The sequence below is a fragment of the Talpa occidentalis genome, unplaced genomic scaffold (genome assembly GCF_014898055.3).
Source record: "Talpa occidentalis isolate TD23 unplaced genomic scaffold, MPIMG_talOcc4v2.1 talOcc4.3, whole genome shotgun sequence".
NCBI classification, from domain to species: Eukaryota; Metazoa; Chordata; class Mammalia; order Eulipotyphla; family Talpidae; genus Talpa; species Talpa occidentalis.
Window position 1 is genome coordinate 137470081 of NW_023603184.1, and position 115502 is coordinate 137585582.

General features: G+C 47.1%; 4 protein-coding genes across 14 annotated transcripts; 1 reads left to right on the forward strand and 3 right to left on the reverse strand.

Moving 5' to 3' along the window:
* Positions 1 to 4121: 4121 nt before the first annotated feature.
* On the reverse strand, positions 4122 to 83509 carry NHEJ1 (non-homologous end joining factor 1). 6 transcript variants are annotated; one of them, XM_054700098.1, is made up of 8 exons: positions 83412 to 83509; positions 80393 to 80569; positions 79455 to 79667; positions 72411 to 72549; positions 71778 to 71836; positions 5815 to 5932; positions 5136 to 5242; positions 4122 to 4659 (listed from the first exon to the last, which is right to left on the reverse strand). In XM_054700098.1, exons 2-8 carry the CDS (start codon positions 80567 to 80569, stop codon positions 4585 to 4587), a joined length of 888 nt encoding a protein of 295 aa, XP_054556073.1. In that variant the 5' UTR covers positions 83412 to 83509; the 3' UTR covers positions 4122 to 4584. The 6 variants fall into 6 exon arrangements, with proteins under 6 accessions (XP_054556073.1, XP_037379970.1, XP_054556072.1 ...); XM_037524073.2 differs by having other exon boundaries at positions 80393 to 80581; XM_054700097.1 differs by lacking the exon at positions 83412 to 83509 and adding an exon at positions 82725 to 82856 and having other exon boundaries at positions 5815 to 5875; positions 80393 to 80581.
* Positions 83510 to 84129: 620 nt separating this feature from the next.
* SLC23A3 (solute carrier family 23 member 3) lies at positions 84130 to 90858 on the reverse strand. Its single transcript, XM_037521902.2, has 12 exons — positions 90671 to 90858; positions 90375 to 90532; positions 90169 to 90266; positions 89882 to 89952; positions 89524 to 89705; positions 89203 to 89326; positions 88957 to 89071; positions 87735 to 87988; positions 87139 to 87244; positions 86695 to 86862; positions 84952 to 85047; positions 84130 to 84857 (listed from the first exon to the last, which is right to left on the reverse strand). Exons 1-12 carry the CDS (start codon positions 90830 to 90832, stop codon positions 84568 to 84570), a joined length of 1824 nt encoding a protein of 607 aa, XP_037377799.1. The 5' UTR covers positions 90833 to 90858; the 3' UTR covers positions 84130 to 84567.
* A 1074-nt stretch (positions 90859 to 91932) lies between these two features.
* On the reverse strand, positions 91933 to 98722 carry CNPPD1 (cyclin Pas1/PHO80 domain containing 1). 4 transcript variants are annotated; one of them, XM_037524080.2, is made up of 9 exons: positions 98695 to 98722; positions 97405 to 97491; positions 96856 to 96964; positions 96211 to 96292; positions 95931 to 96051; positions 95716 to 95844; positions 94808 to 94869; positions 94370 to 94487; positions 91933 to 94138 (listed from the first exon to the last, which is right to left on the reverse strand). In XM_037524080.2, exons 2-9 carry the CDS (start codon positions 97471 to 97473, stop codon positions 93590 to 93592), a joined length of 1239 nt encoding a protein of 412 aa, XP_037379977.1. In that variant the 5' UTR covers positions 97474 to 97491; positions 98695 to 98722; the 3' UTR covers positions 91933 to 93589. The 4 variants fall into 4 exon arrangements, with proteins under 4 accessions (XP_037379977.1, XP_037379979.1, XP_037379978.1 ...); XM_037524082.2 differs by lacking the exon at positions 98695 to 98722 and adding an exon at positions 98449 to 98501; XM_037524081.2 differs by lacking the exon at positions 98695 to 98722 and adding an exon at positions 98378 to 98442.
* RETREG2 (reticulophagy regulator family member 2) lies at positions 97954 to 106268 on the forward strand. Of its 3 annotated transcripts, XM_054700100.1 has the most exons (10): positions 99073 to 99198; positions 99488 to 99594; positions 100286 to 100316; positions 100668 to 100803; positions 101223 to 101307; positions 101622 to 101765; positions 101920 to 102014; positions 102182 to 102317; positions 102837 to 103132; positions 103238 to 103497. In XM_054700100.1, exons 5-10 carry the CDS (start codon positions 101289 to 101291, stop codon positions 103460 to 103462), a joined length of 915 nt encoding a protein of 304 aa, XP_054556075.1. In that variant the 5' UTR covers positions 99073 to 99198; positions 99488 to 99594; positions 100286 to 100316; positions 100668 to 100803; positions 101223 to 101288; the 3' UTR covers positions 103463 to 103497. The 3 variants fall into 3 exon arrangements, with proteins under 3 accessions (XP_037379975.1, XP_037379973.1, XP_054556075.1); XM_037524078.2 differs by lacking the exon at positions 99073 to 99198 and adding an exon at positions 97954 to 98071 and having other exon boundaries at positions 102837 to 103497; XM_037524076.2 differs by having other exon boundaries at positions 98924 to 99198; positions 102837 to 106268.
* Positions 106269 to 115502: the final 9234 nt, after the last annotated feature.

Consider the following 115502-nt stretch of genomic DNA (forward strand, 5'->3'; position numbering starts at 1 on the left):
ACCACCGAAGAAAAGATAAACACATGCAATTTGCAGCAACATGGATGGAGCTGGAAGGGATCATGCTCAGCAAAATAAGCCAGAAAGAAAAAGAAAAATACTGGATGGTCTTACTCATAGCAGGAATCTAGAAAACTTAAATAAAGGACCAGGAAAATGAAGAACTATAAGAAAGTGAAAATCAAAATCAACAAAAAACTATGAACCAGAGACACTCTATGGGGGGTAGGAGGCGGGGAGGGGAGGGATTGGGGTCAAAATAAGGGGGTTGCAATTGTATGGGGAATATAAAAATAAAATTTATTTAAAAAAAAAATACCACCGAAGTCCTCAGGGGACAGGAAAGTATTCCTTGAAAGATTTTGGGTTGAAAGACAGAGGATAGATGGGCTTGGGGCCCCTCGAGTAGAGAGGGACTCCCAAGGGCCCGGCCACCTCATGCACACACAAGCTACCTCGTCCCCTCCCAACTCCAATGTTTCCCCTCAAGGTGGGATCTTCTGAGGCCTTATCTAAGGAATATGCAAGACAAAACAGCAATCAGAAGCCTCCAACTTCCAGGTCACAGCAGCTACATCACAAAGTGGGGGCTCCCTTCTTCTCTGGCATTTCTCCCTGTACCTAAGTGCCTACTACTGATGACAGGCCACTATTTGGGGAGCCCATGCATTTATTGATGCTGATAACAGAGCAGTAATCAGCCTTCTTTGAACTCTGAGTCTGAGAGCTTCTTTGTATTCTGTTACTCCTTTTGAACGGTTTCTTCTTCAGGAAAATTGGAAGTTAGAAAACACTTCATTCAGGGCAAAGTTTGGAAGAAGTACATCCTGATTGTATCAGAGGCCCAGTTAACACAAAGCTGCCCCCTTTAGTAGTATAACCCAGCACAGTGGAAATTCTCAAGCTAAAACTGAATCTGTTCTCAAAGAATATAATCTCACGAAGAGCACACAGTCCATAAACACAGACTGCATGGGGAGCAGAGAGTGAAGGACAAGCACAACAGAGCAAAGTGAGTTCACCACATCACAACAAAGGGTTATTCAGATTTTCAGATATCCCCTATACTCTTTGGAGCAAATCTTCCTGGTCGCGTAAATAGGAGGAAATGAGGGACAGAATAATTGGAGAGAAAATGCCCCCAGTGACAATGTCAAGAATAACACTAAATCTGGGACCAGCCTATCCCATTCCCCACTCCTTCAGCCATCTTTGTGCAGAGAATAACCCAGGGGCCCCTGCTCTCTCCTAGCAGGACCGGAGCAAAAGAGGAGGCAGGGGTGTTGGAAAATGGGAGGTTTACAGAAAAGGGAGAAAAGAGAAGGCATTTCAAATGTATCATGGGATAAAATAAAGGAGAGAGAGGGGGATTCGGGAGAGCTGAGCATCTCTCTGACCTCCAGTGCTCACTGTGGGGGACCACACCAGGCCGGCCAGGGCCTCGATCGGACAGGGTGGATCCTTCCAGAATCCTGATACAGGCGCACAGTTCTCACTATTTGCCACCTTCAGCCCTAGGAGTTTCAGGACTAGCTACTCAGGATTCAGTGGGAAGATGAAGTCAAGGAAGGCTTTCACTTCTCAACAACTCTGCTTATCCCGTGGAAACACTCCTTGATCTGGGAGACTGATGGTGAGGGGAGAAGAGAATGGCCGTAAGTGGGATTTTCCAGGACCAGCCTGGGGCTGTGCCTCCAAGGGCTGCTGGGAAAGCCCTCAGTGAGGCCTGAGTAAAGGAGGCACTGCCCAGCAGGAGGGCTAAGGGACGAAGAGTTCTCTTCCAGCAAAGAGCTTGCCTGTCAGGCGAACGGTGGGGGAGGAGTGAACCAGGGCAAGGCCAGGTCGGCCTTGCAACCTAGGTGGCGCTATTTCTCTACTTTTTAGGTCAAGTTCTTGCAGGAACTTCCTCGAGGTCCCTAGTCCTGCTCCTGGTTTGCTGACTTGCTCGTGTAAACCACCTTATATTATTTTTTTTTCTAAAAATACTCCAAAGCAATTGAAAGAGTCCCTTCTCCCACCAGCCAGCCCTGGCCCCAGCCCCGGCCCCGGGGAGCGGGCGGGTAGGCGGGGAGGTGGGCCACTGCTTTATTAAACACAGGGAAAACTAATATTTACGGAATAAAATTTATGGAGCAGCCACGAGAATTCGACCCTTTTATGTGCATGTGGAGTGGGGGTTGGGCCAGGCTGGGGGCCTCGGGGAGGGGCCCAAGCCAGGGGGCAGGGCTGGAATACAGCCTGGCTAGGCCAATTTGTCAAGGCAGGGGTTTCCCTGGAGTTGCCCAGGATGAATGATTCTCAGCCACCACCCCCAGCTCTGGGGGGTAAGGGTTTCAGGGCAAGAACGCTGGAGGCAGAGCTCTAGGAGCTGTTTCTCCAAGGATGTGTCGAGGCAATATCCCCACGGAGGCGGCCACCTCTGGGTATAAAGGGGCCAGTGGGTGAGAAGGGCATTGGGTAAACACTTACCTAACCTTTAAAAAAAGTCACCCATTTTTTTTTTTGAGAACATAAAAAGTTATGCTCTTAGCATTTTACTTACAATTTTGGGGGATTCACAAATCCCTGGTCCCTCTATAATGAAAGATGCCTGCTCTTGAGATTGTGCTTTAAGGCAGAGGGATTAACCAGAGTGCAGGCCCAGCATTTCCTCACTGCTTGCTGTCCATTCCCCATGTGGTCTCAGACCTTGTAGGCACTGAAATCTGGCTATCTACATTATGCCAAAAAGAAAGTAAGAAACACAGTGACATCTGATACAGTTTCTACAAGGTCTGCAACTCATCTCCACGGATTCCATCATGGCCCACCCTGGCACACAGCGGGCTGGAGGTAGAGAAAACCACCAGGAGAGTGTCGGGGTGAGCCCTGATGGAGCGCTGACTCTGCCACCCAGTAAAGACATGGGGGTCAGTCCTGGAGCCCTCAAAGTCTCCTGCCTCGAAGAAGCAATGGGGAGCAGAGCATCCTATTGAAAGTAGACAGGTCATGGAGGAAGGTTACAGGGGGAGGCAGGAAAGGACCTAGCAGTCCTCCTGGAAAATATTTCCAGAACATACATGATAATGCTGGGAAGCACTCAGCTATCTGGGTTCAAATTCTAGCTGTGACTATTAGTTGTGTGGCTTTTGCTAAGTCATCTAATTACTTCAGGACTCCACTTCCCAGTGAGTTACCCGTTACTCAGATGATGCTGTGTGAACCTACCGTTGGGTGCTGATTAGAGCCCCTGGTACACATTACTGTCCGTAAATGTTAGCTTTTTATTACTGTTGTTGTCCTTACTATAATCATCATTTTATATTGCTTAGACTGTCCTCTCCCCCAAGACTTAGCATGAGGATGGAAACACCAGCTTGAGCTAAAGAGGGGATGTGGATGAGAAGGCATTTGGCCATCAAAAAGAAATAAAAAAGGAAAGACCCCTGTGGGTTCTGCTCCTCTACTTAACAGCTCCCAATCAACATCTAAGTTCTACTTGGCTTCCTGCCCTTCCAAGGCAAAGTTTCAGAAGGTCTTACCCACAGAGGAAAATCTAGCAGAGAAAGCCAGGGGCTTTGTTAATCCTGGTCTCTATATCTAGCTAGATATGTCCAAAGAATTGACTCTCTGTTTAAGACTCTGCTTACATCTCACAGCCTTTACATTTTTCCTGCTAAGCACTATTTGTTCTGTAGGTCAAGTCTGTTGTCGCAGGGAATGACTGCGGCCATTTCCTGTTTCCTGCCATCCTATCTTTTCCTTGTTCTTCTAGTTATATGTTATTTGAAGTGGAGTGAATAATGGGAAAGGAAAATCCCTTTTTTTTCTTACTCCAGTGGGAGTAAGGAATTACCTTGACCCTAATGCTTGGAGCGCATTGTAATTTCAATCCTGTGTTTGGATTCACCTGTTGTCTCTGCCATGGAAACACATTTAAAAGACACAATAACCACACATCAAATTGGACAGAAGAACACAGCAGACTTGGGCCCACCATGGAGAGTTCTCAAGCTCAGAGCTCCCTCATGGAGACAGTACAGCCACGGAAGAGAAGCATAAGAAGAATCTCAAGGATTGGACTGAGGCCTAGACTTCACCCAGACACAACCAAGGGGTGGGAGTGGTGAATGTGTTCTACCAAGAAAGTAAACTCAAAAGCAGGGGAGTGTGACTGCTTTTATTTCATGCTAGAGAGAGAAGCGGGTGGCGAATACCAGAATTGGCTCAGGACTCTTTCGAAAGGCAGACAAGGCTTCCTTCAGCATGTTGTGCCTTTTTGTAGACTTGCCCTATATACCTAAAGTCCAGGGTAGGGTCCTAGGCCGAGAAAACCTTCACCAACAGAAAGGAGAATATGGAATTCCCAGAGACTGGCTTCCACTTGGGCAGGGAATGCCCGATGGGTGGGGGCCGAGATTCCCAATGCCCCCCCTTAACAGAACCCACTCAGGAGGCCTATCAATGTGAACTTCAGTTATCTCGCCTTACAGTGGGGCCTCGGACAGCAGAACCTGTATAAAAGATACTGTCCGGCGAGTGCCTTTCAGGGTGACACTAGGACGCTGTTCTCCAAGGCCATCCTCAGCAGCTGAGAGTGACAGGTTAACTGAAGAGCCCCTTTAGCTTCTTCCTCTTGACCTTTGAGAGCTGAGGTCTCTGCAGAGGGCCCGAAGTTTCCTTCAGGGGGGAAAAAAGGGAACACAAGTTAGTAAGGGTTTGAAACAGTTCCACTTCAGTGAGGGAAGGAACTCGTTCCCTCCCATGGCTCTGGTTAGGGGAGGTCTTGATGTGACTGGCATGGCTGCTTTGAAATCTACGTCAGGCAGTGACTGTGACAGAAGACTCCGCAAGAGACGTGTACTCCCTTCCTCCACAGCAAACAACCTCACGGCCCATCACTGGAAATGGGATATGGTAGGCAAGGAGTCAGGATTCATCAGGCAGTACGAGAACTGTGGAGAGGAGACAGCACAGGAAGGTGGGCAAAGGTCTCCATCTAGAGGTGTACATATTAGAAGTGGGTTCACAAATATCCCCCAATGTTGTTAGGCAGCATTAACTAGGTGGCAATTCCAGGGTCCGCTGGCTTGGGGGCTACAGGTACTGACGCAGCCAACTCTCAGTACACCATCCAGGAAGTGCTCACGACTCACGGTGGGCTCCGGGAGGGATGGTTCTGAAGGCACGGGCTGTTCCTGCTGGTTCAGAAGCTGGCCGTCAGTTTCTTGGGGGCAGGTGCTGTGAGCCGTCTGAGGATCTCCTGAAATCAGAAAGATCCAGGAAGCTAGTGATAAATGCTTGCTTACCAGGAAGATACTGGCATTTGCCAAGCATTCCCATAAAGCCAGGGTGCGGTACTAATACATAAACAGACAGAGGAGTCACTAATCCAAGTCCCAGCTGACTTTTGGCTTCCCCAGGCCTATGATGATTCCCCAGGCCTACTCTGACCAGGTAGGAAGAGTTTCCTTGACTCAAAATAGCTAGCTGCTCTCCTATACACTTCCTGACATGTCTCAGGTAGGGAATTAATCTTTCTCTGATTCTCTAGCTAGTTCTCCTTAATACCTACAACAATTCAAATAGAACTTTCTATAATGATGGAAATGTTCTGATCTGCGCTGTCCAGCTTCATAGCCACTAGCTACATGTTATCCCTGAACATTTGAAATGTGACTAGAACAAATGAGGAAATGAATTTTTCACTTTATTTAATTTTTATTAATTTAGACAAAAATAATCACAAGTGGCTACAGCCACCACATGGGACAGCACAAACCTAGGCCCAAACTCCATAAGCCAGGGAGACCAAGTACTGGAGGAGCTACTCACCAGTGTCTTGATGCCTCTGTGCCTCCTGGACTGCTTGTCTGGTCACTGCCACATACAGACTCTGTAGATTCATGACAAAGGGTCTGCCGTCACCAACACCGCATGTCTCAGGTAGTTTCTAGAGGAGAGAGGATGCTGCCGTTGGCTACACTGTATTGCCAGAGAAAAGGGACTCGCTATCCCATGGACAGAACTGGCAACAGCCCCAAAAGAATTTTTATAGAAAAGTCAGAGCCAATATTTTATTCTAGAATGTCCATATTCAAGCTTGTTGGGACCAACAGAAAGACCTGTTAGGATGTCTTCTTCTCTGAAAAGCAACACCATACCTACACCTTCCTCTCCTCCAATAGTTGGGTCTGCTCTGCTTCTCCACGAACTTGGCTGTTCTTGAGGCTCTTTCTTCCAAAGGGATGACCTCTTAGGACTCTGTTTTAGGAAATCACCTTCCCTAAACTGTCCCTGAGCTATACAGACTATTATTTTGATTAAATGCACACCTATATGTGCACAAGAGAAATGCTGAAATCCAGAATTGGGAGAAGACTGCAGAAGAGGAATGACAGACTAAGAAACGAGAAAATCATGGAGCTGAGACATTCAGTCAGAGGAAATGGGAGAAATAATGTTTATAAAATTTGGAGGTTCACTTGCCATTTCATATTCCCTACTACAATTCCATTGTACGTTCCTGTCACCCATGAACTCACAATGGGGGCAATATTTCCCTCAATGGGAGCAAAAATTGGTTCTGGAGAGGTAAAAAAAAAAAATCTTACCCTTTTAAAAATATAAAGCACAAAGGAACATAAACAGAGCTTGAGTATAGCGGTGGTATTAAAATTTCCTGAAAGGGGTGTTAGGAAAAAATGTCTTAAAAGGTTTCTTAGGAAGGTGATAATAATTATTTTAAAGGTGCGAAATCTGCTATAATTGCACTGTATTTATCTGTTTCTTTCACTATGGAATGAACTGTGGACTTATATGCACAGCAAAATGCTTTGCCGAATCTGAGTTCCATGCACTTGGCTGAATTGAGTTGAGTAACAACGGAAGACTAAAGAAAGTGAGTAAAACTGCGATGCAGGAGTATTGTATAAGGCGGCACCTAACCTGGTTGTACCTCAGAATCTCACAGGGGCCCACTACTTCGTCTGTCCTTAGGCACACAAACTGCCAAGCTAGCAGGTCTCCAAGGGAAGCCATGCCAGCAGTCACGGGGGAACCAACCCAAGGCCACTTTATCTGTGCTATGAGGACGTTCATTTCTGCAAACCCATCGTGGAAGAGGGTGGAACACAGAAAGTGAAGAAGCAATAAAGTAGACTCTGAACCATAGTCAGGATCATACAGTTTTCCTTCCCTGAATGTGGTGGTAGCTTAAACGTGTTCTCTCCAGGAAATGGAACCTACATTTCTAGTCCAAGCCTACCCCCATAAAGACTGTATCAGGCTGGGATGTTCACTGGAAACCACAGACACTGAATCAGGCGCCTTGAGTGCAGACTTTGCTTCTAGCCAGAGATCACCCCAGAGTATAACAGCCCTCTTTTCAGCAGCATTCCTGAAGGAACGGACTGAGACTGGGAGGCAAACTATCATGTCACATACCTCGACTCCACCTCGCTCCTTCCTAGCTCAGCTCTCCAAGCCCCAAGCCACCTCCTCTGGCAGAAGGTCCCCTACACTATTGTCAGGGAGCCCTGACAGTCAAGAGGCCAACTGCTCTTGTTCTTCCTTCTAGATCATGTCTCCAGGACCTCCTTTCATATTATCAAGAAATGGGCCCTCCCTAACACGGCTCAAGAGGAAATGAGCTGTCCGTACAGATGGGGAGACAGGTCTAGGCACTCCGGGGTCATGTCTACCTGCCCTTCCCATGCAAATGGACTCCTATGTCCAGGGTGATCTCTAGTCAGTTCATGCATTTAGGTTCAAAATGAAGTGCGAGGAATGACAGGTCACTAAAGTCAGTGCTTGTCCTCCTCCTGAATCCAAATCAAAAATCTGTATCTTAGGGCTCCTGTGTCCTTCCCTGTTTTAGGGAGATCTGGTCCTGCAGCTGCTGCCAAAGGTTATTCCTGCTGCGTGTTTGTCTCAGAAAAGTACTAGGAAGAGAAAATTTGTCCACTTGCCACAAATTTACAATGTGCAAGACATTGTTCTAAGGATTTTAATGTATTCAGGCATTTCGTCCTGGTCACTGCTGTTTCCTGGGCTCCCAGAACAACCTGGCCCGCAGGCGGGGCTCAATAACCACTTGTAAGTGAAGGGGCAAGGCAGGCCCAGTGTGACCCCATTTTCACTGGGGAGTTGAAGCACGAAAGTGGTGAGGCAGGAAGAGAATCCTGACAGCCTGGCTTCAGGGCCCACGCACACAACTGCCCTCCAGTCTACTTCTCCAATAGCAGGACTTTGGTCAACGGGGGAATACAGTTTTCCAAGGACTACAGGCCTCCACCCTCCCCTCACAGGCCATCAGCCTGTATTCCCAGCCAGTCAGCTCAGGAACAAGCTCCCTCAGGAGACAAGGAAAAGTGAGCAGACAGAAAGGAGGCAGCTGTCCTTTACTGGAGCCGCAGGAACTGAGAGGCGACTCCCTTGGTCCTATCCTAGCTGTGCCTGGCCCTCAGCCTCAGAAAATGTGCGGGAAGAGAGGTGGGGAGAGGGAGCTGGGGCAGGAGAAACATCCGCTCCTGGCTCAGGACAATGGCGGGGCCAGGTGGGACTGGCGGCAGAGAACAAAGGAAGAACACCTCAGTCAGGACTGGGCAAAGCAAACAGCAGTGCCCCTGGCAATAAGTACCCCGAGCCGGGATCAAGGTGTACCCGCCAGAGAGCGGGTCACTGCCCAGAGTGGGGAGGGGAGCAGGAGACAGGCCGGTCTACTGTATAATGTGTTCATCTGATTAACCCAGGATCAATTCTACTCAGCAAAAAAGTGACTGAGATTCTGCTGTGTGCTGGCACCAGAGGGCTGGGGGCAGGGAAAGCACCACCATCCTCCCTTCCTCACAACAGGCCTGAGGGAGCACAGAGAAATCAGTCACATCCCTGCCTTGAGGAGTTGCACCCTCATGTGAGAGACAGGTAGACGGTGGTGCCCCCTCCATGCTCTGTGCCATAACAGAGCTGTGGGCAGAGAGAGAGGAGCCCCGAGAGGAGAGGACCGGTCTGAGGCCCAGAAAAAACTTCAGAGGTGGCGCCATCAAGCTAAGGCCCGCAAGAGCAGGTTTTAAATGTGTGTGGGGGGGAGCGTTTGAGACACAAAGGTGGGAAAAGACAGGATAGTATGGACGTATCTCACAGGAAATGAGACTAGAAGGCTAAACTCTCCCGTGTGTTGCCAAGAGCTTGGTTTTCTGAATTGAGGATGTGGTCGTGGGAATTTCCTTGGTTTCACAAAGTGGCTTTCTACAGGACCCCGCCTCTTTGGCTCCCGGCTATTGGGTTGTCAGAAAAGTCATGACGTATTTTGCATCATGACTTTTCCGACAGCCCAATATATTAATACAGTGAGGAGGAATCAGAGCCTCCTCTGGCTTTCCCTTTTAGTTCTGCTACACTTACATAAACTCTCTTCCTGTCTCTCCACTACACATTGACACGACTGTTCAACAGACCCAACAGCTACTCTATTCTCCCATCTCCAATCTTCTGGAACTTTGGCCCCTGCTATGTGGCCATGTCAGAGCTTTAGGGAAACCTAAATAAAACCTCGAGGGGGTCTCCCCGGTGGTGCAGTGCTGTGAAGCTGTCCGCAGCCTCTGCAGTGTGGGTTCGATTCCCGGTTGGCCAGGGAGATTCCCACTTGGCATGGCAGACCTCTCCTGCTCACCTGCTGCTCCCCTCAGTAGTATATTTAGGTCCTTCTGCCTTTTCTGCTCCTTGCTCTGTCTCTGGTGAATCCTTTCACCCTCCCATGCTTCTAGCCTGTACCCCAGTTCTTGTATAAAAAAAATCTTTTTAAAAAACCAACTCATTTCTAAATAAATAAATAAAACCCCTAGGGCAAATTTTATTTCTCCTGTCCTTACAGTAGCCAATCTCAGCTCCCAGGGCACAAGCTTCCCTCTGTGGGGGTGATATCCATCTTCATCAAGTGTGAAATTCACTCCCAGAGGTCCAGAAATTTTTCTCTGATTCCATCAGGATCTGTTAGAGCAATCCCAACTACCATTTTCTTTCTTTATATAGACATATACATCAAATATACATATATACATTTATCAAAAGGGAAAGTTTATTACATATTTAAAAAAGGAAAGACAGGACAGCAGCAGCTGTCTGTGCAGCAGCTTGCACAGACATAGCAGACAGGAAGAGCTGCTGCTGCTGTTTTGCAAAGGGAAAAGGCCATGAAAAAAAAAACACCTGCATAGTCACAGGCAGGTAGGAGAGCTGTCCCAATTGCCATTTTCAGCAAGAAATAATAGGTCTGATCCTACCCCCACCCCCTCCCATCTCATCCTTCTTTTCCTTTAAGGCTGTTTCAGGAAAGAAACCTTGAGGATACTGGGTCAAGAAAGGCTGGGCCTTGATACTCCACTCACCACACTCACCACGGGCTCACAGGCTGAGGATATGTTAGACAGACAGAAGAGAAAGGGGAAATGCACAAACTGAAGCTCCTAGTGCCAGCCTCAAGCAGGTGCTTGGTTCTGGTGCCAGCCTCCCCAGCCTGAAGCTGGCATGGCCCCGAGGCCCTGACTGTCATAATATCACAACTGGGGGTGCAGGTAATGAGGGACTTCCCTTAGGGTAAGAATGCCTCTCCTCTCTCCTGCACTGGTGGGCTCTGCCAGTGTGGGTACAAGCTTCTTCCTTCCCAGTCTTGAGGAAGTCATGGTGGCTTTCATTTAGCTTCTCTTAGGGGAAAATGCACACTGAAAACTCTTCCATGGTCTCAAATTACCAAAGGGTTAGCAAAATAAATAGCTAGAAACAAGAAAAATAATTTAGGGAGGGGATACAAATGAGCGACTTCAAGAAACAGGACCCTCCCTCCCCAACCCCATTCCATTCATTCAGCAAATATTTACTGACCACCTATGCACTGATAATGATTTAGATGCTGGGGATCTAGCATACTGAACAAATGAGATAAATGTCCTTAGTTCCGCTGAAGTTTAGTTCTAGTGAGAGGAGATGAACAACCAATAGCTAATTAACATGTGTTCATTCTGTCAGGAGGTGTTAGCACCATGGAGAAAAATAACTCGGCAGACATTATGGGGTGGGGCAGGAATGTGTTGCAAGTTTAAACAGAGGTCAAGGAATGCCTCATTGAGAAGGTGACATTTTTAAAAGACCTAAGCCAAAGTGCGAGAATGATCTACGTGACTGTGTCTAGTGTCCAAGTTCCCCGTTTGCCTTGGCCCATTCCGGTTTAGACTTGTTCTTGTTTGTTAACAGAGAGCCCATCTCTCTTACAAGTGTCCCAATCTGGAGGATATACTAGGTAGACACCCTGCATCAGAGGTATGTGGATATGTGTCTGTGTGTTGACTGGACATCGTGAGATAATGTAATACATTAGAGCCTTTATTCTGTAAGAAGGGAAGCCACTAGTACTGATTAACAGAAGAGTGAAATGATCCAATTTATATTTTTAAAGGATCACTTCGAGTGTAGAAAGACAAGAGAAGAAGTGGGCAGCTCTGTTTAAAGGCTGTCACAGTAAACAGGCAGGAGGTGATGGCAGCGTGGCCAGGGCGGGAGCAGCTGAGGTGGTGAGAAGTGACCAGGTTCGAGATGCACCTGAAGGTATGGCTAGCAGGATTTGCTGATGGACTGGGTGTAGGATGAGACAGGAGTCAGGGTAACTCCACTCAGGGGCATAAGGTAGACGTTATAGAGGGACGAGCCAAAACCCTAAAATAAAATCCCAGATGAAACGATCCCTGGATTGATAACACAAAATCAGCTTTGGTAGCAAAAGGGTGAGAGTCAGTAGGAAGGATGAACCCAGTGCCCAGGGAAGTATCAATGTTTACAATGAGAAAGCTGCCAGGGCTTCTCGCTCAAAGAGCAAGCAGCAAGACTATCCAGGAATTAGAGGGGAAACATCTTTAGGGAAAGAAAAAAAAAAAGAGAGAGAGTGTAGCAGAAACAAGCTTTAAGTTCTGACTTAGACTATGCAAGACTTGGCTTGGTACCTAAAGTCTTCTATCTGCTAGCTGTGACACTTTAGGCAAGTTATAATCAATGTCTTATTTTGAGATAGAAAGAAAAAAGATATGAACGGGTGGACAGATCTGGGGAGTCACTGAGATGAACAACATCTACATCATGGAATTAACGAAAGGATTAAATGAGAGAGTAGCGTGCCCAAGACATGTGTCCTTCCCTCTGTGAGGCACACTGAGACTTTTCTGGCCTGGCCCCTGTCCAGTGCCAAGCAGGCTCAAGAAATGCCCTCACCAATCGCACAAAGAGACTCCAGGGTCTGACCCAGGACTAACCTTTCCCCACCGCATCCCAAAGCTTATGTCCATCCAGACATTCAGTGATTCGTCAAGGCCTTGATTGGGGAGGCAGGACACGTGACCTGAGGGTGCTTCACTGTCCACATCCCCCACTAGCCCACTCCTCAGTCTCCCGTAAGGACCAAGGCCACAGGGCTTTTGGAGCAAAGTCCTAGCTAAGTTATCAACCTTGGTTAGCTTCTGTCCCCTCACCAGAAAACTGAGGAGACCAACAAATACTTTCATGGGAGGGTCACCAAGGTGGTATTCACGGACCCGTACCTCTCCACAGCTGCTCTAGTTGCAGCTCAAAGACTTCATCTACTCTCCTGATGTTGGGCACTGCCCCCAGAGGCCGCAGCTTCACCTCCACGCTCTTTACCCTGTTCTCTGGGAGGTGGGTATGACCGTGGCGAACAGAGCCATCCTCTCCAGCAAAAGCACAAGCAGCTCGCTCCCCAAAATATTTTAGCCAAAGTACTCCCCGCAGGCCGACTTGTCCATCAGTGCTTCAACCAGGAGCTCGTCCTCACCTCCTGCACCCCAGGGTGGTGCGTGCCAGAGACTTGGCAGGGCCAGCTCCACACTCAGGGGCTCAGGAAAGGCCACTGGGAAAGAAAAGCACATGACGGGCGGGCATGACACCCAGACAGTTAGCAGCCAAACGGTGTCTGGTGGGATTAATCTCAGTTTCCTCAGCATCTGAGAGGGGAAAACAGGGCAGAGGGAGGCCAGATGTGGGGATGTCAGGTTTTTAGAAGACTATCAGCTCCCTCTCCCTTCTCCTCACTTCAGGCTTTCCATAGCTCACTTGTTCCCTGGGCATGCAGCTCCTGAGAGCCGGCTTGATCCAAGCAGAGGGCTCCTCCTGTGTCGTCCTGGCAGATGACCCTGAGCTCTCTCAGGTCACTGATCACAAACCTTGGTGGTCGGGGTGGGAACACGGTGCCCTAAGTGTATGAAGCACGCTGCCCTTGGAGAGGGCATGTGAAGTGGGCGAGACACCATCCTGTTTGGTCTGGTGTAGCTTTGTTTGGGTCTGTGTCGTGCAAGACCTGCCCTGGCCATTCTGCCCTGTGCTGCTGACCTCCATCGGCCCTGGGCTCCCGAGCGCCCATCTGCTTGGCACTGGGCGGGCTGAGGACAAAACACGGAGAGGCCTGGACTTAACCCTGCGTTTGGGACCTTACACAGCAATGACCGGCCCCTCGCCGCTTTCAAAACAAGGCAGGAACATGGAAGCACGCATGGATGCACCCTACTCACATCCCTGAGTCACTTCCTTGGTGTCTGTCCTTCAAAATGGGATAATTTTGAAGCCCCACAGCTCTCCCCTTTGCCCCCTCCCTTTCTGGAAATACAGTGGAGATAAGATAGGTGTGGAGTTCAAAGCAATTTGAGATCAAGTCCAGTCCTACTTATATTATTCAGCTTTTTCTGGCTCTGCTGGCGGCCTAGCTAGCTCCCTGAACTGCACAGTCAGGAGAAAAGAGAGATGGGAAGGAAGGTTATAAAGAGGGGCCCAAACACGAGGCTTGACTAACATGAGGACGATGAACATTTTGGAATGCTTTCAATGTGCTAGGTCTAGGCAAAGCATTTTAATGCTCCACCGTTTATAACTCTCCACAGTGGCCCTATCCGCTGGGCACCACGTCATTCTCATTTTGTATATGTGCAAACAAAGGCTCAGAGAGGCTAAGTAACTCCACTGAGGCCATCGCTAGGAAAGGCAGAGTGAAGGTGACCCATACTCTTGAACCCCTACACTGTAATGTCGAATAACCCAGTGGGACCTCCATTTCCCCCTCCCACTCCCTAGAAGGAAGCTGGTGCTTGTTGCGGAGCCTAGTGGCCCTGGAAACTAGCTCCCAGTTCCTTTCTTTCTTAAATCTCCAAAAAGCCCAAAGGCTGAGAGAAGGAAGAGACAAAATGCCCTCCAGAGAAGGAAGGGCTGACTTGACCCTGGAGCACCCGTGAAGGAACTAGAAAATCAGGAAAATGAATCTCTGCTATGAGAAGGCTCTAGACTCTAAATCTCCTTTTCAAACAAGTCCAGCCCCTCAAAGCCATAGCAGGAAGGCCCCTCCGCTCTGCCCCAAAAGAAAAATAATGGGCAAGGGAGTGGAAGTGAAGGTGGGGGCAGGGGCAGCCGCGCTCATAAGGGCCCTTTGTGGTGGCTCCTCTGAAGGAGGTTTTGCTGGACAAGGTGGAACTCCTCAAGGTGACAAGCAAATGGTGCGGCCTAAGCTGCGACCCTTGCTCACTCCCTAACCACCCCCTCCCCTTCGGGGGGCCAGAGCCTAAACTGTCCCGAAGACCCGCCCAGCCCCAGCACAAACCCTGGCTTTCTAGTCTGGAGAGCAGCTAATGAGCAGCCAAGGGGCTGGGGATGAAAGTGGTATGGTGGGGGGACAAATCCTCAGAACCCCTCAGAAAGTGCAGTAGCAACTCTCATTCCTTCTTTTGTCCAAGAGGAACAAGCTGTTCCTGTGGGCTCTGACTCAGGAAGGGGGGGGGGCCCTTTCACTGGACTGTCAGGGGGACACCCAGTCTGGACAACAGTTTAGCACCCCTCCTGAATGCAGCACCCCCCCACCCCCAGCCCTCCTTTTCCCAGATGGACAGGAAGCAAAGTGGTAGAAATCAGAAAGAAAACAGCCTTGGGTTTAATAACAGAAAGGACATCACAGCTAGGAGGCAGGTATCTGGCCTTGAAAGCTCTTGAGCCTTGAGCACCACGTGGACGTGCATGCTGCATTTTTTTTTTTTTTCCTGTTTGAGTAGAGAAGAGAGGACAGTGAGCTGGGTCTGTACACACAGAGGTGATTTAGAGGACCCAGCAGTAGTCTCTGTAGGACCCCGGCCACCAAAGGGATTCTCTTTCACTCCAGATTACACGCTTGACAGCTGGGAACACAGACCATGGCCACTGCCACCTCACTGGCTCCCTGCCCCCACCCCGCCTGCTGCCTGGGCTTGTAGGGTGACATAGTTCCCTCTCCACCCTGCAAAATCTTATTCTGTAGGGTGATGGACCGCCCCCCCGCCCCCCCAACACGTGCGCGCGAAGAGGACCTGATCTTCATGACCTTAGGTAGATAAAGATTTCTTAACAGGACACAAATCATAAAGCAAAAGGATAAACTGGATCATATTAAGATTAAGAACATCTATTCATCAACAGGCACAATGAAGAGAGTAAAAATGCCTGCTATGGAGCTGGAGAAAATATTTGTAATACATATAATCAACAAAGGACATGTGTCCAGAGTAAAATATATGAACTCTTAAAAATTAGTAAGACAAACAACCCAAGAGAAAACTGGCAACAAGCTTGGGCATATCTACATGAACCATAATTATATCAAAATGCACAGAACTGCAATAGTCATTAGTGAGGTGGACACAGTCACCCTGGAAGTCAGTTTGGCAGGACCTGGTAAAACCAAACTAGGCACAGCTATAAACCATCTATTCCACTTCTACATGTTTATGCCCCACAAATGCATAAAAAAAACATGGCAGAGTACGACCACAAGATATTACACAGAGGGTCTCCCCGGTGGCGCAGCAGTTGGGCGCTGGGTTGTGAAGCTGCCCGTAGCCTCTGCAGCGCCGGTTCGATCCCCAGCCACCGGGCGAGGGTCCCACATGGTGCGCAGACCTCTCCTGCCGCCCGCTGCTCCCCTCAGCAGTGTACTTCGTCATTCTGCTTGCTCTGCTCTCCCCTCTGACTCTGGTGAATTCTGTCACCCTCCCGCACTTCTGACTGTACCCCAGTGCTTGTATAAATAAATAAAATCTTTTAAAAAAAAAGATATTACACAGAAGTGAACGAAGCACCACCCCGCAGCAGCATGGACGGGTTTCATAATCACTTTGTTGAGTGACAGAAGTCAGGCAAAAGAATGAATACCGTATGATTCCATATGGTATGGCAAACAGAAAAGCATATATTTTAGGAAAAGTGTAGGATTTGGAGATGAATTGCTTACACTTAAATCCCAAGTCTATTACTTTATCTTTTTTTTTTTTTTTGATTTGGTGATCTTAATGTACTCTAAATCTTTTTTTTTTTTTTTAAAGATTTATTTATTTATTTATACAAGCACTGGGTACAGTCAGAAGTGCGGGAGGGTGAGTGAATTCACCAGAGCCAGAGAGGGGAGCAGAGCAGACAGAAGGACCGAAGTACACTGCTGAGGGGAGCAGCGGGCGGCAGGAGAGGTCTGTGTGCCATGTGGGACCCTCCTCCAGTGGCCGGGGAGCAGCCGGGGATCGAACCGGCGCTGCAGAGGCTGCGGGCAGCTTCGCAGCCCAGCGCTCAACCACTGCGCCACTGGGGAGGTCCTACTTCATCTTTCTAAGCCTCAGTTTCTTCACTTGCCTAATGGGAATAATAGGCTGCCTGCATTAGAGAGGAGGAGGAGGATTAAATGAGATCATTACATGAAGCTCAAAATGGGCAAAATTAATGAATCATACAGAAGTCAGGAGAGTGGATACCCTCTGAGGGGGTTGGTACTAAGCACTGGGAAAAATTTTTGCATTCTTGACCTGGGTGCTGATTACATGACTGCATTCATTTTATAATGAATAATTCTTCAAGCTTTTGATATGGACACTTTTCTATATGTATCTTATACTTCAATTTAAAAATTCATAAATAAGAGATAAACCATTATGATAAGCAACTTGTCAGCTCCTCACAAAATTAAATGTAGTTACTATGTGATCCAGCAATTGCACTGAGGTGTATCCTCAAAAGAACAGAAAATATAAGTTCATATAAAAACTTATAGATGAAAGTTCATAGTAGCTTTATTCATAATAACCCCACAAAAACAACCCAACTGCCCATCAACTGATGAATGGATCAACAAAGGTCTAGCGATGCAGTGACGTATTATTCTGCCATAAAAAGGAAGCACTGACACTTGCTTCAATGGATGAACCTTAAGAAGATAAGGCTTAAAAAGATAAGACTAAGTAAAAGAAGCCAACAGACCACATATTGTAGAATCCCATTTACATGGAACATTCAGAAAAGGCAAAACCACTCTGAAAGAGAAAGTAGATTTGCAATTTCCAAGAGTTAGGGAGAGGGAGCATGGGGAGATGGAGAATGGCTCCAAATGGGTACAGGCTTCTTTTTGGGGGTGATGAAATGTTCAAGAATTTGTAGTTATGGTTGCACAACTTTGTAAGTATATTAAGACTACCGAATTATACATTTTTTGATGTGTGATAATACTGTACATTGTATCTCAATTTTTATAAAAGATAAAGTCTCATTTCCCCACTCCCCTCTCCTATTCTCCACTCTAGTATGTCTTTCAGGAAAAGACTTTCAGACTCTCCACAGGCCCGGACAACTCTGAAGGGGCTTGACCTCAGCCAGTGAGGGCGCTGAGCAGCTGGAGAGAGCAGTGAATGGTCAAGCACGTGAGAGGTAGTCACACGGCCTGGGTTTTCATAAAACAGACTCGTTTTATGATCTTGGTTAAGAACTTAATCTCTTTGTGCTTCAATTTCCTATAAAATGAGTGAAATAATTCCTATCCGTGAGGGTTGCTGCGAGGATTGTTGAACGAGATAATGTATGTAACGTATTCATTCAGTTCCCTCGAGAATTCCAAGCAAGCTTAGCTATTTGAAAGGCAAACAGAAAAGCACATATTTTAGGAAAAGTGTAGGCTCCCGAGATGAACTGCTTACACTTAAATCCCAAGTCTATTACTTTATCTTTCTAAGACTCAGTTTCTCCACTTGCCTGGGAATAATAGGCTGCAGGCATTAGAGAGGATGATGAGGGTTAAATGAGATCATTCAGGTGCAGAGCTCACTACATTGCCTGGCACACTGGCAGTGTTCAGTAAATATTAACTATCAATACTATTATTTAATTCAGTCACTTCACAAAATTGTTGAGTGTGCCAGAGAGCGTGCTGCTATGTCCTAAGGATAAGATGGAGTCCACTGCCTTCAAGGAGCTCGTAGTCTGGTCGCAGAGTCAGACACATAAACAAGTAATTGCTCTTCAAGGCCAGTCACACACTGGAGCCTTTGATTCCCAGTCAACACCAGCAGGTCTAGGGCATTATAAAACAAAGCTGGATATGTAAGGAATGGTGTGGGGTGGGGGCAGCGGTGAATACACTCACCCTGAATCAACAGTAGACCCTTCTTTTTTCTACAAATAACCTACAAGAACCCAGATAAACAGGCCTACAGACTTCCTCCCCAGCATTACTACCAACGGGCCAGTGGCTTAAGGGCATCTCCTCTTTATCCCTCTCCCTCTGCTCTTCAAGCTGCTGGTTCCTTCTCCTCTTTCAGATCTCACTTTAAATGCTTCTGGTTCCCTGACCATATCATTGAAAGTATTTGCTACGGTAGCACTCTATTCTTTTTCTTCAAAATAGTTATTTTTAATTATTGGTTTACTCGTTTCCTCTCTCCCTGAGTAGGCTCTGAGTTCCTAGAGATCAAGTTCATTCTGCAATTATTTGCCAGGTTCTGAAGTCCATGCTGGGAATTCAGTCTAGGGGTGCAGCTATGGCCTCTGCCCTCATAGAGCTTAGAGTCTATATTTGCTGTAGGCTTTAGATGGAAGTTTATTCCAGTTCTGGCTGAGGACCTTCCTCTGCCTTGCTCAGTTAGATACAAACCCTTGACTGCCAATCTCTCGCTAAGTCCAAGAGACAAAAGGCTGGAACTCTGGGGACTTCTCACTTCTTCCTCTCACAGTTCCAGGCTCCCATGCTCTTAACCCAGGAGAGATTAAGCTGCGGCAAACAGCACAACTCAGAGCCATTTCTGCACGTTCTTTGCATGTGAAGCTGTTCACATGAGCATTCTAAGAGCAAGACTAGTCAGCATCAGGTAAGGGATGTACTGGCTGGGGTGAGGGATAGGAGTATAAAGGCCAGAGTCCCCCTAAGTCCTGCAAAGAAGGAATAACTGGACCTGAAAGTGTTGAGTTCTCAGCACTTTTCAAACTCAATGCTTTGAGATTCTCAGATGGCTGCGTCCCATTGCGGAAGCCTCCCTCTGCTGAGTCAGGCTTCATCCCAAGGGCTGCTTCCTGCTAAAGCCAGTCTGAGGCGTAGAGATGCTGAATTAGACCCTACTGTTTTCTGCTGCAAAATCTCTGGGGATAGGTCAGTCCTGTTCTTCAGAACCGAGAGAGTAAAAGTCAAGGGGCTAATGAAAAAGCTGCCTCAAATTCTTTATGAAATGAACAAGGGTGAGTGTACACATAAACACACATATATCCCTTCATGTAAATAGGGAATAAATCCTAGCAGGAGGTAATGTGCTAAAAGCAGAATTAGGGGAAAGTCTCAAGCCACAGAAACAAATACATTTAGTCATTTAAGAATCATTTACTTGGCATCTTCTCTGTGTTAGATTGTTCTAGGGCCAAAGAAACAAGTGAATGATTGTGGGTTCAGCAAAATACGTTCAGTTCTATGACACAGGTCTATGCGGGGTGTTCTCTGAGAGAACAGCAGAAAGCAGGCAGGATTTTTCATCCTTGTCAGGGATTTCTGAGCCCCGCCCCCAAACTCCCTCCTCTTAACCTGCACTAGAGGCAAACAGAGCCATGGAATGATCTGGAGTGTAAAGCCGGGGTAAAGGTATATCCATTAAGTTGGAACAGAATGCTGAGTCAAAAGTAGGAGGGAAATCCACAGGAACAATTAACATCTAGCCTCAGCCCAAATCCACACTGCCAGATCGATCAGAATTAATGATGCACCTATAGGTGTCCTGTGATGAACAATGTTTTGCAGCAAAATCTGTGTGAGGCTCTCCCAGAAAAATGAGGTTCTTTGGAAATCTCTGCAATCAAATTTCTAAGGCAGCCCCAGGCCAGAAGGATGTGTGTTCTCAACCTTAATTTCCCCTGGTTCTCTCAGAGTAGGTAATATCAGTTTGTTCTCCTGGTGTAAGGATTTGCATACCTTAGATGAATACACTGAGCCCACCCATGACTGGATCAACACAGAACATTTGGAGAAAAGGAATGTGGAAAGAGTCGTTCTCCCAGGATCCATGATAGGGGGCGGCATGGGGCATGGGAGGTTTCTTTCACAACATCAAAATTTTGCTGTTATTCCAATCACTAACTGTGATTTCTTACCATAATAATATGAAGCTACTGAGGACCATCAGCAGGGCATTTTGTGGATTTATATCAATCGATCCCCACTCTACTGCCTGATTCCTTGGAGGACCAACATTACATTTTCTGGATGGATAGTATAATATGATTATGGAAGAAAAGTGTTCTCTATATCAAATACAAATCACTATAAAGTAAACTAAAATGGCCAGCTCAGCTAAGCTCCCTTCTTTGAATGTATTCACTCACAGACCCCCTTGAAAGGGTAAGACTAGGGCGTCATAATCATACTACGGGACCCCAATCTCCAGTCTCCAGCTAATTAGATCAAGAGAACTCAATCCCTAGGCCAATCTATATTCTCTCCATCAGATATATGACCCAAAAGTCATAAAGCATGAGTTCTTTTTTTATAAATTTTTTTGTGTGCCATGGACTCCTCTGGCAGTCTGGTAAGTTTGGAGACCCTTTTAAATACATAAAATGAAATATATAGGATTACAAAGGAAACCAATTAATTCAAATATTGAAAAAAATCAGTAATATAATATTCTCGGTGCTCCTTTATTAACACATTAAACTATAAGATCTGCTAGTGGGTCTAATAACTGCCACAATTTCAAGCAGCGATGAACACAAACTATCTGCATAGCTCTGGCAGCAGTTATACAATGACATGAAAATATGTAAGATTTCCATTGGTGACGAGGTCACAGATACTGCTAATGCCATGGTTGGTTGTTGTTTGCATTTATAAATGAAGGAAATGCTAAATTTCAGCTATAGGTCAATGAAAATAAAGATGCATTTTTCCCTATCCAGTTTCTGAAACATTGGCTTCTGAGCATGGATTCTCGGGGGATCCATGAGCCCCAGGAATGACACTGCTACAAAGACTCTTATTGGATAACAATGGATGCTGAACTAGAAAGGCCAGTACAGCTAGTTAGATTAGCAACCAAGTGTCAGTCAGGTTTGTGGGAGCAGAAACCAACAGCCAGTGGGGCAGAATGAGGGGCAGAGATGAGGTATCTTGAGATCCCAGACAGAGGGGGTGGCTTTCAGCTCCCACAGGTCATGGCTGATCGCCCTGAGATCAGGTTCTGAGAGGTGCCTCGCTGTGCTTTTTCATCGACTTCCTGTGTTCCTTTATTCTCAATCTAATTGAGGAGATGGCTCCTTAGAATTGATGAGATAATACTTTAACTAAATGAGCTTCTTGAAATTTATCATATACAATGTATATCTGTGGATATTAACATCTTACTGGGTTATAAATTCTTTAATATTTCAGAGTATATACAATCTCAATTCTGTAAAGCCTAGAGCTGTTGATTTCCATGAATTCTCTGTAGAAGATATTAATAACACCAAATGCCTCCTGGGAGGAGGGAGAGCTGCCTTCCTGCACCCATGTGGCTAACCCTGGCAGGCAAACCTCTATCAATATAGATACTGAGCTCGGAGGAGCCAGAACAAATGGAGCAGGATGGGAAATCAATACAGAAGTCCGGGGCCGATCAAAATTGCTGCAGATCCTCAGGTTACGGAGGGTCAGGGCAAGAGGGAGGGAGAAACGACTGGAGGAAGAAACCAAAGCTGACAGAGGTCCTCTAGGAAAAGGCATCTTAAACATTCTATCTTACCGGGAGTGGAAGTAACAGGATGGCCAGGGACTCCACTCCCACTAGACTGATAAAGGCCTGTGGCCACTCTGTGCAGAAGGGGCTAGAATGACCCTCAAGGCTTCTCTGTGGGAAGCTGCTCTTCCCACTGTTTTTGATCCCACTGAAGTGGAACAGCAGAGAACTGAGGGGACAGGGGGGCTGGATACGGACGGCCCCGAAATACAGTGAGCAGCAGGTACATGGTGTTTACTTTATCCTCCTTCATTCCTTACATAGGTCATACAGTTTTTTTTTGTGTGTAGTAAATATTTCATAGTAAAAATATTTTAAAAGACACAGGAAAACCAAACATGAAACATCCGAATCAAAACGTGAAAATTATTCAACACGACATCCGCAGGGCCTACCAAAGCCCAAGCTTGGCGGGTGCCTGGTCGAGTCTCTCGAGACGCATGCCAGTGCCCGGCCCCCGACTCTGCGTTTAAAGAAGGGCAGAGATTCCAAGATTCTGTGGTTCTAGAAATAAAAAACTCTGGATGTAAAGTCGCTTTCCAGGAAGTCAAGAAGATGGGCCTTTTGCAGGGTTGGGAAGATGAAATGCCACGAGGGCAACACTAGCCCCAAGTCATGTGCCACCAGGTTAATCAAAACACTCATTCACAACAGGCACCTGCCTGTCCCCACTGCAGTGGTGACGGAGGGGATGACCTAAACATGTCCATGAGGAATCTAAAATCGAATGTCCTGGGAAATTAAGCAAGCCTGCGGAGGCATTCAAGAGGAAAAAAGCACAGGGGGGAATAAAAGTGGAGGTAAAGAGATATATTCAAGTCACCCTTGACTCAAAACTAGAACATGGCGCCACCATGGGGGGGTCGAGGTGGGCAGTGGGGAATGGGATGGAGAGAGAAATGTGCCTCTGCAGAGGAGACAAGACAGGCCTTTTAGGAGGAAATTTCTTTAAACTGATGTGATCAGGGTCCTCCCTGGTGGTGCAGTGGGTTGAGTGCAGTGCTGTGAAGCTGTCTACAGCCTCTGCAGTGAGGGTTCAACTCCTGACCAGCCAACGAGATTCCCACATAACGCGGCAGACCTCTCCTGTCTCGCCTGCTGCTCCCCTCAGCAGTGCTTTCAGTCCGTCTGCCTGTTCTGCTCCCCACTCTGTCTCTGGTGAATCCTCTCACCCTCCCACGCCTCTGGCCTGTACCCCAGCTATTGTATAAATAAAAAAAATAATAAAAAATCTGAAACTGATGTGATCAGGCTTGATGCTAGAAGCTCCTTCCTGAGACTTCAGGTCCCTCAGCCCAGGACCCTCGCACCCTTTGTCCTCTCTCCTGACTATAGTCCAGAAACTCTAAAATGTCCAGATCATTTCTAGGTACAGTGCATCTCACACTCTTTTTGGATTTGGTTTTCACTGAGGAGAGACTGTCCTAATTACTTAATTTAGCATTTCCTAACTGATATACTCTACTTCCTTGCAGGAAGCCAGAATCTCATGAGTTTAAAATTCCCACTGAGCTTGCTTACCCCCTATCCTCAGGCTCACTCAGGAGGCAAGAACAGACAGCCCTGACACCAGGCTGACCCTAGGGAACAGAGCAGCTACTCCAGGGTTCATCTCCAGGTGAGGGATGAAGAAAGGACCACATCTAGGCTCTGGTTACAGGGCTTCTTGAGCACCTGCTGATAATAAAACATTATCTGTCAAGACTTTGGCCCTCCAACCCACCAAAACAAAGAATGAGGGTAGGAGAGGAATTTTATTCCCTCTGATTTCTATCCCAGGGAATAACAATCCTCCCACTGCTCCACCCCAATGGCCACTGGCCGGAGTGGAAGGGCACCTATGGGAAGGGCGAAGGAGAGGCTGGTCAGGGACGTGCCGACTGCGTGGTCCCTTCCTAAAAAGGACATGGGCAAAAGGCTAAGAAAACACTTGGCAAAGTCAGCTCTCCACCTTTCCCACTCCCATGGACCCTAACTGCCAACGTGATCTTTGTAGGGTCTGTGGAAGAATAAAGCAGAGAAGGGGAAGGAAATAAGAGCCTAAATAAGAGCGTAAGAAATTACCAAAAAAAAAAAAAAAAAAAAAAAAGGACCAGGACCTGTGTGGGCTTCTGGACCAACAGGCCAGGTCTCCAGGTTCTGGGGAGTCTGTCTTTTCCTGAGAGTCCTACTACTACAGCCCTGACTACTACTACTACAGATTTCAGCCCCAGTTCTTAGTCTCTATGATGCAGGACTATGTCACACCTGATGCTCACTTAGTTATTATCTTCTGCCCACCTCATCCCCATATAATAGAAACCTTAGTTTATGGAGACGCGTCAGCCTCCACAAACTCCTTGTGCCCAGGCCTGACGTGGCTCAAGAAGACCCTCACCCCAGGGCCAAGAGCCTATAGGGACAGCAGTGTCCACAGAAAGGTTAGGTTCTCAGCCCCGTCTTGATGGCCTGGGATCTAGTTTGTAGAGAAGGGGTAGGGACACTGTTATAAACGCAGCGGAGAGGTATCCTCATCAGAAGAACACAGAAAGGGCTTTCAGGGTAGACAGGAAGAAAGAAATGTTTTCACTGAGGTAATACAGAGTTCTGAAGGCAGAAAACCAGCTGAAAGCTGGGAGAAGCAATGAATGTATCAATTAAATTATATCTGGGTTGGGTTCCAGGAAGAGATGTTTTAAAAAGCTGGCAGAGAATAAGAAGCCCAATAAAATTTAGATGGGGGGGCAAGAAAGAGAGAGAGACAGTGACTCACTTATCAAAGGGCTCCTGACTATTCTGCCATATACAGAAATATTTCCTAAAACTGGATCCCAAAGCCCAGAAATGAAGGAATGAAACTGAGTTAGGGCCACTCAGGAAAGCAGCAAGCCTGGTCTTCTAAGATTTCCTTCTTTCTAAACAATTCCAGGCAGGGAAAGTGAGAGGGTTACTTCGTGTTACTTACGTAATTTTTAAAAAACTCTTTGAATTCTTTATTGCATACGGTTGGTAGAAATTTGCAAGACTGGGTCCCCACGAGGAGAATACCTGAGGAAGTGGAAGAGCTGGTGATGATTCTGTAAGCGTAGGTGCTGTTGAGATATATGGACCCAGCTCGCCAGTCACCTGTGCTCTGTGATCACACCTAAAACCAGGTGAGAATCAAGTAACAGATTTTTCTTAGGGACCTTCTATATTCCAGGTCTGGTTCTTGGTTATTAAAACACAAAAATGAACAAAACATACAAAAATTCCTGCCCTTGAGAGCTTACATTTTAGGAATGGAAGACCATCAATATTAACTATAGATTAGAGAATTTAAGTGTTGTGGGAAAAAGAAAACAAGAAAAGTAAGATAAGTAGTAGGGTGAGTAAGGGGAGGGGTGAACTTCAATTTGAAACAGGGTTGTCAGGGCAGGTTTGGATGACATGACATTTGAGCAAAAATTTGAAGGACCTGAGAGATTTAGCTTATGGGTATCTGAGGGAAAAGTGTTGGAAACAAGGGAATAACTAATGTGAAGGTCTCAGGCACAATGTTCCTAGTGTGTTGACAGAACAGTCAGAGGGGCACTGTGGAGAGTGAAGTGAGGGAGCGGGAGGTTGTGGAGATGAGCACAGCAGGTTACAGGGGCGCGGTCATCTAGGGCTTTGTAAGCCGCGATGAGGATGGTTTTTTCTTGAAGTGAAATGGGATCTATTGCAGGGTTTTGAGCAAAGAAGTGGTATCAAGTGACTCAGGACTTTAAAAGATCATTCCAGGGCCTCCCCTGGTGGCGCAGGCAGTTGAGTGGTTGAGCACAACACTGTGAAGCTGTCCGCAGCCTCTGCAGCGCCGGTTCGATGGACCGATTCGATCCCAGCCGGCCGTCGAGGGTCCCACATGGCGCAGCAGACCTCTCCTGTCTCGCCCGCCGCTCCCCTCAGCAATGCATTTTGTCAGTCTGCCTGTTCTGCTCCCCACTCTGTGTCTGGTGAATCCTCTCATCCTCCAGCGCATCTGGCCTGTACCCCAGTTCGTGTATAAATAAATAAATCTTTAAAAAATAATACAAAAAAATAAAAGATCATTCCAGCTTCTGAGCTGAGAACAGACTGGAGGACAGTAGGGAAAGGGACCAGTTAGGGGGCTGCTGTAGTTATCTAACCAAGAAGTGACAGCAGCTCAGAGCAAGATGTTAGAAGCAGTGGCAGATTCTGTGCTGATTTTGAAAGACGAGCCAACAGAATTTCAGAGTGGACTGGATGTAGGGTAGAAGAGAAAGACCCGAGTTAAACATGATTCTAAGATTTTTAACATGAGCAGAAGAAAGGACAGAGTTGGCATCAAGGAGGGTTCCAGGAGGAGCAAGCTTGTGCAGCAGGTGGAGAAGAGGGAGAAATCAGGAGTTCAATTTTAAATGTTGAGTTTGAGATGTCTATTTGACTTCCAATTAAATGAAAAGCAGTTAGAAACCCAAGTCTGAGGTTGGCAGAAAGATCTGGGCTGGAGATAAAGACATAGAGATAATATTTAAAGCTATGAGAATGAATGTGCTCACCAACAGAGTGAATGCAGGTAAGAAGAATGCAAAGCAGGGATGCCTGGAGGAAGCACAGAGGAAGAGGACCAGCAAACGGAGTGTGAAGAAGTGACAAGTTTAAAACAAAGCCAGGAGAGTGCGCTGCTCTGGAGGTAAAGAGGTGTCAAGGACTGGACGACCAACTGACCAAAGGCTGCTTATAGACCAAACTGGATGATAACTCAGAACTAAGGATTGGATTTTGCAATGGGAAAATCAGCAGTAACCCTTTCAAGAACAGCGTCAGTGGTGTGAGAGGAGTTGAAGCCCCACTGAAATGGTTTCAAGATAGAACTGGAAGAGAGGAATTGAACAAAATTGAACAAGGATTCTTGTAAGGAGTTTTGCAGCAAATGCAGCAGAGTAGTGACTGGTAGGTGTCAAGAGGAGGACTTTTAAGATAGGAAAAAATAATAGCATATTTGTATACATGATAAACTTATGGAACACAAAAGCTAGACGGAGAGAATTACTGCAGTAATTTCCTCGGCAGGTTTTCTTGTGGGCTAAGCCCACAAGTGGAGGTTCTTCCCTTAGGCAGCGAGGGGCTAATGTATTCTATGTAAAGTGGTGGGAAGGCAGTGAGTGAGGGTGTATACGTTAGCAGTAAGTAGAAGTACTGGTGTAAGTCTGCCAAAGTTCACGTCATATTGATTCTTCACCCCCCCCCTCCCCGCACCACCCCTCTTTCCCTCACCAGCAAACTAGGAAGCAGGTGAAGCTGATGGGGCTGGACAAAAGCGGGAAAGAAACATCTAGAATGATGTGGAGAGTGAGTGGATTGGGGACATGTAACATGATTTCTAGGCAGCACTAGGGCTCACTTGAGGTTCGTGGTCAAGAATTTAATTTGAAATTATTGAGAGTATTTTTTTCTGACTCTGTTTAGTTGTGTATGGAGCTGGGTTTAACTGCACGCAAGAGATGTGCAACAGAAACAGGAGTGCAAGACAGTGATTATTGTAAGTGACCACAGGAGCTGGGTAAGGAAGAGAACCAGGACCTCAAGAGTCGGGACAATGAAAAGAAGGGTAACATCAGTGGCCTGGAAGTCTCTGCGGGTTTAAAGGAATGTTGACTTGAGGTAGAGAAAGAGAGTTGGAACCATAAGAAGAGGAAGTGGTTGGAAGACAGGATGTATAAAGTTGAGGTTACCGAGGGATTGCAATTATGGGTGGTGATAAAGTCTAGAGCAGGGTCTCTCAACAGTGACACTACTGACACTTTGGGTGAGAAAATCTGTCATTGTGGGGGCACTCCTGTGCACTACAGGACACTGAGCGGCATCCCTGGATGCTCTCTGCCAACACTAGATGCTAACAATACCCCTTGAGTTATGACAACCAAAAATGTCTCCACACATTGCCCAATGTTGCCTTGGGGTAAAATCTCCCCTTGTTGAGAACCACTGCTCAAGGGTACGTCCACAGTGAATGACACAGAGCAGAAGTCAAGATAATCAGAGCAGACTGGAGAAAGTGCCAGTGAGTCAGGAGCTAAAGTCCTCAAAAAGTGAGTGGGAGTGACACAGGGCATTACAACAACATGAGGCCTGTAGGATGATGTCATCTGATGACATGAGAGCCAAAAGTCAGGACTTTTTAGGGAAGAGGGCGGGAGAATGGTCAGAAGGCAGCAATTTGTAGTCAAGAGGACACCATAGTCAGTGGTAAGAGGACAATGGTAGAAGGAAATAGCTACCATGTGAGAGGCTACAGAGAAAGCAGCATCCCTGGGGGGAAGCCAGGTTCTGAGCAAGAAAGAGAAGTGACTGCTCAAAGAAGACACTGAAGACAGAGAAGACTTGCTGATGATGTGCTATTAATTCCACAGTGGAGGGGTTCAGACACTGCTGAAGGGTAGGGAAAGAGGACAGAATGGGGGAGCACCAAGAAGCGCTCCTCACACTGAGAGGTGGACTCCGGTGGGAAGTCCTTTAAGGTGCTGGCCTATTATTTTATTTTTTTTAGAAGTATTTTTTATAAAGATTTATTTATTTATACAAGAACCAGGATATAGGCCAGATGTGTGGGAGGGTGAGACGATTCACCAGAGACAGAGCGGGGAACAGAACAGGCAGACTGACTGAAATACACTGCTGCTTTGCCATTTGGGATTCTCGCTGGCCGGCCAGGATCGAACCCGCACCGAGAGTGTGGACAGCTTCATAGCGCGGCGCTCAACTACCTGTGCCACCAGGGAGGCCCGCTGGCCTATTATTGAGGCAAGAAAGTAGACACAGGTAAGTATTTGCAAGGACTATGGCACATACCATTAGAAGTCACTGCAATGACCAACCCCAGAACTAGTCTAGAACAAAAGGACCAAAGAATAGCACTGACTTTAATATTAGGAAATCACCCAACCAGGCACAAATCTATCAGGAGGTAAGAGAACAGGGCTTGCAAAAGTCCTGGAGGTAATAAAACCTTCTGGAAAGGTGAAGCTTGTGTAAGGGCATGGAAGAGAGGCCTGAAGTCCGAAGTAGAACCCATGGGGCCAGTTAAGAAAGTACTTTCCTCATTAGAGGATTAGAAATTAGGTTGATCTAACAGGGACTCTAAAGAAGAACAAAACATGCCCAAAATCCAGAGGACATGATGTAGTGTATCCAATTACAATACCAATTAGAAGGTTAGAACACCAGTTCCCAGAAGGAATGAGAATTCCCCCATCCCCACCCCACGACATGTACAGGGTTGAGGAAAGGAAGTTGCACTAGAGACCCCAGGCCCTAAACCAAGTATCACCAAGAAATGGCAAAGAACTCCATCAGGATAAGGAGTTGGTGCTGGGTAAACATTTTCATTTATGTTTCTTTCTTTTTGCCTCTTTTGAAAAATTACAAAAATTTAAATTAAATTAAATTAATTTAAACACTACAGAAGTATCCTCTCTTCACCTCCAACCTATTGCTCAGATGTAACTACTATATATAATTCCATGTGTATCCTTCCAGAATTTTTCTACTGTTGCATAAACAGACACACACAGAGGTGGGCTTCCCCCTACCCCCAAACGGGACATTATAGACATTCTTATGCGTTTTGCTTTTTTTTTCACTTAATAGTATAACCTGGCCATTTTTTCAAGGCATATACAAGTCTACCTCATACGTTCTGGTGGCTTCATTGTGTGGATAAACCATAATCACTTCATATTTACAATGAAATAATTAAATTGATTCCACATGTCCCCAATATAAATAATGCTTCCTTGAAACACTTGTGCACATCTTCATTTTTTGGGTGTTGACTTAATTTTTTTTAAATCTTCGTATCTAGCATCTATAGTTAATGTTCCTACCTGCTGGATTACAGGTTGTATCTGATACTGCCAAAAAGTTACCATCCAAAAATAATGTATCCATTTAGCTACCCACCATATTGTATAGAGTACCCAACTCCCCTAAGTCTGGTCAAAACTGTAATAAACAACCTTAATTTTTGCCAACTGATAGAAGTGGATCTCATATTTTATTTTTTTAAGATTTATTTTATTTATGCATACAAGAACTGGGGTGCAGGCCAGAGTTGTGCGGGGGGGGGGGGGGGTGAGAGGATTCACCAGAGATAGAGTGGGGAGCAGAACAGGCAGATCTACTGAAATATACTGCTGAGGGGAGCAGCAGGTGAGACAGGAGAGTTCTGCTGCCCATTTGGGTAGCTCCCTGGCGGGCAATGGAACTCGTGCTGCAGTGGCTGAGGATAGCTTGATAGAGCTGAGACTTAACCCCTTGCAACACCAGGGAGGCCCTCATACTTATTTTAATGTATACTCCTCTAGTTTCTTTGTATTGGTGAAGGAGGATGTGCTAGTTTAAAAAGAATGAAAAAATTTTCAAATTCATTTCTATGCATAAACATTGAACCAAGAGGAAACTATCTTTATTAAACATACTGAAATGTTAAATAGATATGGGTCAAACACTATTAAAAGTATCTAAATACATTATCTTATCAAATCCTCATTAACTCTACAGACTCTAAGTAGACCCATTTTATACAAAATAAAACTGCAGCCAGACAGGTTAAGTAATTTTCTCAAAGTTACATAGTTACTAAATAGAACCAGGCTTTGAACCCAACCACCTTGACTCCAGAGCCCCAATTTAGACAAGTCACCTGCTCCACCAAGGTCGTATGGCCAGTAAATGGCAGTCAGGATTCAAACCCAGATCTGCGTAACTCTGGAACACGCAGATGTAAGGTATTTGTTAAATAGAAATTGCTTTATCTGTATGCATGATGAAAGACAGCCGAGGAAGAATTTAATCCTAAACCTTTTTTTTTGTTTTTTTTTTTTTTTTTTGGTTCTGGTTTTTGTATTTTTGGTTCTGTTTTATGTAAGCTTTTTTAAAAAACACTGAAATTGCCTTGGTTGAACTTAAGGCAGGGCCACTGTGCTGCACCACTCCAAGAGCATCATAAACTCACTGGAGCCCTCACATCTGCAGAGCTGAATGTGCCAGCCCCAGGGCCAGATACAGACTGACCAAGGAAAAAGGGAACCTCCTCCCTACATTTAGGCCAAAAGAGCTCAGGGAAACAGAAGGTCCCCTAGTGGCTGAAATAGTGTTGACAATCACAAAAGTCCAGCTAGCGGTCTCCAGAACTGACAACACTAGAGTAGCAGCTAAAGTGAAATCAGGAGACAGGGAAGCAACTGCCTCTCTCTACCTAGAATGTTGCCTTACAAGATTATGAAAGATGCATCAAGATTACTCTCTGCAGAATCAACAGGTTCCCTAGGAAACAAAGGGGAACAGAGGATAATAATGACCCACAACACAGGTCTCAAGAATAGGACATCTACATAGTGAGGGGAGAGAGGAAAGAAAAGTGATTTTACCAAACAGAGAAGGTGGTAGAGAAGAGGGATATACATAAATAGACTCAAGACCAGATAATCAATCCTGGAAACTTCTTAGTAATCTTCCAAAAGACAACCCATACCCGCTCCCCCCCCTCAAAAAAAAACTAGAAAATTAGGAGAACCTTGAAAATGTTCTCAAGGGGAAAAATGATGCTAAAAGAAACCCAGATGTGGTGAATATAAAATGAATGGAATTTTGGATTCATTCCTACTGTCAGCCTCTCTTAGAATTGAGGCAAAGTCAATTGCAGACTTGGGAAGAAAGGCTTAACTTGACCAAATTAAAATGGCCCAAAGCCATGAAGAGACCATGGGTAAAACAGAAACACACATCAGCTGGGCAGAGGATGGGCCTCGAGTTCAGTGCAGTAACAGAAGGAAACGGACACAATTCAGCCCAAGTAAACATGATTACATGAGTGTCGATCAAATGCTTGATTCAGAAGGGGACACGCCGGTTAATGGCATTTTCTAGTTTAATACTCACCACTTGTTATATATACAGATTACCAATGTTCACAGCCTTTGGAAATATGTCATAAAATTAACATTAAGACAGACACTTAAAATCTTGTAAAGACGGGGTGTTTGTGTAGAGTATCACAACTATCACTGTTGACTAAGATTTGTGGAGAATCTGGTCTCAGTTCTGACCTGTCCAAAATCTGGCTAAGAAGAAACAATCTTGAAAGATGTAAATGATACCAGAGAAGATGATGACACTGCCCAGGGAGCTAAGAGACATTCTGTGAGTTCCAAGGACTTAGTACAGTAAGAAGTAAGGTGAATGATAACAGCAGCGGGGTGGGGGGAAAGGTCACATTTACTCTGACAGCTCAGAAGGCTGTAAGTTCTATGAGAGCAAGGACTGTGTTTTGGTCATTGTTCTAGTATCGCGTTTAGAACGGTGTGGCACATAGTAGGCACTCAAAATATTTAAGAAAGGAATCAGTGCTGTTCCATTTAATATGCCCTTTCTCCATTCGCTCAAGAAATGTTCATGGGAAGCAAGAATGGAAGCTGTTCACTCTAATATCCTTTTCCACATTCTCTACTTAGGGAAATGTTTATGCTTCAAGGTCCAGCTCAAATTTCTTTCTCAAAATCTTTCCTGATCCCTTCACTGCCCACAACCCTAACTCCTTCAAAAATGAAATTCTCTTTATACTTTTCTTCCAAAGCACTTTACTTGGACCTACATTTGCTCCCATTTCACTGTGGCCCACACTGTAGTTCAGGATGCACATGTCTGGTCCTTCTAGGTTATAAACTGGGTCACTTACTAGTAATCACATTATAAGTGGATTCGGTTATTCTTAAATTCCCAACTTCTTTTTTTTTTTAAACTTTTTTTTTGTACTTTTTTTTTTTTAAGATTTATTTATTTATTTATACAAGCACTGGGTACAGTCAGAAGCACGGGAGGGTGAGAGAGTTCACCAGAGCCAGAGTGGGGAGCAGAGCAGGCAGAAGGACCAAAGTACACTGCTGAGGGGAGCAGCGGGCGGCAGGAGAGGTCTGCGCACCATGTGGGACCCTCCTCCAGTGGCCGGGGAGCAGCCAGGGATCGAACCGGTGCTGCAGAGGCTGCAGGTAGCTTCGCAACCCAGCGCTCAACCACTGCGCTACTGGGGAGGCCCAAATCCCCAACTTCTAACGATGCTTTGTAAGTAGTAATTACTGAAATGTCTTCTGTTTAATCAAATAATATTCTTGGTGTGTAACAAGAAGCCAGTATATAATAGGTGCTCAATAAATGTTTATTACATACATGAACTGAAAGAAAGACAATAGCAACAAAACTAAGTTCTTTGCCTAAAACCCCAGGGCTGGGAGACATCGTGCCTTCAAAATAGAGACATGGGCTGTTCTCCTTGGTTCTAAGAAGACCTTGCCTGATTTTTGTGCCCAGTGTTGGGCATTCTGGTACCAAAACTGTAGAGATAAGTTTGAAGAGTAACAAAACCGACTTGTGGTGGAGGAGGAAAAGATGAGTAAGGAGCGATTAGGGGTTTTAAGCTAGGCAGATGGCCTAAGTGTGACGTCTGAGACTAGACACGATAACCTTCTGCTAACATTGGGAGAGTGTAAACACCCGAGAGGGAGGAATTGTTTAGCCTGGTCCAAAGAGCTAAAAGTAGGAGAAAGGATGAAACAAGGCATGGGAGATCAAAGTCGTGTGACAAGAGAGCAAAGCAAAAAAAAAAAAAAAAATGCAAGACAACAGTGCCATGTACATTTTCACAGATATCAGCAAGTGTTGTTATCCTCGTCCTCAGGCGTAAAGGGATCTACAAACAGATGGATTATTGAAACTACAAGAACTGAAACTTAATACAAAGAGCCTATGCTTGGAACAGAAAGTTCTTTTACCATTATGCAAAATATAGTTCCATACTCAGTGCCCCAAAAAACCACAAACGCAGACTGTCCCCATAAGTAAAAGCACCTACCGGAGAAGATGAAATAAGGAAAGGTAAGAGAAAGACAATCAGCAAAGCAGCGGCACCAGATTCCCAGGGTTTGATAAAATGCATGAACTCTCCCATCTGTGTTCTCACTTGCTGTTTTCCATTTTACTCTAACAAAGACACCTCTCAAAGTGGAGTTTGCTGAAAACATATTCATTTCTCCCTATTTCCCATTCCACTCCAAGTCGGCCTGCTTGCCTCTCAGGAAGTGTTCGTGGGCTTCAGTGGGGCCTACAACATTAATAGAAAGTGCTGTGTGAATAGTAGAGATATAGACCATGTGGTTTCCTGCTTCAAAGAACATGTAATCTACTCAAAGAGACAAAATATAAATATGCGAAAACAGCAAGAAAATAATGTCAAAGAAACACATGACGCATGCAACAGAAAACAGTACAAAGTTTTTATTACTGCTATTGGTCTATGAAGGGAAACATAATATTAAATTGGTAAGTCAGGGTAGGCTTCCCGGCAGAGGTACATTTTCTTCCTGAAGAAGAAAAGTAGACATGGACTGACTAAAAGTAATGTATGGGTTGATAAAAGCTAGAAGGAGCCTTTGGGTGTATTCTATCCAAACTGTTCCTTGACCGATGAATTAAACAGAAGCTCAGGGAGCATAAATATAGCATGTCCAAGTCATAAAATCAAATTAAGTAGAAGAAATGGAATTCAAATCAAAGTATTCTGACTTCAAATCCAGGGCAAATGACAGAAAGGACTGTAGAGGGACAGATTTAGCAAGGCCTGCAAGGAAGAAGGAGAGCAGATTGGCTTAGCTGGGACAGAGGGGCAGTTCAGTGGGAACTGAGGAGCCACAGGTCCCACCCAGCCTGCTCCCAAATAATCTGAGTGACTTCATGTGAGACGCCCTTCTCTCCCTCTTCAGGAACACCCACCACACCTAGTGACAGGGCCCTGCAGGCCTTCTGCGTTTCCCTGACCACATGCCAGGCCCTCATTCTGCCTCATTCTGCCTGCTCATCCTAAGGACCCACGAAACTCCAAGACACGCATATGGCAAAACTAACCAAGAAGCTACTCCACATACGAACTTCTGGTTCGGCTCACAACCCCACCCTTCTCCTGTGCCCCCACCAACACTGAGGAAACCAGATGTACAAATGGTTAACAGAAAAAAAAAAAAAATCCCACCCAGACCACTTGAAACGCGGCTAGTCTGGCTGGTCTGCTCAGAGACTGCTCCATGTCTGCTATTTATAGCCTCTGGGTGCCCAGCCCAGCTTCCAGGTCACTAATTGTGGCCCAGCCCCGAGCCAACCCCCACACCTCCTCCCCCACCCTGCAACATAGGGCACAAGAAGCAAATCCAGCTTTGTCCAACCCAGGAAGAAGAGCCAGGATCTGAATCCAAGACCCTGGATCATATGTCTTGTGGAGGCACCAGAACTGTCTGGGGTCTGCTCCTGCACTGTGTATCTCAGAGAGCGGAGCTCTGTCTCCCTTTAGCAGGCAACATTTCCTGAATTCCCCAGGTCCATTCAGAGTTAAACCCTGAGTGTAAGTGAACACCACCAGCAAACAGTGTTCTTGGCCATGAATACCACCAGCAAACAGTCCGGGAAAGTCTCTGTGAGTAAGAGTCTAAGCCTCCATGGATTGGTTTGCTTGCCTCTTCTTAGAGTCTACTCGTTAGATTACCTGCCCTTTTATTTGTATTACTACCCTGCAGTGAGATAAGTACCAGGGAGGAGTATGCTCAGAATGAAACTTATAAAATCTCCTTTCTAGCACCCACCAAATACATGTCAAATCCCCCATTCTTAGTTACAGACAGATGCCCTGAGTAGGACAGTTTCATTACGGAGCTATAAATAATCCCTTCCAGTTCAAGATGCAGTTACTTGAGGATTATTCTACAATGCAGTTTTCCCTGGAGGAATGCAGACGACACTGAGATGGGCGATGACCATTTTCTGGCAAATGAGACTTTGTGACGTTATTTGAGTGGAGAAAAGGTTGTTTGGTTTTTTTTTTTTTATATAAAGGCACAGGGGGCCTCCCTGGTGGCGCAAGGGGTTAAGTCGCAGCACTATGAAGCAATCCTCAGCCACTGCAGCACGAGTTCGATCCCTGGTCAGGAAGCTGACCCACATGGCGCAGCAGACCTCTCCTGTCTCGTCCACTGCTCCCCTCAGCAGTGTATTTCAGTAGATCTGCCTGTTCTGCTCCCTACTCTGTCTCTGCTGAATCCTCTCACCCCCCCACCCCCACACCTCTGGCCTGTACCCCAGCTCTTGTATGCATAAATAAATAAATCTTTTTTTTTTTTTTAAGGCATAGGCTTAGCAAAAAGATTTGGCAGAAAGACTCAATGAAGTTTGCTTTGTTGGTTCTGTGTCCCTGCTCCACTGAGGTAACCACCATTGGGGCCACATTCTCAACTATTGACTCACTCTCTTGGAAGCTTTACTCCATCCCAGTTAAACCTGACCACTGTGCATGAGGTCTCTATTCAGAGCACAGGACTGGGACTAGTGGTGAAGGAAGAGTTAAGAAACTTAAAATAAGAGTGAGATATCTCCTTCCCTTTCTAGTGCCCCAAAGCCCAAACTATGGTTACTATCCTTCTCATCCCAATAAGTTCCCAACCTTCTATGCTCTTGGCCAATACTGCCCAAGACCATACACCCCAATGTCAGTCTTCCCTTTGGGGGTTCATTTGGACCACTGGATAATATGCCAGGGATTCTGGTTTTTGGAGCCAGAACCAGAAGACTGCTGTGCTATCTCATCATCACCCACAAATACCAATTCCCAGTCCCAAATGGCCCCAAATCTTTCCTCCCAAGACCACAAGGGGAAAAAAAGTTTCCAAATTAAAAAACTAAAACTGGCAACAAAGGTGCCCCATGGCAGTAACCTTTAAAACTGGCCATTAAAGTTTATAAGTCAGACGGGCACCAACGTGAACGATCAAGAAGAGAAAAACAGCCCCCTCCCTTGGGGACCCGGAGCCACAGCCTCCCCCTAAAGCCACAGAGCTGATGTCACAAGAAGCGCTTGCTGCCGTCAAGGGCTCTCTGTGTCCCGCCGACTACAACCACTCACAATGCAGGCGGTGCTGCGTGTTGGAAGCAGGGGTGTCTGGCTAAGAATAAAGGAAAGGGGAAAGACAAGAAGGCATGGATTGGGGGGTATATGTGATGTAGGGAAAGGGGAGAAAAAGAAAAAAATCTCTTCCCAACCAGAGGGGATGTCTGCAATTTACAAGGCAGGAGGAGATGGCCTGTCGCAGTGCCCGAGACAGTTGCTCTCAACCTTTTTTCCGACCACATATTTTCATTGGAAACTATGGGTCGCTGTACAATGATCCCTAATTTTCTTGGGGCTGAAGGGAGCATATCAGAATTTTTTTGTAAGATGATAAATAGTTTGAAAAGGTCTCCAAATCATTCTGCCCTATGGGTTAAATACCCCCAATGAAAATTCATCAATTGAAGGAATCTACTCCTCCTTCCCTCCCTTCCATCCATGTAGTCAATGATACATTTTGAGAGTTTCTGTGTACCAGGCATTGATCCAGGGGCACTGGGGAGACAGAAATATCCCTGCCCTCAATGGGGATCCGTGCCCTCACAGTGGAGAAAAACAACATCATAAAAAAAGTAAAAATCTGGGGGCTTCCCTGGTGGCCTAGGGGTTAGTCTCAGCACTATCACTGCTATGGCCTGAGTTCCATCCCCGGCCAGGGAGCTGACCCATACATGGTGCAGCAGACCTCTCCTGTCTCGCCTGCTGCTTCCCTTAGTAGCATATTTCAGTAAATTTGCCTGTTCTCCCCCCACTGTCTCTGGTGAATCCTCTCACACTGCCCCCACACACACACAAACACCTCTGGCCTACACCCCAGTTCTTCTACGCAAAAAAAAAAAGGTAAAAATCTGTGGAATGTTGGGTAATGATAAGGGTTAAAAAGAAAAATCAAGCAGAGAAAGCAACTAGAAAGCGGAGAGGGGTGGGAGGGAGGCGGGGATGAAACGGTACATGGGGTGGCCAGGAAGTCCTCAGCTGGAAGGCAGCTTATGAAAGGAGACCTGAAGGAAGAGGAGTGAGCCCCCCAGATGTGTCTGTCTGCGAAAGAGCGCCCTAAGCTGAGACCAGGAAGTGTGACGGGTCGTAAGAGGGTGGCCACCGGTCATCTGCTCAGGGAAGAGGAAGGAGGTGGTCCCCGTGGCTGGAGCCCCCACATGCTTGTTCATGGAGACGTTCTCCCTGCATTTCAGCAACTCTGGCTCAAAAGCCTTTTGGACTAAACTGTTCAAGCCAAGGACAAGCTCACAAGCAGAAAAACTTAAACAGCTTGTGAAAGGGGAGTTGGGCTGGGAAGATGAGCTGAGTATTAAAGTATTTCTCTTTATTTAAACAGCTCAAAGTTCTTTTAAATAAAATCTTACCCATCCACACAAAATCCTTGTAAGGAACAAAGGTCATATTCCCTTAACTAACGACCAGAGGGAAAAAAATGACTAGCTTAAGAATGACTTTTTAAATGACAGTAAAGCCAGAAACTGGAAAAGAATGTACTCTTGACACCCAATCCCAGGCTGTCTTATTCATAAAAATCATAGAATATTGAAACTCGGGAGAGGCCTTAAGTGATGAACTTATCCATTCCTACATCGTACTTAAGCAGGAGCTGCTGTTAGAAAGCCAAGTAGGGGAATAGTCCAGATTTTAAAAGAAAGGACCATTTCTCTCAAATCCTGCATTCTAGAAATTCTAGCAAGGGAAGGTACGGTGATGACATTAGGATTACTGAAGGCGGAATCGCACTTTCAGTCTCCGACCCCCTTCTCATGCTGGGCCCACTGCCCTCTATCCAGCTCCCTTCAGCCCAAACATCCTTCGTGAGGCCCAGTTGGCCACGCCAGTGGGCCGCAGGTTCCGAAGCCCAGAACTAAGTCTACAGTGTGAACACAGATGCACACAGACACACAGCCGGGGGAAGGAAGGGCAAGGAAAGCACACACAACACAACACACCAGGGCAGCTGCAGAAAACAACTGCTTGTTAAGTTAAAATTAAACTCTGCACAAATATTGACCTTTGGAGGGGACAGAAACCGGTCCCATATTTACCAGTTTTATAAATGGGACTGACCACAGCTGCCCCACGCGCTTGGCCGGCACGATGGCAGGATGGGGCGAGGCCATGCTTTGGGGGTGGGGGGTGAATGAGAGGGGCAGGAGACATTTTAAACACTCTCTTAAATGGAGTTACTACTGGTAGGTTAAAGTTCCCAAAAGCCTTAAAAGAGGAATTTCTAGGAAAGCAAATAAGGCAGTCTCTGAAAGTGGGGGGTCAGAGAAGTAGGGATAGAGAGGAAAAAGGAAGTGTCAGAGAGAGAAAAAATTGGTAATAACAGTGAGGAAAATAACAGAGATTGAAACTGAATGAAGAGAACACTAGGGAGCTTATCCTTTTGAACCCTGGCCCTTGGTCAAACCAAGAGTCATAAGGTAGAAGACCAGGTGACCAACTTAACCTAATGGAACAATCTAAACTGACCTGGTCTGGATCCTGGCTCTGCTGCTTACTTACTATGTAACCTTGGGAAACCCAGGGACCGGGAGTGCCCCCATCTGTGTAGTGGAGATAATAATAGAAAAGCAGTGGTCACGGAAAACCAAAGAAGACAATGTAAGTGCAAGTTCTTTGCCAACCATAACATCGCACAGGTACAAATCATTATTTCGAATTAATTCTACCCCAGCTAACTGTACCTTTCACCAAACTGACCAGTAAACTGCAGTCTCTCTAACAGCAAAATTGGGGGTCAGAAGGGGGAGCAAGAGTTTCCCCTGGACTTGCCAAAGCCTTCCAAATGCATATACCTAAACCCTCCCTTTGCTGCAGGACAACAGGCAGGCCAGCCTGCTGACCCAAAGCCCCAAAGCCATGCTTAGAGTGGCAAAAGGTCCACATGCGAAGGGAGAGAAAGGACTGCTCAGTTCTGTTTCCCTGAAAGCTTGATCTCTGGACACCCGAGGCTTTTCAGGAACAAACATCACAGATACTGGCAACTTAGATCTATTTCAAACCTCAACACCTCATCCTCTTCTGTACCCTCTCCACACTCATGACTTCTACGATTAAGAATGACAAGTGCTAACAACAATAACAAAGCCTGAATCCGATCTTTACCTGTCAGGCACCATAACAACCCACCCCCTCCTCTTGTGCTACCAAGAATCCCAAAGCTGAAAGTACTCCAAATCAAAACATTTGAACATACACAAAAAGACTTTTCTGAAATTAGTCATCCAGTTTTTCAAAAAAGCTCCTGTGCCTAGATGCAGCACTATTTACACTCTACTGTGCTCTTATCCCTAAAAGCATGGAGCAGACAGGCGTCTATCACTTTCGCATATGAAAAAGGCAGCGATAAAGTTCAAGTCCTTGGCCTCCTGAGTGCTAACCAAACACATATCATTAGTATCTTTTGACTCTGCTTCACTGGTTCAATGTTTTACCTTAATATATTACAGTTTATATTGTTAAACGTGTGTCATAAAATATAAACAATGTACAGCACAACCAGGTCAGCAATTCAGGAAGAATTTCCAACGCTGCAGTCTCTGTGGTCACAGGGCAGGGAGATGTTTTGCATTTGGTGCACCAAACATGTGCTGAAGCACAGACTTCAATCAAATTGGGGAGGTTGGGGGAAGACAGAAAAGAAAAGGGGAAGAGAATGGGGAAAGTTATATTCCTTGTGGGGAACCTGCTTCCTTGAATTCTGATCTAAAAACTGATTTTAAAATGGAATCATGAATTTTTATAACCCTATTTCTATAGTTTTGCTCTTCTTCAGGGGCCCCAGATAAGTGATATGCCTCCAGGCCTGGCCACTTGGGGTCTCTATGACTTTAGTTTTTCTGACAGTAAAGAGCCCTCTCCTCACTTCACCCCCATCTTTCCCATGAGCAAGTGGCTGCCTTAGTTCCATCTCCTCCAAACCTTGGAGAAGCTGAGCCAGCTATTCCTGCACAAGCCTGAGATTCCTTACCTCAAGTGATAGTCAGAATGATAATATTTTCAACTACTCCGTACTTCTAGAAAAGGAAAATGGGTGTTATTGTAATTATAATTGTCACCCATTCTCGCTCTAAACACCAATGCACACAGGAGAAGCCCTAGACAGAATCTGCCAGTCACTCTTCATGATCCTCTTCCCACTTAAATAAAATCAGTGCCTCAGATGAGGTGCTTTTCAGGCTAGAAAAATGGTACAGGAACTGAAAACAAGCATCTTCAAAAGCAAAATGTGCTTGGGCCTCCCTGGTGGCACAAGGGGTTAAGATATAACCTATTAAGCTATCCACAGCTGCTGTAGCACGAGTTCGAGCCCCGGCCAGGGAGCAACCCACATGGCGAGGCAGACCTCTCCTGTCTCACCCGCTGCTCCCTTCAGCAGTGTATTTCAGTAGATCTGCCTGTTCTGTTCCCCACTCTGTCTCTGGCGAATCCTCTCACCACCCCCACCTCTGGCCTGTACCCCAGTTCTTGTATGCATGAATAAATAAATCTTTTAAAAAATATGCTTAAGGAGAAATTCATGGCTAAGTAAATCCCTGGAAAAACAATGAAGCCCAAAGCAGACAAGTGATCATCACCCAGCAATCCCAAGTCCAAGGACAAGTCCAAGGCCACTTTGCCTGTGAGGACTCTCTTGGGCCTCTACTCACAGTCCATCTGTGATATCCTGCTGACTCCCCCAAGACTAACTCAGGCTGTCTACATTCAGCAAAACACAGCCCCTCGTGGAACTTCTGGTCAGATACTGTTTCTGTGATATCTGCTCTCTCCTAGCCAAGCTGGGAAGTGGATCTCTCAGAGAAGTCCCCCAGCAGATCATGTGCCTACTTAGAACGCCCTGGTCTAAGGAAGCCGATTGGAAGCCAGAGTCCCTCGAAATCCTCTGCTGTCACCCAAGCACAAGGACTAGACGGGAACCTAGCAGAGGGACTGGGTGGAGCTGGGGTTGGGGCAAAGCACAAAGAAGAGACCCACAGACCTGGAGATCATCTCCACACACACTCACATTTATTCATCTCCGAGGCCCAGACTAGCAGAAGTTTCTGACTGTGTGTGAGTGGGGTCTCTAAATCCAGAAACAACTCCATTTCAAGCACACGAGGAAGCATCCCTACTGGGTAATCTGTGAAGCCCCTAGAGAAGAAAATAAGGAAACACTGCTACCGGGTACCAGAGAGCGCTGCCGCCTCACCAGCCCTAGGAAATGTCTGAACAGAGTCTTATTCAAGCCAAGGGAAAACGCTGTTAAAACACACAAAACTCCTTTGACTAATGTGAGAGGGGGAAAGAGCCTCTATAATTAACAGAAACTGTCACAGGCATTGGGGGCCTCCGACGTGTTCAACGCAAACCACTTGAAAAGACCCGGTCTTCTAGGAGAGGGCTGGGGTTTGTGAGTGGGGCTCCAACAGGCTGGGGACAGCTTTTCCAAAAGAATCCCACCATATTAAAAAAAAGGAGGAGGATTTGGAGAAGAAAAAAAAGGGGGGGGGAGAAAGGAAAAACCCAAACCTCAGCTGAATGTTTTTCCACCACTGGAACTAAAAAGCAGAACAGAAGAAGAGAAGTCCAAATGCAACCAGTTTTCAATTAGGGCCTAATTAGAAAGGAAAGTGGCAGTGCTATTATTACAGATCTGGGGAGGAAGAAATGCAGTCAACGGCTTGCATTTGGGCTGAGCCATCCACTTGAAAGCTGTGATGATTAGAGGGACCATTTATGGTGAGAGATGCTGGAGAAGGGAGGGACACAGAGGGCGGGGCTGGCTGGTGCCGATCACGTGCAAGGCAGATAGTCAAAAGCAAGTATTGATCAGCCACAATTGGCAAAGCATGACACAAAGGACTGTGAGGAGAAATACAGAGCATCGTGGGCACCGTGCTGACCTGAAGAGGCTTGCAGACACTGTTCCAACGGTAAGTCCATAGCCTGTACGTGCATGCACACACACAAGTGCACACGCACATATGCACCAGACTTCAGAGAAAACTTAATCTCTGCTCCTTTTGATACACAAAGTCCACTCTGATCACTCATGTGGCCTCTCTGTACCTTTTCCAGCTCCCTACTCGTTTCTCTATATAGCACAGAGACACCCCATCAAAAAAAAGATGCCATCCTCAAGTATCACCCCGGAATGAAGAAATCTGGATTTGCCACACTCCTCAAAATTACCAGCCAAGATCTATCTGCTCAGGCAGGTGAGACCCTACATCAAGGTGGGGAATCTCAGAGGAGATGGAAGAGCATTGTCTGCTTTCTCTAGGATCCCCAAGGACTAAGGTCCATTTTCTACCTACAGGTCATAATACATGAGGACAACCGGAAGGGAACTGGAGGCGGGCACCCTTATGCCTGACTATCGGAAGGAAGAGATCGGCTAGTTCCATCCTGTATTTACAATAAAACAAAGCAGTTTGATGGGTAGAAGCATAAAGGACTTTCTTCCCCAGGCTCTGGGGTACCCTCTCTCTTGTTGATTTAGTTCAGGCAACTTGGAGGAGGGACAGGAAGCGCTAGGGCAAACATGTCACACAGCCTGCAGTGAATAGGGCCAACAGAAAGGAGAGGCAAAGAACAGAGCTGAGAGGAGAGGAAAAGAGGAGAGGCCTCTCTTCCCATCCCACAAGCTGGGCTCCATCCAACACAAAGTTAATTCCTAACCTCGGCTCACCACCCTGCCCACTGCTTGCATGATTTATCCCCCTATCTGCCTCCATCGCCTTTACAAGCCTCCTAGTCCTGCACACCATTATAAAAGCTGTCTGTGCTGCTGGCTCGACCTGGCCTGGCCCGGGCTCCTGCCACAGTAACCCTTCCCACCTTTGCATTTTACAAGCCTTCCGCCATCATGGAAATCTGAAATCCCACGAAAGAACAGTAAACATTGCAGGGGAAAGAAATACCCAGCCAGGCCACTCTGGACAGCAGAGTCACAGACGAACTGATGTCTCTCGGCCAGGGATGGAGGCCTGGAGGCAAGGACAGCGAGCTGCCTGAGCTCAGGTGGACAAGGAGATGCACACACAGACACGCGCACCCTTCACGGGCACAGCCAAGCAGCCCAGTACCCTGGGGATTCCCAGGCTCAGAGAATCAGCCAGAATGTCAGGGAAATTCTCAAGTAAACACAGGTGTCCAGTTGAGAGAACCTGGTGGAAACATGGGGTTTTAAGTAAAGGAAAGAGTAAAAATGTTCAGACATGGGCTAAGTCAGATCAGTGTTGTCACCTTTTCACGGGCACATCGGAAGGCGATCGGCGTAGTGGAAAGAGCACCAGGCTCTGGCTTTAGCTACCTGGATCTGCAAGCGGCTTCGTCACTTATTTACTAGACTTTGGGTAACAGATTCTTTGAAAATACCAACGCACAACAAGACTACAGCCAGAGGGCCTGGCACTCAATAGGTATAAAAAATGATAAGCAGAATGATTATTTGGGATGCTGGACATCCTAAAATCGGGGGGTGGGGGGGGGGTGCGTTCTATTCCTTTCCCTTTCAAATTATAGCCTGCTTAACAGGTTTCCCCTTTATTCTACAACAACTTTCCCTTTCTAAACCAAATTCACTGTTTCATCTCCTGGTCAGGGAATCAGCCAAAAGGGAGTTTCCTGGGGAGTATCATCATCTTGAGGACCCTCCTCTCTTGGTCACTTTGAACTTGTGTGATCCAGTTCTGCTCCTGACCCTTTTCATGAGCCCCCCCCCCCCTGCCCCCGGCCCTGACTCCTGGGCCTCTGTTCATAAAGACTGCTCTTCCTCTTCATCAGCCTCAAGAGAACCTGCCAGCACCCACTGGCTCCAGCTCCACGCTTTTCAAGAAATGCCGGGCTCCTGTGACAGGGGTCTAATTTAGAGCTTCATGCCTTCCCCGGCTAACTCTGGGGAAAAAGGGACACTAAGAATTCTCCATGAGTCTCTGCAGTTCCAAAATGTCCTGCCAATGAGGCTGAGTGCTCCCCAGAGCTCTGTTATTCACTTGGGGGTAGGTCGAGGGGGAGATGGGGGGAGGGAGGGGGAGGGCAGGAAGAGAAGAGAGCCTTGATTCAGGGGCCAGACTGAGTCCGCCACAGGCCAGGCTCCGCTGAGGTTTCTCGGGTGAAACACGCCTCTGTGATGGCTGTGCCTGTGAAGCGGATGGAAATGCCCATAAAGCCGTATCAAACCCTGTGCAGAGAAGGACAGGGATATATATAGAACCAGGAACCAAAGGGGCCACAGGGGATTCAGGCGGACAGCTCCGCCCAGCCCTTAAACCCGCCCCAGGGAAGGGGGGAGGCCTAAGGAACAAGCTCAAGGAATGAAGGTTGGAGACAGCCCGGCGGGTTTGTGAAGGGAGTGGGGAAATGAGGGGCGTCAGGGACAATGCCAGAAGAGGGCTAATGACCAGGCTGTGGGAATCAGTCGGGGGAAGGGGGAGCACGTGCTTGCTCCAGGCAAGGACGCTAAAAAGCCAGCCTCTGAGCAGTGGCAGATGCCCAGTGAATTAACACTCGGCTTTGGTGTCCTCCTGTTGGACAGAACTTTTCAGAACCAAAGAGCCTCCCATGAAGCAGCTTCCCCTACCCCCTCCTTCCTCCCCACCAACACCTCCAGCTCAAATTAGTCCAGAAGACAGCATTCTCCACACCCCTCTCCCTGAACCCCATTCCCAGTCTTATGGAGAAAATGGGGTGGGGGCAGGTGACAAAAAAAGAAGTCTCTCCTTAGTGTCCTGGAACAAGAGAAGTACCTTAAGATGGAGTTCTGTCAGAAGAAACAAATTCACTGACAGGAAGAGAGGTTCACAGGATGAGATAAGAGCCTTAGAAACCATGGCATCTGATAGAGTCCGGCCTTCATGGGCATGCAGCCATGCCAGGGACAGAAAGTACTCTTCTTAAGGCCTTCGATTTGCTGAAATCCCCTCTCCCCATCAATCATCCTTTTGCCAGGTAGGGCATTGGAGGTACAGGTCCTGGATACTAGGGAGCTGGCAGACACTGGGCCCACAAGGATTTCTTACCTGTATAACCATCAGAGTAGACAATCCCTCACTCTTCATCCCCAATTCAAAAGAGAATAAAGCTTTCCCTCTCCTGCAGTCTTCCCCATGAAAATGACAATGTTTTGACAATGTTTTGGCGCCACCTGCTGTCCTTTCCTGACACCTGCCTTAAAAAAGAAATGATAGATCCTAAAACTGGATAGACCTCAACTGCACTTTCTTTAAGTCATCATAAACCCTAGGGAAATGGAATTCAAGAGAAAAGAAATCATAACATCTACCAGAAGGAGTATCCCTGCCGCGTGCACTGGAGAAATCAGTGCTCCATCTTTCTCCTGTCTCCTGGGACAGGTCACAGGAGCTGCAACGAGACAGGCTTCTCACCGAGTTTTCAGCTCCAGTCTAAACAGCCACTAGTCTTGAAGTTCCTTCTCCAAGAGTCTTGCTGATATGAGAATCAAGTATTGACAAGACCTTTCTCTATTTAATAGATTATATATATTTTTTAATTATTTTCATGTCACACTTGGTTTTCTTGGTTTCGGTAGAAATGTTAATTTTACTCTGGGGTGACACTAGAACGAAAGCAACACCCAACAAGCAATGACCTAGATGCTTCACACTGTCCTTTACTCCAGTGGTCTCATAAACATGCTAATAAGTAATAAGCTCACTGAGAACTCAGTTGATCTCACAAATAGAAACATCTGTTCATCCATTTTACAGACATTTCTGTAGTGCCCGCTGCGGATCAGGCACAGCCAGAAGCACAGTGGTGACAGCTGTGTGAGGCTCTGACTTTAGTCAAGCCTATGTTCCAGCTGCATCACTTATCTGATTCACTAAGGGAATCTAGCCATTTTTTACTCATCTCAAAGAAAATCTAGCAAAAGTCAAGATAAAAATACATACAGATTTTGTAAAGAGACAGGATGAAGAAATATAAAAGGAAGGATATACACAGAATGGGAATGAATGATTGCAGAAAAAGAATTGTTAATGTTATCCCTTCCTCACATTCCTTATAGGTAAGTTTTTCTCCCTTAAACCCATTCCTGGACCTAACTCTGGGAGCTGCATACCCGTTTCCAAGGTCAGCTTCCCAGTCCTCATATTTATATGTCTTTAGCAGAAAGATGGAGGGATGCCTGGGATTGACAGCTTAAATTATATGCAAGTATTTTCCCAAATGTCACCACAGGAAACATGTGGGGCTCCATAAAAAGTATTGTCATCTGGAAGAAGCTTCTGAGAGGTCCTAGCATGAGCCAGTAACTGAGGGGAGTGGAGCGTTAACCACACAATCTTGGGGTTGACCAGGCCCTCTCCTAATCTGCTCTCTAATTGTTTCCAAGCAGAACTACACCACACCTGTCATTAAGGAAAGAATCTTAAAAGAATTCTAGTAAGGGAGTTTCCAAAGCCTTCCTGATAACATGCTAGTCAAAAAATTCTCTCTACTTCAACTATGTCCTTATTACTACAATTCAAGTTCATTTTTTTCTTGCAATAACTTGAATGAAATGCAGAAAATCTATTCACCATCCTACATGTGCTAATTTTTCATATTGAAAAGAATGAGCCACCACTCAGTCTACACTCTAAATGAAGTAACTCCATTTTCCTTGGATACTTTTTTTTTTAATGCTGTGTCGATCCTTTCTATCACTGTCCTGATTTCCCTATGGGCACTAGGGCCCTGCATATCTTTCAAACATAACAACAAAATATTAAGAGGCAAAGCTGTGTTCCATACAAGAGGGCTGCTGTGGGTCCCTGAGCTCTTCTTTTAATCATATCATCAGGAACTATGTTCATCTTTTTATATACCCAAATGATGCCGCAGCCACCCTGTGGCTTTTGGGAATGGCACCCAGCTAGAAGGTCTAATATATCAGAGTAGGAGCGCTTACTAGTTAAGTCTCTTGAGAAAAAGGAGAGAAATTAACCCCCCTGGGGGAAGTAAAAGGAAGCTACATGACACCCAACGGCCTCCCCTTCTCTTCCATATGCTTCTGAGGGAGGAATCACGTCCTTTATTTTTCTATCCCTTGAACTCACTAAGTCCTTAACAATGCTGCTTTTCCACCCCCTGTATAGCTAGTACAAGACCCTAGGCTCATTTATTGGTGCTCAATAAACGTTGGCTGATAACGTGGAAGCAGCCACCCACTGTGACTACACTCAGCTGTCAGGCCAGTTTAGGATAATTGGCATGAAAACCCCTTTTTTCTCTTGGCCAGACATTTACTCTCAAGGTTTGCCTCCTCCTCAAGAGACTTCAGGAAATAGGGTTAGTTTTAAGTTCTAGAAACTCTAATCATTCCCGTTTTCTCCAAGCTAAGGGCCGAAAGGAAGACGGCAGATATCTCATGAATATTGATGAGCCTATGCGGTCACATGAATATTAACAGCACCCTGTGGCTTTCGGGAACAGCAGCCCAGCTAGAAGGTCTAATATTAACCTTGGCTAGGCCCTAAAGGTGGGAAGAGAATATGCCCACATGTCTCCAAGGGGAGTAAAGAGTGGATGGCAAAGTTTGGGAGTGGGTCCCCAGGCAAACACTGGGCACAGGGACAGTGAAGAAAGGACTAGACATGTATCCCACGTCCCTGGCACTGGGGGGGGGGGTGGGAGGGGGGAAGGAGGGGGTGGGGGGGGGAATCAGTTAGCTGCTAACCCAGGCAGAAATCCCCAAATTTCAAACTTGTAGAAGTTAGAATGCAGAAACTAAGTCTTATTCAATTCAGAGAAGAATTGGCAGGGATACACTGATCCAGTTCAAAAGCTACAGCAGAAAGGTAGGAAGGTTCAAAATCAGATCTCGTTGGACAAAAACCAGACAAATCATAAGGCTCTCAACTGGGCAACAGAATACACAGCTGGCAGGTCAAAAGTAGTAAGAGATCTACATTCTGGAGTTTCCAGCCATATTCCTTCTAGAAGACTATCAGAAACAGAGACCAATGACTCAGGTTTAAGATGTCCTAGAACTGAAGCAGCAAGAGACAGGAGGGTTCGGGTTCTTTCAGCACCAGCACATTTTGAACCCCAGGGATATCAGAGAGAATGACTCATGTTATTAAAAATAAAGAAGAAGGTTTGGGAATCAGAGTTGATCAAAGAAACCCATGTACCCCTGGCCCTGGGTCTAAGTTCAAAATCTACTTCTATGCCACATGACAGCACTATTTAAAGGAAAGGCAGGTTAAGTGGCTTCCAGCAGTGATTGGATTTAATGCTAATAATAAGATTCCTGTTGTACACCATACTGGGACAGGCTGCCCTTAACACTAGGAAAGTGTGGCTTTATTCCTCTGTCTGATCTTACTCAGAGGCCTTGACCCCTTAGCTCTGTCTGAAATGCTGGCCCAGCCCCCTTTGCACACCCTCAGAGGAACAGAGAGGCCTGTGGGCCTGGCCCCAAACTGAAGCGGTGAGAGGCCACACCTAGGAAGAGGGTGGGGGCTGCTCAGGGAGTTGTGTTCTGTCACACAATTACCATATTATGTAGCTCTAATAAAAAGAAATACTTGAAGTTTTACTAGTGCCATATAATAAAGTATTTATAGAATCGGGGTGGGGGGGGAGAGGTAGAGAGGGGGGAAGGGAAAAGAGTAATCGGAATTGTTAGCAAGAGCCCTGGCAAAGACAACTCCCAGTATTCATCACACAGGTTGACTTCAAAGCATCAGCCTGTACCTCGGGCTCGCCCTCACCTAGGTCAAGATAGCAAACCATGCCCCTCTCTCCATGACAGCCTGTCTCTGACTTCTTCCTGGTTGACAAAGAAAGAGGTGGCGTGCTGGAAGGAATAGGTAGGAGGAACAGGACTGTCAGCAGACTTGAGGAGAGAGGAGCAGGACCTGGAGGCTGGGGATCCAAGCAAAGGGGACGTCAGCTGAAAGAATGAATGGAATGTGAACTTTCAAAGGTTCCGTTCTGAGGCTCCACGTCAAGCTCTCACCATCTGACATAACTGACAGTTTTGAGATTTGCCCAAACAGGGCTTTCCATCATGGCACTGGCCCCTCTTGCACACCTCTCACACGCCACTCCAACCACACTCTCCACTTGCCACCACCACGGGAGTGGCGTGCTCCACACCTCCTGCAGCCACACAGCACACACCGCAGCCTCCACACCTCCCCTTCTCACGCGCCTGCAGCCGGAGTCACACACACACACACACACACACACACACACACACACACACACACGACACGCTCACCACAGCACACTCCTCCCCAAGTGCAGGGGCTGCCTGGATTTCCTGGGCATCTTCCCAACTTAACGCACATCCTAGATAAAAACATTTTCAGGGTCTACCATCCTCTTTAACTTTTCAAAATTTTCTATTACCCAGAAAATCTCCCTAAAGAGAGAGAGCAATGAGGGCTGTGACATTATTACAGAGGAGACTATAAACAGAACAAATATAGAGCTGCTTTATTACAAGGCAGTGTGGGGTTGGTGGCTGGCTGATTACAGGGACACTCCCCAGAGCGCTCTGCCGTCCCAGACCTCAATAAAGGCCAGTCTTGAGCTGCTTTCAACCGAGGGGCAATTGGATCCAGGGGCCCCCAGAATCCCTTCAGATTCCAGTCCAGGATATGGTACCTGCCTGGGTGGAAGATAAGGAGGAAAGCAAACACAATCTAAGAACAACCCTGCTTGAAAACAGCCACCAGGCCATCTTCTCAAAGGCAAACACAATTAGTATGGTTTGGATTTCCTGAAATCAACAGATATCAACATCAGACTTAAAAAAAAAAAAATAAGTCAGAGCAAATGGATAGATTTGAACCCTGTTCACATCAGGGTTAGTGCAGAGCGAGGAGAAAGGATGGATTAGAAGGCAGAAAGAGGAGTGGCAGGGGGAGGGGTGACTACAGCAACCGACATTACGCATCAGATCAGAGAAGGCAAGAGTGGGAAATCCACCAGTCTTCTCTCTCCTGGGCTTTGGGCACACAGCGTCCCTTCCTGGGTGACTCACAGTGGGATCACCTTCATCCCCTGCTTCATGTGGTAAGGGCCTCTTTATAAGGAGACACACCGCGAGCCTTCTCCCCCAACGCTGCGCGCCAGGGGAATTGCGTCACTGACCTCCGCACACTCACTCCCTCCTCTTTCCAGCCGGCCACCACACAAGGCATCTTGTCTTGTGGTCCCCGAGATCCTTTCATCTGGGCTCCAAACCCACTGTCACCTTGGCCCTGAATCACTCCCCAGGAGACGCTGGGAAAACACTACTGGACAAAGAGCGTCTGGGTCCTGTAGAGCTAGAATTTACTGATCCCTGCTGGTCAGAGGACCCAGCCATGCTCTTCCCTGTCCAAAGGCCAGGGTGCAGGAATAATTTAGAGCCTGGCCTTATGGACAGTCCTGCCTACAGACTAGGTCGCTGCTGCTTTGGGGGATACCAATGCCCTCTAGCTCCCAAGAGGTAAAGGATTTAAAGGTCTCAGAAGCAGCCTTAACAGTTCTAGCTCCTCTTCTTTACCCCTTCATGGCTGAGAAACTGCTAGGGTTGGAAGAGAGTCAGCAAGTCACCCCCACCCCCAGTTCTGTTCTCATCCCACTTCGCTATCTTGTTCTCAGAACAGCCCCAAGGAAAGCATTCTGGCAGCTGAAAGTGTCACTATTTCTCAGATCCTTTTCCAAGAGAGAGGATTCCCCAGCAACGGTGTCTCAGCTTAGTTCCAGGCCTCAAGATGCTAGCGTTTTTCCTTGACGTGATGGCCTCCTGCTCAGTGGTTGGGCATCCCTATCATTTCAGACCTGTGTTCGATGGGCAGATTTAAGAAGAGTTACAGGAATGCTTTTTACTCCCTGAGTAGCCTCCTTTCTCAAAAATATTTCACTAGAACAGAGCCTCCAAGACAGTGTGAGATAGTGGAAAAAAGCCCTGTGCTAGAAAGTCAAAGGACAAGGTTCTGGTTTCACCTGCAATCACTTGTGGGACTCAGGGTCACTTAATCTCTCTGAGTCAATCCATCATATCTCCTCATCCTGAAGTGGCCTTAGTGGGTTAAAAATAAACAAAAACCTATGTAAATTTGTTCTTTCCTTTTAGTCTTTTTATCTGAATAAGTGATCAATATCTGTGAGTTGAATTTCACTCAGTGAAGCCTACTCATTTCACCCAGCAGTTACGAGAGAATCACATGAAATTCTCTGTGTAACATATATCACCCAAAAATTCACTGAGTGTTTACAACAGAACAGACAGGTTAAACTAGACAGATAATATCCCCATACTGGGGGAATCTATTATGTAGTGGGAAAGCCAGAAAAACCAGGACTTACAATACAGAACTGATATGGCCCTTGGTATAGTAAATAACATAGCACATAAGCAGGGCAACTAAACTGAACTCAGAGGCCAGGGAAAACTCCTCAGAGGAAGTACCATCTTCCTTGGAAGCCAAACAATGAACAGGGATTATCCAGGTGAGCAGGTCTGGTGGAGGTGGCATGGGGTTTCCAGAGAGAACAACATGTGCCAAGGACCAGAGGTAAGAGAATAGGTTCTAGGAAGTGACAGTTGTTTGCTGTGACTGAAGTGTACATTTGGGCCAGAAGGCAGGCAGTATGGGAAAGGAGTGAGTACGGCTAACCTAGCAGAAAAATGATAGATGAAGTTAGAGAAGTAAGTGGAGGCCAGATCATAAAGGATCCTAATGATTTTATTAAGGAGTCTGGACTTTATCCTAAGGTCAACAGAAAGCCACTGACAGTTTTAAGCAGGGACACACGACCAGATTTATTTTCATTGGTAGCTCCCTTCTGGCTTCTTTTCCTGATTGCAGAGCCCTGGGATTAATGGGGTGTTTAATAAGAAAGAATCAGCAGAGGTTAGATGGGGTCTGCTTCTCTTCCCTCCATCCTTGAGCGAGGGTAGGGCCCAGCAGGTACCCCACTCCTTCCTCATGGAACTCTCCTGTCCTTTAAATCCTTACCTTACTTTCCACACTTCCCTTTCAGTCCCCTTATTCCTCTCTCTCTGCCAAAAGAAAATCTTAGACTGTGTGGCAAGTCCCTTCCAAACAGGTGTCCTATCAGTCTCCGTCCTCGACGATGACCCCCCCACTCTCCTACGAGGGCTGTCAGGTAACCCTGCCAAGAATCCACATTTCTAAATCAAGGCCCATTTCTTATCTCTTGCTTGAATTCCACCAAGTTAGCCAATATTTACTTTTCTCCTCGATCCTAGATCTTTCAACCTCTAGAAACATTTTGGTCAGCCTCCTAACAGAAGACTAAGATAATGCTGACGAAAGGCATGATTGATCTGCATAAGAAGACCTCATATCCAGATGATAATGGCAGCCTAGTAAATGAACTCTATGAAAAACATCCACTCCTTCCTTTCTTCTTTACCTCATTAAGTCATCTAGAGCTGTAGCTAAAGGAGTAGAATCAATACCACCCACAGGAAAATCATCATGGTCATTAACTTTACCTCTTGGCCTCACCACTTAACCTTAGAAGGAAGAACCTTAGCACCAAGAAACTTTTAGTCATCCCGTCCAGCCTTCCACCTCAGTGTCAGAGCTCTTAGGCCTGACTTGGCAACTGAGACTAGATTCTTTCTTATTGCCTGAAATTTCTTTAAGAATTCCTTTTTCTGTTCAGCCATTAAAAATAAATGAAATCTTAACATTTGCAACAATGTTAATGGTCGTTGGGGACATTATGCTAAGTGAAATAAGCTAGAGAAAGACAGACATATGCCCTATGAACTCACTTATATGTGGAATTGAAAAGCACACGCTCAGCTACAGAGTACAGGTTGCAAGGTGGTGAGGGGGCGGGCACACTGGATAAGATGCTCAAAAAGTACCAACTTCTAGTTACAAGTCATGGGGACATAATGGTATGGTATGGTATGGTAACTACAGTTAATGATATGCAGTGCTTTTTTGAAAGTGGCTAAGGGAGTAGATTTTAAAATTTCTCATCATAAGGAAAAAAATTGTGTTAACTATGGTACAAGAGGTTAGCTAGACTTAGTGTAGTGTGGTGACTGTTTTGCAATATATGCAAATATTGAAGTTACACTCCTGAATCTAACATAATGTTAGATTGTTAATTTTAACATAACATAATTAATTGTTATATTAATTATACCTCAATAAAAAATAATTCATGTTTCTACCCTTCCTCACTGAGCAAGTTTAGGACAGGACCCTCTATGTCCAATAAGGAACAGTTCAAACTCATTAGGTCTTAAGTTTCTAGAACAATGCCAATGAAAGTGTGTTCAACCAGCTGGTGCTGGTCCATGAACTCTTAGTTACTAACCCATGATGAAATTAATAGAGAAACCAAGGGTTGTTTTTTCTTAAACGTTTTATACCAATGTGACATTGGCATGGCATTCAAACGTGTTTAGAGGACCCATATCAATGAGCAGGGTATAAGATCATTTGAGTAGTGCTGAACTGGTCACATGTGGCACGTGCCGGCCATTAGGCTGCAGGGCAAGACCCTGTGTCAATTACTTAAAAAGCACTGTTGTAAGAGGCTCCATAGGGAGAGAAGGAGAGAGGCCTCGGGTTCGGGGGGCTAGCTCACCTCTCTTTTCCTCTGTCTGGGTACAATAGAGAGTGAATCTGCTGCCTGGGATGAGCGACAGGAAGCTGTTTCCACTAAGCCACTGGCTGTATGGGGTGAAGAGGAGGGCAGAAGTTGGTGGCCAGGTTATCAGGCAATAACAAACTCAGCATCCAAGCACACAACTTCCAGCAATGCAAGGAGTTTCCTTTGTTTTGGGAAAACAAGAGCTGCAAGAAGCCGCTCCTTGACACGTTCTTGCTTGGCTTCTGGAGGAACCCAACCACCCCTGACACACAAACAGGACAGTCTTGGCCAATGACCGACAAGCCAGGCCCCTGACCACAGCCCCTGTTTGCTTTTCCTCTTCCACCACTTCCTCAGCTAGAGGGCCACTGTGGGGCCATAGGTAGCTGCCAGCCACGGTCACCATTCACCCCCAATGACCCAGCACCTACTCCATACAGCTCTCGATGCCCTTTCTACAGCCTACTTTCTCTCCCCAATATGGTACTTTTGGTCTGTGACCAAGGACTTTCTGGCGCCTTCCTGAGAGTTGCAGGTAAAGCTAAGCCTTGGAGTACCACCAATAATGGCCATGATGTGCTCCAGAATTCTACGCCTGTTAACTTTAAAACCGCAGCTATCAGTGTCTATTTACATGTCCAAGAACAATACTTGATATTTCAACTGAGTGTTCTGAACCAGCACTTTTATATAACAGTTACTTGATGACAGTAGGTCCTCAGCTTCAAGAACCATTATCACCGAGACTAATATACATGAAATACTACAACTCTTCACGATGCAGAATGTTGTCAAAACCAAACTGCCAGGGAGTCAGAAGCAAAGACATCCAGTGCCACCTGGGAGCCCAACTCCTGGGGTATAAGCAGAGTGAAAGCATCAACCATTCAGACTTGCATGAAATTGCTTTCAACACCGAAGACTACAGACTCTTTTCTCCAAGGGCTCTGAAAAGTAGGGCTCACAAGCCCACAGAGGACTCCACTATGATAAATCAAGAGCCTTGGGGCCCAGCAAACCCCCCTCCCTTTCTGATTAATCAAGGGAGCTTACTCTTTACTCTGAAGGTCCAAGAGCCCAAGTTTCTATGAAGACTCATTTGTCCAGTAAGGGGAGGGCTGTGGGGGCGGGACTCCCCCCACTCCAGGCCCCCTTCATGCCAAAGGAGGAGGAAACAGAATAAGCAAAATAAAATTCATAAAGCGAAGCAGTAATTATGGTGTGGTCAACAAGAGGCTGTCCTCAGGCCCATCATTATGTGGCTAAATTTAACGCCCTATGCAGCCAGGGGAGCCATGCGCCCGGGGCACCGTGTGTCCACACAGACGCCAGCTCCGCCACCTTCACCCGCTCGACAGTGGCCAAGGCTGCCAGAAAGCAGGTCACAATTTTTTTTATAGTCTGTTTACCAAGATGCTGTTTTTACTGCCGAGGTTTCTCTCATTTTATCTCTTTTTCCCTTTTCCCCAAACAGACTGGCCTGTATTTTCTGTCCTGGGTTTTTTTTTTTTTTTCTTTCTCCCTCTCAGTACTATTTTCAGAACTCTAATTTTATATGGTATGTCCCCTTTTTTCTTTTTTTTTTTTTTTTTTTTTGGTAAATATTTGCCATGACTAAGCCAGGCACATCCAGTTTAAAAGGCTCCGTCCCACAAAACATCGGGGCTTTAATGATATGCATCTCATTAGCTTGTCCCATGAAAGGGGGTATAGAAAAAAAAGCAACTTACAGACTCTTTCACTTTTTATATCTGGAGAGACCTGTATTTATATATGAGGACAAGCTGAGCCCCAATACCAGGCTAGTACAATGGCCATTTGATTCTGGCTTTGAGAGCTCAGAAACGGCACCGGGAAAGGGGCTAGTGGACCCTAGATCATGGTGGTTGACCCAGGCACCAGTGACAAGGCCAGCACAGGTAGAATCGGTCCTCAGACCTGGGGGCATCAGGGTTCTCTAGAGTGGGGAAACAAAAGGCTAGGAGGGCCTCCCCTGGTGGAGCAGCACTTGAGCACTGGGCTGCGAAGCTGCCCGCAGCCTCTGCAGCGCCGGTTCGATCCCCGGCTGCTGGCGAGGGTCCCACATGGAGCGACAGACCTCTCCTGCCGTGCCCGCTACTCCCCTCAGCAGTTTATTTCGTCAGTCTGCCTATTCTGTTCCCCGCTCTGGCTCTGGTGAATTCTCTCACCCTCCCGCGCTTCTGACTGTACCCAGTGCTTGTATAAATAAATAAATAAATGAATGAATGAATAAATAAATAAATGTTTAAAAAAAAAAAAAACAAAAGGCTAGGAAAGTCATCTGATACTAAATTTTCTTAAATGGATGTAAAATAGAAGCAAAGAGCCCTGATACTTCCCTCCTTTGCTGTGAAAGATGCCAAAGGAAGGGGAGCCATGAGTTACCAGAGTGTTGAGAGAGACCCTCTAAGTGAGCACTTCTGCACCTCCACTTCCCATCCAAAGGGTTCAACACCCCAGAACTGACAGCAGGATTCCTTACAGTACAGGATCCCTTACTGTACAGGATCCCTTACTGTATAGGATTTCTTACTGTACATGGGAGGATAAGTGAAAGGGATTACACTGAACAAAAGGACAGAAGCAATCAGCACTCTCTCAGTACTGACCTGGGATGCCCTTAAGCCTGGCTTCATAACTCCAAGACAGTGTTCAAGGAGGTCCCAGTATTTGGTGTTTTCAATAAGAAACGATGGGGGAGGGAACCAGACAGACATAGGAATGGAGAGACCCCGAGAAGCTGTTCAAGCAGCATCTCACGGGAAAAATCTACGCTCTGTAGGGGTCATTCAAGGTCAGAATCTCTACCTGCATTTTTATCAGTTAATTTAGAGATAGCCAGACTTTTAATGAAGCTAATATCAAAAGAGATTAATTTAGAAATTGAAGTGCCAGTTTATTTGTTCACAAGATGGGGGCTCTAGGGAGGCCTCCCTGAGGGCCTAGGGGCTAAGTCTCAGCTCTACCACCATGACTGCCACTGCAAAGGCCTGAGTTCGATCTCCGGCCAGGGAGCTACCCACATGGCACAGCAGACCTCTCCTGACTCATCCGCTGCTCCTCTTAGCAGTGGATTTCAGTAAATCTGCCTGTTCTGCTCCCCACTCTGTCTCAGGTGAACCCTCTCAATCCCTTCACCTCTGGCCTATACCTCAGCACTTCTAACAAATAAATAAATAAAGTGGTTAAAAGATCTAAATAAACATTAAAAAAAAAAACATGGGGGCTCAGTGAATGCAACATCTTCAGCTAATTTTCCTGGGTAGCTGAATAAACTGAGACTGCTACTCATTAAACACAGAAAAGGGCAAAAGCAGCCAGTGACTTTATGCAGGAGTTCATACACACGGCACAGAAGTAGGCAATGCCCTTGTCCCCGTGTCACTGTTCCAGCACTGTGTTAGATAAATTAATGAACTGTTATTCCCTGGTTTTACCTTTTTGGAATTCTGTACACTCTGTTCCTCTGTTAGAACATCTCCTCAGACCTCATGAATTAATAATATAATAGTTTCTCTCAAATCCATATAAGCACCTGGAAGTGTGCAAGACCAAAAGGGGAAGCAGGGATGTGGGGTAGGAGAGCAGGCAGCACCGAGGCCATGACCCGCTTTCCTATCACTTCATTAAGTCAGCTGTCTACACACTCATGAATGGGACTCAGTCTTGCCATGTGCCCACAGAAAGTTCTATGAGTAGCTGTGTAATGTGTGGCAAGGCAAAGGGACAAGGGAAGAATGATGGACCAGAAGCTCAGAACCCTGGGTCCTGCTATCAAATTCTACCATGTTTGTCTATGTAAGATCCTTGATAAACCCTTAGTTTGATAAAACCCCCTCCAGTTCATAAAATCCTATGGCTTTAATCTCCTATAAGAGATCTGTAAGCTGAGATGCCATGATTTCCTCTATGATTAAGGACCTAGCCTGGGACCTTCATGAGCTCTGTACCTAGTCTCATTAAGCACTATGTTTATAAAACAGTCAGGTGAGTTACTTCTGCAGATAGTTTATCTCATCCATTTTATATTCTTATTTATCTCAGTATCACAAGTTGCTCCAAATTTTGGGGGGATACTCTGCTGAGACTTGCAGTTCCTGAGGTAACCATAAAGTTCAGAAATTTCACTCTGTTCTTCCCCGTTGCTGGGAGCTACAGAAAACACTAAGATAATCAGCAGTGATTCCTTCTTAAGACCAAGCAGTACCACCATACTGTCTCAGAGTTCCTCCTCATGCTAGCTTCACACCCACCAAATTGGAAGGGGTTCTTTGGAGTCAAAGCTTCTAAGAGGACAAAGCAGGGCCTCTTTGCAGCTCAGGCTTCAAGGTTAAGAGTAATAGAAACCAAAGAACTCTGAAGGATTTCCTCAAACTGCCTCACCTAAGGGACAGCCTTTCAGATTAAAACTAGATAAAATATGTGGAGTGTTGCTCCGGAGTCATTCACCACACAAAACCCTTCTGTACTCTGAGTTCAAGATTCACCTCTTCTAGAAATACTTTACCCAAACTAGCCTGGTATGAACCCCAGATCCCACCCAAATAAATCGATTTCTTTCCCCTCTCAGATAACTTATTTTATGTATTGAGAATATTCTTTGTATAGCGATATAAATCCCAGCAGTCTAATCTTCCTCAAAAATCCATCTTTCAAGGGCTGAAACCATATTTTAACTTTCCAGCATATGCCTCCACAATGTTTACTATTTTCAATGCTGCTTAATAAGTACTGTCCACAAAGAGTTCAAACATTTAAATAAAAAACAAATAGACCAAAGATCTCCCACGCAGATGGGGAGGGGGGATGTTTCTTGAGACTTTGTGGCAATTTCTCCCCAGATAATTCCATTCTGGGAGATCACAGTATACCCAGGAATCCTACAGTCTCACCCCCTAGTCCCTGGAGCTAAAGTGCTGACCTACAGCACTCAGTCTCTGTGAACTCTTACTTTTCAATGTGGCTCATTATCCAGAAGAAAAGGCACCCAAAAATGAGGGCCATGAGAGAAAAGGGGGGTATAAGGCTAAATTTATGCAGACCAGATAAAGTTGAAAAGTAAGTCTTTGATACTTTTGCTTTCTCTCTTCATTTCTATTACCAGAAACATTTACCCACATGAGAGGCTCCTCTGATGCCAAGACTTTCAAGCTATGACCAGTCATTACTGTGTGCCTCCTGTTTACGAGGTACTGTGGCAGGTTCGCAAGGGGAAACACAAGGAGCAAGCCACTTCTGCACTTACAGAGTTTATAATCCAACAAGGGAGATAAGGATAGAAATTCTAGTCCAGGCAGAGGGAATCAGTGACACAGGAAAGACACAGAGATGTGGGCATTCAGAAGAGAGTGAATATAGCTTATACCATCACTCTGTCTTATCAGAAAATCAGGCAACTAACCATCAGATCCTCCTTTTAAGCTAGGAGAAATGAATGCCCTTGGAAAGGACTTTTAAATTCTTGGATGAAAAAGCTGTCCCCTGGGAAAAGAGGATGGAAATGTGTAGAAAACTAGTTTCAAAAAACATGGCTTGTGCCCTCATGCTACCCCTAACCCAAGGGAGGGACCACTCCTTACACTTCATTTTGCTTAACTCCAGAGGTCCCTGCTTTCATTCTCTCTTTCCCTTCACCAACATAAACTTCTCCTTTTCCAGAAGCTTCTTCTTTGTTTTTCAAATACTTATGAGTCTTCCCACCTAAAACGGGGGTTTCAATGAAGCCACTTCTAGCTTTCGGCTGGCTCTCTTTGCCTTTGCACTGTGAAACTTCTCTGATGTGAGTTCTACACTCACTGTCTCCACTGCCCATCAACTGACACCTTGTAGCTGCCCGCAATCTGCTGATATTGTCCAAGGTCAAGAATTGCCTAATCCTGCCTAGTGGCACAGGGGTTAAAACAGCACTGTCAAGCTATCACCAGGGCATGAATTCAATCCCTGATCCTCAGCCAGGGAGTTAATCCACATGGCACAGCAAGACAGCTCCAGTCTCACCCGCTGCTCCCCTCAGCAGTGTATTTCAGTAGATCCACCTGCTCTGCTCACCACTCTGTCTGGTGAATCCTCCCACCCCTCTGTCTGGTGAATCCCCCCCACCCCAGCAACTCTGGCCTACACCCCAGTTCTTGTATGCATATATAAATAAATCTTTAAAAAAAAAAAAAAGAATTGCCTAAAGATTGTGCTCCTGCAGGTCAGCCATTCTTTTCAGGGTCACTCCCACCAGAGGCGCTGAGGATCAGCCTCCTGGGTGATGGGATGACCATGGGATTTGGGTACAGACGATTATGAGTAAATCAGCTGAGTGATTTGAAGCAAAAGACTTAGCCCTTGAGCATGTGCTTCTTTATCTTTAAAATGAGGACAATATTGTCAACCTCCCAAGTTTATTGTAAGGAATTTGTTATAATTTAGACAAGGCACCCAGTACTGTGCCTAGCTTACACACAGTATGTGCTCAGAAACTGTTTGATTCCCTCCCTAAGGTCTCCTCTCTCCAGTTCCCTTCCCATCGCACTCACACTTCCTTCACTGGTTCCTGTTACTCCTTCCAATTATGACTGTCCCCCAAATCTCAACTGTTGAACTTTTGGTCTTTTCTCCATGGTCTTCCCAGCAAAAGATACATCCATTCTCCTGCCTTCAAATATCACTCCCTTGCAGATTTCCAAGTCTATTTCTCTTGGTCCTTGTTTTCAACTTCAGTCTCAAGCCTATTTCTTCAGTGTTTTCTTGAGCATTCCCATTTGTAGGTCCTCTAATCAATTTAAATCCAATAAGTATTGGGCCTCCCTGGTGGCGCAAGGGGTTAAGCACCGCGCTATGAAGCAATCTGCAGCCTCTGCAGCACAAGTTCGATCCCCAGGCAGCCAGGGAGCAACCCACATGGCACAGTAGACTTCTCTTGTCTCGCCCACTGCTCCCCTTAGCAGCGTATTTCAGTCATTCTGCCTGTTCTGTTCTCCACTCTGTCTCTGGTGAATCCTCTCACCCCCCACATCTCTGGCCTGTACCCCAGCTCTTGTATGCATAAATAAACAAATTTTTAAAAATAAATAAACAAATCCAACACATATCGAAAACTATCTTCATCCTATGTTTTTAAATTAACTCTAATTATATATGAGCCATCTTTTTTAAAAATTAAAGATATACCATTATTTTACATCCTTGCTTGCTTTTTCCACAATATAAGACTTCTTCACCTAGGTGTGGTCATCATAGTTTTCCCACCACCAGAGCACCCATATTCCTCCACCATCATCCACTGTGCTCTAAGTCAATCTTTTTTATACGCTAAGATGCTGATATATGATCATACTGTAATGAACGGACTTTTATGAAAACCATTCCACTAGGAAGGGGGCGAGGAGGGAGACGCAACTGTGTGAATCATCCAAAATGCTCAAAGAGATGTGTAGCTTACAAGAAGCTTATTGCCAGAACTAAGATATCAGTCCTCACTGCCTCACAAATCAGTTTTGAGATGAGATTTCTGAGACTGGCAATTAAGACCAAATGAGAGACTAACAGTGGATTTGATGGTGCAAAATAGAAAAAAAAAATCAGTTTTATTTAGAAGAATTGGCAACTTCCTCTGAATGCAGGAAGACACACAGCCCCAGAGCAGTGTCTGTTACACTGTGCTAGGGTGTCTGGATCTAGGCTGGGGGCAGGCATGGTTACATTTTCCACAGGTCTCTAAAAATCTCTATTGTCCTTCCCCCATCCTGATACACAGAATGATGATTAATGCCTACTTCCTGCAGATATCTGAGATTGTAACACCTGGTCTCAAGCTTTCCAGAATAAGAGAATTTGGAATATGGTACAGTCCTTCACGACTGGGATGAGGTCAGAAATCTGTCTTTTGGAAATGAATCATTTTATCCCATTTCTATTTTCTATGTTGATTTGATTTTTGTCTTCCCTTAGATTTTAAATAAATTTTCTTTCAAAAGTGTAACCTCTTACAAAGTTTCATGAAAGCAGTATAAAGGAAAGGCCCTTTTATATATTCTTGGGTAATAGAGAAAAGAGTGGGGACCCCTGGAAGCAGGGCTCAATAGAGACTACTGAGCTTGAAGTGAGAAAACACCAGAAGAGGCAAAATTCAAAAACACACTGGAGAAGCACAGGCAGCCACCCCCCGCCCCCAGAGAGTTTCATTCCAGAGCTCAAATACTGGTGGGTTTGTGTTTTAAATAAGGAAAACCATTCCTTTATATGCCCAAGATTAGATTTAATTGAGCTCCACCCATGATTTTCCTCATCTGACAATGGCACCACTATTTTTCAGGTCACACAGGCCTACCCCTGACTGCTTCATCTTCCAGAGAGATCACTTTCATGTGTCAATTCTCTAGTCAAATCTTAGAATGGTTTCTCACTATCTACAACAGTGATTAATAACTGCAAGAAGAAAGCACCTCGTCTGCTTCCTACTTCCTAGGAGATGTGCCTCTGATTGAGAATCACTGCATGTAATGAATGGTGTTATTAACTGGACTGAAATGAGAAAATAAATGGGTTGGGACAGAAAAGAGCTGAGAGGGGCCTCCATGGTGGCACAAGGGGTTAAGCATCAGCACGATGAAGCTATCCACAGCCACTGCTACACGAGTTCAATCCCCGGCTAGGGAGGTGACCCACATGGCGCAGCAGACCTCTCCTGTCTTGCCCACTGCTCCCCTCAGCATTGTATTTCAGTAGATCCACTTGTTCTGTTCCCCACTTTGTCTCTGGTAAACGCTCTCACACCCCACACTTCTGGCCTGTATCCCAGTTGTATGCATAAATAACTAAATCTTTTTAAAATTTTTTCAAAAAGAAAAGAGCTTAGAAATATTTACCTTCAGACTAAAGCATCAACTTTCTGGTCCAGCTTTTAGGGCCCCGATAATCTTGTCTCAAGTTATTATGATCTTGCTAACCTTAATTTCTACTCATCCTCACCACTCTTATTTAATTTTATAAACTTACCCATGTGTTTCCCAACTAAAATGCCTTTGGCCCAGTCCCCTGGCAAAACCTAAACCAATCATTAAAGTCCAATTTAAGTCTTGCCTTTTTTACCAAAGGAAGCCTTTTTTACCAACCACTCCACTCCTGCGGCCCCATTATCATTCATTCATTAAGCTCCTCGATACCAGAGTTATCATTCCTTATACATTCACAGAGCCCAGCAAAGTGCATGGGCACCACCCTGGAGAACAGAGAATGGAAGAAATGCAAGTCTCTCCAGGTCAGAAAACATGTACTCACCATGACAGGAGTGCAGTCTCCTAAATTTAGACTTATCTTTCTTTATGACCATGAAGGATACTGAAAAATACACTGAATCCACGTCTTCCTCCACATACCGAACAGGTACACAGAAGGAGCAACCCTTCCAACTGGGAAAGTGGAGCCCCGAGAGGAAAGATGGAGGAAAGGAGAAACATAATCACTTACTTTCAGCTCTATGACTCATGTTCTTTCCAGGATTTTGTTATGGTCTTATTCCTTTGGTTTTTGAACTATTAATTTAGCTGACTCTAAAATAAAGAGATTCTAGGATCTCTTAATAATAAAAGAGTCAAGGTTTATACTTCATCCCAAAGTTGGGACTAACCAGAGGAAACTAAGTATGAAAGAAACAGCAGGTAGTGGGATGGTATTCTAACAGCAGCCTCTCCTCAGGCTACTCGGCTATTTACAGAAGGACTGGCTAGGCCCAAGGCTGCTGATGGGGAAACTTCACAGCCCTCTCCTAAGATAGGGAAAATAAGGACCAGTGGGAAGGTAGGATCCCTTAGCCATTCAACAAATATTCAGTGCCTACTATGTGTGATCTGGGACTGTGGATAAACCGGAGCACAACACACACATCATTGTCTCCACTGAGCTTATACATTCTAGAAGGGGGAGATAGACCACACAATAAGCTTAATAAAATAAGTAAACTGTATGGCAGCATGTGGGAAGAAATAAGAAGACAAACATAGCAAAGTGAGATGAGAATGCCAGGCACAAAAGGCTCAGGATGTGACCCACAATTTTAAACAGGTTATCAGGGTAAACTCCACTGAGGAAGTGACATTTGAACAAAGACATCAATGTCGTCCATGTTAATACGTTCACAACTTTTTTGACTTGCCTCCCTTGAAGAAGCAGAGCTTAATTACTGCCCCCTGAGTGTGGTTTGAATTTAGTGGTTCACACCTATGGAGAGAATACAGAAAAATAGTGATGGGATGTCACTCTGAGATGAGATTATGAAAAGATCGTTTGGGTCTCAGTCTTGGTCTCTCTGTCTGTCTCTGAGATCATGGTTCTGCAGGCAGCCAGGGCTGGGTCACATGAGCAGCCATGTGGCTAGGAAATGGCACCTCTGTCAACAGACACATGAGAGAGCCTGGAAGCAGATTCTCATCCCCTTAGGATAACTGCGTTCCCAGCTGATACCTTGGCTTCAACTTCACGAGAGACCCTATGCCAGAATCACCCAGCCCAGCTATTTCCAGGTTCCTGACTATCACAAATTACATGATAGAATAAATTTTTATTATTTTAAGCCAATAAATATAGGAGTAATTCATTACATAGTAATAGATAATCATACAGACATAAGGAAGTGAGGGTACTGGCCACCTGAAAAAAGAACATTCCATACAGAGGGAACAGGCAGCATGAAGGCTGAAGGCTAGTGATACTGAGAGTTTTGGAGAAACATCAGGAGCCACACTGGTGGCTGCAGTGGAGCGAGTGAGGGTGAGGGTGGGAGGAGATGGGGTCAGACAGGTAACGAGGTGCAGATCATATAGGGGTTTGTAAGCCATCGCAAGGTCTTTGGGTTATACTAGTCTGTAAGTCAAATGTGAGGCCCATGAAGGGCTTTGAGCAGGGGAGTGTTGTGACAAAATATATTAAGGTCACTTTGTAGTCAAGGGTTTAGAGGGGGTGGGTGGCAACAGGGATGCCAGTAAGGAGGCCACTGCAACAATGTTTGTCCAGGGAAGAGACCACTGATGCTCAGACCAGAGTGGCAGCAGCAGAGGAGAGGTTACCGGTATATTCTGAATGTAGAACCAACAGGATCTCCTAATGCACTAGATATAGAACGTAACAGAAATGAAGGGTGAGGATGCCAGAGTTTTTGGTCCCAGCAAGTGGAAGGATGAGTTTCCATCAACTAAGTTGAGAAGGGGTTTTGTAAAAATAAATTTGGGGGTAACACTAAGGAGTTCCATTTTTGATATGTTGAGTTTAGACTTTTATATGGAAATGTTGAGTAGGCAGTGGGAATTTGAGAGTAAAGTTGAAAATGAAAATTACATATGGGATTCATCAATAAAATGGTATTTAAAGCCATGGGACTAAAAGAGATCACCAAAGGAGTGAGAAAACAAAGCTAAGAATTGAGTCCTGGGGCACTCCAACATTAAGAGGAGGGAGAGAAGAACCAGCAAAAGATTCCAAAAAGGAACCTCCCTGGTGGCCCAGAGGGTTAAGTCTTGGCACTATGAAGCTATCCACAGCCACTGCAGCACGAGTTCGATCCCTGGCCTGGGAGCTGACCCACATCGTGCAGCAGATATCTCCTGACTCACCCGCTGCTCCCCTCAGCAGTGTATTGCAGTGGATCTGTTTGTTCTGCTCCCCACTCTGTCTCTGGTGAATCCTCTTACCACCCCCCACCCTGCACCTTTGGCCTGCACCCCAGCTCATATATAAATAAATCTTTATTTAAAAAAAAAAAAAAGATTCCAAAAAGGAAAAACCAATGAGGTAAGAAGAAAATGGGGAGAGGGCTTTGCTGTGGAGGCCATGTTAAGAAACTCTGTTGAGGAGAAGGAAAGACCTAAGTGGGAAAGGATCAGTCAACTAGATGGTTCCCTGCCTTCCTACTCTTCCCTTTCATTCCTGCATCGTCCCTTGTGACAAAAGCTACAGCAGAGGCACAGACAAGTGGCTATGGGCACAGCAGGAAAGAGTACCTGGAAGCAGCGGCATAGATGAAGGAAAGCAAAAACTGCCATGGAAAACTCACCACAGGGATGATGCCTGTGTAGAGATGGGTAAGTGGAACTGGAGTTTGGCCGTGAGGACAAGAAAGAACACCAGGCAAATGCGGCAAGAGATGCAGGGACAGGAAGCAGCCAGTACCTCAGTAGACAGAAGTGCCGGGTGCTATGCGAGGGGTGAGAGGATCAGGAGGCAGAGGTCAGCAGAGCCCAATCATGACCCATCTTGCTTGGGTAGCATGCAAGGAAGTTGAACTTTACCCTGAAGCAACAGAAAACCACAAATGGACTTGCAGCAAGAGAGTTACACCATTAATTTTCTGTTTCTAAGTTATCGCTCCGACATAACTGCAAGGCCAACTGGAGGGGAATAAGGATTGCCTGGGACACAAGTTAGGCGGCATGGGCAAACCAGAAAAAAAAAATGTGGGCAAGGTGGCTAATCTAAGGCAGCGGAAGCTAGAACACAGAAGTAGAACAGCTTCAAAAGATAGTTGCCAAGTTAGGCTTTGGCAGTAAGGACAAAGAGAAAATAGGTAATTCCCAAGTGTAAGGTAGGGACCTTTCCTAAGGTAGGGACCTTAGAAAGCTGAATGGGTAATGGCACAATTCCCCCAAGATAAGGGCCATAAGAAGGGAGACAGGTTTGGGGGAACAGATGAATAATTTGGGAATCTGATCGGGTACTGCAGGTGGGAGAGCCAGGTGGAAATGTCAAATATGTGGAAAGAAATATGGACCCGAAACAGTGGAGATATGAAATTGCCAGTTCATGGTGTACTAGTGAGAGCTGAAAGTGGGGTCTGGAGGAGATAACCCTGAGAGTAAAAAGTGAGAGGTCATGGATACAACCTTGAGTAGCACTGACATTTAAGGAGCAGGTAAAGGGTGGGGAGTCTGCCTGGGAAACCAAGCAGAAACTGCCTGTGAAATAACTAACAGGACACTATGAAGCAATCTGCAGCCACTGCAGCACAAGTTCGATCCCCTGCTAGGGAGATACCCACATGGTGCAGCAGACCTCTCCTGACTCGCCTGCTGCTCCCCTCAGCAGTGTGTTTCAGTCAATCTGCCTGTTCCGTTCCCCACTCTGTCTCTGGTAAATCCTCTCACCCTCCACACCTCTGGCCTGTACCCCAGTTCTTGTATGCATAAATAAATAAATCTTAAAAAAAAAAAAACAAACAACTAGGGGCCTCCCCTGTTGGTGCAGCGGTTGGGCGCTGGGTTGGTTGAGCACTGGGTTGCGAGGCTGCCCGCAGCCTCTGCAGCGCCGATTTGTTCCCAGGCCGCCAGTGAGGGTCCCACAAAATAAATAAATAAATAAATAAATAACAACTAACAGGACACAATGTTGAGGTCAAAGGACTCCCCATTGCCCCAGGCGTCCCTGAGATAACCTCTAGCTTCATAAGAGTAGCAATGACTGTCTTCATAGCTGAAGTATCTGCTCTAGAAGGAGGCTGCAACCAGACAGGGATGAAGATAGTAACTAAAATGAGACAGGCTGCCTCATTTAGACTACATTTAGGATGCTGAGTCAAATCAATGTTAACTATGGTTACGTAACTTTAACTATATAATACCTTAACCAAGAAGTTAGTTAAAGGAGTATACTGAACAGACTGTTTAAGACTTACAAAGCACTCAGAATGCAGCAGTGGGAGTGACTGGTCGCACACCTTCCTCTGAAGACAGAGATGAAAAGAACTACAACATGTGTGTATCTCTGCAAAGGCCCCCTCCCTAGGGAAGCCAACTTCATGCAACTGCCCAGGCTTTGGTGTCAAAGGCTGATTTCTAGCCAGGGGTTGCCAGCTGCAGAGGGCGGGGCTCTATTTTGGGCTGCTGCTGTCCCCGAGCCTGGCCACGTCTGGTTTGAGCAGCATGCAGCCCCAGTGACTCACACACCCTTGCAAACCGCCTGTGGCTCAGTGGCATGGCCTCGGAATGCCAGCCTTAGGCCAGCTCCCTCCTCACCCCATTACATCGGGATAAATAAATAAAGAGCCCGCCAGCAGCCGCACAGCCTGATGGCAACCAGATGGAGAAAGAGAGGCACGGACAGAGCCAGGGGAAGGAACTCCCTCCAGTGGACTAGACTGAGAGTGGGCCATGCCCGCCAACTCCTCCTCAGCGTCCTTGCAACACGGGTGCTCCCGCCATGCAGTCATCGTCCACATGACTCAACCGTGCTTCCATCCTAAGCATTTTTCCACCCCTAGTCCTAGAAAATGCTCTCTACAGGGACTGCGCCCTCTGCGAGGACCTGGCCACCAGCCACCCCACCCAGTCCCAACTTGAGTGGTCTCTGCCAGTATGCCCCCTCTATCTAAGCTGCTGTTAGCTGGCCCATTTCAGCTCCCTGGAAATGAAAAATCCGAGGTTCTTGGGGCGGGCGGAGGAAGAACAAAAGGACTAATCATGGAGAAGTAAGCCCTGTTCAATCCTTAAATATTTTTCCTGGCCTTAGTATCCCAGTCACCTCCTGGCCTAACACCCCTAGGTGCTCCATCTCTCTGGCTTCTCGCCAAGGAATAGTCCCAGTGAGAACCAGGACAAATAGACCCCGGGCACTGACCACATGGCCCTCTGACATCAGCCCTGGCCCCCGTGTACCTTCAGCCCGAGCTCTCTGTCCCTGGTTTATTTATTTTCCTATGTTGCTTATTTTGATGGCACATCCTTTCAGCTCAGTCTTGGGTGACCCCATGACCCTTCTGTGTCCTGTTTGTAGGACCCCAGGCAAGCAGAGTAACTGAAAAGAGGCAGAGGCCGCAAATTCTACAGGTCCGGTAGGAAACCTTTTGGTTCTAGCCGCTCTGCAGGACACTAGAGGACAGTGAGAGAACCCCAAAGGTCACAAGAATTCCACATTATCTGAGCCCTGAACTGTCCCCTAATCAGAGTGCACAGCCCATTAAAGTAGCAAAACAAAGTGAGGCTAATCCTGGACTATGAGTCAAGGACTCTGGGAGGTCCTAAACATAAAGCTACAGCTATATGACCTTCAATAAGTCACAGCCTCTCTGAGGCCCAGTTTCTTCACCTATGACATGGAAAGCTATAACTCTCTCTCTCTCTCTCTCTCTCTCTCTCTCTCTCACCCTTTCCAAATATATTTAAATTCTACAAGTCTGTGTGGTTTGAGTGTGATCCACCCAGAACCTAGAGGACCAGCATTCTTGAAGCAGTTGGTTCCAAAACACTAATACCCCTCCTGGGTTAGCACCAAGATTCTAGAGGCTTTCTCATTCAACTGCAGGACGCCCTATCCTGTAACACCAAAGAGGGGGGCCTCAATTTAAAATGAGAAAATAGAGACTCTGAGAGAAACGATTTATCCAAACCTGTAAAAATAAACCAGGAGAATAACCAAGAACCCAAATATAGTTCTAACAACCACAGGCCACACTACCTTCATAACCTCTCTCTTCCACAGACCTGTCAACATAGTCAATCTCACATTTATTGAGCACCTACTACTTCTAGGCACTAAATAGAAATACATTCATCATGGCCCTCAAAGTATCCATAGATGAGTGGAGATGAAAGACATGCCTTACGGACACATAAACAGTGATACTAAAAAGGTATGTGTACAACAGAGGTATAAACCAAGGTACTATAGCAGTAGGGAAGGATTATCTTCATAAGAAGTATCTGGAAAGATATTCCAATTAAGCTAAAAGGGACATTTAAAACACTGATAGAAGTTACAGAGATAGGGCCAGGGCATTGGGCTTTTTAGAAAACAAGAACAATGTGTGCAAAGACATCATGACTAGAGAAAACCACATTTTTGGCAACTCAAAGCTATTCTATATGCGGAAGCATAAACACCTAAAGAAAATGGGCAAGAAACCAAGCTGGATAGGTATGCAGGCATAAATCAGGGAGGACCTTTCTTCTGGGCTAAGAGTCAAGCCTTGCTTTGTTAACTAAGGGGCTGGGCAGGTGGCATGTCAGCCTGGGTCTCGGTTAACCCCTTAAAATCCCAATCCTATGGGCAGGGGAGGCCATCTGAGAAAGTTGGCCTAGGATAGCACCTTGTGTCACAGTCAGGCTTAACAGTCTCTTTCCCCACAAAGACTTGGAGCCCATTCTGCTTCAGGACTTAGAAATACAGACTTTCCTTCTCCCCAGAGTTACAACTGCTTCAGTAGATGGACTGAGCATTCAATTCTTAGTATTTTTTTGTTCTTCGTATTAAGACCCTAAGCATGGATCACTGTTCCACATGCAGCGGCAGAAGGAGAGTTTCCAAATCAATATCCCTGCTTTATGGAAACCCTGTGAAAAGTGCTAAGTCTCAGGTTCAAAAGAAGTATAAGTCACAGTCCTACCCACAGGAGCTTACAAATTAGCCTAGAAGACAAGACAGAAATGTGAATGATCTATACATAGCATATTATAACAACATTATTTACTTACAGAATGAAGTCCCAACTTAGGTAACATGTAAAATTAGAAAGTAATACTAAGGTACTAAGTGTACAACCAACAAGTCCCAGAGAGTTAGAGGAGAAGATCAATATTGACTGGTATTATCAAAGGTCACTATTATTAATACTCCTCCTGTTTGGCATTTAATTGATGTTTCTTTTGGCCAAATTCAATCCTTAGAAGGGAAACCTAGGCAGAAGCTTCTGACAGGCCACAATTATCTACTCCCCATTCATTCCTTTGCCAGCCCCTGCATAAACACTGTGATTTTCCACAGCCTACTATGCCACAAGACAGCGCCCAGATGGTAGCCCTGTGTGTCTGACCTTCCTCTGCTGTGTATGCTGAAGGGACCTGTCACAAGACTGACCCCTCCGCCTCAGTCCAGACCTGCGCTCAGGTACCAACAAGCAAGACTTGAACAACTGGTCATCGAAGCTTTCTAAGGTTAGAAAATTCCAAGCAAAATTCCTAAGTACTTTAACAGAGATGTTTTGCAAATGTTCATCAGCCCACTTTTGCCTTTGAAATCCTCTCCTTCTCACCCCCCTATCATCCCAGGTACATCACAAGCTTTATCAGACTTTCTTTGGTCAACAGAGAAAGGGCTCTTCACCCACACCAGCAACCTAGCACCCAAGATACAAGTCACTGCTCAGGCACCTGGAAAGAGGGAGTGAAGGAAAGTGCACCCGAGAAAGGAACGAGCACATACGCTACCTCTGCCATAAACTGTTCCAAGAAGAAATTTTCTTCAAATGGCTCTGTCTTCAATCGATCTGTAACAAGAAGGGATAAAAAGAACTGTGAGTTGTACAATGTGCTTCCTACCTATGAGATGGAAAGGGACAGGGCCTACAATTTCTTGGGAAAGAAGGTGAAGGTGGGACATCAGAGGTGCTGGGTCCAGAGGGAGAAGGGTTGAGAGTAGGTGGGCAAATGGGAGGAGGAGAGGATGGAGGGTGACCAGCGACAGGGTTGGGGGCAGCATGTGCTCCAGGAGTTTTTCCTGCCGCAAAGGCAAAGGCTAGACTGAATTTTTATTCTGAGTTGAGCTATGGGGCTTCCTCGAGTCCCCAGTCATGCTGCCCTCTTACGGTTTTGTATAGCCGTTGGCCCCTCTCCAAGACCTTTCTCTGCCACTGCCTAGGGCATGTCTGGACTCGGTGACACGAGTGTTGTCACTTGGGTGCCAGCCAGGTACTCAAGGCAGAGAGAAGGGCCACCTGGCATCCAGTCTCCAGGTCAGAGTCAAGCACCCACCCTTGGGAGCACCTCTCTAACATTTTTCTAGGCCCTGTAGCTATCTGTGCCACAGCCTGCCCCCCAGCTACTCAACGCACATCCCTGTACCTCGGCTCAGCGTGGCCCCGCTCTCCCGGTAGTCCTGAAGCTCCAGGTCCTTCATGTGCAGCAGTGTCACTAACTCTCGCACTTGGTGCTGTAGTGCCAGGCTCATGCCCATCAGAGGACGAATCAAATGCTGGGAGACCTTCCATGGAAGAGACGTCCATTAGCCAGCAGATACACGCAGTGTCCCTAGTGCTATATTAGGCGCCAGAAAAAACACTGAAGAATAAATGTCTTCACAAGCACTTCGAGTTACATAGACAAGCATCCCACTTCCATGGATATAAACACATATGCTATAATCAAAGAAGTGCATTAAAGAAGTTTAAGGATTTCTCTGTGGCACAGATAAAACGAAGAATAAAGAACACTCAATGAATAACCTGGAGTTATGACTTCAAGAGAAAGGTGTGACAGAGCTGATAAAAGTGTTGACTCATGTCTCAGAGACTGAGAGACAAAAGCAGAAAATCCAAAGTCCAAGAAGGTAGGAGCAGCTAAAACACAACAGGGTTGCAGAAAACAAAAATCAAGAGGAAGTAGAGCTCTGAAAGTCAAATTAGACCCAAACACTAATTAAGAGTTTTTTCAGAGCTGATGGAAGCCCAGAATAAGCTCAGAATTGGATCTGTTCCTACCAGCGCAGCAGAGCCTAAGATCACTATTGTAACAGAAGCAAGTCAGTCACCAAGAGGCCAGTCTAGGAAGGAACAAACCATCCCCCCACACACCTTGCTCTTAACACGAGGTAGGAAGGAAGCAAGCGCAGCCGGACTGCGGTCCAGCCAGGACGAAGCTCTCCCTGATAATGGATAGCTATACAGAATAACAACTGAATATGCCCACACAAGGTGTCCATTAGCCTGTCAAAGAAAATAACTAAAATCAATCATCTATTTGTGGCTCGGGATGTTTTATCAGAGTTCCTTTCCCTTCCCCCATGGAGATGCACCAAAGGAGGCACTAGGAAGAAATGTCCTAGATCAGAGGTCAGCAAACTCTGTAAGGGCCAAAGAGTCAATATTTTTGGCTCGGTGGCCCATACAGTCCCTGTCGCAAAGTTCCACTCTGCTGCTGTAGCAGGAAAGCAGCCACCAATAACATGCAATCAAGGAGGTTGCTGTGCTTCGATATTACTTTACCAAAAATGGCAGCCAGCCAGATCTGGGCCCTCATGACAGAGTGCCACCCCCTGCCCTAGACCTGAACAGGTATCTTAGGTAAGATACCTCACCCAGGCCAAAAGCCAAGAGAAGGTACTGGAATGTTCCATCAGATGTGCCAGCCAGAGTCATCTGCATCAGGACCAGACTCTCAAAGACTGCATTTCTATTCTCCATAATTTTCTAGTAAAGTTTACTGCTGAAAGCTCCAACTACACTATGGCTCAAACTGAGAAGACAGGACTTCTTTCCACAATTATCCAAAGACAGATTAAAAAAGGAGACAAGCTGGAGTTTTGTTAGGGGTGTAGGTTAGGGTTGCACTGGCACCAGGACCCAAGAAATTCAGGGGCACTGGTGTGGCGTAAAGACCAGAAGGCAGTCCAGCTAGAGACTGGAGCTGTCTCCCAGCTCAGGTGCATAAACTTAAGCCTCCAGGAAGCACTGTTCAGAATGTGCCAGAAGTTCTGCTTTGGGAAAATGTATCTTCTTTAGATCCAACCCTGTTTTAGGAGTTGGGTTTTTTTTTTAAGATTTATTTTATTTATTTGTACATATAAGAATTGGGGTATAGGCCAGAGGTGCAGGGGTGAGAGGATTCATCAAAGACAGAGTGGGGAGCAGAACAGGTAGACCTACTGAAATACACTGCTGAGGGGAGCAGCAGGCAAGATAGGAGAGGTCTGCTGCACCGTATGGGTCAGCTCCCTGGCCTAGGATCAGGGATCAAATTCATGCCACAGTGGCTGGTGATAGCTTGAGAGCTCTGAGACTTTAACCCCTGCGCCACCAGGGAGACCCCCAATGGAGTTGTTTTAGTCCTGTCCAAGGTAGATTAGGAAGAAAAACAGGTGAATAAATGCACAAAAGCAAGCCAATGTTGGTGGATTGAGCTGAAAATGATTACCATTGCTTACCAGCGGGAGAGGTGGAGAAGGGGGGACCATGGGGGGAGGGGTACCAGTGGATTAGGGTGGAGGACTATGGGTGCCTTGGTGGTGGGTGTGGTGTGTTGACACACATCTGAGGATGTAGGAACCTATACTTCTAGACACTGTTGTAAACACTGTTGTAAACGTTACTGTAATGAAAAATATTAACACTATTAAAGAAAATAAAGTTAAGTTCACAATTTTTAAAATCATCTTTTAAGGGGGCGGGGAGGAAAGAAAATAATTGCCATTACTAAACAAGTAACATCGCCATGCATTTGGCGGTAGCACTCAAGTAACAGGAACTCCTAAAGAACAACCAGTCTTGTGCCTCCCTGGTGGCGCAAGGGGTTAAGATGCAATCAGTGAAGCTATCACAGACACTGCAGCATGAGTTCCATCCCTGGCCAGTCTGCTGCCCACATGGCGCAGCAGACCTCTCCTGACTCGCCCACTGCTCAGCAGTGTATTTCAGCAGTGTATTTCAGTGTATTTCAGTCAGTCTGCCTGTTCTATTGCCCACCCTGTCTCTGGTGAATCTTCTCACCCCCCCCACCTCTGGCCTGTACCCCAGTTCTTGAATGCATAAATAAATAAATTTAAAAAAAAAAAGAATAACCAGTCTCTCCCTGCAAAGCCACATCAATAGCAATTTCTTTGAGTAGCGGTCAGTAATATGACAACAGGAAACATGATGAGCAGCAGGCTTATAATCAATGCCACATCTCATTAAATAAGGTAATGCCAGACCAGGCACCCAAAATGATCTCTAGGACCCCATACATACATATACATGTAAATAATATATGTAAATACCTCTAGGACGCCTATGCATACATATATATGTAAATAAATCTTTTATTAGTAAATACTTCTACTTCTCAAATAAGTGGATTATGCCACTTTGAATCATTGGGATATAACTCATTTCAAAATAAGATGAACACTAGCTCAATCAGTTACTTAGAACAAGACAATGGCTGAACTAACAGATCTCAAAGCAAATTCACAGATGCTACAAGGAAAAATCTCAAGCTCCCTTCATTTACAGAGTACAATACAAGGAGGCCACACAAGCTCACAAGTCAATTCAACAAACACCCAGTGGGTGTCTAACACACGTTCTGACCCTGTAAGGCCTCTCCCCTCAGAGAGCTCACAACAGTTAAGAGATCAGGAAGTGTGGTGAATATAGAAGTTGCCAGTCTTGTCCAGAGGAAAGGCTATTTATAATTTCTCCCAAGACTTCAGATTTCCCATAGAAATGTTTACAAGTCATAGGTAGGAGAACAGAATGGCAGTTATCAATTCCAAAATAAATCATATCAGGCGTGGATACAGTGAGAAAGGTAACAGACTAGAAATTAGGAGAACTAGACTCTAATTCCAGCTATGACAGAAGCAAGATGTGAAAATGGCTTAATTCCAAATATTCTCATGGTTCTTGTCTTTTTCCCAAAGACAATTTATGAAGTTGGAATATTTGCTCTAATAGGCCACGATCACACTACAGTTAAGTCATGTTACATACCTCTTACACAATCCTCACAGTCCACAGTATGGCTGTGATTGGCATCCCCATTTAATGGATAAAGAAGCCAAGTTTCAAAAAAATTCAGGAATAACTTGTCCAAGGTAACATAAGTTATAGTGGTGGAGTTCAGCTACAAAGTCAGGTCTGCTGGTTCCAAAGCCTATGTTCTTTCTACCACAAAATAATGCTTTTGAAATGTCTCTTAGGAATCATAAAATGGTGATAAATTTGAAAGTTAAAATATGGAATACCAAGAATTGCATTAAGTTCTAGAAAGAACAGAGAATGGGAAGGAAGAGATGAAGAGAAGTTGGCCAGAAATAGAAATGTGCTCAGTGTCAGCAGGCAGAGACCTGGAGCTTTATGTATTCCGTAATATCCTGCAGAGAGCAAGAACATTAAATTATTAATGTGAGTACACTGTGAGAAGAGGGGGGAGAATGAGGTACTCCCCTACTCTGTATGGCCAGTAGGAGTTAAGCTGCACAATTTCTCTGGAAGCCAATCGGGTGTTGGGTGAGTGACATTAAAGGTACAAACACTCCCTGACTCAGCTATTCCACTTTTGGGAATTTACTCACATGTTTATAGGCAGAAAAAGTAAATACAAGGTTATTCACTATATGGATCAACAAAAGAATGGAAACAACTTAAGTGCCTACAAGGAGCAGATCAATTAAATATGTGTTGATGTATTCATTGAATAACACGCTATGTTGTCACTTCAAAATATTAAGGAAAAAAATTTTTAAAAGATGAAGGCAGGTGTTCTTGGTATATTGTTATGAATGATCTAAATTCTATAATTAAAAGAAAAAGGCAAGGAACTGAACAGTGTGAAGAACATGCTGCCACTTGAGAAAATATAACACAAACACACACGTACCTGATTGTGTGAGTATATTCATACATACAAATACACACACCAACAGCCAGCTCTTTAGGAACTTATGATATTAGTAGTTGCTTTAGAGAAGGAAAGTGAGGGACTGAAAAAGAGGACAGAATCTATTTTTTCACCATCTACCCTTAGATGCTATTTGAAAATGTTTGCCTGTTGTATGACTTACTCATTCAAAAAATTTAAATTAAAACAATTACAAGAATGAGTAACAAAAAAGCATGCCTGAGTAACCACACACACACACACACACACACACACACACACACACACACACACTCACACACGAGCCTGAGACAGCATCTGCCCACATTGGCTCTCACTTTTTCCCTTTATAAAGCTTCATCCGGTTCTGGGAGGTTCTGGGGATTCCCCTGGGATGGCATCCTCCTCCTTTTAATAATAAACATCTTATTTTAACTTAAAGCACAACTGCTAATCAATACTTAGCCAACCAAGGCTCATTCCATTCTAAACACTGACACCTCTTTTCTCATGGCAGCTCCCCAATTAGAGAAATTTGCCTAAAATAGCTAGTTTTTTCTTTACATATTTTTTCAGTTATGATATCATTACACAAGTATTTTTACTATAATATTTTTAAGGAATAAAACTGCTTGAGCCCATCAGCCTCCGAGGAGCGCTGCCTCCCCAATCGCACTGTTACAAATTTCTAGCGCTTTAAAACAGAGGCGGCTGCACAGCCCTTGGGCTTCCCAAAAGCAGCCCAAGAACATGCATTATTGGGGGGGGCAGCGCCCCCTGGTGGCACTTTAAAAAAATACAAAGGTTTTGAATAAACAGGTAAATGATACTTTTTAAAGCAGGATGGCAAATTTCACAAGAAATTCAATTAAAATGAACAAATGTGAGGAAATACTATCTTCTAAGCGCTGTTGATTGGCCTTTTAAATGTATTTAATGAGACATACTTCTCCTAGCAAACAAATCTAGCTTTACAGGATTGGAGATCAAACATAAATATGAGAAAATCTTCTCAAAAACCCCTTTGCCCCATTCACTCTACTGATGCTATAGCATCACGTCACCTCTGAAAACTAAATAAGAGACATAGGTAATAATGCCCGCTGCTATCCCTCAGCTGATAGAACTGCACCCGTAGGCATCTCATAGAAGACTCTCTCCTCTGAAACCATGGATTGAAGCAGGCTCTGTTTATATAGAACAGAAGATTGAAGCAGGCTCTGTTTATATAAGGGACCAGCAGCAGTAACGCCTGCAAACCAGTTCTTAATGTACCTCTCAACTCATAATAGCTAATTTCTCAAAAAAGTTATTGGGGCCTACAGGGCTACAAGTCAACGAAGGATGTTATCCTCCTAATCCCTGAACAGGGGCTTTCAGATTGCAAGATCTGAAAGTCAAATTTCAGCTCATACACCTATAATCTGATGACTTTAGACAAATCACCTTCAATCTCAGTTTCCTGCTCTGAAAAAATGGGATAATACTACTTATCCTGTAGGACAGTTCTGACGACTAAGTGCTGAGATAATGTTTAAGGAAGTACTGAATACTGGTACACACTACCTTCTGCCAGTCTGAGCTAGATAAATACCTAATTGGATCATGTTAAATCCCTGCTCAGTTTTTCCCTTTTTTTGGATTTATTTATTTATTTATACAAGCACTGGGTACAGTCAGAAGCACAGGAGGGTGAGAGAATTCACCAGAGCCTGAGTGGGGAGCAGAACAGGCAGAAGGACCGAAGTACACTGCTGAGGGGAGCAGCGGGCATGGCAGGAGAGGTCTGCACACCATGTGGGACCCTCGCTGGTGGCCGGGATAGAACCGGCGCTGCAGAGGCTATGGGCAGCTTCGCAGCCCAGTGCTCAACCGCTGCACCACCAGGGGAGGCCCTGCTCAGTTTTTCAATGAGTCCTCTGTTGCCTCTTTGATAAAATCCAAACTCATTAGAATCCTTGAAGATCTAAAAATCTTGAATATCTGGCCACTGCCTACCTCATCTCTCACTACTCCCTACAGTCACATAAAGACCCCACATTCACTCTTGCCTAGAGTGACCTCTTTATTTTCTGTCAATCAGTTCCTATTCATCTTTAACACTCAGTTCAAAAACTCCCTCTTCAAAAAGGTTCTTTGGCTCCTTAATCATCCTGGGCTTACCTCAATCAAAGAATTCACCACACATTATTCTTGTTTCTGTCTTCCCACTAGATTATGAATTCCAGAAATAGGTTATACGGTTTTAGGGCTGGACATCCAACAATTAGTCCATAGTAGAGTCTTAATAACTGCTGAATAAAGTCATGAATGAAGGCACCCAATAAAGCAGGTATCCAAAAGCTGTTCTCTTTGCAAGGAAAAGATGTACCCGTCAAGAACCCTTTTTGTCTTCTGTCTAGTCAAAGATAGTTTTCTAATTGGAGAAGACTTTCAAATTGAGTTTACAAAAAAATAAATAAGAGCAATTAAAGCTTCATCTCAAAGCAATTGATATTCCCTTTCCCCACCCCAAATTCATATTGCACTCACCAGGGAAGGGCTGGCAAGGATGCAATGGAAATCCCAGTAGAAAGGGAGACCAGCGAGCTCACTCCGCACCCGCAGTACCAGAGTGTCTGCCACACGGTCACAGGAGAATGTAGCTTCACTGGGGCAGGCGGTGTCCTTCAACAATGGACGCAGCAGAGCATCCAAACGACTGAGAAAAGCAGCAGGGGGGGCAGTCAGGCGCTTGTTCAGTTCCTAAAAAGACAGCAGGAGTGGTACAGGGCGAGGGGGATAAGAGGAAACTGATTGCCTCCTAAGTAAGTGCAAAGGAAAACTCTGGATAGCGTGAGGGCAGTAAGCATGGGGGCAAGGAGGAAATTCAAAAACCACCAGGCCTGGGCCTCCGTGGTGGCACAAGGGCTTAAGTCACAGCACTATGAGGCTGTCTGCAGCCACTGAGCATGAGTTTGATCCCCAGCCAGGGACCTGACCCACATGGTGCAGCAGACTTCTCCTGTCTCACCCACTGCGCCCTTCAGCAATGTGTTTCAGTAGATCTGCCTGTTCTGTTCCCCACTCTGTCTCTGGTGAATCCTCTCACACACACCCCACACACACCTCTGGCCTGCCCCCCGGCTCTTGTATGCATAAATAAATAAATCCTTTAAAAAAAAAATTTAAAAAAATCAGGCCAGAAAAGAAGAAAACAAAGAGAGTCACAAAGATCGACTCACTTTTTCAATTCTGCCTTATAATAAATGTAGCATAGAGCGCACACACGCGCGTGCACTCGCACACACACACTCAGAGTGCGATATGGAAAGGACTACAGATAGAAGTGCAGGACACTAACTGGAATTTCTCAACCTGACTTGACCTTCCTTGACAACCTGGAAGGTGTTGTGCTGTGCAACCCCAGTCTTCACTAGGAAAGAGATGTTCCCCACACCACCCCATAGCAGTACTTCTCTTGCACTTACCTTGGCTCGCTGGCTGACCACACTAGCGTCCACTTGTTCGTGCCACACCTGCTGCAGATCTGAGACCAGCAAGGCATAGCCCTGCGTGGTGATATGAGCTTTGGCCAAGAGGGATTCCTCAGCAAGCTGTAGACATGCCCAGGGTTGCATCAACAGGCCTTGCTCCAGGTCCTCCATCTGTAGGAGATGCTGGAATAGCACAGTGGCCAGGGTACTGTCAGCCTAGAGGGCACCATTCTACAGGGCTATCAAGTCCCATATCAGATAAGTGTTGTGAAAATCCTCCCTCATAAAACACAAAGCCTGGATTGACATATCTACCCCACTCCCCCCATACATGAGCCTCTGAACACCGACTTTACTACCTCTTGGCCACTAAAAATCTATTTAGAATTTTGAGAGATTTTCCCCCTATACTAAGTTCCTAGAGGGCATAAAATAAAATATCTTTTCTCTACAGTGTTTAAGTTTCAGCATAGTTGGTGTGTTTCTGCTTCTAATAATGTAACACAGAGACCTAAATCATTCCGGTTGTATTGTTATAGTGTTCCTAACAAATATGTCAATGCCATCCTTTCCCAGAACTTCTAGAAGGCAGTTCTTATAAAACAGAAAACATAAGCATCAAGAATGGAAAATTCAGGGCCTCCCCGGTGGCACAGCGGTTGAGCACTGGGTTTCGAAGCTGCCCGCAGCCTCTGCAGTGCTGGTTCCATCCCTGGTCACCGGGCAAGGGTCCCACATGGTGTGCAGACCTCTCCTGCCGCCCGCTGCTCCCCTCAGCAGTGTACTTTGTCAGTCTGCCTATTCTGCTCCCCGCTCTGGCTCTGGTGAATTCTCTCACCCTCCCACGCTTCTGACTGTACCCAGTGCTTGTATAAATAAATAAATAAATCTTTAAAAAAGGAAAATTCAAATTATTTGATGATTATCTAAAAACAAAACTCTAGAGGGCCTCCCTGGTGGCGCAAGGGGTTAAGCACAGCACGATGACGCTATCAGCAACTTCTGCAGCAAGAGTTCAATCCCTGGGCCGGCCAGAGAGCAACCCACATGGCACAGCAGACCTCTCCTGTCTCACCTGCTCCTCTGAGCAGTGTATTTCAGTAGATCTGCCTGTCCTGCTCCCTACTCTGTCTCTGGTGAAGCCTGTCACCCCCAGCACCTCTGCTCTTACCCCAGTTCTTGTATGCATAAATAAATGTTTAAAAAAAACTTGAACAAAATAAAAACAAAACTTTAGAATGTATCAGAATTTCATATGTGTACGTGCACATGCATTCCCTAAAACAGGGGTCTTCTTCTAGAGCCTATGCATATGAATCCTCTGGAGTTGCATGCAAAATTTGTTCTTATGTGAATATACAGGTTTAGGGGGAAGAACTCCATAATCATCCCAAATGCTCAAAAGGATCAATGACACATCAAAGAGAACTGAACAGATGAGCCCAAATTGCTTCTTCAAGACAGTGAAGGACTGAGAGATCATGAACACGGGACACAGCACCCAGGCTAAAATGCTGAATTAGCCTCCACGGTGCTCATCCCCCGCACCCCAGCCTCCCTGCTGCACATCCCGGAACTTCTGGAAACCAACATTTCCACTTCGACAGCTAAATTAGTAGGTTTAACCTAGTAGATGTTCAGTAACTATAGTTACTTGACAGGAATTTTGATCATTTTTCCTGTGGGTAAAAAAAAAAGTGATATAATTATTATTTCAGTCTAGAAATACAAAGTGACGGGGGAAAGACTCTTGGAATAATAAGAAAATAATAGGCATTTCTTAAATTTCGTTAACATGGTAAACAGGCTTCTGTTCCTCCAGTCATATTTCTCTCAGTCTGAGCCACCATAAACTAGGTTTTGAAGCACGGCCTTGTAACATAATTTAATTTTTACAGTCACTAGATGGGCGCAATACATAAATTTTTTTATTTGTAGCAGCTTCAAAACCTTGTTTTGGGAGAATGGTACTCCAGTGACATTTCCCAGGTCCTTCCTACCAGAAGGGGTCTTAAACAATGATGAAGCGTGTCTTCACTAGGCCAGAGCTCCACGTTGCCAAAGGTCACAAACCCAGGTGAAGTCATCAGCCTTTCTCTCTGGGCACAGGCACCCCAATACACATTTTAAAAGTCACCAAAATTGGATTATCCTATTCGGTCACTTTGGCAAGCCTGGAAGCTCAGGACCCTTAAACTGTGTGGTCGATTGTAGTTTGGTTTGGTCTGGGGGTAGGAAAGGAGGTAGTTAAGGACGGGCCAGGGTCAACAGGCCCCACAAAAACATCTGAGCCCTTCAGCACCTCTGGGGGGGGCTGCTCCCACACCTGCTGAGCCTGGGGCCAATGAATCTCAACTTTTTCTTTTTTTCTTTCAAGACCGCCTTTAACCATCCCGCTCATCAGATTTCCCTGTTTATTACTCCGGCCTGAAGGGAGGCGAGCGACTAGGGCCACAGCGGGGCGGGGTGGCCTGAGAAGGGGGTCCCCGCGGAACCCCGCCCCGCGGCCGCAGGGCCCTCTCGGCGCAGTTCCTCCGCCGGCCTGCAGAGGGCAGCACGGCCCAGCGCGCCTGAGGCTGGCCGCGCCCCGTCCGCCTGCTGAGGGACAGACGTTCGCCTCCTTTACCACAGCCCCACGCAGGAGCTCTGGCGGGCGTCCACATTCTACCCGCCCTCGCTGGAAGGCGCTTCGCCTTCCACCATCCATTTCTCCAGCACCAGCTTCGCTAAGACGCGGCCCGGGGCGCCTCTAGGAGCTACAGGACCGCCCCCGGCGGCTTCCCCCCGCCCAACGGCCCGCCCACAACCCTCGCCAGCCCCGCCTCGCAGCCGGGAGGCGGACTGCGCACGCGCGGCACGCGCGGCCCCGCCCACCCTCGGAGGCCTGCTCCGGAGCGCCGGTCGCGCGCGGGTCCTTTAAGAGGGGCGCGCGCCCCGGCCCGAGCCAGCCCGCGGGTGCGAGCAGCCCCTCCCCGCCCGGCCCCGGCCCCGAGTCCAACCGGACCCCACCTACCGTGGTGGCTGCGAGAGCGTCCGCCCTCCTCACCGCTGGGCTGGCCGCCCGAGAAAGGCCTAGCGTGGAGGCCGATCCCCCCCCCCACACACACGAGCGCGCAGGCGGGGTCTTGGGGCAGTGGGCGGGGCCCCGGCCCGAGTGGGCGGGGCGTCCGGGCGCCGGGAGCTGACTGCAGGAGCGCCCCGGGCGTGCGGGAGGGGCGCGGAGAGCCGCGGGGTGCGGCTGCAGGGGTGCGGAGGGCGAGGCTCCCGGGGCTCGCGCTGGCCGGGTGGAAAGAAAGAAAGAATGCCGGGGGAGCCCTGTAGAGGGGGTCCGGATGTGGATTTGTGGATTAACCCGTGTCTCGCCCCTTCCCTCTGCCTGTCCAATCTCTTTTTTTTTTTTAATCCCCCAATAAATCGGAGGGTTGAACGTCACTAGATTAACTGTCCTGTCCTCCCCGGCGCTCCAGTTGCTAAAAGCCCTCGGCATAAGCCCCGGGGTCTGACCTCATCCTTCACCTCTGGCCTCATTTCTCCCAAAATTCATCCCCATACTTAGGCTCCGTCACCACTGGATACCTGCGCCTCAAAATTCTAACCATCCATTTTTCACAACCAAAAATCCTCCTCACTTGTCGAGCAAGTCCAGGTTTAGTACTGTTGCGGAAAAGGAAAGCCTTTTCATCTGTTCCCAATCAGAATTGCTTCTTCCTCTTTGCTCCTATTGCGTCGTTTAAATCTTTATTACAGACTGCTTTCTATTTTGGATTTTAGTTAGTAATGACATAAGTTTTTCTTTAAACTGAAAGTACCTTGAGTGAGGCAGGGACCCTGTCTTATTCCTCTGGGAAGGTCCAGGACGTTGAATGCCAGCAGCGTCATTCATATTTATCAAGTAAATGCTGGGGTTCAAATGGTATTGATAGTTCACCAGCAGAATTTCATTCATCCATGGCCCTCTGTACCATGCTCCCCTGCAGTGGAACTTTGGCCCAATGAAGAAAGGCAATATCTAACTAAGTGGGGCTTCTAAGTGGGCCCATTTTATACAGGAGGTTGCACACATGTACCCACACACATTCTCTCTAGGAGAAAGTAGAGCCTGGGAACTAACTCCAACAAATTGGGAGATAAGGCTATACCAACCAGGGCAGATATAGAAGGCCTGGTAATTACTGGGACCGATGTTCTCTGTTAGACCCAGGGCACTGCTCCCCCAAACCAGATAGCAAGTCAGCTGTCTCTCCTGGCTCAGCGGACCCTCTTTCCTCATTCCCAGGGTCATCAGGCAGTGGGCAGAGGCAACGGAGGGGCTGAGGGATGCAGGGACACAGGTTTTGGACAGGGACAGGAAGCTGGTACTCTTGAGCAGCCTTCTCCCTGGACTTCTGAGGCCACCAAGCTTCTTGGGCAGCGAAAGGAGATGGCAGCCCTTGACCTAGACCTCGCTCCAGCCGTGTTCCTGCAAGAGAAAAGTTGATTAGGCCATTGCTCAACCTAGGGAGTGATGACTTCTTAGATACTCCCCAGCCTGTTAGGACCTGGCCTTAACTTACCTGGAACGGTGTTCTCTAGAAAGAAGCCCAGGAGTCCAGCCAGGAAGATGGGCTCTCTGAGCAGTGAGCACAGTAACACATCCAAGGGACTCCAGCCTACAGGGGGTTAGGGCCAGGCAGGAGGGGAATTCTGATCCTAAGCAAGATCAAGGATTCTCATCCTTCAGGCCAAAAACCTAAGTCTTGGATTAAGGACACATCTTTCTGAATTGTTGCTCCATCTCTCTCAACCCCCCCCACCCCGCCTTTGTCCCTCTCCTCTCCATTTCCCACACCCCACCTTCCCACAGGATCCCCACATCACACTCTTTCTTCTAAGCATCCACATGCCCACCAGATATGCTTTGATTGATCCAGGCTCCCTTTCTCTGGAAAGTTTGGGATTAAAGGCCCCTCATGGGCCTCCCCAGTGGCACAGCGGGTTGAGCACAGCATTGTGAGGCTGTCTGCGGCCTCTGCAGTGCAGGTTCAATTCCCAGCTGGCCAAGGAGATACCCACATGGTGAGGCAAACCTCTCCTGTCACGCCTGCTGCTCCCCTTAGCAGTGCTTTCGGTCCGTCTGCCTGTTCTGATCCTGGCTCTGTCTCTGGTGAATTCTCTCACCCTCCCATGCCTCTGGCCTGTACCCCAGCTCTTGTATAAATAAATTAAAAATCTTTAATAAAAATAAAATGGGGGCTTCCCCGGTGGCGCAGCGGTTGAGCGCGGGGTTGCGAAGCTGCCCGCAGCCTCTGCAGTGCCGGTTCGATCCCCGGCTGTTCCCCGGCCACCAGAGGAGAGTCCCACATGGCGCGCAGACCTCTCCTGCTGCCCGCTGCTCCCCTCAGCAGTGTACTTCGGTCCTTCTGCCTGCTCTTCTCCCTGCTCTGGCTCTGGTGAATTCTCTCACCCTCCCGCGCTTCTGCCTGTACCCAGTGCTTGTATGAATAAATAAATAAATAAATAAATAAATCTTTAAAAAAAAAAAATAATAAAAAATAAAAATAAAATGGAAACCTTTAAAAAAATAAAATAAAGACCCCCTCATTCCCCACTTCTTACCTACTATGCTCTAGCCTGGGTTTCTCAACCTCAGTACTCCTGACATTTTGAGGCAGATACTTCTTTATGTGGACAACAGAGGTTGTCCTGTGCATCGTAGGATGTTTAGCAGCATCCTTCTCCCCACTAGTGACCAGTAACAATCACTTCTCTGCTGTCTATAACAGTCAGAAACGTCTGCAGGCATTGCCAAATGTCCCCTGTGGGGCAAAATCACCTCCAGTGGAGAACCATGGCTCTTTATTAACGTGAGCTAAAAAACTCACCTGTTTGCTGCTCCCCAAATATACCCTGTGACTCCCTACTTCAGTCTTTATGATGGCTCCACCATCAGGAATGACCTCATCAAATATGTTGAAATCTGGCCATCTTTCCAGACCAGTTCAACGTTACTTTCTCTGAAATGTGCCTGGATTGTCTCAGATGGAAACCTTCTCTCACCTCTGAGCAGTGCAGCACTTTATTGGAACCTTTCTTGCTATGCCCCACACATCTCATCCTTTTTACCAAACTGTACCATCTGTAGGCCCCTTAGTGCCCTAAAGGGATAGTATGCTGCTCACTAAATGTGTTGAGCAAGTGGACGAACTGTTCACACCAAATCCCAGAGAGGGTGTGAAGCCAGGAGCCCGGAGAGCTGGAGGCCTCCAGCCCTTGCTTTCCGAGGACACTGAGCAACACAGCTCCCCTCCCCCTCCCACCTGTGCTCAGTAAGGCGGGGGCTTCCCGGAGCCATCTTGGCAGCAGCAGGGCCATGAAGATGGAGAAGCCGACATTGAGAACATTCCTCCCAGAGTCGATGTCAGCCAGGTAGAAGCTGGAGAATCCAGTGGACAGAATCACCGCCTGGGTCACCCCCAGCACCCCACCTGTTTCATAGGGAAGTAACAGAGGGGTTGGAGAGGGCTGACACAGAAGGGGCTAGTGCAGGGAGGGGCAGGCCATGATGGAGGGGACCAAAAGACTCATTTCTGATTCTGCCAGAAGCCCAGTCAAGAGGCCAGGATGGGCTGAAAACTGACTGTCTCTGTCCACACATCGGGGAAGCTACTCAGAAAGAAAGGGTGCCAACCACAGCCAATTGGGCTACCAGGGAGGAGGGCACTGCTTCCCTACCAGACCTGCTGATATGCCTGTCTACTCACCAAGGACAGGCAGTGGGATGGTGGTGAGGAGCTGAGCCAGCCTCGGGGAGAGCCCCAGCACCACAGAGAGCAGCCCCACCAAGTAGGCCACTCGCCGGGACGCAGCCTGCGTGAAGAAGGGATGTTGGAAACAGCCGCCTCCTTGATCAAGTTTTTGTGTGGCTAGTCCCTCCTCATTCTTGGGATTCTTCTCATTCTGTGACCCTTTCAAGAAGCATCTCAAGCTCTCTGCCTCGGATCCCTAAGCAGTCCCCTTTATTCAGCCACAGTCCCACCACCTGCTTCCTTTTCTCTATAGCACTTAGCACTGTCTGATATTATCCTACTTTGTTTCTTAAATTGCCTGGCTCTCCCTTTATCAACTCCCCAGGAGAACAGGAACTTCATCTGACTTGTTCTTCCGGGACTCCTGTCCTAGTACAGTGCCCAAGGCAAAGAAGTTCAGTTGTGATTCAGGGTCCCCCCATAGTCCCTGTCCCTAAATGAGATGATGGATAGAAGGCACCTGACAGCTGTGCACAGCTGGCCATCTACCCTGTGAGTTGCCTTCTCTCTACTGCATCTCCAGCTACCCCCACCCATCCCCATCCACATACCTGAATAAGACTCATTGTGCCCACATTGGGGAAACTGGATGCAGTGCCCATGGGGCTCCCCAACAGCCCAGCCAGCACACTGCCCAGGCCTTCCAGGCCCAGACCTCGACTGCAGGCATGTGGAGGTGGTGAGGGCAAATGTAGCAGCCGACCACACAGGGAGTAGCAGCCCAGAGAGCTGGTGGAGGCTGCCAAGGCCATGGAGATGCCTGCAGCCAAAGCCCTGGGTGTCAGCAAGGGCCAGTCCCATTCAGCTGGGGAGAGAGAAAGAGCCACCTTGGGGCCAGACTCAAATCTGAAGCATCCCCCCGTCTCCAACAGCCTGCAGTGGAAAGAGTCCTACAGGCTCTGTTGTCTTTGAAGATAACGCCTTGGGACAAAACTACTGGAATCTTAGGATAAAGATTCATCCTTTTACTGTGTTCTGCTAGGAATTTTTTATCTGATCCTTCCCTCTCTCTAGCCTCACTTCCTCCATTCCAGATACACGTCCTTGTTCAGGTGCCTTGTACTTGCTGTGCCACCAGCCACCACAGTGCCTTTGCATATGCTACGCCCACCCCCTAAAATGCTCTTCTCTCTTGCCTTCATCCAGTTGTGTCCTAGTTATCTCTCACATCTCAGTTTAATGACCACTTCCTCAAGCATACCTTACCTGACCTTTCTGAAAGTAAAAAATTTAACAAATTCCCTATTATAATGTTGCATTACACAATGTATCTCCCCTTTGTTACACTTACCAGCTGCAATTTTAGTTACTTTGGGTGACTATTAGTATCTGTATTCCCCAACAGACTATAAACTCCATGAGAGCAGCCACTGTTTATCATTAACAATCCTATTATGTGCCCAGCACATGATCAACATTCAACAGACCTTTATTAAATTGATGAATGAGCACACTTCACATATAGTGACTCTTAAGGCAATCTTAGAACACCAGCTCAAATGCCTAAAAGCCAAGGTAACATAAATGAGCAAACTGGGTGAGGAGAATCGAAAGGGTTGGGACTTTCAGAAACTATAGCTGCCTCTTAACACCAAATAAAACACCTTTGGTGAGGGCTAGCACTGCCCCGCCCCCCGCCGCCCCCCAGACTGGCAATTTCTCCTGCGTGTTTAAAAAAATGCAGGATTTAACTCATAAATGAAAGTCATTAAATCTTGAGTTTAGAGGAAAAGACACTTTTCTTTGAGCAAGAGGACTGGAAGAGGCCCCTACCTGGGTGCGGCAGCCAGAACCACGGTACCTGGGTGGTGGCAGACAGCTCCAAGGGGACGCTGCTGAGACCCAACAGGGCAGAGAGGACCCACACACAGGCCACTGGGACCAGCACCTGAGGAGCGAGACTGAGACAGAGAAGAGCCCCTCCCACAGAACCTTCCAAACCGCGCTGGAGGAGGAGACAGAGGCTAACCTTCCATAGCAGCCTTTCTAGCCTCCCGGCCCCTGCCCAGACCCACCTACCGAGAGCAGCCGGAAGGCAGGGACTTGAGTGTGAACTGACGAGTCTGAAGCTAGCCTCCAGGGTAGTGGGGGTAACTGGCAGGAACCCAGGTGCTGAGAACAGATCACCAGGAGCAGGATAAGCCTGGGCAAGAGAAGGAGCTTTAGGAACATGAGGAAGCAGGGGGTAATGGAGGTGGAATGGCAAAATACCATAAAATGGGGGCCCGGAGAAGAAAGCCCCCATGGAAGGGGTTGATCCTGGTAAGGCTCTGCCCTGTCCCAGCCCGCACACCCCACTGGTCACACACATGCACCTCACGCCTCTCAGGACTTACGTACAGCAAGGCCAGGCCCCAGTGAGCAGAGCAAAACAGAGCCACTTCCCTGTGGACAGAAAGCCCTGCCACAACCAGGCTGGGGGCCAGCACCAGGGGCCCACAGTGGGGGAGCACATGGCCAAGACCGCCGAACAGCCCCAGCATGGCCTGCAGCAGCCCGGATACCACCACTGCCCCAGATACCTGGTCAGGTGGAGGAGAGCACAGAGGAAAAACATTCCGCAGATTGAGTTGACCTCAGCCTGGACTTTCTAACAAATTCTCCCCCAGGCCATCTCAGTCCCTCAAAATGGGAACCTGAGCTTCCCCACTCCCCACATGATCCTTAGCCCTCCTGCTCCCTATCCTCCGGGACTTACTTCTCGGAGAGATGTGTTCCAGAGCTCCGGGCTATGGCAGCCAGGCCCCCCACACAAGCGCAGCAGGGAGGCTGGGAAAAGTTGGGGACATGGAGAAGAAAGAGGGAAATGGGACAGGAACCCAATACTCTGCAGTCCTGGCTGATGCCTGGCACAGGTCCAAGACCCCACAGTGCCCAGCAGTCCCATCACTGCCCAATCTCAATCTTGCACCCACCTACACCTGCGTGTGCAGATAACCCCCCCCCCAATCCTGCCCTCACCCCACACACTTGCTCTCTGCTCACAGTTTCCAGATGTCCGGATGGCCAGAGGTAGCTTCTGGCTGGTCAGCACCAAAGCAGGAACAAGGGACTCTAAGGATGGAGCCTGGACAAGAGGCAGCCTGTAGGAACAGTCCAGCCCATCTGGAAATATGGGCAGCCAAAAGGACTCCCCAAGCTCTCCTACTCTCCTGGGCCCCATACCCCACTATCCAGGGAGTTCCCCTCACCTGCTGCCTATTGAAGTTTGCAGAGCAGTAGACACACCACACGAAAAGAGACTGGAGGCCAGGAGCTGAGCAGGGGAGTAAGAAAGTCCCCCTGGGGGAAGATTTTGAAGCAGGAGCAGGTGGAAAGCACAGAGCAGTGAAGTGAGGACCAAGATATGCTGCAGGTGGAGGAATGAATACAGAGGGGCAATCTTCAGATATAGGCAAAATCATCTATTTGCAGAAAGTTTCTCATGCCATACCCAATTCCCTCAAATATCCATCAGCCAGCCCCAACTACTGCACCTGTCTCCTACCTGCAAAGCCAGAAGACAGCTGAGGCCCCAGGGCAGAGGCCCATGCAGAGAGACCCAAGAGTGAGGGGGAGTGGGGGAAGTGGGGGCTGGTGGCAGAGGAGCCAGGGTCTCCTGGGAGCCCAGGGGTCTGAGTTGGATGGGTGGGGGTGGAGATCGGCTCATGCTGCCCTGCCTTTTGTCTTGTCTTGGCTGCCCTGGGCCAGAGTGAAGTAGAGTGAGTAAGAGGTCAGAGTTTGTGTGAAGTTAGCTGCCTGGAGTGGGAGAGGGTGGGGGGCCAATGAAGCGGAGCAGAGGGATGAGGGATTTGAGGCAGGACCCGGCCCTTTCACCTTTGCCCAGCTCTTGTGCAAATTCCATCACCCATTAACCGGGGAAACATGTTCTGGAGCCCTCCCCCCAAGACTCTCCATCTTGGTCCCCTTTACCGGGTTCTGGAAAGTAGGACGGGTGGGGAGGAGACCTATAAATAACCTGGGGAGATTTTACAGACCATATTCCCTCTTCACCACCACCATTTGTTGGTTTTTTTTTTTTTTGGTTTTTTTAGATTTATTTATTTATACAAGCACTGGGTACAGTCAGAAGCACAGGAGGGTGAGAGAATTCACCAGAGCCAGAGCAGGGAGTGGAACAGGCAGAGTGATGAAATACACAGCGGAGCAGTGGGCACAGCAGGAGAGGTCTGTCGCGCCATGTGGGACCCTTGCCCGGTGGATTGAACCAGGGCTGCAGAGGCTGCGGGCAGCTTCACAGCCCAGCGCTCAACCGCTGCGCCACCAGGGGAGGCCCTTCACCACCACCATTTGGAACCACCTCAGTTGCACTGCAGATGTCAAACCTTTCAGGGCCAAGCCCCGGGACTAACTTAGAAGGAAATGCGGGTACTATCCTTACATTGTGCATGACAAAAGCATGACCACAACATTGTATAACATTCTCACTGTAATATAAAGGGAAAATGAAGTTTATGGTAACAGGGTTTTCAGTATGTGAAAGCGTGGACTCAGCTAACCCAGAAGGCAATGATGTGGCCATTGACCACCCCCACTCCCCCAGCCAGGATCGCTGTGAATGTGGTAGTCTGGTGCCTGGTGACACACACACCATGGGCAGTGCTACCACTGGTGACTTGATGTTCCAAAATAGCGAGCAAGTTCTTGGTAAAATGCCGAACAAAGCAAAGTACACTTTTAATTTATACAGACGTGCTCTCCTGGAGAACTGAATCCTCAAAATATGCAAATCCAATTTTGCATTTACATGTAAAAAAAATCAGATCGTTCTAGACTCTAGACTCTAAACATGAACACGTTTTCATAGACAGATCTCCTTCGACTTACAATGGGCTTCCATCCTGATAAACCCATCTTTAGCTGAAAAAGCCGACACTGGGTGCTGCAGCTCGCTGCCTCCGACCAGCATCACAATTGTGGCACCTTGATTTCTATGACATGCACGTTGCTTCTACACCATCACGAAACCAGAAATCATAGGTCGGGAATGACTGTACATGATATTCGGTCAGTCATACAAAAGCTGTTGGTAGTTTTTCATGAGTGTCTAAGCATTTCAGATGTCTAGCATCCTGCCCAGGCCAACTACATGCCAGCAGTATCCCCTCAAATTTATGACAACAAATTTAAGTTTTTGTAAGATTTGTATTTGAAAAGTTTTTACACATCTGTATATGAGAAGTAAACTTTTAAGTTTTCGAAGTGCTCCCTAGGGGGCAGTGCCACCCCTCTGTGAATCGTTTTTCGCCATCCCAAATGCCCTCAAGCCCAGAGGCCCAGAACAGTTTTCCTTCTGCCAGGGATAACCCAGCCTTGAAGTCGGGATAGAGGGATGTCCTCGGAACTTCCATCAAGGAGACCAGAGGGCTGAGCAGGATCAGGACTTGGCCCCTCTCCCTGAGGTGTGTTTCAGGATCCACAGGGTGGTGCTCACCCAGGACACAGCAGTCAGGACTAACCCCAGGCATAGTACAGTCACCATCTGCATCCCTCAGCATCCAAATAGAGCAGTGCTAGGGGCCCCAAGGTGCTGGGAGCAAGGACAAGTCTGAAACGGGAAGGTGTCTATGCCCATCAAACAATAGGGAAGTGTGGAAACAGGGCTCAGAGAGAATGAGTTGCAAGATGATGGGTCAGGGAGGGAGGCTCAGCACAGCTATGGGAAGAAAGTTCTTCAAGGGATGCCGCAGAAGGAAGAGTCCAGGCCATGCAACTTAAACTGTTTATTGAAACCTCAGAGCTACAAAAGCATGAAAAAACCCAGATACAAAGCAGCAGCCAGAGACACCTGTGAAGAGACCACCCAGGAGAAGGGAAAAGAAGTCTGGGAGCAGGGGACTAACAAGAGAAAATTGGAAACAAAAGGGCAAGGCAGAAGATCCCAGCAGCCTCTGGCTCCGTCAGACTACATCCAAGGGGCGGGCGTGGAGAGGGTTGCCCACCTCACCCACCTTCCCTCAACAGCTCCCACCTCGGCCCTATCAGTCCCTGGCTGGCCTGCTTCAGGGACATCACACAGACCCGGATCAATGCTTCCTCCCTTCCTCACCCCACTTCTCCCAGCGCCCACCTTTACCCTTCCATCCCAGGGAACTCAAAAGCAAAGGTCTAGAAGAGCCCAGGAGAGGTGAAGAGATAAGGGCTTCTCCTCTATCTGTGACAGGCCCATGGTCACCAAGCTGAAGTGTTCCCTGGCACCATCACCACCCTGGCCAAGCAGCCAGCTGGTCACTGAGATCGAGGAGAGTGAGTGACCTTCAGTCCTGGCCCATACCCCCTTAAGCTCCATCACCCAGGACAGGGGACCAGCCAAGGACCCAGAGAGGTAGAGAGGATCTAAATCAAGCCTTGCTCCTCCAGGTTCTCAGGGACTCCCAGCCTCTGAAAGCATTCTTCGGAGCCCGACCTAGCCTGGGAAAATGAAAGACTTGAGGCGGGCCAGCTCCATGATGCTGAAAAGGGAACACTGCTGGGGCTGGGGGAGCAAAGAGGGCATCGGGCTCCAGGACCAGGGTGGAGCCAGGCCGTGGGTGCGGTACCAGGGCCTGGGGGGACCAGTGGGAACCGTACGGTTGGGGTGGTGGCAGGCTCGGCAGGTTGGGGAGTCCCGCTGGAACTTCTGACAAAGAGAGCAGTGCTGGAGAAGACTGGGAGGGGCGGGAGGGTCAGGAGGAGGCAACGGTGGAGGAGTCAGTGAGGCCAGAAGACTTCCCCAGAGTGAACGCAGCCCGACATCTCCCTCCAGGCAGTTGGAGACGTTGGCAGGAGACGGCAGGCACTGTGGCATGGGGGAAGGAGGTCCGCAGCGTTCCAAGAGGCACCTGGAGGCCAGTCTGAGGTCCGGGGGGCCAGGTGGGGGGCTACAGGACAGCCCTAGTGATTGGTTTATTACAGCCACTGATGCCACAGCCAGGGCCACACTGCTCACATATGCCACAGCTAATAGGCAGGAGAGCTGTAAAAGAGGAGGTTAAGAAAGGTTAGTGTTCAAACACCCCTCACCCCAAACTTGCTTTAGACTACCTGCGACATCCCTTGCCTTACTGCTAAAACCTCTGTTCAAGTTAGAACTCACTGTCACCTCCCACTCCCAGATCTTTCTCCTGAGTTTCTCACATTTGATTTATAATAACACACCCTACACACCACTGTGCTCAAGTCCCCTCTCTGTCCTGAATCCCCTTACCTTTGCCAGTCGCTGGCACAGGGAGCCTAGGGCCAACTGCCAGGCCGGCTGTTCCAGAAGCACGCTCAGGTCTGTGTAGGTGTACCAGCCCCGCCGCCGTCCCTGCTGCTCAGCCACACTGTGGGAAGGGGAGCAAAGACAGAGATTGTCTACATGGCCCTGCAGCCAGCCCAATTACTCTCTTTCCCCTTGGGACCGCCCAGGAAAACTGCGGAGCATGTTAGACAATACAAGTTAGCTACCTGTTGATCCAGAAACGGAGAGTGATACCAAGGTTTGTATTTTAAAAAAGCTTTTCCTATCCTCCCAGGGGTGATTATGAAGAGAGCAGACAAGCCAGGGAGCCACTACCTTGGGCACTCATCTCTATTAAGCTCCTCAGGCTTAGACTTCAGCCCCCAAATCCCTTGAGTGCCTCTTCTAACTTCTAGGACCTACCAGCCTTCCAGCCAGTTCAGCACCTCAAAGATCTCCCGTGGGTCAGTGTAGAGACGCCAATCCTGTGTGTAGAAGAGAAGGGCACCAAACCAGGCTCAGAGTTGAACCACACAGTAAGAGCTGTTGATAACAAGAGCCACAGCAGCAGCCACAACCACCATAATGTCTAACACCTACTGGCACTGAATATGTGCTGGATACTATTCCAAGAGCTTCTATGTATTAGAAGCTCTAATCCAGTCACCACATTATACCCTCCTTGAAGGGCAAAGTGGGAAAATAATCCTGAGAATGATCCAAGTCCATAGCGAGCTCAGAGTTGGGGGGCACAGAAAGTCTGGAAGCAACTCATTAGAACCCTGTAAGCTGGCCTCCCCTGTTGGCGCAGGTGGTTCAGCACAGCGCTGTGAAGCTGTCTGCAGCTTCTGCAGTGTGGGTTCAATCCTGGGCAGCCAGTGAGACACCCACATGGCACAGCAGACCTCTCCTGTCGCACCCGTGGCTCCCCTCAGCAGTGTACTTCAGTCTGCCTGATCTGTTCCCCGCTGGTGAATCCTCTCACCCTCCCCACACATCTGGCCCGTACGTACCCCGGTTCTTGTATGCATGAATAAATATATCTTAAAAAAAAAAACCAAAAAACCCTGTAAGCTAAGCTCTGGCTCAGAGTGTACCCACTGGCCAAGAGAGATGGAGGGATGTTACATTCCTAGCCTCGCCACACCGGGAACCCCAAAGGCTATGATTGGTTCAGAAAGGATAGAAAGGGATGATATGAACAAGGACCGACCCAAAAAGAACAGGCAGAAAGAAATGAAGAAAGAGCAGATTAAGACAAAAATACACAGGATGAAAAGAATATGAAGATGGCCCATGGAAATGAAGCAGGAGAAAGAATTGTTACTCACCATGGCACTCAGGAAGCCCCTTTCCAGGGCATTGAGAGTGGGCACGGCCACGCCCCCCGCAGCTCCCCATTCATCATTGAAGACTTCCTCTTCTTCCCCTTCATCGTAGAGATACTTACTGGCCACCATCTGCAAATAAGCCAGAGTTAGTGCCAGCAGAGCTTGCACCCAGACTCCGGGCTCACCAGGGATAGAAGGGGGAAGAGACACCTTACCATAGAGATCAGGAACAAGTCAGAGGAGGACACGTGCTGTAGGTAGTCTGGGTTTCGGTGCCGGAGTCGCTCAATGTACACGAGCGCTAGCATCATCGCACACGGGGAGATGCATGCCTCCCTGGGAGGAGGAGAGAGTCAGTAATTAAACCCAAGGGTCTTCTGGCTCTTGTAATTCTTATGATGCTCCTACCTGGGTCTTTACATCATCTCCTTAGAGATAACCACTGGCCCTCTAGGGCCCAAACACTCTCACCCTGCCCCCCAATTTCAGGCTCACCGTGACACGTGAGCTACGTATTTCTTCTGGAGTCGGCGAATAGGGCTTGGGGCTGCTTTCTGGAGGAGTTCCACAGCAATGTCTGGAGGGGAGAGGGAGACACGGGGGTAAAAGCCACAGTGAGCAAAGAACTCCCCCACAAATCCTCACTGCTATCAGCAGAAGACCCAAATCTATATTCTCTGATGCTTTGGGGACAAAGCCATGGTGATCAAATTCTCCTATACTGAGACAAAAACCGAGTTTCAAGTTTGAGTTTCAGTTCCTTCCAGCTTATTTCCCTGTCACCTGAAATTACCTAGCTTTGTTTTTCCACTCTTGTTCCTTTGAGAAAACAAACATGCCTTGTTTATCTGGGAAACATGATGGATTCCCCTTGAAAAGTTAAGTTTTTGGTACACCAATCAAGTGATATAGATCTGCATGGTAGGGGTGGGGTTTTTTTTGTTTTTGTTTGTTTGTTTGTTTTACTCATTTGGGCTTTTTAAAACATGCAAACTGTAAACTGGATCCTTACACCAAGTACCAATGAGTTAGCTATGACGAGACAGTGCAGCTCATGGGGTACACCTAGAGTCATTTCGGTGAGGCTGACAACCCCATTTTCAAGCTCTCTACTTGCCCAGTAATACACCCGAGTCTAACCTGCCACTGGGCTGGAGAGCTCTTCCAGGCTGCAGTCTCCTTCCCAATCCCAGCCATAGTAGAGTCTCCTCCGGATCCGGGCACTCAGCTTCTGGTGTCCTGGGAGGAACTGAAACAGGGCCGGAGAGTGGTGGAGGGTGAAGGGCAGGGAAGGGTGGAGAGTCTGGCTCAGGGCTGGAATGGCTCAGGGCTGGCCTGCCCCGCTGCTAGTGGCGCCCGTGCCCCACCTTCTCTGGATTGTTTGCGAAATGCAACGCAGCCAGTCCACCGGGGGAGGGATCCTCCTCCAGCGAGGGACTCTCATAAGAGGTTCTCCGAAAAGGATCCAGCCTGCCACCCCTAACCCCATTCCAGTACCCCGCGGCTCTCCCTCAGGGCCCAAGCGGCCGGGGCCTCGAGTAGGCAGGACTCGAGCGGCTGCCTCCCGGCTCTGGGCAGAGCCGTCAGGCGAACTCACGGCGCGGCTCGGGCCCCGAGGGGCCCTCCTGGGGCCGCCCGCCCCCAGCACCGGGTGGCCGGGGAAGGGGGCGGTCCGGGCCACAAGCTCACCGAGAAGTCCTGGAAACCGGTGAGAGAAAAGGTGCCTTCTTCGTCCAGGAGGAGCCCGGCCAGGTCCATCGCGCCGCCAGCCGCGCTCTACAAAGGTGGAAGCGGAGGGAAGGAATTTTAAGGGGCGCGCGGAGGCGTCCCGGCCAGCCCGTCCACCTGCCCGCAGCCTCCGGGCCGCCGCCCTAGCAGTGCCGCCCCCTCCCCTCGCGCGGACGGCGGCAGGCGGAGCCGGGCGGGCGGGCGGCTCTTCCTCTTCCGCCGCGGGCGGGGCTCGGGGCTTGGGGCTCCGGCGGGGCTCCCGAGGGCCAGGGTGCTCACCCCAAGGAGTAGATGAGAGTCCGACCGCGAGGCGCGTGCTCTGCCTTTGCCGCGCGTCTGCCCCGCGTTTATGAGCCGCGGCGGGCGGGGGGCCCGCGACGCGGCGCCCGCACTTCCTGCTGCCCGCGCCCCCAGCCGCGGGGGTGGGAGCCCCGCCAGCCCCGCTGCGCCCCAGCCGACCTCGTCCGAGAAATGGGGGCGACCCCTGGGGGACCTCGCCGCCCGAGGATGAACGGGCCGGGCTGGCCTTTCCGGATGGAGGCAGAAGTTGTGTGGAGAAAACAAAGACGCCGAGCAGCGAGTTGTTCCCCTTTATTTTGTCTTTAGGGACACTGTGCACACACATTACGTAAGAAACCAGCGGGGACGAGCTGCGAGCCGGGCGGGCGGGGAACTTCCTTTCCGCGGTGTGGCCGCTTTCCCGCAGCTTGGCACTGAAACCCTCAGAAAGGCGCGCGCTTCGTTGTGCGCCCCGAGAGGACACGACCCCACGGGAATGCGAGGCGCCCGGCGCCCCCCCCCCGGGGTCTACACGCTTCCCCCGCGAGTAAACGGCGCCCGATCAAGCTGTTAGTCCCAACACTCGCCCCCGGAACCCAGTCGCCCGCCGGGCCGGGGGGTGGACGGCGCGCCCACACGGGTGCGAGGAAGTCACCGAAAGAGCCGGGGGAAGCCACGACCGAGGAGCTATTCCGGCCTGTGGAGTCACGCGGCGCAGTTGTTTACCGCGGAGGGGAGGGGCGGGGAGGGCCGAGGGCTGAGGAATGGGCGGGCCGCCGCCCTTGCAGAGCGGCCGCGGATCCCGCAAGCGACGCTGCGCTCGCGGAAGCCCACGTCCTGCCCTCCGGGCCACACTGCCTCGGGCACACGAGGCCGGCCCGACTCCCCGGCCGCTCAGCCTCCAGCGGGAGAGGAGACCCGGCCGGGTGGGGGGCGCCGGACGCGGGCCGGCGCTTCGGCGGGAACGCGCACCTGCGTCGCAGCGAGTCGCCGGCCGCCGCCAGCGCGCAGGCGCGGCCGCCCGGGCCCGGCGCGTAGGCCGCGTCACGTGACAGGCCCGGCGCTCTGTCGTCACGTGACGTCCGTCCGCGGCCTCGGCGGCGCTCCCCGCGGCGCGCGCCCCCTTCCGCCCGACGCGCCCCCAGCGGCGGCCGCGCAGCCCTGGCTCCGCGCGGGCTCGGGCGGCGGCTGCGGCGGGGCGATGGCGAGCGGCGGCGGCGGCGGTAACACCGGCGCGGGCGGGGGACCCGGCCTGAGCTTCGGCCTGGGCCTGGGCCTGAGCCTCGGCATGGGTGAGGCCACCGGCGAGGCGGAGGAGGAGGCGGCCACGGCCGAGGCGGTGGGACGCCTGGCCACGACGCTGTGGCTGCGGCTCCGCGGCTGGGAGGCGGTGCTGGTGGCCGCGCAGCGGCTGCTGGTGTGGGAGAAGCCACTGCACAGCCTGGTCACCGCGGCCGCGCTCAACGGCCTCTTCTGGTAACGGCCGCGGAGGAGGGGGCGGGGCCCCTGCGCGGGAGAGCGGGGGCGGAGGGGCTGCGAGCGCCCTTCCCAGCCCCCCGGGGCTGGCGCTCGCCTGGGGGCAGGCGCCCCGCCCCCGGGCTAAGGGCTGTTGTCCGCCTGGGTCACCCCAACCCCCGAGCTTCGGGTCTCGAGTTAGGCCGGGAGGTTCTCATTTCCCCATCAGTGGGCGCTTTTTCCGCCTTGCGATGGATGCAGGAGCCTCCCTCACCCACTCACCGCCGAGGTGCCTGTCTCTCTCCCTAAGGTTACTGTCTTCGTCGTCCCTTCGGCCCTTCTTTCTGCTCAGCATCTCACTGTTGGCCTATTTTCTGCTGGATCTTTGGCGGCCTCGCTTCTTCCCTGATGTCTCAGGTGAGTGTTACTCATCCTGCAAGCCCCCTTGTGCGCTTGCTTTGTGTCTCGCCCCGCTGGGTGGGCTGGGTGGGTTGAACAGCGACAGGGGAGTACAGCAGTTCACCTGCCTCCCACATACCATCAGCTCACCAGGTAGGAGGTGGAGACTTGCACCTTTCTCTTATTTAATTTTAATGTGAATGTAGGGGTTTAGAATGTGAACTCTGCAGCCAGATTGCCTGGATTCCATTTCCTGTTGGGTCCTTAACGTGTGTGTGATCTTGTAAAAGTCACTGTCTGCTTCTTCATCTGTAAAATGGGGATGGTAGAACTTTTTCGGGAGGTGAAGATTAAATGAGTTAATAGGTATTGTGTGCTTACGGTGAGGCTTCACGTCTGATAGCAATTACAGGAATGTTAGAACTTTCATTTTTTTGTTATTCATATATAATTACCTAACAAGCATTTTGGAGCAACGCGGTGCCAGGCTGTGTGTGAGTTGTTTGGGAGGTAAACATAAGATGTGGTTCCTGTGTTTGAAAAGAATAAAATTTAAACATGGAGACAGACATATAACAGCATAACAGTAACACTAATGCTTTCTGCATTGGGCAGCTGAAGAACTGCAGAGGAGGGGGCAACTCTTTCTTCCTTGGGGTCTCCCAGGGCCTTTGTCACTCAATAATTTGTCCCCCTCCTTTCTCTATAGCATCATCCCCAGAGGAGCCACACTCTGACAGGTGAGTGCAGGCTACCTCTTGAAGACATGTGCCCAAACCCAGTCTTACTTTGGTGCTGATGTCACCTCAGTGCAGGGCAGTACTGCCTCTCTGCAGGGACAGACCCCAGCATTGTGGGTGGACTGGTAACAAGCCTGGTCCTAGGTTCTGGTGTAGGTGTTTGTGTGCCTGCTTCTTTTGGGGCAGAGGGTTGGGAGCTCTGGGCTTTACTTCCCAGGACCAGGACAGTCTCCCCTTGGGGAGGTAGGGTTGTCCACTTCCCTAGAAGATCTCATTGGCATTCTCAGAGGGATTTGAGTGGTCAGGAAGCTGGTGTCTGAGGCCTCCAGGGGTCATGTCATGTCTCCCCAGTGAGGGTGCGGGGTCAGGCGCCCGGCCGCACCTGCTGAGTGTGCCCGAGTTGTGCAGATACCTGGCTGAGAGCTGGCTCACCTTCCAGATTCACCTGCAGGAGCTGCTGCAGTACAAGAGGCAGAATCCAGCTCAGGTAACTTCCCCCATGTCACACAACAGTTTCTTGCAGTGTGGGGAAATGGAGGTGCGGGGTGGGGAGGACTGAGATGAACTCTGGTTAGAGACTCTGAAAGAGACCTGGTGCCTTCTTGAGACAACATTCATAGCTAGCACAGTAGCTTGGGCAGGAGGCAGACTCACCCCCAGGAATAAGCTACTGATGTCCTGGCACTATTTTCTTGCCAAGGCAGACCAGTCTGAATTTGTAGGTATTTTCTGGTGTCTACTGGAAACTTCCCGAATCAATGGTCTTTGGCATCCTTTTGACTAAACTGAATCATCCATTTCCTAGAGGACCTGCTCCTCTTCCCACCAGCTGAGCCGTGCCTTACCCCAATGAATAGGGTATGTCCTTGAGTCCAATTTTCTTAGACCCTGTGCTCTTCTCTGCAGTTCTGTGCTCGAGTCTGCTCTGGCTGTGCTGTGCTGGCTGTGCTGGGGCATTATGTTCCAGGGATTATGATTTCCTACATTGTCTGTGAGTAGGGTGTAACCCCTGCCCTTCCCCAAACCCTCACCTGTTGTGTTTCTCTGGACTGACCCAAAGGGAGGATGGTGCTCTCGTCTCTGGTCAGCTACCCATTTATGGAGCTCTCTAGGGGAGGCTGTGTGTTGATTCAGTAACAGTGGAAGAGTCATCTGAGGAAGGGGGACAATGGATGTAGAGGGAAGCGGTTGGCACAAATTGGGGAAAGGACCACATCTTTTCAGCCTTTTCTGGTTATGATCCGTTGAATAAGGGCCCTTAGATGACGAGCATAGGGAGCACTGAGTGGACTCCTTAACCCCTAGTGCTGAGTATCCTGCTGTGGCCCCTGGTGGTTTATCATGAGCTGATCCAGAGGATGTACACTCGCCTGGAGCCCCTCCTCATGCAGCTGGACTACAGCATGAAGGCAGAAGCTGATGCCCTGCATCACAAACATGACAAGAGAAGTAAGGGACTCATAATCTGGGAGAGGGAGGGAGGGGAGGACCTTGACATAGGGCTTAGGAAGTGCCTTGCGATTTAGACACTCCAAGTCCCTTGGCCTTATTTCCCACTCCCACCCCACCCCTGCTGGGTAACAGCCTTTCTGTTCTTTTCTAGAGCGGCAGGGGAAGAATGCACCCCCGGGAAGTGATGAGCCTCTGGCAGAGACAGAGAGCGAAAGCGAGGCAGAACTGGCTGGCTTCTCCCCAGTGGTGAGGTTTAAGGGAGATGGGTGTCCAGTAGAAGACTGAGGGAGAATCTCTCTGCCTTAGAGCAGCCATAGCTCAAGGGAGTGGGAGCTGGGGCAGGTGAGGGGTCTTCTTGGAAAATAGGTATTCTCATCCCCTCATCTGGTGTATTCATCCTGGCTCTCTTGCAGGTGGATGTGAAGAAAACAGCCCTGGCCTTGGCCATCACGGACTCGGAGCTGTCAGATGAAGAGGCTTCAATCTTGGAGAGTGGTGGCTTCTCAGTGTCCCGGGCCACAACTCCACAGCTAACTGATGTCTCAGAGGGTATGGGTATGGGAAACCCTTTACCCCTCCTGATCCTCTTAGCCTCTGCCACGGGACACTGACTGTGCTTTCTGCTTGGTGCTTCCGTAAAAGTTTTCTAAGGGGCCTTCCCGGTGGCTAGGGGTAAAGTCTCAGCGCTATCACTGCTAGGGCCTGAGTTCAATCCCCAGCCAGGGAGCTGACCCACATGGCGCAGCAGACCTTCTGTTCACCTGCTGCTCCCCTCAGCAATGTAATTCAGTAGGTCTGCCTGTTCTGCTCCCCACTCTGTCTCTGGTGAAACTACTTGCCCCCTGCATCTCTGGGCCAGTTTTTCTATGCATAAATCTTTTTTAGGCGGGGAGGGGAAAAGTTTTCTTGCGGAACTGATCCTCTCATGCTACCCCAAGCTGCAGAAGACCTTACCACCTGAGGCCTGGCTCAGCATTTCATGTCTTACATTCTCAACCTTGAACCAACTGGCCTATTGTGGTCATTCAGGTTAGCAAGCCCATTCCTGACCCTTTATTCTGCACACAGATTTGGACCAACAGAGCCTGCCAAGTGAGCCAGAAGAGGCCCTGAGCCGGGAGCTAGGAGAGGGAGAGGAGACAGAGCTGGCCCCTCCCGAAGACCTGCTGGCCCCACCTCAGACCCTCTCAAGGCAAGACCTGGATTTGGAGGAGGAGGAAGACAACGTGGCAGACAAGGAAACCTTGTTGCGGCTCTCATCCCCCCTTCATTTTGTGAACACGCACTTCAATGGGGCAGGGTCTCCCACAGATGGAGTGAAGCTCTCCTCTGGAGGACCAGTGGAGATACTGAGCCCGGAGGCAGTGAGTGTTGAACTCACCACAGCACCCAGCACCCTGTCACCCCTGCTCTCCCTTGCTGAAGGTGACCCAGTTCCCTCCCGCTCAGTGCTTCCACCTCTTCCCCAGGACTTACCCCAGCCCCTTCCTGCCCCTGAGGAAGAAGAGGCACTCACCACTGAGGACTTCGAGTTGCTGGATCAGGGGGAGCTGGAGCAGCTGGATGCAGAGCTGGGGTTGGGACCAGAGACATCCCCAGAGCCTCCTAATGCTCCATCCCCTCCACCCCTAGAGCCTGACAACCTGTCCCTGGTACAGTCAGACCAAGAGGCTCGGGCCATGGCAGAGCCATGAGCCATGGGAGAAGCAGTTGCAGGCACAGTAGGACTTCCTGGTTAGAGGTATCACTGTTTCCCCCTTTCTCTACTATTTTGGGGAGAGGCAACACGTGGGGGAGCTGGCTGTCAGATGGTAGCCAGTCCACCCTCTGCCTGCCTGCCTGCTGTCCCAGGCCTGGTACTGTCCCTGTGCCTGGGATTGGTTTTAAGTTTGTAAATAATTTTACTTTGGGGTTAGTGGATGTGAACAGGGCTAGGAAAGTCCTTCCCACAGCCTGCACTTTGCCTCCCTGCCTCATCTCTATTCTCATTCCACTTTGCCCCAAACTGTGGTGGTCTCTCCCTTTCTATTTCCTCCTATCCTCAGGGACCTGTGCTCCTCTGTCCTCGTGTCCCACTGGTTGTTTAGTTCAGGCACTTTATCATTTTTCTCTGCTGTCCCATGCTCTCTGCTTTATTTCCCTGCTGTGTCCTGTCCTTAGCACCTCAGCCCCTATACTTTGCCAGTTCCTCCCTAGCTGTAGGGAGGCTCCTATCTGGGAGGTATAGACTCAGCCTGGGGTGGGGATCAGGCCAGTTGTTCTGCACTTAGGTCACTGTATCCTTGTAACATTCTCTATAACCTTGCCCTAGTTCATTCAGCCTTTCGTGATACAGGAGAGAGCAGGGATCTCAGCACACGTACCAGCACTGCATGAGTGAGCAGGAGCTCTGTCTTGTTGGGATGATAGACTCTCGAACCATCGTAGGGAGGAGTAAGAAGACCTCCTCCTCTGGGCCATGGGTGGTCCAAGTGTGGTGGGACCTCTACTAGAGTCAGGAAGTGGGTGGTAACATCTGTGCAGGTGTCAACTGGAAAAATAAAGTGTTGATTGCCTAGAACTGCTGCTGCCTGCCTGCCTGCCTGCCTCACTGCAAGCTGCCCCCCACACTGTGCTCTGTCCCCTCCTCACCCCCTACCTCCTTATCCCCAGTCTTGTTCCTGGCTATTTATTTACCTTGTGCGGAAACAAAGCCAGAGGCAAGAATTACCCTGACAGCCCTAACTTCCCTTAGCCATCTTCCCTGACAGTGTGATATGTCTAGTGAGATTTAGCATGTGTGAATAAAGTGTATGCAGGAAGAAACTGCTTTGTCTTCCCAATCAATAGAAATTTGGGACCATAACAATGACTTTCTATACTATGTCCCCTATAACCTTAACTCTCTTCTCAAGAAGTCCTTACCCACTTACATGCTAACAATTTACTCAGCCCTGAATTATCAAAACTGGGGAAACCAAGTAAGCAAATTCCTTGATAGACCTAAGTCAAAGAATACTAGAAAAACAGCCTCCAACACTTAGTGAATGCATAACATGTGCTTGGCACTGGCCTAAGTGATTTATGTTAACATTTTGTTCTTGTACTCTGAGATACATACTAACCCCATTTTAGAGTCTTTGTAAGTGATGGGACCAGGATCTAAAACCCAAGCTGTTTGGCCCTGGGGATCACCCTGGAACAGGAAGCCCCTGTCTGTTAATAGAGCACAAGTTAGAAGATGCTCAAGGATGTGGAACTACACTGAGCCAGTCTTTATCTTGGCTTCACAAAGATTGGACTCTTCACCATTCTTCCTCTTTGGGGAAGAATATTAAAACCCAGAACCAAACAGATGGCCTCCTTTATGAGTTCATGGCTTTGGCCTTGAGTGGAGGTACCATATGGCCATGCTACTTGTTGAGAGGTTGACTCCTATGCCATGTCTCTCCTAAGCGTGTGAGAATTTTTCCCTTCGTTTCATATTTGCCTAAGACAGTCTTCCAAAGATTGGGGCCTTGTCCTCAGCCATTAAAGGAACATGAACTTTTAATCATCTAGAGATTTCATAAAAGAATGGAAAAACTCTTCTCGTCAACAAACAGGCAATACAAGAAAAACAACCAATTAGACGATGGCTACCATATGCACCACTTCAACAAGTCCATTTCCTTGTTAAACTTGCAGTTTGAAGATAGAACCAGAAAGCTGTAGTCGAATGAAAACATTCACCATAGTCTTGGAGTTCCAGGAGGATCTATTCTTGACATTCCCCCTGGTCTGGTGGTTGTCACGTGTTTGTCTACAGTTTTTCTTTATCAGGTGTCCTGATCATTTTCTGCCCCCTGAGGAAAGGAACAAGGAAACTTTTTATAGGATTGAAAGAAAAATGAGCAGAAATGTGAAACCTAGAATTAGGCTAAGCAGTCATCAATTGCAGAAGTGCATGTTGGCAGAGAGAGCTGTACACTCCAGTTAACTACATTCAAACAGCTCATAGCATAATATGCCTGCTCACAAGCTTAATTTACCTTTAGGCACCACCACTGGAAATACTGCCAGAGGATGGCCTGCTATGTTGTTAACCAATTGAGAAAATGCAGTTTGATCCGTGCTCATGGGGAACTGTCAAACTGTTTAAGCCAAGAAAAGAAAGGGGAGTTAGGCCACATTTGCTATCTTCAGATTCTGAGGGTTTATGTTACATCTTCAGAAATAAAATCTTTAAGAATTTGATTAGTAGTGCTAGGCAATTCCCCCTCAGCTACATTTCTGACTTCGCCATCCTAATCCTTACTGTTACCCTCTCCTTGCTACTGCCTAATCACTAAGCATTGACTCTGTGACCCTGAGAAAACCTGCTTATTTTTTGGAAGCAAGTTGAAGACAGAATCCTCGCCCTACTGGTATTGGAGATAGGTGGGTATTTGTGTGTGTATATATATATATATATATAGAGAGAGAGAGAGAGAGAGAGAGAGAGAGAAAATAAATATATACCATTTTTTATGTTTTAAGAAGAATTTTGTCTGTTTTTGCTTGATTTGTTAAAGAAGCAAAATATTAGCTCACATTTTATACTCTCTTTTAAGTACTTTTTTTTTTTATAGAGGCATGTTTTATTTATTTGTTTGTTTGTTTGTTTGTTTTGTTTATACATGCACTGGGTACAGTCAGAGGCGCGGGAGGGTGAGAGAATTCACCAGAGCCAGAGCGGGGAGCAGAGCAGGCAGAAGGACTGAAGTACACTGCTGAGGGGAGCAGCGGGCGGCAGGAGAGGTCTGCGTGCCATGTGGGGCCCTCCTCCGGTGGCCGGGGAGCAGCCGGGGATCGAACCGGCGCCGCAGAGGCCGCGGGCAGCTTCGCAACCCAGCGCTCAACCGCTGCGCCACCGGGGAGGCCCTCTTTTAAGTACTTTACATACATCCTCTCATCTAATAACCTTGCAAAGTAGTATCGTTCCCATTTTATAGATGAGGCTTGGGGAGACAAACCTGGATTCTAACTCAGTCCACCTAGCTCTAGCGGCTGAGTGCTTTAAACTGTGCAGTTTTGTTCTGACATAATTAAGCAAGATTTGCCCTGCCAAAGGTGGCAGCATTGGAAACCACTGGACTTCATTCTCTGGCTTCAGTTTGTGGTTCCTGATATGGAAACTGCCATTAATAGGTGCTGAGTAAATACAGAATCATGTAAAAACAAACAAAACATCCGTCTGCCCACCTGTGACTATGCAGGTGCTTCTTTTCACCAACTCTCTCCCTGGGCAGGGCAGCAGCTTCCTGCTTGCCCGTGATCTGCACCATGCCAGGACTACAGCACTAGGTATAATTTATTTTTCTGGTCAAGAAATATTGCAGAACAGGGCCTCCCTGGTGGCACAAGGGTTTAAGACACTACCTATGAAGCTATCCGCAGCCATTGCAGTACGAGTTCAATCCCCGGCCAGGGAGCTACACACATGGCACAGCAGACCTCTCCCGACTCGCCTGATGTTCCCCTCAGCAGTGTATTTCAGTCAATCTGCCTATTCTGTTCCTCACTCTGTCTCTGGTGAATCCTCTCACCACCCCCACATCTCTGGCCTGTACCCCAGTTATTGTATGCATAATAAAATAAATCTTAAAAAAGAAATATTGCAGAACAGCAGATTTAAATGCTCTTTAAAAGTACAAAGATCAAGGACATATATTCTAAGAACTGTTAATTCCATCATGGAAGGACAATATATCACCAGGTTGTTTTGCATTTAGTGCCTAACTTAAGCCTCCTTGACTTCTCTTCTTCCTCCTGCTCCCCTAAATGTTGGTGTTTCACTGGGTCTGTTGTGGCTCACTTTTCTTGGCAGCCTGCCTGTTCCACGTGCTTACCCATTTAGTTTCCACTCATAGGCTCATGACTTCTAAATCATAGCTCCTTTCTCACAGCTTCCAACTAGGCATCCATCTCCACTTGAATGTACCATGAACATCTCATACTCAACATCCCAAAAACTGAACACAGCCTCTTTCCACTCTGTACTCCATCATATATCCCCCAGCTCCCCTAAACAGACAGGCATTTTCTGTGTTTTCTATCTTGCTGACTGGCACCACGAACTATGAAGCCTATGTCACCCTCATCCCACACCCAGTCAATCACCAGTTGCTACTTATTTGATGACCTAATTATTTCTTGATTCTGTCACAGCCATGATTCACAGCCTCCTCATCTCTCACGTGGACACTCTTGGAGCCCATCTGAAATTCATGCCCAACAAAGTGGCTAGATTATTTTAAAATATACATTTAATAACCTTTCTGCAATTTAATATTAGTCAATTTTTACAAATTTAAGTTTCCTTATATTCTTAAAAAACCTCAGGTCTGCCTCTGCCCTGCCTTACTCTTTATAAACATTACAGCATCAAACACCAAACAGCTTGTCCTTCCTTCTGCTCAACTGCACTGTTTTCCCCACCCATTCCACATACACATACCCTTATCTTTCCACCTCGTTGACACATCACTTGTCTCTTAAGGAGGACTTCAGGTCACACCTCATCTAAAAAACCTTCCCTCAAGTCCCACATCATGTGGCCCCCATATATACCTACTCTATATACTTCTATTTTCCTATATATCACATAGAATGTTCATCTCTCTACATAAATATGGTATTAGAGTACATAGGAGTATGTGTAGATGTATAGACTATACTACAGTGCTTATTCTTGACTGCAGGGACTAGTCTCAAAGTCTAGCATAGTGCCTGACACATAGTAGATGCTCAATAAATGGCTACTGGACTAAAGTGAATGGGTGTACTAGAGTAACCAGTTCTAACTTCTAAAACAGCCAATGTAAACAAAATTTAGTATTCTAAATTCTAAGTCACATGTCTGTTGATGGTAATTATCTTGCCTTTGTTATTATTACAGAGTGGATGATAGTTAAGTTCAAATAACTCACAGTTAAATGTGTAAGCTCTTCGTTCCTGACTAGATTAAAGACAATGCAAATGATCTAGATCTAGGTCTAGATCTGAAGGTTCATATTTGCTGGATTTGAAGCTAAAGGCTTTCCTGAGTTTAATGTAAGATTACCCAATGCAATCAGATCTGACGCAATCAGGTCATATTATTTCAAAAAACAAATTTGACCAAACTATTTAGACTTAACTAAATATTTTAATAAAAAATCCAACTATATGTATTAGTACTTGCTTGAAAAAAATGACTGCAGAAACAGAACAAGGTTAAAAGAAGTCTGGGTTTTTCCTTTTCAAGTATAAAAAATAATTGGCTCTACTTCAAAAATGTCAATTTCATAAGAGATACTGTAGAGTTAAGGAACTATTTGAAAGGAGATCAAAGAGACATAACAATAAATGCAAGAGGTGATCGTGGATTGGATCCTTAGTAGGAAATAAAAATTTATATATCCCTATTTTTAGGATGCATGTTCTGAAGATTTTAGAGATGAAGCGCTATGGTCTCTGCAAATTATAGGAAGTGATTTGAAAACATAAATAAGAATGAGTAAGTGAATATATGATGTGTGTGCAGAGCAAGAGAGTGAGTGATAAAGGAGATGTAGCAAAATACATTTGTTGTATGTTGTAAGAAATACATATGATGACTATAATCCATAGAAGCTTACTGTTTAATGGATAAAACATTGTAGTATATTCAGACAACTAAAAAAACAAACTACAATTAAACACAAACATTTGGGTGAATCTCATAAACAAAATGTTGAGTAAAAGCAACTAGATACAAAAGAATTTGATATATAAATCCATTGCTATAAAGTACATTTATATTGTTACAAATTCAAGATAGTGGCTGCCCGCGGGGATTGGAGGTGCAAATTAGAGGAATTTTCTGGGGTTTGGTAGTGTTTTATTTCTTCACCTAAGTACTGGTTAATGGGAATGTTCAATTTGTAAAAGCTCATTATTGACCTGAACATATTTCTGTATGTGTGTTAATCCTTCAATGAAAAGTGTCAATACCAAGGTTCATTGATTATCTATTTCTATATATAACAAATTACTCCATAACTTTGCAGCCTAAAACAACAAACATTATCTCACATTATTTCTGTGGATCAGGAATCTGGGAGCAGCTTAGCTGGGTCATTCTGGTTCAAGGTCTTCTATGAAGTTGCAATGAAGATGTCACCCAGGGCTGACTACAGTCCATCTGAAGGCTTGATTGGGACTGGAGGATCTACTTCCAAGATGGTGCATCACACCACAGTTGGGTAGAAGCCTCACTTGCTATTGGCAAGTGGCCTCTGGTCTGCATCACACTAACCTCTCCTTATGACTGAGTGTCATCAAAACATCACACTACCTTCCCTAGACCAGGTGATCCACAAGAGAGAGCAAGAAGGAAGCCACAATGCTTGTTATGATCTACTGTCAAAAGTCATAGGCTCTCAGGGCCTCCCTGGTGGTGCAAGGTGTTAAGTCTCAGCACTATGAAGCTATCGGCAGCTACTGCGGCATGAGCTTGATCCTTGGCTAGGGAGCTGACCCACATGGTGCAAGACACCAGTCCTGTCCTGCCCAGTGCTCCCCCCAGCAGTGTATTTTAGTAGATCCACCTGTACTGCTCCCCACTCTGTCTCTGATGAATCTGCCCACCCCTGCCCTGCCCCCACACCTCTGGCCTACACCCCAACTCTTGTATGCATAAATAAATAAAAATAAATCTTTAAAACAAAAGTCATAGGCTATCACCTCCACCAAGTTCTAGTCACTAGAAGCAAGTTATTGAGTCCAGTTCACACTCAAGGAGAGGGGAATTAAGTAGCAAAGAATTTGTTGACATATTTAAAAACTACCACTCTAAGCTTATCTAAAAATATATTTAAGGATTTGGGCTGGCAATCTACACATTAAAACAAATAAAGACAATATTATCAACAACACATGGGAAATAAATCATTAGTAATAACTAATGATTTACATAAACAGCTAATAATAGACATTTATTAAATTACTTAGTATAAGTCAGTCACAGGTTTAAGTGCTTTACATACCTTCTTTTATGTAATTGTTACCACAGTGCTTTGATGTAAGAACCTATCCCCCCTCCACATTACACATGAGGAAATTGAGTCTTAGTGAGATAAAATGGCTTGCCAAAAATTACATGTTGGTTGTGATTATAAGTACTCTTTTTTAGTGTTCTGGTACTCCCTCATATCCCCCTAAAAGTCAAAATAGACTTTTAGTTGATGTAAAGTCATCCTTTCAGCACTAGAAAAAAGAAGTATGAATTCCTGATCACTTACAAACAAGGGTCTAGCTGTATTAAAAATTTAAACACACAAAGGTTTGTTTGTTTAGAAAGTATTGTTATATTCCATCAACTTTGAGAGGAGGGAAAAATGTCAATAGACAAACTTCGATTACAAGGATAATTATTCTAGTCAAACATATGAAACAAGTAGAATTAAGAAGAGGACACTATTGGGTCTCCCTGGTGGCACAAGGGGTTAAGTCTCAGCACGATTAAGCTATCCGCAGGGCTGCAACATAAGTTCGATCCCCAGCCAGGGAGGTGACCCACATGGAGCATCAGACCTCTTCTGACTTGCCTGCTGCTCCCCTCAGCAGTGTTTTTCAGTCAGTCTGCCTGTTCTGTTCCCTACCCTGAGTCTGGAAGGTCCTCTCACTGCCCACCCCCACACTTCTGGCCTGTCCCTGGTTTTTGTATGCATAAATAAATAAATCCTTAAAAAATAAAGAAAAAAATAAAAATAAAATAATTTTTACTTTTTAAAATGCTGAACATTTTGCTTTTATAATCCATAATTGTTTTATGTAAAATAAACACTGAAATACCAGTGAAGTGATTTGGCGCTGATCTGTCCATCTCTAACACCTAGCAATTATTGGCACTGCAATTTGAACTCAATCAGAATAGCTTCAGTTTTATATTTCTAAGTCAGGGTTTCTCAACTATTGATTATATGCACTATTCACTTTTTGAGCTAAATCATTCGTTATTGGTGGTGACAGGGACTGTCTGTTCTCTGCAGAATGTTTAGCAGTCTCCTTGGCCTTTACCCATTAGATGCCAGCAGCATCCAAACCCCTTCCTCCCCAACCCCCAAATGTCCCCTGGAGGTAAAATTATCCCCAGTTGAAAACTAATGATTTAAATTATACTGCCTCTGGTGACATGGAAAGAATACTAAACTTGAAATCAAGACATTTGAATCCTAGTTTTACCACCTGCATATAACATACATTCTTAAATAAGAAAAAAGTTACCTGGCCGGTTTTATTATCTCCCCATTTTCCCCTTCTAAGTTGACATTCCAACCACAGAAGTATTTGGAATTTTCTATTGTTATCCATCACTTCTTTACATTTTAGTCTCTCTCAGTTGGGAACACGCTTCCCTGCTTTCTACCTGACCAACTCTGACTCACGCTTCAGACTAAGGTCAGACAAGCTAAGAGCAGGTGCCTGAAAGGTAGAGGTGGCTTGCCCCAAGGTGGGGAGTGTTCATTCAGAGTGTATGATTAAAGACTCGATGCTACAAGGGCCGTGGCTCCAATGTGAAGGGATGGCCCAAACCTGACTGCTGGTGAGGTTAATTCTGGCCAATGGAAAATGAAAGCAACCAAAGCTCTCAGGAAGGAAGATTGAGAAACAGAGCTCATCCTTGACTTGTGAAAGCAGAGTTCGCTCAAAAGCAGTGTGGCTCTCTAACAAGACAGGAGGAGGTGGTGAACACACCTAATATACAGAATTTCTTAAACATTTCCTTTCCCATTTTTCTTGCACTGCCTCATGTAATAGTCCCCCCCTCTTTGTCTCACTCCCCAAACTCCAAATTACACCTGTTTGGCCCCTCCTCTCTAGGTCAGCCCCCTACTCTGCAACCTCCCCAAACCTGTTCTCTGCAGCTTTAATCCCAGTCCTGGTCTTTTCCAAACTTGGCCAGTCTAGTCTCTCTGGTTTCTCAGGTTCCTAGATCAGCCTATTACCTACTTCTGCACAACAAAAGTCCAGGCTGCAGAACCCTAAGATTTCTTCCTCTTGGAAGATGAGAGAGAAAGGGAAAGGGTTTACTCAGATATTGAAATTTCATACCATAGAGCATTTGAGAAAATATTCAGAAATCCCTTATTCCAGGATTTAATAATAAGAAGGGCTAGCTGGCCTTCTTATAACTTTGACCTAATTCTGTGAAAGAAGCATTTGTCTCTTTATAGCCTGAAGTTATGGTGTAAAGACTCCCTTCATTAACTGAATGTTGGGAGGTGCCCTATGTATCTGCCCTTCCTTATTCCTAGTTTGGTAGCCCCTTCACTGGGGCGCAATAGATGTGGAGTGGTGTGGGTATAGTTGTGCCATACCCTTGTTTCATGGACTTGTGGAATCAAAGGACCCATCCTTGATTCGCCCTTTCCCTTACACTCTACTCCATCCACCTGGTCACTAAACCTTATATACTCTCCCTCAGAAGAATCTGCTCCATCCTAACAACCATCACCAAGTCTGGGTCACTGCTGAGCCTCTCTCCACACCTCCCCCTACCGGCCTCCATCACCATTCTGTCCTCTTTCTGGGCCATTTCTGCACTTAAGTCACAGGTATCTTGCTACAACACAGGCCAAGCCTTGAACATCTCCCATTCTCAGTAAGATATGAGTTCAAATCCATAACAGCATATTGAAGGTACTCCAAATACCTACTTCTTCCCTTCCTTCTTCCTTTAATTTTATTCTAATCAGAGATTTTATATATGTATATACATATGTGTGTGTATATATCAATTATAGATCTCAAAAATATATATAAGTAATGATATAAATAGACATCAAGGGCCTCCCTGGTGGCATAGCAGGTTGAGCGCAGCGCTGTGAAGCTGTCTGCAGCCTCTGCAGTGCTGGTTCGATACCTGGCCAGCCAGGGAGATTCCCACTTGGTGGGGCGGACCTCTCCTGTCTTGCCTGCTGCTCCCCTCAGCAGTGTATTTTGCTCCGTCTGCCTGTTCTGATCCCCATTCTGTCTCTGGTGAATCCTCTCACCCACCACACTTCTGGCCTGTACCCCAGTTCTTGTACGCATAAATAAATAAATCTTTAAAAAAAAAAAAGAAAGAAAAAGATTATCAGCCATAAGTGGGGGCAGAGAGGATTACAGATTTTAGAAGACCTACCCAATCTGATACCAAAGCTAGATTTCTACAATAATTCTATTAAAGAACATTATAAAAGAACACCCCTTGCACTGGCAAAATGCAGCTCTTGTTTTTTAGGATTGCCTGCCTGTGTCTATGCAGGTGCCTCTCCTTCCTTGTTCTCCTTTCCTCAATAAACTTGACAAATGGGAACATCTGCTGAATTCTTTCTCAGAGGGACACAAGAACCCCATGCACTGAAACCCATCATCTGAACTCCATCACCAAGCACTGTTCTAAGTGCTTCAGTCTACAACAAAGCCCTGTGAAATGTGTTCTGTTATGACCCCCCTATTGTTCATGCAAAGCACCGAGAGGTCATACAATTAGAATGTGAACACAAGCGTCTATGTTTTTTTTAGCATTACACTATTTTGTTACTGAACAATATTTCCCTGTCCCCATCTATACTAGAGGAGGATTTAATTTGTGAGGGTAAACTTTTAGGGTTTGTTTGTTTGTTTATACTAATGGACATGAAGGACTACATTTGGAATGGTGGTGTGAGGACCTCTGAAAATCTGTCCCTTTGTAAAAACAAAATTAACTTTTTCAGAACTCTGGAAATTAAATAAAGGCCTTCAGTAAACCAAGGAATGTGTATTCAAGAAAAATGCATGAATCTCAGTAAGAACATTTCAGTGGCATTTTAATTTGTTCTAATCCCACCCTCTCTTCCTAGTTCTGTAGTAGCTTCAGAAACCAATGGCCTCGGGCCTCCCCGGTGGCGCAGCGGTTGAGCGCTGGGTTGCGAAGCTGCCCGCGGCCTCTGCGGCGCCGGTTCGATCCCCGGCTGCTCCCCGGCCACCGGCGGAGGATCCCACATGGCGCGCAGACCTCTCCTGCCGCCCGCTGCTCCCCTCAGCAGTGTACTTCGGTCCTTCTGCCTGCTCTGCTCCCCGCTCTGGCTCTGGTGAATTCTCTCACCCTCCCGCGCTTCTGACTGTACCCAGTGCATGTATAAACAAAACAAACAAACAAACAAAATAAATAAATAAAACATGCCTCTATAAAAAAAAAAAAAATAAAAAGATTTAAAAAAAAAGAAACCAATGGCCTCACAATTATGGGAGCTATGTACACTATGGTAGTCCAGCATCCACTGGAGAGGGCAGCATGGATTTGCACCTGCCTAAATCCTCCATCCAGAGTACTGTCATGATGTAATCCCTGGCAGTTTACTGAAAAAATTTCAGTTTCTGAATTTGTCTTTATTTTGACCTTACTCAGAACTCCCTCTGTGCAATCTTGTATCCAGGTTCATTAATCTATTGAAACAATCAGCAGCAATTGTTTAACATTGCAGCTGCCTGAGGCAACATAGACAGTTGGGGCTGATAGGTCACTGATAGTGACCAAAAATTAAAAGGAAAAAACGGGTAAAGGAACTTTGAAAATCTCTGACATATTCCTGGAATTTTAAATGGCATGCACATATGCAGGACTAAGTGTATGACCAGGAAAATCTGGAGAAGGCCCTACTCTCTCACTTGTGGCTGATCTTGAAGCTCTGCAAAAGCAGGGAATTGTAAATGGCCTGTTGGAGTGTCAAAGGCACTCTCAAC

Excerpts from the sequence above, each read along its gene's own strand:
- CNPPD1 (XM_037524080.2), bottom strand. The coding sequence starts at position 97,473 with ATGGACCTGGCCGGGCTCCTCCTGGACGAAGAAGGCACCTTTTCTCTC. Across the intron at positions 96,293-96,855 it reads GCTCTCCAGCCCAGTGGCAG|ACATTGCTGTGGAACTCCTC; the intron begins GTTAGACTCGGG and ends TCTCCCCTCCAG. Across the intron at positions 95,845-95,930 it reads ACTTGTTCCTGATCTCTATG|ATGGTGGCCAGTAAGTATCT; the intron begins GTAAGGTGTCTC and ends GCTTATTTGCAG.
- RETREG2 (XM_037524076.2), top strand. The coding sequence starts at position 98,924 with ATGGCGAGCGGCGGCGGCGGCGGTAACACCGGCGCGGGCGGGGGACCC. Across the intron at positions 101,308-101,621 it reads TATGATTTCCTACATTGTCT|TGCTGAGTATCCTGCTGTGG; the intron begins GTGAGTAGGGTG and ends CTTAACCCCTAG. Across the intron at positions 102,015-102,181 it reads TGGCTGGCTTCTCCCCAGTG|GTGGATGTGAAGAAAACAGC; the intron begins GTGAGGTTTAAG and ends GCTCTCTTGCAG.
- SLC23A3 (XM_037521902.2), bottom strand. The coding sequence starts at position 90,832 with ATGAGCCGATCTCCACCCCCACCCATCCAACTCAGACCCCTGGGCTCC. Across the intron at positions 89,072-89,202 it reads CTGCCTTCCGGCTGCTCTCG|GTGCTGGTCCCAGTGGCCTG; the intron begins GTAGGTGGGTCT and ends CTCGCTCCTCAG. Across the intron at positions 84,858-84,951 it reads TCTAGAGAACACCGTTCCAG|GAACACGGCTGGAGCGAGGT; the intron begins GTAAGTTAAGGC and ends TTTCTCTTGCAG.
- NHEJ1 (XM_037524072.2), bottom strand. The coding sequence starts at position 82,799 with ATGAGCGGGATGGTTAAAGGCGGTCTTGAAAGAAAAAAAGAAAAAGTT. Across the intron at positions 80,582-82,724 it reads ATTGGCCCCAGGCTCAGCAG|CATCTCCTACAGATGGAGGA; the intron begins GTGTGGGAGCAG and ends GTGCTATTCCAG. Across the intron at positions 71,837-72,410 it reads CGGGGCCACGCTGAGCCGAG|ATCGATTGAAGACAGAGCCA; the intron begins GTACAGGGATGT and ends TTCTTGTTACAG.